The 141,323-nt window shown below is 39.1% G+C and overlaps 4 protein-coding genes across 15 annotated transcripts; 2 read left to right on the forward strand and 2 right to left on the reverse strand.

Annotated features, from left to right (window-relative positions):
• Positions 1-17,978: 17,978 nt before the first annotated feature.
• Positions 17,979-85,611, reverse strand: fndc3a (fibronectin type III domain containing 3A). 6 transcript variants are annotated; one of them, XM_034310485.2, is made up of 27 exons: positions 85,132-85,611; positions 74,741-74,807; positions 72,966-73,101; positions 53,931-54,006; positions 38,244-38,320; positions 37,858-38,110; positions 36,063-36,377; positions 34,707-34,765; positions 33,349-33,518; positions 32,763-32,822; positions 32,529-32,667; positions 32,128-32,181; positions 31,559-31,683; positions 31,226-31,400; positions 30,466-30,552; positions 29,077-29,215; positions 28,922-28,990; positions 28,721-28,839; positions 26,879-26,984; positions 26,608-26,783; positions 24,653-24,766; positions 24,291-24,440; positions 22,928-23,292; positions 22,169-22,381; positions 21,668-21,834; positions 21,452-21,573; positions 17,979-19,665 (listed from the first exon to the last, which is right to left on the reverse strand). In XM_034310485.2, the coding sequence occupies exons 2-27, from the start codon at positions 74,779-74,781 to the stop codon at positions 19,351-19,353; spliced, it is 3,822 nt and encodes a 1,273-aa protein (XP_034166376.2). In that variant the 5' UTR covers positions 74,782-74,807; positions 85,132-85,611; the 3' UTR covers positions 17,979-19,350. The 6 variants fall into 6 exon arrangements, with proteins under 6 accessions (XP_034166376.2, XP_034166375.2, XP_026790933.3 ...); XM_034310484.2 differs by lacking the exon at positions 85,132-85,611 and adding an exon at positions 74,914-74,956; XM_026935132.3 differs by lacking the exon at positions 74,741-74,807 and having other exon boundaries at positions 85,132-85,610.
• A 4,417-nt stretch (positions 85,612-90,028) lies between these two features.
• cysltr2b (cysteinyl leukotriene receptor 2b) lies at positions 90,029-93,189 on the reverse strand. Of its 2 annotated transcripts, none has more exons than XM_026934985.3 (2): positions 93,072-93,189; positions 90,029-91,653 (listed from the first exon to the last, which is right to left on the reverse strand). In XM_026934985.3, exon 2 carries the CDS (start codon positions 91,643-91,645, stop codon positions 90,608-90,610), a length of 1,038 nt encoding a protein of 345 aa, XP_026790786.1. In that variant the 5' UTR covers positions 91,646-91,653; positions 93,072-93,189; the 3' UTR covers positions 90,029-90,607. The 2 variants fall into 2 exon arrangements, with proteins under 2 accessions (XP_026790786.1, XP_034166419.1); XM_034310528.2 differs by having other exon boundaries at positions 90,029-91,650; positions 93,072-93,166.
• A 5,184-nt stretch (positions 93,190-98,373) lies between these two features.
• Positions 98,374-113,599, forward strand: rcbtb2 (regulator of chromosome condensation (RCC1) and BTB (POZ) domain containing protein 2). 6 transcript variants are annotated; one of them, XR_004579488.2, is made up of 13 exons: positions 98,375-98,540; positions 100,114-100,245; positions 101,702-101,852; positions 103,946-104,112; positions 104,328-104,486; positions 104,686-104,793; positions 106,885-107,027; positions 107,904-108,094; positions 108,257-108,383; positions 108,842-108,981; positions 109,668-109,798; positions 110,116-110,228; positions 111,002-111,134. XR_004579488.2 is itself a non-coding variant. In XM_053239804.1 (12 exons), exons 2-12 carry the CDS (start codon positions 100,120-100,122, stop codon positions 110,125-110,127), a joined length of 1,455 nt encoding a protein of 484 aa, XP_053095779.1. In that variant the 5' UTR covers positions 98,375-98,540; positions 100,114-100,119; the 3' UTR covers positions 110,128-110,662. The 6 variants fall into 6 exon arrangements, 4 of the variants coding, with proteins under 4 accessions (XP_026790668.3, XP_026790671.3, XP_053095779.1 ...); XR_008303621.1 differs by having other exon boundaries at positions 98,374-98,540; positions 109,668-110,228; XM_053239804.1 differs by lacking the exon at positions 111,002-111,134 and having other exon boundaries at positions 110,116-110,662.
• Positions 113,600-122,724: 9,125 nt separating this feature from the next.
• On the forward strand, positions 122,725-126,043 carry lpar6a (lysophosphatidic acid receptor 6a). The gene has a single exon (XM_026935105.3). The coding sequence runs from the start codon at positions 123,534-123,536 to the stop codon at positions 124,671-124,673; it is 1,140 nt and encodes a 379-aa protein (XP_026790906.1). The 5' UTR covers positions 122,725-123,533; the 3' UTR covers positions 124,674-126,043.
• The last annotated feature ends 15,280 nt before the right edge of the window (positions 126,044-141,323 follow it).

Below are 141,323 nucleotides of genomic sequence, written 5' to 3' on the forward strand. Positions count from 1 at the left end.
AGGCGTCACACACACTTGGAGTAGTAGTACATAGTTGTGTGTGTGTGTGTGTGTGTGTGTGTGTATAGGCCCCTCCTCTTCTCTCTGGAACTGTGTGTTCCAGCTCTCTGGGCTGGAACATACAGGTCATGACCATGAGGTCAGCATTAATTTCACACTCAGTGCTGATGAAAGTGACTGGAAGCAGATGTCAATCTAATCTCCAACAGCATTTGGCCTGGGATCATCATCACTGTTGTTGTGGTTGTTTCAGCTGCTCCTGTTAGGGGTCGCCACTGCAGATTATTAGTCCACATGTTTGATTTGGCACAGGTTTTATGGCGGATGCCCTACACGACCCTGACACAACCCTCATTTTATCTGGGCTTGGGCCCGGCATTGAGAGTACACTCCCAGCGGCTGGGTTGGTTCCCTGCCCGGGAATCGAACCCAGGTCACGGCAGTGAGAGTGCCCGATCCTTAGCCGCTAGACCCCTGGGATCAATACCAATATTGAATAAAATTTAAATACATTTTTACCTATATAAATGACATCATGATGTAAATGATAGATGTAAGGACAACATATTTAAGCACTTTTGCAAATGAAAGAATATTTCTATATTTTTTGTCTGTTGTGCATTTGTGCTGATCAGAATGATTTTATTAGACAATCATTTCTGTAAAAATTCAGAGTGGAGTGGGAAAAATAGTCCAGACCTGTGATAATAATTGAAAGGTTTTGGGTTCTAATCCCAGGTCTGCCAGAAAGCCACAGTTGCGCCCTCCCAGCTAACTAATGTAGGTTATTTTCTGAAAGTTACAGTTCTAGGAACTTTTCTTAAGACCATTCAATCTGTTGAGTTTCTGCTGACCTTCTTTTTTAGTTATAAGGAGATTATCACTAACCTTTTGAGGGAACAACATGTGTGTGAGAAACATTCCAAGAACATTTACTTTTGCAACGTTACAGTCTAAAGCTATAAGGGGAATAAAGCACGTCGGGATGTGCATCACACCGTGTCTTATTATTTTCCTATAAAAGCAAGCTTTGTTTCTTACATAACATTCTCTGATATCTGATAGCTGAGTCTGATAAAAGCAACCAGCAAATCCTCTAGAGAAGGCTGATAGAAAAAGCATATAAAATGTAAAATAAACAGGAATGAATCAGGCAGCTGCTTCCAAAATAGTCACCTGCTTCAATAATGCAGAAGGATGAGATGGAGCATAGCAGGATAAAAGGGTGGAGGAAGAGAAGGATGAAGTATGGATGAGAGAATGGGGAACTCTGATCTGACACACACAAAAAAAAAAAAGACTCCTCAGGTTTCCTGTTTTTTTTTTCGAGGGCGGTTTGTAAAAAATTAAAACCAAAACATAGACCAAAACATTATAAACGTTAAACAAATAAACATTATATTATATTATATTATATTATATTATATTATATTATATTATATTATATTATATTATATTATATTATATTATATTATATTATATTATATTGCTGACAGAAGCTAACCACTTTTCAATCGTGGATGTAGTACTTCCTGTTTATGACAGATGGTGAGACAAAGTTTTGATTTAAAATCATTTTAAGTATGCACTTCTGGTTACAACATACTTTATGTGTCCATGGTGTGAAAATATTAAAAACTGTTTAAAAAGCGAGTTTTAATTTAACTCCTTGTCAGGCAGCACATATAACACAGTTGCAGGTACACAGAAGCTTTATTGTGAAAGCTAGCAGACAAATCAATATGTAAAGCAAAAACCAGGTCAGGTCAGGTGATGAACAAACAGTATCAGTTAGGGCTAGGCAAGAGTGAAAACAAGGAAACCTGAAACAAGATCAAAACCAGAAAGACTAAAACAATATAAAGGCTTGGCAATGACTGGTAGTCAAACACAGTGCATGTACTTCGCAGTGATGTAGTGGCATGAGAGTCCTTATATACTGTGGCTGAGTGATTGAATCCAGGCGTTTGTGATCAGTAATCAGGTGAGTTGGAATGGGTGTGCTGGGAGTTGAAGTCTGTGGCAGCCAAGTTTGAAGGCCATGTGGTGTTGTGGGAGATGTAGTTAGACACCAATTCCAGCATTGACAAGCCTCTTTCCATACGTGCATACTCCGCATGAACCAGTTGTTCACTGTGGGTTAGTACTTTGGGTTGGCGTTCTACGGGAACAACGGCGATTGGTAGTGTGTGAGCTTGGCTGCTGAGTGCCGGAAGGAATTTTGCAAATATTCTGCCCATGCTAGGAATTGTGCCCAGTCTTCCTGATTGTTAGTGCAGAATGTTTGCAAAAAGTGTCCTGTTTCCTGATTGGCTCTCACCATTTGGCCACTAGCCTAGGGATGATATCCTGACGTTAGGCTCACCAAGATTCCAAGTTTCTTCATGAACCCTTTCCATACACGAGACGTGAATTGAGCTCCTCAGTCACTCACTATGTAACATGGCAGGCCGGGGAGAGGAAGCAGACGAAGGTCAATGATCACTATGATGACCGTGTTGTTCTGCGATGAGGGGAGATCTGTGGTGACAAAGTCGATAGTTAGGTGTGACCATGGTCTTTGTGGCGTAGGTAGAGGGAGTAGATTTCCTGCAAGCAGGGTGTGAGGTACTTTGACTTGGCCACAGATGAAACAGGAAGAGATGAAGCTGTAGATGTCTTGGAGCACAACTTGGTTGGGCATTTGTGTGGGAGTTATCATCTCCAGTGTGTTTTCTATCTCTCGATCTATGTCCCAGGTTCTAGCCCATACAATGGATGACTGCGGAAGAATGCATTCTTTGGATGTTTCTCTGGGAGGGGCTGGATATATATACGAGAGAAATTTAGCTTTGGTGTTTTATGACCCTGGTCTATACGAGATGGTGAACTCCAACCTGGAGAAGAAAATCATGAATGGGTGAGGTGTCCCCTCCAGCCAGTGACACCATTCTTCCAGTGCCAACTTCACAGCAAGGAGTTCCCTGTTGCTGATGTCATAATTTCACTCGGCAGGGGACAACTTCCTGGAGAAAAATGCCACTGGGTGGAAATTGGGTTTTTCTCCAAACCAATGTGAGAGGATGGGCCCCACCTCCACTTCCATGATGAAGGGCTTGGAGGGATCAGGGTGTTGTAGGATGGGGGCCAAGGTGAATGCCTCTTTGAGGTGTTCAAATGCTTGATTTGCTAAGGGATTGCACTTCAACCATTTGGGTTCCTTCTTCACCAGGGATTTTAAGGGTAATACTGTGATGCTGAAACCTCAGATGAACATCCGATAAAAGATTATAAATCCTAAAAATCGTTGCAGTTCCTTGACTGTAGTGGGAATGGGCCTGTTGGTGATGGCAGTGACTTTGTCCTCGTCCATAAGCACCCCTTTATCGGCTAATGTGGTATCCTAGAAATGCTACCTTGGATATCTGAAACTCACATTTTACCTTTTCCTTTATGTAGAACAAAAAAAATTACACCTGAAATTAAAAAAAAAAAAAAAAATGTTTTTATTAAAAAAAATGTTCACATTCGGGTCTAAAATATAGCAATATTCTTGATGTACAACATTTAGGACTGTTTAGGACTGTTGCATGATATAGCTGATATTGGAGATAAAAAAAAAAATTCAATAAAAAAATTTTAAAATATAAAAAAAATACGTTTTAGAAAAGCTATGGCATTTATTAGAATTGGGCACAGTTTTTACATTTAGTTTGGTATTCTGTGTAGAAAGTTGTGCAAAGATATACCAGAGACATGAAAATTGAGAACAACAGAAATAAAGATAACGATTAATATTAAATGACAGTAATGGTCTTGAGTGATTTGGAAGAGATTTACATCATATATTGTACTAAAAACAGCCTGAAATTGATTGAGACAGCCGTGATTTTTATTTTCATAATATAAGATAATATCTGTAAGAGTGACCGAATAATGGAGTCCTGACGAAACAGTGCACGCCCCTACTAGCACTGTGACGTCACAGGCCACGCGACCGGGCTTTGGAATGTTTGTGTTTAAATCTTTGCAATGTTTATTTTCAAAAAAGCCTACGGTTGTGAAGCTTGCAAACTCAGGATTGAACGATTTTTACACTGCGATTATTCCTGCACCACTACTGGGATTTTATACCTGCCTCTGGGATTTTATTCCTGCACCACTACTGGGATTTTATACCTGCCTCTGGGATTTTATTCCTGCACCACTACTGGGATTTTATACCTGCCTCTGGGATTTTATTCCTGCATCTGGGATTTTATTCCTGCACCACTACTGGGATTTTATTCCTACTCTGCCTCTGGGATTTTCTCCCAGCTCTGTCTCTGGGATTTTTCTCCCTGCTCAGCCTCTGGGATTTTATTCCAGCTCTGTCTCTGGGATTTTTCTCCCTGCTCAGCCTCTGGGATTTTATTCCAGCTCTGCCTCTGGGATTTTCTCCCAACTCTGTCTCTGGGATTTTATTCCAGCTCTGTCTCTGGGATTTTTCTCCCTGCTCTGTCTCTGGGATTTTCTCCCTGCTCTGTCTCTGGGATTTCTCCCTGCTCTGTCTGTGGGGATTTCTCCCTGCTCTGTCTGTGGGGATTTCTCCCTGCTCTGTCTCTGGGATTTCTCCCTGCTCTGTCTGTGGGGATTTCTCCTTGCCTGGCCAGTGATGAGCTGGTGGGGAGAAGGCACGGCGCTGCAGGAGGAAGACTCTCAGCCCGGATGGAGTGGACTGTTTGACCCCTGGAACGGTGAGTTACCGTGTTTTCTCCTTAACAAGCAACAAGTGCTTTAAACACCGCGTTATTACAAAACAAAGTGGTCAAAATAGCACTAAATAGGTGGAAACGTAGTCAGGAATATCGTTATATGGTTGGATGGTTTTGGGAAAAGCTGTCTGTTCGTTATTTATGATAATAAGCCTAAAGTTAGCGGCTTGGCTAAAGTTGAACAGTTTTACTATTGAGGAGGTCCTGTAACTAAGCCAGCTAGCTAGCAGCATTAGCACAGGGCTGTCTGAGTATTACAGTATTATATAACAGTTACAACATTAAATGGCATTAAATGTGTTAAAGTACAAACAGCAAACTTCAGTGAAACAAACAGGAAAGAAGAAAAGAGTGTTAAAGTTTTCATAAATGTTAATGTGGGCAGAAATGAGCCATTCGGGTAATACACATAATATACCTAATATATATATATATATATATATAATTAGCCTGATGTTAGCGGGCTTGAGTACAGTAGTATTAGTTGTGTAAATGCTTTTTGTGTAAAGAGCTGTTTAGAGTGAGGATGTACAAAACAGACTCTGTGCTATTAAACTCAAGATTTCGGCTTCCTTTATGAAATGTGCACGTGCCTCACTATCTGTTCATCTCTTTCACACAGGAAGACGGAGGGAGGAAACACCATTTGACCTGTTTCCTGCCAGTGAGCTCTACTACAACACCGAGCAGAGCGACTACGAGGATGACGACCACAGGCCTGGTCAGCATGAGGAAGCGCAAGATGGTGGTGATGAGGATGAGGTGTCTTTAAGGAGCCCATCACCTTTAAGATCATCCCCTTTGAGGAGATCATCACCTTTGAGGAGCGTATCACCTTTGAGGAGATCATCACCTTTGAGGAGGCCATCACCTTTGAGGAGCGTATCACCTTTGAGGAGATCATCCCCTTTGAGGAGATCATCACCTTTGAGGAGGCCATCCCCTTTGAGGAGATCATCCCCTTTGAGGAGATCATCCCCTTTGAGGAGGCCATCACCTTTGAGGAGATCATCACCTTTGAGGAGCGTATCACCTTTGAGGAGATCATCCCCTTTGAGGAGATCATCACCTTTGAGGAGATCATCCCCTTTGAGGAGGCCATCCCCTTTGAGGAGATCATCCCCTTTGAGGAGGCCATCCCCTTTGAGGAGATCATCCCCTTTGAGGAGATCATCACCTTTGAGGAGCGTATCACCTTTGAGGAGATCATCCCCTTTGAGGAGATCATCCCCTTTGAGGAGATCATCACCTTTGAGGAGGCCATCCCCTTTGAGGAGATCATCCCCTTTGAGGAGATCATCACCTTTGAGGAGGCCATCACCTTTGAGGAGCGTATCACCTTTGAGGAGGCCATCCCCTTTGAGGAGGCCATCAACTTTGAGGAGATCATCACCTTCAAGTTCTCCTGTGCCCCTTTCTCGCATAGAGGTTAACATAAATGACTGTGTGATTGGTCAGCCTTATGTTGTAGGCTTTATGAGGATTCCTGTCCGACGCCAGGGGATAAGGAGGAGGAGGGATGAAGAGGACAATGATGAAGAAGCCCCTCCTAGTAGAAGGCAGCATGTGGATCCTGTTGAGGATACTCAGGAGGACTTTTTCAGGAGACCCGTCCGAATCCCGACTAGAATTATTCCAGTATTTATGAGAGAGCTATAACCTTCAAAACCTCATATTCATCACTTCATATTCATAATAAAATGTGTGGTAAGTAGCTGTGGTAAGTATTTCACCCCTGGTGAAACCCTTCATCTATCTGTCTATCTATCTATCTATCTATCTATCTATCTATCTGTCTATCTGCCTGTCTGTCTGTCTGTATTTGTGGTAAGTATATCAGCCCATTCTCCAGCATTAGTCTTTTTGCCTTTTTTTTTCTTCTTCTTCCAATCTATGGTAAGTATTTCATTATTATTTCATTTAACCACGAGGAGCGGTGAGAATCACTTGCCAGGATGGAACAGTGGTGAGACAGCACATACGCTGTAGTGACAGCAATTATTAAGAAAATATCAGTCTGTAAGTTTATATCCATCTGGTTAGTGTTAAATGTATGGGCTTTTTTACTGTAGGATGTTGTGTATTTAGAACATATGCATTAGTATAATGTATATTAATCAAATTTATATATATAAAATGTGTAGGCTATGCATAAGTGCTAAAGTATATTAGTGCAAATATTTATGTATTTTTGTAAATATGTATATAAGTATACAGCATATGTATATATGTATATAAGAGTTTTTAAGATTAAGGAGTTTAAGTTTAAGGAATAACACACAACAGACATTGCTGTTATAAAAAAGTAGTGCACCCATGATAGCTGTATGGCAGGTTTATGATAGCTGTATGGCAGGTTTATGATAGCTGTATGGCAGGTTTATGATAGCTGTATTGCATGTTGTTTGCTTTTAAATAATCAATAAATTATCTTTATTTTGTTCAATACTCTTGTCTCAAGTGTCTCTTTCTTATAACACACTATAAGCATTTCTCGTTGGTTTCACATATAATTACAATGTAGAAATACACCTTCACTTAAAACCTTGGTGTTCAGAAGTAATTACACTGTTTTCCTCTCACAAGCAAATACATTCCTGCCAAAAGTCTGAACCTGGTAATCTGTATAATTAATAATCTGGGGTTGTTGTAATGACAAATAAACTGACAACAGGTGAATCTCAATGTGCAATTTTACCTTTAAGAGTTTAAGTTAGTTCTCACAAGTGATTGCAGCATGTTGGCCAGTTTATTAGTTTACAGGTGAAAACTAGGAACTAACGCACCATGAGGAAGAAACCGAGTACTAAGTAGCATAAACTCTGAATATGGAGCAGCTCACATCAGAGAGATGCTGTGGTCAGATAGACAGGAGTGTTTGGATAACCAGTTTCAATCTCCTTTCTACAATACTTCCTAATTAACCACAACATTTTGATACTTTCTGTATTAACGTTTTAGATTATGCATTGTTAAAAAAAAATCTGTTCAATTTACAGTAAAAAAAAACAAACTGGCAGCTAGAATGGTATGGTAGTACTGTTTATTGCAATATAGCTTGTACATTTTGTGGTGAAAGAGCAGTAATGTACAAAAATAAAAATAATGACAGTAGCATAAATTGAGGGCCATATTTTTTACTGAAAAATTAACAGCCAAACTTTTACATTAACAAATTAACAGCAAACTGTGTTGGGGTTTGCCACAGCGGATCATTGGTCTGTGTATTTGATTTGGCACAGTTTTTATACTGGATGCCTTTCCTGACGCAACCCTTCCCAATTTTATCTGGACTTGGGACCGGCACTTGGAGTGCACTGTCCTATGCTGGGGTCGGTTCCCTGGCCGGGAATCGAACCTGGGCCGTGGCAGTGAGAGCACCAAGGCCTACCCACTAAGTCCTTCAGGGACCCCAAAACCTGTAGAAGTATTTAAACATCAGTTAAGGAGGGAGGAGCTGGGAGGAGTGAGTGGTAAGGACCTATTTACCAGGGGGGAGGCAAGAGCCACGAGAGAGAGAGAGAGAAAGAGAGAGAGAGAGAGAGCTGAGCAGCACAGAGCCATGTGTGTGTGTGTGAGGGTGTGTGTACGCCTAGTGAGATCAAATCGCTCAAAAGCGAAGGAAAAGAAAAAAGGAAAAATAAAGAGCCCCCTTTTGAGTTGTCCCAAACCTGCTTCCCATCTCCTCATTTCCAGTCAAACCTCTAAGAGTGTCACAATAGTCTTCTTAATTTACCTAAATGAAAAAGAAACTCATACAACAGAAATATGAATGGAGGTTTTAATTTCTTTAAAAAAAAAAAAACCTACACAGGCATCATATTCAAGAAGAAACTGATGTTGTCCATGTGTTTGGACTAATAAAGGGCTGAGAGTAGGAGCGAGTCGATGCTGATTTGATGGTAGAGGTGAGAGTGTTCCGATAAACATGTCCGAACTTCCTTTACATCAGGTCTCAACAATCTGATGGAACGAACAAAGATACAGACAGACAGACAGACAGACACACAGAGAGAGAGAGAGAGCATAGTAGTACTGGAAGTAGTAGTAGTAGTGGTAGTAGTAGTAGTGGTAGTAGTGGTGGTAGTAGTAGTAGTGGTAGTAGTAGTAGTGGTGGTAGTAGTGGTAGTAGTAGTGGTAGTAGTGGTGGTAGTAGTACTAGTAGTAGTAGTGGTAGAAGTAGTAGTAGTAGTGGTGGTAGTAGTAGTAGTAGTAGTAGTGGTAGTAGTGGTGGTAGTAGTAGTAGTAGTAGTGGTAGAAGTAGTAGTGGTAGAAGTAGTAGTAGCAGTAGTGGTAGAAGTTGTAGTAGTAGTGGTAGTAGTATTAGTAGTGGTAGTAGTGGTGGTAGTAGTAGTAGTATTAGTGGTAGTAGTGGTTGAAGTTGTAGTAGTAGTAGTGGTAGAAGTAGTAGTGGTAGTAGTAGTAGTGGTAGAAGTAGTAGTGGTAGTAGTAGTAGTGGTAGAAGTAGTAGTAGTAGTAGTAGTAGTGGTAGAAGTAGTAGTAGTAGTAGTAGTAGTATTGGAACTGAAGTGAACCTCACCTGCACTTCATCCTCCTACCAGGGGATCTACAGTTTACAGCTCAGCTCTCCCTTATGCTTATGTTCTTTTCATTCCACCATCATCGTCCTGACTCTTGTCCCTGGGGCTGACCCGTATGTCTGCATGGTTTAGAGATACATGCTGGGATAGGGGATGGTAACACTGCCTTATCCTGGTCATAGATTTAATTTTAATTTTGGACTGTACACTTGGAACTTTCAAACTAAGCACCCTTCTCTGGGAAATGATTTTATTTTTTTAAATTCTCTGTGTTAAATTTATATCATTTGGCTGACTTTTTTATTTTTTTTTCAAAACAACTTACAAAAGATGCCATTCAGCAGTTGAGGATTAAGGTTCTTGCTGAAGGGCCCAATCATGTTAACTCAGTGGTAGCATGATTTGAACTCATGACCTTCTGATCAGTAGTTCAGTACCATTACCTTAAAAACTGATCCACCACCTAGCCTTGTTATGACCTTTGACCTGAAGTGAACACTAAAGCTCAGCTCTCATGGAACTCAAACTAATGTATTCAGCTGTATTACTGTCTCAGCTGAAACAGGTGAGTCAGAATGATGATAATGACCTACTGCACTGAGATGCAATCCAAACAAATATATTACAGCAGGCAGATCTCTCAGATTTTAACTCCCATCTACAGTAGAACAGTATGAGAAAACGAAAGCAACTCTGAAATGAACCATATGGCAGTGAAACAGGGGTGAGGCTAGAAACTCTGAGCTTCCTGGAAAAAGATTACACTGGGCTCCTCATCCCACCCTACTCCAAACATCTATGCTTTAAACATTAGCGCTCAGTCATCCTAGAACAAACGACACTCCTTCACAAGGCTGTCGAGGAAGATAAAGCTGAGATCCAGCACACCAAATCTACTGGACCTGCAAATTACAGGAGATGCTCACTGCACTACAGCCTCCCTCCTGTTAAAGAAGAATATGAGTGGCCAGCGAGAGCAGTGTGATGGAGTAGGCATGTGGAGATAAAGCATCTGTTCCATGTCCCTTTTTATACTGTAATTTATAAACAAGGCAACAGCTGAGTGAGCTCACATCCTGCAGAGGTTGAGATTTGCTAACACAGAAAGGGTTGTACTGTGCTCTGAGAAACAGAATGAAGTTGACAGCAGAGAAATTTAGACATTTTAGAGGAACATACTGTAGCTCAGACACAGTCAGCCATCCCACTTCTGTCATAACAACTCTTTTTAAAGTTTTCTGGTGCTCTTGCTGCTGCTGTAAGGCCCATTCTGCAATCATCTTCTCATGAGTGAGGTTCAGAGTTGGGTAATCTATGCACGCATCATTAAGTCGAGATGTAAGAACAGGATGCAAGAATCTTTAGGGCACGGTTTGAAAGACAGCATCATCGTGTGTACAGAACAGGAACTGGTTTGGTGAACGCTGTACGCAAGAACAATGATAGTTTGAGGATGAAAGCATGAATTACCAAAGGCTACTGACAGAAAAAATTCTAAATCTTGAAAGTGTGAGTGGTCTGTGGGATGTAGGAGTGGCAGAAATGCAATGGCTTTGTGAGTTATTTTCAATAAACGCTTTATCCTGGTCCCAGTCATGATGAAGCTATCATAGGAAAACTGGTGTGAGAATACACCCTAGATGGGACACCAGTCCATCCGAGGCACAGTGCACACACATTCACACACTCATTCATAATTGCCTAGGGGCAATTTATCATAACCAACATGTTTATCATACCATCATGTTTTTGTGAGGTGGAAGGAAACCAGAGAACCTACAGGAAACACACGGAGAGATGAGGAGAACATGCTTAACCCTACATGAGCTCAGGATTACAATTTGAGGAAAGTCTCAGCACTCATAAGCAGAGGCATTTTGGACAGATCAAAGCTTAAACACTAATTGTAGTGACCTTGGAACTGTACTGTTCTAACTGACAATTACACAATTTTAAGATATTGAGACAAAATTAGGGGCACGGTGGCTCAATGGTTAGCACATTTGCCTCGTGCTATGTTCGAATCCTGCCTCTGCCCTGTGTGCATTGAGTTTGCATGTTCTCCCCATGCTTCGGGAGTTTCCTCCAAGTACTCTGGTTTCCTCCCCCAGTCCAAAGACATGTGTTGTAGGTTGATTCGCATCTTTAAATTGTCCATAGTGAGTGAATGGGTGTGTGAGTGTGTGTGTGTGATTGGGCCCTGTGATGGGTTGGCACCCCGTCCAGGGTGTCCCTCACCTTGTGCCCTGAGTCCCCTGGGATAGGCTCCAGGCTCCCCGCAACCCTGTGTAGCATTAGCAGTACAGAGAATGGGTGGAATGTAGGCAAAATCAATAAGGTCAAAGGAGATACATCATTCTAAATGTTTTTATACTTTTAAGCGATATTTTGTTGTAAAACTTTTCAGAAATTGTCAGTGGCATGCTGAATGCTGAATTAAATGTTATTTCAGTGTAACTAACATGTTCTTAACATCAGCATAAAAAAGGCCAGACAGCGCTTTATAACTTATTATTGTGTTTGAACTGATTATGTGAGTGAGTTACATGTGCAGGTCTGGGAATGTTAGCTTTACTTAGTGGTCAATGTCTAATGGGTCACAGTTTCTGCCACTACCCTGCATTTCTTTAGCAGTATCGATCTAGCTATAGAAATGAATAAAGCTAGTGGGAACCAGTTAGTATGATTAATACTGATAGCATTTGCACAAAGAGAAATGGTTATTATCTTGGATGCTTTGTTAGTAATGTTGGGGTGAACTAGTCCATGAATTGAAGCTTAGTGAAGCTTGAGGAGATGAAACAATAGTACCCTCTTCTGTTAGAACATAAGTACTGCTGGTACAGACACACACAATTAGATGTAGACAGGGGGTATGGTGGCACAGCTGGTGGTGTTGCCACCTCAGAGCTCCAGGGTCCTCAGTTCATCCTTGAGCTCAGGTGATAAGTCAGTGTGATGTTTCACATGTTCTGCCTGAACAAGTGATTGCGTACTGCCAGGTTTTACACAGTGTGATGTTGTGAAGGAGGTTGTCCATTTGTGAAAGTGTAACAACCAATACAGAAGAAGAAGAAAACACATCAATGACTGTAGAAAAAGGTGTCAATTCAAGTCAACATAACTATAGGTTTCAGGAGCAGGGCTTGTGCAGAAGGTATGTAATCTGATGCAGTTTCCTTTTCAAAACAGCAGCCAAGTACTCCATCTATGTATTACAGCTGATGGAAGGTTACTACACCCAGTTCCCCAATATAAAGATGCACTGTTCATAAGGCATTCACAAGAAAATTACTTCTGCTACACTGTTTATTGCCAACGGCAAGCGTGTTCACCCACCATCTGTCATACATTCCCTTCACTTGGGTTGTGAAACACACTTTCATCTTATGAAGGAAAAATCAATAACACTTTTCGATTTTGACATTTTGACCTAAACACTGTCTTAATGCAAAACCTTAGAATGCAATTCCACCTGACTTTCAAGATACATGTAGTATATATTTTCATGGCAAACTCGTACCTGGTACTAAACCCAGTAATTATCGAGTCATTTGGATCTGGCGTCTTTAAGCTGGAAAATCACCAAAATCATGGTGCTGGACTCTTACATACTGGAATTGATGGCCCATGATTTTTTGATAATGCATTAGACTTTTTCTACATCTTTTTTTTTTTTTTGGTTGAGATTGCCATGTCTCATGCAGAAAACAGTTTACAGTTTCCCTTCCTGCTCTGCAAAATTAGACAAACAGGGGAACATTAAGACTCTTATTAGAACTGATCTGTTATGACAATCCAATCTGAGATTAAAGCAAACATAGCAGTACAGCTGTGCTCTGTGAACCAGGATAATCACCATCATTAATACTGAAAAACACAACACTGATAAAAGACTTTCAGATGTCACCAGGATTCCATAAACTCAACTGTGACTTACGTGAATAATGTGTAATCCTGTAATGATTAGCATTTGGAATAATGAAGCATTATTAATGTTGCCTGCTGTTTTCCCTCAATTTATTTAATTTAAGGGTTGCTTAATAAAAAGTGCACTCAGCAGTAATTACAGTGAGAAACTGGGTTATGTTTAAACCAATCCACTTTCCTCAGCTGTATAACACAATTTCAAATTGGAATGTAGGTATCAAACACAAGACAAAGATTAAATACTAAAATAATAAAAGCTGTTCAGGGAATGGAGAGGTTACAAGCAAAGGTTTGGGCTGACAAATTATTAGAGAATACATAGACCAAATTCAGGAAGAGAGATAAACTGATAATATTTCTAATATCCTAATACACATCATTTGACTATTTTTGCTACTTGTAATAATGAACTGTGAAACCCAACACAATACTTCTTTTATTATAATAAATTAGACATAAATGCATAAATGTAGGCATATGCTGATGCATTCAAAATCAAATGAATCATTCAATCCACAAGGCTGTAGTGAATGTGTATAGAAATCCAGCAGTCTTCACACTGCAATTTAATTTAAATTTGTATTATTGTTTCTACAATGAGCAACGGTTATAACCTTCAAAACAGAAATGGTGTGATTAACTGGACTAAAATACCACTGGTGTAATGACTGTAGACATTACATTATAACCTTACAAGCTTGAGGATGGAATGCTTCTGTTGATTTTGCATCATTGTTGCACCTATGTTCATATATGTATTTATGTTTATTTACCCTAAAAGCTCATGGTATGGATGATAATAATAATAATAATAACAATAATAATAATAATAATAATGTGGAACATGTTTTCTGGGATTTATTCTTAGGTTAGACCATGCACTGACGATGGTCCTACCAAGAACCTTTTATTTTTTAATGCACTTCTATATGCAGCTATTTTTTTTAAAATTTTATTTGGAATGCAGGTTTTATGCTGAAGGTTATACAATGGAAAAAAAGCTGCAGTTATAAATTATATATTATTTAATATTCCACAGCAGCAGAACTGGAGGAGATATGGCTTGTAGTGCTGATGTGTAGTGTTACACAGTCAGACACAGAGAAGCGAGCATCTTCTCTAGTGGGTGACGTGTGTGAGATGGGAATCCGTTCACTTTCTGTAATCTCTGTAATAATTAGGAAAGTTTACTTGACCAAGATCTTAACCGGATCTTTAAAATACTATATTTATAATACCATATTTTAAGGGGCCAGGCAATTAAGTACAAAACTTTCATGTTGTTTATACAAGCCTTTTACTAGAAACATTTTCAGCATCTAAAACTCTTATCTATATACTCTGTATTAGTCAAGTAAACTTTTCATGTTGATTCTTTCCTTATTTCAATTCAATTCAATTCAATTTTATTTGTATAGCGCTTTTAACAATGGACACTGTCACAAAGCAGCTTTACAGAAATAAATGGATTCACAAAAATATATTGTAAATATTTAAATTTATCACTGTGAATTATCTGTCTTATCTGTCTTTCATGTGACTCTGGCTCCTGCTTATGCAGTAAACAGTTTGAGGTTTTTTTTGTCCCAAATAACTTTGAATTTATTTCCAACTGTGACAGGGAGAGTAATCTGTATTTTAATTGAAAGAATGCATTGAACCCAGAACCCCCGAGCTCTCATGGAGCTCCATGTTATTACATTTGCATATGAAAAATAAGATTTGATTAAGTATTGCTTCAAATATTCAGTCCCCTCTAAAGTATTGGGACGGCAAGGCCAATTGTTTTGTTTTTGCTATACACTGAAGACATTTGGGTTTGAGATCAAAAGATGAATATGAGACGATAGCTCAAAATCTCAGCTTTCATTTCCTGATATTTACATCAAGATTTGTTAAAATCTATTTTAGAACATGGCACCTTAGGTGGCAGACCACCCAATTTTTAGGGGAACAAAAGTATTGGAACAGATAATCTTAAAGTAAATAACACTTTATATTTGGCTGCATGTCCCTTGCTTGCAATAACCACATCAAGATGGCAACCAAGTGACATCACCAAACTGTTGCATTCTTCTTCTGTGGTGCTTTTCCAGGCTTGTACCACAGCTTCTTTCAGTTGTTTTTTGTTTTGGTGGGTTTCTCCCTTCAGTCTCCTCTTCAGGGGGTGAAATGCATGCTTAATTGGGTTAAGATCTGGTGATTGACTTGGCCAGGCTAAAACCCTCCCACTTTTGTCTTCACTTTCTTCCCCTAATGAAGTCCTTTATTGTGTTGGCGGTGTGTTTTGGATCATTGTCTTGCTGCATGAAGTTCCTCCCAATTAGATTGGATGCATTTCTCTGTAAAATGGCAGGCAGAATGTTTCTGTAGACTTCTGAATTCATTCTGCTGCTACCATCATGAGTAACATCATCAGTAACGATTAGTGGGCCCTTTCCAGAAGCCACCACAGTGCTTGGCCGACGAGCTTGTATGTTTTGGATCATGAACAGATCCTTTCTTTCTCCACACTTTGGCCTTTCCATCACTTTGGTAGAGGTTAATCTTGGTTCCAGGAATTTTGTGGCTCATCTCTGTATTTCTTTGCAAATTTCAGTCTGGCCTTCTGATTCGTACTGCTGAGGAGTGGTTTGCATCTTGTGGTGTGGCCTCTATATTTCTGCTCGCAAAGTCTTCAAATGGTGGATTGTGATACTTTCACCCCTGCCCTGTGGAGGTTGTTGTTGAGGTCACTGACTGTTGTTTTTGGCTAATTGTTTAAACAATCAATCTAACAGGACACACCTGGGCAACAAGAAACAGCTTTCAGTCACATGTTCCAATATTTTCGATCACTTGAAAAAGGGTGGGTTCAAACAAAAGGTGCCATGTTCTAAGTTGTTTAACATACCATACAATGAAAGCTGAAATTCTGATCTATTATTTCATATTCATCAAATCCAACTGTCTTCAGTGTATTGCTGTTCCAATACTTTCAGAGGGGACTTTATGCCATCACTGATCTTTCCAAAAAAGCTTTCAATCATCTACTTGCAGCACACCTCCCCATGTGTCGACCTCTTGTGCATAGTGTTTATAGGGCTTGAGAAAAGGTAGCGCACATGCAAAACATGTAAAATGAGAATGAATCCCAGGCAAAATGATGACCAACATTGAAAGGCAACACTGTACTCAGTTCTTGAATATACAATATTCTGGTAATGGAAAAAGTACTTCCTCAATAAGACCATGATTACTTCAGAGGTGAAAGCCCTTTCCTTCTGTTCACGTACTGTATGTTTGACTACAGCACAAGAACGCTTTAAGAAAAAAATTATTTAAAAAAAAAAAAAAAAGTGAATAGTGTGAGGTACATGCCCCATGTACATATGTGGGGTTTCTGTGCATGTTCTCCCAGTGTCCCTGTAGGTTTCTTCCAGAGTTTCCCGTTTCTTTCCACCTCAAAAACATGTCAGTAGGTGGATTGGTTATGCTAAACTGCCCCATAGGTGTGAATGTGTGTGTGCATGGAGCCCTGCAATGGACTGGCATCCCATCATAAGTGTATTCCTTCTTCAAGGCCAGTGTTACTGGGATAGGCTCCAGATCCACTGTGACTCTGACCAGGATTATAGGGTTACTGAAGACAGATGAATGAATGAATGAATGAATGAACGAATGAATGCAAGAATGAAAGTAATGCAAATGCTAAAAATGTCTTTGATTTTGAGCAATTGACAATGAAGAATTCATAGAGACAATTAAGAATTATAAACTTTTTTTTTTTATTGTGCATGGTTCTTTCTGTAGATATCATGACTTTACAGATACACTTTAGATACATATTTATGATTACACATTTCTGAATTCATAACGAACATTTTAAAGTGATATGTCTGATACTATGTATAGTATAACAAATTTTTCATTTTGGAATGTACGGGTGTATGAGGTAACTGCAACCATTAAAATTACATAAAAATGGTCTCATTTTTGTGCATATTTTTGTAGTTTTTTTTGTCTCCTCCCATGGACCAAATGTAGACGCCTACTATGGTGGGAGAGATGTTAAAATGGCACACTTTGCAATTACAGTTTTATCACTATCAAAAATAGGAATTTGGGTTTTTTTCCTTCAGTGACAGAGAAGACATTTGCAAACCACCTAGACCAAATCATGTAATTAAACCAAGACTTGCAAGGTACCTGTAGCTCTTCAACGGTCATGACAGTACCACTGCCATAACCACTCACAACACTAGACCTCACTGCTAGATTGTCTCACTACCATCGTGCAGCGTCGGCAATCTATCACAATGACTTTACATAGAGAAAAGGCAAACAATTCTGTTTCACAGGAAGTACATGTACAATCAACACATTTTAGAACTTCTTTTTGCTTTAATCTTTTTTCTTAGTTTCTCTGGAGATGATTAACCTTGATTTTTTTTTTTTGCATAAATACAAAAAAAATATATATATATATATCCTTCAAATATGTGATTCAGACGAGAAAAATAATGAATAACATGAGTGAATATGAATACTTTTATATTCAGTATTAAGGAGAAAATTAATATTTGTAAAAGTAAACCAAAAAAAAAAAAAAAATCAGAGAAATTAAGAAAATACTAGGCAGAAGAAATGGTTGATTCCAATCACAAGTCAGAAATCATTACTCTTGAAATAAAATGTTTCAATAACTAGTTTTATGGTACTACAATTCAACACTCAAAAAACACAAGGGCTCGCACAGTCAGAGAGTGTGTTCCATAAAACGCATCACAAGATCAAGACGCAGTCAGTACTGTTTTTTTTTTTTTCTTCTCACTAAGGTGCAAAAGTAACTGGATAAGCGTACATTTTTTGTGCTGGACAATATTTCGGAGCAAAGCAGCTGCATGTAAAATCAAGCTACAGTATACTTACATGATAATAAAAATAACTTTTGACTGTGTTAGGTTTATTTTTTTTTTCCTCCCCCCATAGTCATTGATCTAACCCTAAACCAACCCAGATCTCAAATGAGCAGGTCCTTGCATCATGCTGTACAAAAATATACTACCATTTCTCTTGTCTTTTTTGCATCCCTACACATTCTGCACATCAAAAAAGGGTTTTAAGCAAAGTGCTAAATGAATGTTCTATAAGGTGAACAAGTGTAATCAGTCTCCCTTTTCTCAGTGATGTCATTAAACTAATCTTCTACTGAGAGCTCGATCCCATCAGGACCGCCAGGCTTTTCATGTCTCTTTACTCTCTCCCATGTGTTGGTGGAAGATTGGCATCCCCTACCTCCCCTCATCCCTCTCCTCCTTATTCACTGGCCCTCTGGTTTCCGTCCCCTATTAGCGCACCAGTGACCCGCGCATTGGTGAACAGCGGCCAGCGCACCAATGACCAGCACACTAGCGAACAGCGCATCAGTGACCAGCTTACCAACAAACAGCGCATCGGTGACCAGCTTACCAACAAACAGCGTATCGGTGACCAGCTTACCAACAAACAGCGCATCGGTGAACAGCTTGCCAACAAACAGCGCATCGGTGAACAGCTTGCCAACAAACAGCGCATCGGTGAACAGCTTGCCAACAAACAGCGCATCGGTGAACAGCTTGCCAACAAACAGCGCATCGGTGAACAGCTTGCCAACAAGCAGTGACCAGTGCACCAGCAAACAGCTCACCAGCAAGCAGCAACCAGCGCGTCAGCAAACAGCTCACCAGCAAACTGCGCACCAGCACCATGCCAGCTATGGAACACAGATCCAAAATCACATACTGGACAAATTATAGTTAAAACTAAAAATATAAATAATAAAAAACTATAGCTACATATATAAATGAATGATAAAAAAAAAAAGGAGTATGCAGTGAGCAGTAAGCTTCGTTCCTAATCGTTCAGTAATCACCTCCCAGCTAAAGGGAAAGGAATACTGCTCTTTCTAACAGCGCTGAAGAGAAAGAAGGGTTCGATAGCAGAGAGAAGAGTCAAAAAGAAGAGTCGATGAACTAAATCTACGGCCTCAGCTTCCTTTTCTCACCCTTTCCCTTTGCACACCGTTTCCTCAACCCACTCTGGTGCCGAGAACGAAACAGACGGAAAATGAAATGGACAGAAAAACTAAACCAAAACAACAGGATTTGGCCTTGTGGCTTCAGGGATCACTCGATGACGAGGTACTGGATGGCCACAGCAATGAGGATGGAGGTGAGAGCGAGCAGGGCGATGATGAGGAGGGAGAACTGCTCGTCTGTGAGGCTGCGTCGAGGCTGCTGGCTCTCGGCAGCTTTAGGCCCCGCGCTACTGGATGAGCTGGGAGATTCGATGCGAAGAGGCAGTAAAGTGACGCTGGAACTGTATGGCCCCATGATCTCCGGAGCATCCTGGCACTGGCGGATCGCACACACGCGGAAACGGTATTCGGAGGACGAGCTCAGGGAGGGGAGGCGGAATAGCGTGTCTGAGCCCTTGTACATCTAAAAGACAGAAAAAAAGGAGAAGACACAAGAGGACAGAGCACATAAGTTATTTGATTTTTGGTTATTTCATGGTACAAACAGACTAAACAGAGATGCTAGAGTTTTATTTTATTGAAGAAAAAAAAAAAACAACACCCCAGACAGTCTCAATTTTTAATGCTAACAAAAGATATATAACAAATGATGAAAATAATGTTCGTCATTTTGCTCAATATTAAAAATTATTTTTTTATTGTATTATCATTTTAAATCAACACAATAATACTTCAAATACATAAATTAAAATGGAAGTTGATCAAAGCAGAAGATCTTCAAAAGCTTGATTTATGCTTTTCTCTGAACAGACTTCAGATGCTTTTGGTGAGTTGGAAAGGCACCTGGGATGGGACGAAGCCAGGCAGTTTGGGAAAAGACAGTCTACAAAACCAAAGTGTCCCATCTGCCTACCCATCTCCTCTGTAACAGGCTCACGGTCACGTGTGAATGAATGAGTGAGTAGAAACTGAAAGAAGCTTCAATGTTGCATGTCCAACACCCTATCGTCAGATGCATTTATCACAGTCAGTGTTGGATCACAGTGAAAATAACTGCACTTTCTAGAGCAAGATACTGCTGTGGCTCTTCCCTCCCTACAGATCTGCCTGATTCATCCTGATGCTCTACTTCTGCTTGGAGCTTCTGCGCTTGTGACTCACTTTCTTCTGCTGTGGAGTGTCCTACTTGTATACCCTAAAGATCTGTACTTTCCAAAAAGTGTTTATGCCCAAGTCTCACCCTTGCTTCAGTGGATAATCTCACATGGATACTAAAGACTTGTACCCAAGAACTGCTGCTAACAATATGCTCATACTGAACATCATTTCTACATACACAGTGCTGTCTGACTTTATAGTGTACAGTTATAGAAGAGTTATGATTTATAATCCCACTATCTTGTATCACCCAGAAGAGGATGAGCTCGCTTTTGAGTCTGGTTCCTCTCAAGGATTCTTCCTCATGCCATCTCAGGGAGATTTCCGTGCCACAGTCAGCTCTGGCTTGCTCATTAGGGATCTAAATTTACATCTGGATTTCTGTAAAACTGCATTGTGATAAAGTCTATTGTTAAAAGTGCTATACAAATAAAACTAAAATAAAGAGAATTGAAAATGTTATTTTTCAATCCTGTATCTTATAACTAGTGAAACTGCCACATTGTCCAGGGAATGGGGATAAAGACTACGTTATTTAATTTGCTTTACATATTTACATGTTTTTGAACTGATGCATAAACATAGAAAATAGCAGTGTTCGTTTCTCTTAGTTGATTGGAGTTGCTTTTCGTTTTCAAGTCAACGCAGCAGACCTGTTTTTTTATTTTATTATTATAAAATCTATTTAGCAACTTTTCGTAGATTAACTTGTAGCTTAACAGATCATGATTTTAACGTGAATGTGTCGCATGCACATTCAGGTTTAAATCTTGAAATGGGACAATTTAGAGATGAGTCATACAGTCATTCATAATTTTTTTCCATTAGACAGCACAAATATATTTTTTTTCCATCTGAGAAGCTTCTAGTTATTTTATTTTAATAAAAAAATAAAACATACGCTTGCTGTTTGCTACCCGCTCTGCTATTCTGACAGACAAATATGGTTCTTTTACTGTACTGAAAAACTATGAACACTCACGGCAAACCTCAAACACATTTCCGATGAAGCATAAACCAGGCACAAGACTTGCTCATAAAAAATTAAAATCTGGAGTCAAACAGAAAGACTATGACAGCAACAGTGGTACCTGTTTAAAGTCAGAATTCCCCTGCATGCACTGCAGGCAGTATATGATTGGATCTCCCTTCATAGGCGGCAGGGATTCCCAGCTAATCTCACAAGACTCTTCCAGTCGTTCCACACGTGGTGCTAGACACAAAGAGAATAAAGTGAAATACACCCATATATACTCCAGAAAGTGGTCTAAGACCCAGGTGAAAGGTGAGAGAGCCGAAAGCCTTACCTTTGAGTGGAGGTGGAGGTGAGCGGGGGGTGGTGAAGGTGTACACAGAAGAGAAGGGCCCTTCACCCGCCTCGTTAAAGGCTTGGATGCGAAACGAATAAGAGGTAGACTCATTTAGCCTCTGCACTTTGTGAGTGTGGCAAGGTCCTTTATACAAGGATATAAACCTACAGAGAGACAGAGTTATTCCATACTCAATTAAACTATATAAAGAAATTATTGTACATAAGGTCTGTAGTCTTCACCAACAGGGACTGTTCATTTAGTATAGCTACATTATATCAAGCATAGACAAATGGAGCAGGTATTTCACCATTTTTCTCCAAAGTACCACCATAGCTAGTCTAATAATATTTTACTGATGATCCATCTACACCATCAGGGAGATTTTCACAACTACTACTTTTGCTTGAGTACTCTGTTCTAGCATGTCCAAAGAAAAATAAAAAATTTAAAAAATCAGCACTCATGCTGTATGTGATGGATGATGGATGGTCTCACCTGCCATTTTTGTCCTCCATTTGGAGCTGGTACTGCAGGGAGTCTGTGGGGGAATTCTTGGCTGGACCATCACCCCACTTCAGCCTGAGCGTCTGGTGGCTGAATGCAGTGCACTCCAGCCGTGGCGGCAGAGGAGGCAGCGGTTTTGTCTTCAGCTTAAAAGTGTGGCTAAAGGGACCAGCACCGAGACTGTTTAGAGCCTGGATCCTTATCCTGCACACACAAACACACACATCCCTTTTAAATGATATATTTATACAGCACATTTAACTTCACATTTAGCCATGTATGCTACTGCATTTAACGAAATGAGATGGAGTCTGAGTGCATTTTGCCTATTAGGCTGGTTTCTGTCCATATCCAAATTTTAATGAAGCCATAAAATTTGGCAAAAAAAGCATATCACCTCAATTCCATTTACTAACAGTATGCATATATTTAGAAGAGAGTGCAACAAGATGATAATGAACAGAGCATTAGCTAAACATTGTCAGGCATTCAGACAGTGGAATACATTACTTTTTTGCATTGCAGGCATTTCCAATCAGGAAATCTTAAGCAACAAATTCAAAATTCTGGCTGTGAAAATGCCACAGTACACAGGGTCAGACTGATGCATTTTACTAATAATATGTGGCTTAATGTAAGAAAGAGCAATACATAGTGCTGTAGCTAACATTATGTAAAAATGTGTTTAGGTTTCAATATGTCTATTCTGAGGTAAGCTATAAAAGTAGCAGTCCTAACATCTGTGTATACCTGTAGGTGGTATCAGGTTGCAGGTTCTGTATAATGTACTTGTTTACAGGGCCAGTGGAGATCGGCTGTCTTTCTCCTATATCAATCAGGTAAGATGTAATCTCTGCTCCGTGATCACATGGTGCCTCCCAGCGCAGCCCCAGGCAAGTAGAAGGGGAGTAGAATGGAGGAGAGGGTCTTTCTCCAACCTCTTCCTCCTCCTCCTCTTCTTCTTCTTCCTCATCTCCTCCGTCAGAGCCCTTCGTTTCCACCTTCATCTCGCTCTCGCGGAGAGCATGAACAACACTGACGATGGCAGGGACAGAGCAGGGCGTCTGACACAGTATCACTTCACTAAATGGCCCCATGCCAGCCACATTCACTGCCTGAACACAGACAAACAAACATACAGGCATACATGAGCACACACTAGATGCACATAACAGCACTAAAACGTAATCTAAAAAATAAGCTGAAAAGTAAAGCTACAGGAGAGAATTAACATTAGAGCCATGATTAACATAACCTCTGTGGATACAAAAGAAGGCTTAAGTACTTTGCAATTTAGCGTTGTGAACAGCTAAAAGAGTGCTTAATCCACAAATGGCATCAATAAAACCTGGATGAGACCAGTTAACGAGTTTATAGGCATAAGGTCAACTAAAACACATGAGCTGAAGTACCTGAACTGAGCTTACTTAACCTCTTGGGGGAGTAGAGAGCATAAAATTCACCATTATTCAGCCTTTTTTTTTACATTTATGAATCATTTCCTTGAGTGAAAATACAGAAACTGGTGGAAAACATCCAGAACTCAATGGTGACTTAAGTCTGAGCCAGATCAAAATAAGCCTAATAAAGTATAAAAAAAATAAATAAACAAAGAGAATTTTCAGAGCCAGTTTTTTTTTTTTAATAAATTACGATTAATGTTGCCTAGGCATAAATAGCATTTTCAATAGTGTACTGTGCTGTTCAGCATTATTTTGGCTATATAACATTCATAAACAACGTAATTTCTGAGACTTTATACTGTATATTACTGCTTTTCTCAAAAAGACTGATTACTGTATTAAATCTGTAACAACTTAATTGCTAGATTTAAATGTAAAAAGCTTCCTGTAGACTATATAATTACCACAGCACTTATGTCCAAGGTATCATAAAACAAGCTTTTGCTCCACTACCCCCAATTCCATGCTTTGCCTTCTGAATCACTGGACATTTTTCTGGTATGTTTTAAGCATATTCTTAAACCCAAGGATTCATGTGTGTTTGGTTGACAGATGCACAGGTTTAAGTACAGTCTTCTGCTAAAAGAAGTGATGAGAATATCACACCCTAATAGACACCACAATGTGTGCTTTCAATTTCTAACGCTAACCTGCACTCTGCAGAAATAGTTGGTGGCAGGGAGCAGGCCTTTCAGCTCATAACTCGTTGCTGAGCCGCTGTAGATCACCTGCATGCTCCCCTCAGCTGCCCCCCACTCCAGCCGAAACTCAGTCACTGCTGCACCATTACAGGATGGAGCCTGGAAGACAGGAGATGTTTTAAAGGCGAAATCCAACTACATATCTTCAGGGTATGCTGGCTGAAGAAATATTGCTCTGAATGAACGTCTGGGATGCTTCTCTGCTGATAAAAATAAATAAAGCTTACGGCTTCTTTTACGAGTGTTTAACATGAGTTTCATAATGTGAACTCATTACCAGTGCAATGAAACATAAAGTAGGTGATCCTTACTTCCCAGCTGACCACAGCACAAGAAGGAGATTTGCAGATGATATGAGGAGGTCGACAAGGCTCAGGTGCTCCTGGTCCTGTAGTCAGCTCAACACGCTCAGAGAAAGGCCCATACTGACAACCAAGACAATACACACATGGTGAAATTAGGGTTATGGTTAGAAGGTAACCCTACAGCTGTCAACTGGTGTGGATTTGCAATCAGAAACAAATGTCTGAGAAGTTGAAAGCAAGCCTGTGGAAGCAAGCCCACACAATGGAATCAATTAATAACACATTCTAAGAAGGCCATATGTATAATGAACTATGAATATGTTGATAACATTATAATGGATTCATGATGCATCATACATATTGGTATAACTATTTATGAAAACATTACAGTTGCAGTATAGTTTATAGCCATGCTTATAATGCATTTCTAAATTGTTAACTTAAGGCATTATACATGGGTACAATGCATTATAACACTTACACCTGCCAATACCAAAGTGATTATCTGACTGCAGATTATTAACAGACATAATATAATTGCTAATAAATTATCCTTGTCAGCACTAAGTGACATGGTTTAAACAGAAAATATTATTAAATCAGTGGCATTTCCAATGTTTTTTCCTCACAATCCCAAAACCGTACTACAGTTATATATAAACTTAGAACAAACGTTTGGCAGTATGTTGTAAGGTTTTATAGTACTTTGCAAAGTTGTCAGGTTTTTTAGTAGGGTTTCATGTTAATCACATTGGTATAATTGATTATTAATTATATTAATTTTTTTTAAATATGTAACTTATTAAAGAAAAAAACAGGTCTCATTCCATCATACAGCACTATGCAAAGGTACTGGAAATATAATGTGTTATGAACATTCCTTAAAATGCAACATGTTAACAAAACCATAATGTATAATACGTATAATGCACTGTCATAAATTAAACCAATGTGTATAATGCCTTATGAATGCATTATAACATGATTAATGAGTATATATGTATTAATGTATACTGCATATAGCTAATTCTAAATATGACCTTTACAGAACGTGTTACCAACACATCTGTTCACACAGAGAGTAACAGCTTCCTAAACAGGTGGTGGCAAGTGATATAGATAACTTCACACCTTAGACAGATTTCTGTATATATCTGTCAACACTATATTTAGTGTCCTCAAACACAACCACACATTTGGGAAAACAGCAGATAACTTATCTATTTTAACGTTACTCTCTGACGTTATTTGACTTCCAGCAATGCGGAATTACAACGAAAAAAACTGACACTTATTACTTCTCATTTCATTTCCTTATCTTTTTGTTTATTCTCACCTTCTAAGCATTCTGTTTGACTTCTCTTTCTGTCTAAGTTTCAATAGCTGTTGAAGCTGTCTATTTGCTGGTAGCCACCTAACGTTAACGTGACAGCTGTCTGAAAAGCTGCTTGTGCCAGTGTTTGGTCTGCTCTGTTAGTTTGCTGTCTGGGAAGGTTTTTGTTTAACTGCTACAAATAATGCAAATAATGTTTTAATGTAGTTGCATATAAGTAATTTTTTTCTAAAAAAAAATGTAAAGCCTATCCTATTGTATAAAGCCAGTCAGAATGAGAGGTTTGTTTCTATGGTAACAGTCAATGACTACAGTTAGCATATAATTTTCTGAAATCTGACACTACAGAGTTATTTTTTAAGCCATATCTGAATTTTAGGACTTTTTAAATCATAGGGTTTTGTGATAAAATGTGCTCAAAATGTTCTACATGAGGGGGAAAAAAAAAGGAGAAAATGCTTCAGTGTGAAATCCTTAACCTTAAATCCTTTTGATGAATAATTTTAAGCTGTGATGGAGTCAGTGGCGTCAAATACAACTTTAACAGCCTGGTTTATTCTTTTCAGTTTAGCTATTTTATTTTAGTTTTCGATTACTAAGTGCTGTCTAAATGGTGTGGAGTTCTAACCCCAGCTTTGTTGGCTGCTCTCAGACGGAAGCCGTATGTTCTTCCAGGCAGTAGGCTGTGCACGGTGCATTCAAGCTCATGGCCCTGATGCACCTCTCGGGCCTCCTCAGCCTGAGGAGCGAACATCTCCACACTGTAAGCACACACCGCACTCCCACCATCCACCTGAGGAGGAGCTAATGCACAACAGCAGGAGAAGCAAATTTAACACACACACACACACACATACACAAATACATAAAATATAGAAACAAAAAAGCTGCATGCTTACCCCAGCGAAGTTGCACCTCTCTGGCTTTTGGCTTGCCAATTACTCTGGGAGGCTGACAGGGGCCAGGAGGAACAGACGGAGTCTGGACCTGCAGGGTCTCCGAAAGCTGACAAACACACAAATAAAAAAAAATAAATAAATTAAAAAAAAAAAATAAAACAAAAAAAAAAAAATAAAACAGCAGAGATAAACAAAAAAAATCCTTCTGGGAGAATTTAAGACCCTTAGACAACTAAAGACAAGAAAGTTACATCTAGACCTTCAGAAATTGTATATGTACATGCAACAAATTCTGAGAAAGTAAGAAAATGATGGTACTTGCACATAATGTTGTTTGTTTTATTTAATTCTGTTTTTTGCGAATGACCAGAAATCAGGTTTGTGCAGTAAAGGCGTGCATCTTGCCAATCATACAAAAGGTCACTGAATGCACTTGTACCTAATGAGGTCCAGGTGGAACAATGCTTTGATCAGCTCATGTATATAAAGCCCTTAATTTAAAGCTTGCTTTAAAAAACCCCACTATAATTAGTCTGTTTCTCGTGGAATCTGAAAAACGTTGATTATCATTAGAAACTAGAGAAATGCATTAGTTGTGCCAGACAGCAACGTAAGGAGATGCTATAACTCTTTCAGAAAATACACAGCAGCATCCACACAGCCTCCTGCAGGAATGAAAAAGACTTCCACAACTGCATATTCTCAGGCTGCAGCCCACTCACAACTATGCCTGAATCCCTGTGAAGCCTACGCATTCCACAGTGAGAACTCTTTAGGGTCTCTCTCTGTAGAGAATGAGAACAGTCATTTAGGAGTGCTCTTCAATCTAACTTTGACACCAACGCCGACTAGCTCTGAAAACTAAAGCTAATTTACAAAATTAGACATTTACATTTTCCTATTTCTTCTGCTGCATACAATTTCCAAGTATCAAACATGTTGCAATTTGTAGATCTACTTGAACATACATTTATAGATGAACGCAAACAGTACACCATGAATCCATTCACTGTAGTACCACTACAAAGGATTTTGTGAGAATACTGTCGACCAATCATTTAAAAAGGCCCTGTGAAGTCACTTTTCCAAACCTTCAGTTTGACCTTAAAATGGCTGCCTTGAGTGTTTTAACTTGGCCTGCACCACAGCACCAGTGATTCTATGGCTCCGATGGGTCAAACAGAGGTGAGGTAACTGTGCAGTGAGTTCTGCTTTCCACAGACATGGAAATAAGCATGGCTCCAGATGTCACTTCTTCTCGCTCACTCACAGCACTATCCCAGCAGAGGCTCTAGTCATGTAGATTTTCAATCAGACACACTCATTTTTGCTCTGTTATTTTCATTCATGTACTTGGGACATTCAGAAAAAAGTACATCTAGCATGCTTCATTGAAAGCCCCTTTTCAATGTATGCAGTTAAAAGGAGATAAACATACAGAATTGTCTGATTCGGTGCATCATGTATAGCTCTCCTAGAGTGTTGTTCATAAAAGAAACGGCAAGAAAAGGCATGGCCTATCTAGTAAATACTAGGCAATTCAGATAAAATATTGGCACTCTACTTATTAGGTAATATGTGTAGATCCATTCGTATAAACTGTACTTATTAAAATTCTAGTCATCATTACATAAAAAAAGTGATAAACAATAACATGAAAACAATAGAAGCTTTTAAAAACAGTTCTTCAGCACATTTTCTGAGCTTCTCTTACAGTCACCTCTGTCTGACTCATCCGAGCCATAGAATCACTTGTGGTGTGGTTCATGCCAGACTTACAAATCCTATGCAGGCCATGTTAAAACACTGAAAAAAGTGTTTGCATGTATTTGTGTGTTTTACTGGGCTTTGTCCTCCTTTGCTGTGACAGCAGACTCTAGCTTGGTATGTCCCGCCTGGCTTCAGCCCATCACACACACATTCCGTAGCTGAACCCCTGTACACTTCCTCCCAAGAGGAGCCTGAAAACATGAACACAAACACAGTTATATCACATGCCTAAATAATTACACAAAAATCATTAAGAATCCCACTGGAACATACCACTCAGTCCTTCAGACAGCTCCACCACATACTCAGTCACGTCTGAGCCACCAGTCTCTTTGGGGGGATCTGCAGGAAGAGCGGATGCAAGCAGTCAGAATAAATACACTGTATCTAATGCGAGTTCAAAGCCTGTGTCTCAAAGCTGAACTCACCCCAGGTCATGCGGAAGCTGGTGGGATGTTGTTTGCCTTTAACAGATGGTTTGCCAGGGCAGCCCGGTCTGTCTGGGGCCGTGGTGAACTCTGACACAGGACTCGGGTTACTCTTACCTTCTGTATTATATGCAGCAACCTGAAAAATACCAAAGTGTTAAGTCACATCAGCACTTTAACCAGCATCATAACTCAGCAGTGTGTGTAACGTACTGTAAAACTTGCATCATTGCTAACAATACAGCAACACAAAAGAAACAGCATTAAAATTTTGCCCATGATCAACCACAAAACAGTGACAAAAGAGGTGAATGTGTACTCTTGAACAAAGCTAGAACTGGCTGCTCTGAAAGACGGCATCACATCAACTGCACACTTCTAACGGGACCCAAAAAAGTCCAAAAGAATTATGACAAAATCATGCTGATTATTTATTATAAACAATATTCAGTATAGCACCCTGATAACTCATGGTGATGGGTATAACTGGACCTATAAAAGGGAAGAGTTGCTCAGCAGGTACTGTCAGTCTCATCAGCTTCCCGCTAGTACCACTGATCACATTAATAGACTGTAGTCTTCAGGAACATGATTGCAATCAGGCCTTCTTCTGATCACACCAGAGTGGTAACTTTAACAACAATGACTAACTCGATTAACAAGAAGCTAATGGGATGTTAATGGAAGGTTAGAATCTAATTTTGGTTCATATGTTCTCATTCCCTTTGTTAATAAAGCTATTCAAGATTACACATTTTTGATAAGGCTTTTCATACTACATCACGACTTACGTGGCTTCAATGCACCACTTTGCCCAGACACTCATCACTATCATCATGACTGTTGTGCTTGTCACATGCTGGGCTAACTGCCTGTTATTTATAAACATTTATTCATTTATAATGGACTGGACGGTCAGTCAGACCGCGACCCCCACTGTGAAATTATGTTCCAGGAAGGGTATCAGATTACTTCAGATAACAGCTGAAACCAAAATGATGACTGATTATAATCATCAGAAACTATAAATGCCTTACTACATGAATAGTGCTGGGAAAATGTGACTGTAGCTAGAAGATGCACATTAGTTAGCTAAATAAACCTGCCAAGTAGCAGTCTGATATATATATATATATATATATATATATATATATATATATATATATATATATATATATATATATATATATATATATATATAAATATATAAAAGCTGGTATCCTACAGCAGGAATGCATCTGCATTTAAAAACGCTGTTACTAATAATGAATATAAAGCTTGTTACTAGCCATTGCAGGCTAATATAATTTGCTCACTGAAAAATGAATTTCATGCACAGACACAAACACTCTTCAAGTACACATATACCAAAGAGAATACCACTCTCACCCTGAATTTGTACTTGGTGCTTCGGTGCAGATTCCTCACTGTGCATGACAACTCATCACCATCATAGCTGGGCTGGAACCCATAACCCTGCACATTCAGACCAAACAGTCAAACAGCAGTTAAAACTACATAATCCTGTACTTGGATGTGTATTGTCTCTGTGCAAGTGAGGCTCCCACCCCATGAATGTAAATGGCAAGTGAATTCAGGAATCACTGCATATCTCTGCAGGTGAACCATAGATAAACATATTAGAGACCCAGACAGTGCCATGAATAGGTTCCTCCCTTTCCACACTGTAAAATGGATGGTTGGCTGTGTGAAACCTAAAAAAATCCCAAATCCACGTTTGCCTGCAACAACTGCAAATGCATGTGCTGTGTTGTGTATAAGCTTAACATTAGCTTGTGCATGCTTCACACAATAGTCTAGCCTAATTTACCAGAATAATGTGGATAACTTTTCTTGGCAGAAAAACATACTTGCTAACCTGTCTACTAAGCAGTTAAATAACTCTAGCCAAGATTTCCACCAAAAATTATTTACTTTAGTTTGGTGGATTAGAGTATTTGGGGAAAAATCTTTGCATTAAGAAAACTCAAACTGTTCCCTGCAAAAAACTTAGATAACTTGAATTTTGTCATAACTTGAAGAAAAAAAGACAAATGTCTACGGGGCACTTTTTCTGCATGGCTGGAATTGGTGAATCCGTGTTTGTATATTGTGAACATACAGTATATCGTGTGTGCTGAGTTCTCACCGAGCCCTCTTCCTCCATTTCCAGTACGTAACCAATATCGTCTTCTTTTGGTGAGCTGTCTGGCCTGTTCCACTGCAGGCAGAGCCAAGTGACCCCGGCCTGGAGCAGCTCAGGGCTCTTTGGAGGTGCAGGGACACTGCACGAGGTCAACATGTCTACAGGTTCACTGAACTCACTACAACAGAAAGTGAACACATACTAGCCCATGTACAACTCAAGAAAAAGTCCCTAGAGTGGTGGCTGAGTAAGTACTCCCACACGTCTACACCCACATTCATCATGTAGCAATTGGCTCAGCGCACGCACACGTGCACACACACACACAGCACATACCTGACACCCATGTCATTTTTGGCTGCTAGGCGGAATGAGTATTTGGATGCTGGCGAGAGCTTGGTCACCCTGTACTGCTTCTGAGGGCCGTAGTAGCACTGCTCAAACACTCCTGTACCTTTACCCTGTTCAGATTTGACAATACACGTACATCAAAGGACACACAGTTACAATCAGCACACAACATGAACAATGTTAACTGCAGATTAAGAGTCAACATGTAAAATAAATACTGCAAACTTTAAACAAAGACACACTTTTGCATCACATGTATCTGTGATCGTTAGCTATTTTACACATCTAATTATTCATGTTCTGTTCCTAAACACAAAACATTATGCCTTGTTTATTTGTGCAAAAACAACAAAAAACTGAGACACACTCTGATAGCAAGTCAGTTGAATCAAAGTCCAAAATTAAACTGTTTAGCTAACAGTTAATCTTATTTGCTTTAAGGTTCTTGACTTCAACCCAGATAAGGACGCTGTGACATAAGCAACTGCCAAATGTGATTCAGCATGTACTTAAATTAACTTTGTGTCAAATAGTGATGGTGCATAAAGCATTACCTCATCCCACTGTAGAATGTAGTTTTGAATTTTGGAACCATTGTCACATGGAGCCTGGAAGAATATATTTGTTTTAAAATAAATACTCCATGGTGTAGGCTGATGGTTATTAAAACACCGTTATGAACAATCAGAGAGATACATGATTATCAAGTGTGTGCACTGATTTGTAAGGAATTTTCAAAATAATATTCTAAAAACATGAATATTAATTAGAAAAGATGACTAATCAGTCAGATTGCTTGCTAATTACTATGGCACTCGCAGACACGCACGCTCACATGCACGCTCATGCACATACACACTCTCACGCACACGACAACATAACTGGCAAAAAAAGTGTGGCCTTGTGTACAGCAAAAAAAAAAAAAACCTGTGCGTGCACATGTGTGTGTATACACCTTCCACTGCAGGACGAGACAGTTTTTGGTGCCGCTGGCTTTGCGAGGTGGGATGGGTGCGTCAGGTTCACAGCTCAGAGTTGTAAAACTTGCAGGCTCAGAGGGGTTTCCTTGTAAACAGTTATACATGGCCTGGACCCTACAGGTGCAAATGTACACAATATTTCCTCTTAACTTTAGAAATTGTGAAGGTCATAACTGAATACCATAGCAAGTCTAAACCAGAGTACAGACCTGACATGGTAGTCTGTTGCTGGTCTTAGGTTCTCTATAGTTGCACTAAGCTCCTTACCACTGGTCCAAAAAGACAAAAAGGAGATTAAAAAAAAAATATTTCAAAATGTCAGTCATGAACAATGATCTTTACAAAAAATTGTTTAAAAAAAAATCAGAAAAAAAAGAATCAGGGCCTTTGTAGTTTGACCCAGAAATACACGGAACCAAACACTACAAACTGCCTGAACACAACATAAGCAATGACAAAAAGGTCTTTCTTTTTTTCCCTTAATTTAATTTGACAAGAACTAATTAACATTTCACAGAGAAAGCACTGCTGTGATCCAACTTGTGGATACTGTTTATTAGAGGATTTTTAAGATCAAAAGTATAAGGAAACAATGTAAGTTTTCACAAGTTTCAAAACAGTGAACTGCACATTTTGTTCTTTCGATCTTAGATGCAAACTTGTTAGGCCCGGGCTGAAGTCACATTAGTCCACATAAGTTATTGAATCTGGGTGTGTCTAGGTCCAAATGAAGTATGAAAGTGCCACTATTGTCTATTTTGCAGCCTACCAACTGAATTTATTTTGCGGTATTACCTGAAGGCAGTGTTGTACTTGCCGTCCTTGCCGCTGTACGAGACAGACACCTCATAGCTGATACTGGGCTCCTCAGATTTCTCCTCTGGCTCATTCTGCTCCTCATCTGCAGTTTTCTTTACTGGAGCTGTCCAGCAGAGACACGCTCCTCTGGCCTGGATATCCACCACCTACAGAAATCACAGACCAGTGAATTCCACTGTATCTCTGATAAACCAGCTTCTGAAGAGGCTGATATAACCGTAAGATATAATACAAGAGCTCCACGTCTAACAGCATCCTCAGTGTTTCTGAAATGAGTTACGCAAGATGAATTTAGGCACAGGAGTACTCCAGAAATAAAACATAAACCAAAGGAAAATGTATGTGAGAGGAAAACAAGAAGAAGGTTTATTTTTTAGCATCCTTTAGATACAGCTTCATGGCTGTGGATATTTCTGATTCTTTGATAATCAAAGCACAGAACTCTTCTGTGAGCACAGAACAGATGCACATATACATGAAAAATGGCACACGGAAAGCTTAACTCAGCTCTTTTTTCCTGCTTTGTGCTATTTTATTCTTCACTACTTCTGTAACCTCTGCTCATGTCCCCGTAGTCATTTCTGTGGAAATAATCTGTCCATCCGGACCAAGAAGGCCTTCAACCGGAGCCCTCGCTCCACTGCCCGCCTCATTTCCTTCTGTCACTTTATTTAGTCTCTCAGGGCTCTTGTAAGGATTGTGACGACAAAACCAATGTAACTAACTGTTACGCAAGGATATCTAGACTATTATTAACTACAACAGCACTCAATACCCATCATTATTTTACTGACCGTGTTACAGGTCCAATGCAAAAGAACAACGTGAAGGCAAGGTATGATAATCATTAATAATCTTATAGTGAAAAACCCTTGAAGAACCCATTTACACTGCCACAGAGATAAAATAAGGTCACCTGAACACCACTAATACAGATGAATTAAACCCACTGGCACAGCTTCTGAATGACAGAAGATCATTCCATGTGTTTAAACATAAACCTACACACTGGAGCGAAAAAAAAAAAAAAAAACGCATTAAAACATTAGAACACACCAGAATAAACGAGGATGTACTAATTTGGTTGTTAATAAAGTAATTATATACAGCTTTAATGATCCTTCACAGTCAGCTATTACTCACAAATTCTCCAGGGACACAACTTGCACAACGTTTGTACATATTTTATAATTCTCACATGTCTGTAATTATGTAATTGACACGAAATGTAATGTCACAGCCATTGCGTACTCTCTCAGATTTATGATCATTATAGGCATTCAATCAAACAGAGAATCACTCATAATGTAGACATAAATCTTATATACACTCACCACAGGCTTGCTGATATTGTTTAACCATTCTCGAAGAGCCTGCATCTTTTCATTCGATTCTGAGAATAGAGATTAACACAAGAAAACATGAACTTCAGCAAGATTATTTACTTTCTCATTTTCTCAGTTCATTTCTCTATACAGGACATTCTGCTTCAGAGAATACCACAGAATGTGCACACCTTTGTGCACTAGCTCTGACTTGGTGGTCCCAGGCCATGATGGACAATGATAAAGTGTGAATTATGGCCCCTAGTATCATTGGGATAACGGAGTCAGAGATAGTTCAGTCAGGTTACACTCAGGTTTGTGAGAGACTCTGTCCCTAAAGCTTGTTCACACATCTCAGTAGCTGTAGCACCATTTTCTACGCTAGAGTGGAGATTTGACAGGACTATCATTTCTGCTATTTCTAACTGCGTGCCTCACTAACTGATCTATATTTGAAAAAGAAAGAAAGAACTGCTTAAAGTGATTACAATCATGAAGTCTAGCAAACTTCAGTACAAGTGATTTGGACCCTCATTAGTCTAAAGCCTTGGCAGTCTATCGATAATCCTGCACTTTGGCCATGACCATGAAGCTTTCACATTACAGTACACTATAAGCTTATAGTAGGCACTAAAATGTGTCCGTTACCAGCAACACGCCATTTAAAGTCAACAAAACTTTTCTATATTAGATGTCTACTGTGGTTTGGGAAAGATTTGTAAGCAGAAAACTTTAATGCGACGTTGGGATAAAACAGACACGTCAAAGCCCTTTTAACCATCCCTGGTAAACCATCCTATTAATTAAATCCTTCATTTACATATTGAATAAAAGATGTTATGATGCAATAGCACTTGCAATAACACAATGTTGCATGATTAATACCAAGTCACATTATCCCATTTCTATGTTGCTACAGTGCCAGGTTTAGCACTTTGAGCACATTTCTATCTCTAAGACAAAGCTTATGCCTGACAGCACACCCTATCCACCTCACCAAATCCCACAGTGATGCAATAAGCAGGATCAAAACAAGAAGTACAGAATACCCAGAACACACTACATATTTTGAAGGAAATGTATGCCCTATATAGCATGAGGAGTGGTTTTGTACACATATACAGTGAATTAATGGTTGGCAGTTTAGTAGTCTTTATGCAACTGAACATCACCTAAGAAAGAAATGGTTTACTTGAATCTCAAATCCCCAACCCTTTACTAGTGTGCTACATAGTGCTCCTGATTCTCCAGTGTAAGTGATAGTGCGTGGGGGTCATTACATAAAGCATGACAGAAGAATTACTGGTAGAATTATGGTTAATGAATATTATGGCTCAAGGCATAATGATAAATATATCTCAGTACCGGCAGGCTCTGTGTCTCTCACTCTTCCTGGACATTCTTTTCCCAGGCCGGTGAGTGTACCAGCCTGGCTTTGCTCCTCCACCCCTTTAAGGAGGCCGTTCTGAAGGTCTCCTCCAGCTGTTGGAGGGGTTCCACGGTTCTTCTGTGGAGAAAGAGGAGGACTGTCTTTGGTAGGAGCCTGACCTCCCCCTCCTCCCCCTGCCTGACCACCTTGACGCTCTTTTAGCTTCTTCTGCAGCCGTTCATGCGCTTTGTTAGCCCTTTCATCCCGGTGAAACGCTGTGCGTCCATGTGCCGGGTGAGTGTCTGGAGAAACTGGAAACACACACAGACTAGTTGCATATGGCAAAGGGACACAGCTTGTTTTCTTTAAAAAAAAAAAAATCAAAAAGAGGTTGAAATTTAAAGCAATACTGAAATCTACTGATTTCCCTCCTACTGGCAACAGGTATATATACTGTATAAACAAACACCACATTTGGGAGAATCCAAACACTGCTCATTACCCTGCAAACACCATCTCCACAGTGAGACACGGTGGTGATAGCACCAGATTGAGAGTTACCCTTTGCCTCTTTGCTGATTCTCTGACTAATGCCCTTCCTTACCTGGTCACTGACGTTTAGTGGATGGCATCCCCTAGGCAGAATCATGGTTATGCCATATTTTCTCCATTTTTGAATAATGGATTTAATAGTCCTTGCATGGATGTTCTTTTATATAGCCAAACATCAATTGATAACTTTAACAAAACACTGTCCCAGACTTGCTTTGGTCTTCAGGATGCTGTTTGTTCTCTAACCATCTCTGGGGCCTCCAGTAACAGTAACATATTATATATATATAACGTTATATTCATATCATATAACACTTTAATTGCACATGGGTAAAGGTATGTCACTTCAAATGGCACTAGAACCAATTTAGGGGCTTCACACCAAGGGAGGTAATATTAATGCAATCGCAACATACAAAAAGATCACAAGCAGGGATATTTGAATCAATTGGTATATAATTTGGAAGTGAACTGACATTTTATTAAGGGTTGCACAATAATGACTAAAACAATTACCAAGATTGTGTTTGCTTAATAGAGAAATCACAAATATTTATCCCAATTACTCATGCAAATTTGGGATCAAATTAAAATTTATTTAGCTTTGACTACATTTTAAATAAACAGAAACAAAAGTGTTTTAATTAAAATACAACAAGTCTGTAGTGTCAATGTGTTTGGGAAGCAGAGGCTGTAAAAATGGTCAGTTTGCGCTGTGCTTGGTCAGACAGTCAAACAATATAAACAGAAAGTTCTTTTTTTTGTGCCAGATACTAAATACTGAGATCAAGGTTTAAAAAAACAAAACAAAACAATGATTTATGAAGCTTGAAACCCATGTGAGCTTAACGATAGTTTCCAAGCAAATTACATAGACAGAGCAGCGAGCAGAGCTCAAATGTGTCTTCTGGTGACTTCAGGCAGCTTTCCAAATTAATTGGTGACAAGCTTCCTAATAATAAACTACTTCTATCTGAGCTATTAATTTGTTTATTCACTAGTGCATCTACTCATTATTAATCTCAACTATGCGTGTCCAACTGATTAAAACTTACAACGGCTTAAGGATATTCAAGTCACTGAGCTGCTGGAAAAATTGAGTTATAAAACAGAAATGCAATCAACCTCTAAATCTGCGTGTTTCTGAATTTAAAAAAATGTGAAAACGACAGTAACTATTTAGCAGTACAAGCTGGTTGGGATTAGTCTGTGTGTGTGGGTGTGTGTGTGTACACTCACCCTGGTCTGGGTAGATGTGGGCTGGGTGGTACTGGGAGATGTACTGGGCATTCATGTCTCCAGTTCCGCCGGCCATGCCTGAGTACAGGTGAGGAGGAGGATGAGGCAAGATGGCATGTGGATGGGGGATGAAGGCCTGCAGGTGGGGGTGTGTGGGTGGAGGGGGAGGGTGGTGCAGCGGAGAGTGGCCCCCAGGGTGAAACTCCGCCTGAGGCAACACCAGCACCCGCCTCACTCCATTCTCCTCAATGATCTTAGGACAAATTACACACACAAAATGAAGACAATGAGCAGAAAAAAAGAGTGAAAATCTCCAAATTAAATTCAGTGTATATTATAACATAAGCAAATTTGGCAAGACAACACAAAAAAGCATTTAAACTCACTTGTTGAACGTATCCAGGAGGCACATAGATTGGAGGCACTGAACCATTAGGGGACATCATGGGAACCTGAGCAGGACCTGCAAAAACACAAATCAATCGCACATTACAACACTCTCTCATAAATATATTACCAGACTATTCTTCTAAGCTGTTCCTATGAGAAGACTGGGTCCCAGTGCAAGGAGCAAAAAAAAAAAAAAAAAAAGTTGTCTCAGATGTGATATGCTTGCCTCGCCACATCTATCAGAGCTAATCACAATGTCATTAGCTTTCCACCCCTACACAGAGCGTTTGTCAGTTCTGAACACTGTGATCATTTTTCAGAGCTTTTCAAACAAAGATATAGTCACTGGATTAAAAAAAGTTCGTCCTATCCTTTTAATGCAGAGGTGCCAACATCTACAGTTTGGCTGTAGCATTTACAATTTTTGCTTACCAAGCACAAAAACTTCACCTGGCTTAAAAGCCAATTCACTTAAGTAGCTTACACTGAACCTCTGAACTGCTTTGCTGTTTCCTTACTGTTTTGGCACACATTTAAACAAAACAAGTTAGCTAGCCAGCTAATGTCACTCGATGTTCTCTCCAAAAATCACACGCACTCAGGACATCTATCATTGCTATATATGCTATTAAGCCTACCCCATCTGACAGGTTTTCTTGTTAGCAATGTTAATGTTAATTCTGTTAATGTACCACATTGTTAAAATCACTTCCTTCTACACATCACACATACACAACAAGTGTGTTTGCAATTGCCTTTTCGTGTGAAAGCAGGTGGGTGTTAGCCACAGTGCGTGATAAGTACCAGACTCTCCGGGGATAACTAAAACTATGGTTTGCAAGACTACAGAAAAGTCTAAGAATCCTGGAAGCAGAGCCACACAAATTCACACTGATTTGTAGCGTTACAGAAATCAACATCACACTACTTGCTCTTGGACCTAGGAAATTCTTGTAATGTCTGAGCTTGATCCTGTTGGACGCAGGCCATCAAAACACACTCTACAACACACACTGCACACTAGGATCAAAGTACATATAAATAAACAAGCCTTGCTTAAATCAACAACAGCTGCTTATTTTAGGATTCTCTTTGCAAGATTAACCCTTCGGTGACTCAGGAAGTACTGATGGGATCATGCTCAGTTGTAGCACTGTGGATAGACAGATCGATAGCAAAATCAGTGTTAAGTACAGAAGCAACAACAACAACAAAAGAAAATCTGTCCTTTTACAGCAGGGATGTGCAAACCACTGTGGCGAGCAGGCACTAAGACACAGTGGCTGCAAACCCACATGCATCAGTGAATGCAGCGCTCTGAATCAGCATGATTCAAAAGATCTGCTGTAGTACGAGAACAAGTTAAAGTCCCTCTGTCAGAGATGAGCATTTCAGGCTAAAATGCTATTCGCTGTTTTTTTTTTTTTTTTTTTTTTTTTTAAAGACTTGAGCTGTGATTTGATTCCAAAAGCAGGCGTATTACCTTTGGAAACAGAAAGTCAGAGTCACAAGGTGTTTAAGTGCTTGACTGATTTACACAACAGCCAATAGCATTTGAGAGAGGCCAAACCCAGACTAGAACTTTTGCTAGACCCTTACATGTAAATGTTTATCCTGAGGCTAGCTTATACTAAGCCAAGTCACTATTCTTAAATGTGATTCACCTGTATAACTATTTAAAGAGAACACAGCTTCTAAAAAACAGAATTCAAATACCGACAAGTCAGAAAACACGATAAAAATATAAAAGAATATTATAATCAAAAAGTCTGGGATTTTATATAATGCCAAAAATGCTGAGTGTGGGTACCTGTAAATAGACAACCCTAATATGTTACACTGTAGTTACAATACAGGAAAATATCAGGTGGACCATTTCACTCATTTGCGCCTTATCACTGATGTTCATACACCATATTCGCAGTTTAAATATTCACTTGTTTACTGTGTTGTTACTTTTCTAATGAATTTTATGTCCTTCATGTAACGGTGTTAACAATAATCTGTAGCGACTCTGTCACATTTCCCTGGTTTTACAAGTAAAATTTCAGTAATGTTTGAGAACACATAATGGACAGAAAAAAAGATTATATGCCAAATGTGTATAAAATGGGGTCCTAATCGGAGGAGAAGTCATCACAGACCAAGCAAAATTCATGTCAGATTCAGGCATTTCATTCTGAGATTCTGGTAATGTTGAAAGTATTTCCCATCAAACCAAATGAATCTGAATATTTAATAATAATAATAATAATAATAATAATAATAATAATTTTAACCATTGAACATTCACACACATGCACGGACACATAAATGCCCACATCATATTTTATTATGCTGAAGCATCCCCGGCTGTAGGACAAAAAAAAAAAAAAAGTAGTGACATTTTTTAATTAACTAAACTTTACCACTAATAACTATGAAGTTTGGAGGCCATCAATCATTAGCTGCCAGCTTCATTACAGAAATGTTGTACTTTGCGAATCAAAAATACACAAGCACTTTAGATAGACAACCATTATGTCTTTACTTTGATGTGGAGTGCTGAGGGAGCTTTGAAGTCTGATTTGGAGAGACTGAATCTGCATAATTGATGTGAAATGAGTGAGCCTGATGTAACAGGTGAGTAGACCTGAAGCCCAACACACACACACACACACACACACACACACACACACACACACACACACACACACACACACACACAAAACACAGCTCATGTCTGTGAGAGACATGAGACCTGGTTCCACAGTTTCCAGAATGTTTTGAGGAACTTTAATCACACAGTTCCTGGTTTACTTTCCATCGTTACTTCAGGGACAGTGACCATTATCTAAAATGACTAGAGTGACGCAAATCATGCAACGTGTAGAAAATCCAGATCACAGCAAATGTAGGAGGAGGTTAGGAATGAAATTTTTGTTTGTTATTTTTATTGCTGTGCAAATACACTATGTGGCCAAAAGTATGTGGACACCTGAAAATCACACCCACATGAGGGTCTTCCTCACACTGTTGCCCAAAAGTTGGAAGCACACAATTGTTTAGAATTACTCTGTACACTGTAGTTTTAAGATTTCCCTTCGCTGAAACTAATGAGCCTATCCCAAACCTGTTCCAGCTTGACAATGCCCCATGCACAAAGCAAGGTCCATGAAGACATGGTTTGTCAAGGCTGATGTGGAAGAACGTGAACATTCTGCACAGAGCCGTGACCTCAACCCTACTGGATACCTTTGATGAACTGGAACTCAGACTGTGCACCAGGCCTCCTCACCCAACATCAGTGTCTGACCTCACTAATGCTCTTGTGGCTGAATGAACACAAATCCCCACAGACACACTCCAAAATCTACTGGAAAGCCTGGAATGGGATGTTCATCTAGCAAATATGGGTGTGACAGTCAGATGTATACAAATGTATACATACATATAGTGTATGATAGTACTGTGTATAATAGACAATGGAACTTTTATATCAGCTGTCCCTGTGTGTGAGTGTGTGTGTGTGTGTGTGTGAGAGAGAGAGTGAGGGGGGGTGGGGCAGAATTTAATGTTTCAAGCGTTTTTTTTTTGCTGCAGCATGTCACTATAGCCGTGCAAAAAAAAAAAAAAAAAAAAAAAAAAAAAAGACAAAACACTTCTGTGCTGTTTTTAGCTGTCCACTTCTGTAAAAACAAAAGCATGGCAGAAACATTGTGCTTTGCTGATTGTGTCACACAACCTCTGATAGAAAACAAGCTTGAGAAATCGATTATTAGACAAAAGATTTTTTTTTTTTTTTTTAAATGGCAAGCATAAGCAGGTGAAGCTTGCTCTAGTAGAATAAAGCAAGTTCACTCCAATAGAGCCGTGTCTGAAGAAAAGAACCTTCTGGAGCAATAATTAAAATGTCGCAGAAACTAAAGTTTCTGGGTTCCTCAAAACTTAGCTCTGGAAGTGCCCGAGATGCGTCTGTCCATTGAGTTTATAGACAAGGTAAACAAAGAGAGGCATGGGCATTCAATAAGCTCAACAGGAGGATGAAATGGTGTTTGCAGCTGTAATGGAGATCACAGGTGGGTTTGAGATTACAGCTTTTCTCCCTTTATTCTGTTTGTTTCTAAGAGACCGAGTACAAGAGGTAGGAAAAAAGATCCCGTCAGAAACAGGGAAAATGTGACAGGACAAAATATTCTGGGGAGAAAATAAGAGATAGTGGAATGGAAGGAGGGATCAAGAGAGACAGGATGTGAAAATGTGGAAGGAATAGAAGTATTAAAAAAAAAAAATAGAACACCCACACTTACATCAGACTGACGCACAAGCACTGGCAGATGAGACACAAAGGCCACATCCCCCTCTCTCCCCTCTTCCCTCATCCCCCATCTCTTATTCATTCACATACACACACACACACACACACCCCTCCCCTCAGGAACAGAGTCAGGCTGCTGCTTTGCTGACGTGGACTCCAGAGCCAGCCTTCCGGAGGAAGCATCAACAAACACAGAGCGAGAAAAACACACATAAAAAACGGAGGCTGAGTCAGGAATAGGCCAAACTCCAAAACAGCAGGCAGGCCTGCTTGGCATGTGAACAGCAGCTAAACTCCTTCTCCTAATACACAAACAGCACTGTGTGTGCGTGGTAGAGGAAAACGCCGGCGGGAGATGTTGGGCGAAGCTGAAACAAGCTAAAAGCTTATACTGTGTGCGCTGTCTAGTATGTCAGCTGTGCCTGTGCTGGAGGCAGACACCAGACTGTTCTCTCTGTACAGTCACCAGCACTAACACATCTGTGATCCAGCTAGCCAGCAGTGAGATGGGGGTTTATACAAGGGCTCTTGTTTTGCTGTCAAAGACATGAGTGACCATGGCTCTGGGAGCAGACTGGGCTTTGCTCTTAATTACAGCTAATCCAGAATAACACACTGTTAGAGTAGGCACCCTGCCGGCGTCTAATAACCAAGACCCTCAGATAATTAAAACAAACACGCAATCGCCAATGTGTCCACTAGATTAACTGCTAAACTACACCAACACCACCCTAATCTGTCTTTTAAACCTATGGCTCTCAAGATGTATATTCATGATGACTGTATCAAGGTTATAGTCATACCAGACCTTTGTAGGAACTCTGCATTGAATATCGGAGTACGCTGCTATCACTCAGAAATACACAAACAGTGTATTGGTATAATAAAGGCAGATAAGCCAATCAACATATGAATCTGGAATGACTGACAGCTGCATCTGTGTTTTGAACTCTGACTTCCGGAAGCCCCGCCCCCTCCCCATCTCACATTAGTAATATTAATCTCTGCACTGGCACCCTCGCTTTCTGTCACTGTAAATGGAAACGGTTTAAGTTCATTAATGTGGACATCTATCAGTGTATGTTCAGACCTGTACGCAGGTAACCTCAATTAACTATAGTTCAGCCAAAAATAGCCGAAAATGGCACTTTTATCAGTCGGGAAAAAAAAAAGTGTCAATCTACCACTTATAAATAAATTTAATGGTAATGATAATTAGAAAGTTATTAAAAGTTCAGGCACATTCAAGGCTGTGATAGTAGAAACTGGAGTGTGTGTAAATTGATGGTATTTTATGGGGGGAAATTCTGATGCTTGTCTGTTTCAGTCAAGATGTAGACATTTACATGCACACTTTTTTTTTTTTTTTTTAAATGAAATCACTGTACATAACGTTTTACCTGGAATAAAAGGAAGGAAAGCAAACTTTTCTAGTTTCCTACAGCAAGTAGGGTCTACATCTTGACTAAAACAGACACGATTACCACAAAACCCTGAATATACACATAATACAGAGGCTACCTTGGAGGCTAAATTGAAAATGTAATCGATTTTAATAAAAGCAGGAGGTTCTGGGACATATACAAATATTTCAAATCTATAAACATTTCTTTAGGGTGGGTGGAACGTGCAGGTATAAAAAACTAATAGCTCAAATAAATTAATTTAATGCTATCATTTATACTATGCCTAATGTTTGAAGGATTGTGTTGCATTTCTTTTACTTTAAGTGGGACACCTGACTGCAAAAAGTTTGAGAACCCCTGCAGATAAACCGATTTCATTATTTCTATATTCTGCATGAAAACACACCCAACCCCACCTTTCTATGCTATGTCTTCCAGAAATAAAAAAGAGGGGAACAAACTACACAAAAACACCACAGAATGGCTTGAGGGGATAATTTGGCTAATTCGTTGGACAGTATTCAAAGGGGAATGCGGCGAGACTAATTCTGCAAACCCACGCAGATTTATTAGTGAGTATAGCAAGCAGTTATGCAACAGCAAGCAGTTAGATAAAGCCAAAGAGGTATGATGTAAGGAAAAGAACAGTCTCAAAAATAGTAAGGCAAGAGCCCATTTCAGAACTAATCCCTTCCAGAAATATTACCAGAACATAAACCAAAGGTACACAGATCTAAAATCTCCCTCCTGCATGCAGCAAAGGCAGAGAAGGATGAGTCACCGACTGGTTTATTCTCAAAGCTATGGACTGCAGATGCTATGAATGAATGGTGTGTGTGTGTGTGCGCGCATGTGTGCGCTCGTGTGTGTGCACGAGATTCAACAGCAATGGAGTTGAGTGAGCAGACAGATCAGTGCTGACTCTAATCAAGTCACATGGCCCTGTTTGGACCAGTGTGATTGGCACTCAAGTGTGATGGAGTCCATGTCAAACTGGCATTAGGTGTTTCTTTACGCCAGCGACGATTTAAGTCAAGTCACTCTGTCAAAGCAAAAATGAGAATTCTGCATGCTCTCCTCAATACAGAAACTCAGTTATGCATTTCTGAGTATGAGAATGGGCACTATAGCTCAGTGACTAGACCTTAATAGCGCTTATCAGACAGTCTGGCACAGCGTCAGTAAATTAACCCTGATCCCACATGTTTCCATTGCCAAGTAAACAGTACTGTAGCAAAGAGCTAAATTTGCGCCCCAATCTTGTGGAGGTACCACGTGTGCCGAAAACGCACATATGAGTAGAACCAGAAATAGTGCAGATCACTGATCAAATGCAATCGTTATACAATCGTGCTAATAATGTCTCAGATTACATTTCCACCCGACAGTACAGCTCAGTGTACTGTCAGTATCAGTGTCGTTACTGACTGCCAATTTTTTTCTCTTTTCAAATGTCATTTCTTCTGGTGGATTTATTGAGGAACATCAGAATATTAGCAAAATGTTTCAGATTCCTTTATTACTATTGATTTAACCACATGAATGTTGTCTTGTCACTTATATTTCGCTCATTTGCGCTAGAGATGGCACGACACACCTTTTTCTTTTCCGCTACTAAACCTCGAGTATCAGCTGATACTGATAACCATGTTGTTTTCTTTAAAAACTATTAAGTTTTAAAGCGTTTTTTTTAGCTGAAGCTCTTCACAGTTAAAAGTCTCACACAAAAATCACTTACACTCTAAATACAGGAAATATAATAAAGTACAAATTATAAACATAATAAAATCCATTTATTTTAAAGATTATGAGAAATGAGTCGTTGCATTTTTGCTGTACTAATGTCCTCTGAAAAGTTTGCACTCTATTTTCATCAGGATTAAAGCACTGCCTCATGCGGCTTTCTTTGTTGTCTCTTGCGCTCAGCAGGGGTCATGTGAAGCAACAATGACACATTTTAATGCGAAATAATTTCGCATACAAGTTGAGCCTATTTGTGTCTAATAATAATTTGTATTTTATTTTGAGTGTTATTTAATAATTGACTATCACAATCACTAGCGAACTACTTTCACATATACTATTACCTAAATAATAGTGCATATCCTCTTGCTAAATACTCTTTTGTATTTTGTATTGTACATCATCACGATGTTTTTAAATGACTCAGGAGAATAATAAATACAGAAAGCAAAATAACAGTAACAATAACACCAGCATTACCTGATTGGGGCTAAGAATGGGTTTTGTATTTAAGTGTGGGATACAAGTCTGTTATAAAGGTGGCCTCTCCTTGAAGCTTAAAGTGTGACTTTCCAAAAATCATGACATTGGGCTAGACATTCATCATTTTTATCATTTTTTTTAGCTAGAATTTTTATCCGCTTCCCCTTTTCTGCTCCGACGGTCAGTGTAGTTTTGCTTTGTGGGGAAACAGACACTTGACCAGAGTATGGTCAGTTTTGGAGTTGCATTATTAACCACATGCTGTACCACACTATCCGGTGGAAAAGTGCTATAAAGCTCAGACGTCAGTGTCAGTCTAGGTTTGGTGACCTCTGTAAAAGGTCAGCGCAAATGGACAAGTGTGGAGTGCTGGGATCCAAACTAGAACACACTGGCTAAAAAGGCCACATAAAAACCATCCGCCGCACGTTAGTGCACATATGGTCTCTCTCTCTCCCTCTCTCTCTCTCTCTCTCTCTCTCTCTCTCTCTCTCTCTCTCTCTCTCTCTCTCACACACACCCACACACAAGTGAACAATCTTAAACCTCAAAAACCTTTTAAGCCTCTCTTTCACATGGCTTATACCTACTGCTTCACTGAGCAAACAGATAATGTATGGCTTAACAGATAATGCTGGGTAATCTACTGGGAGTGGCCTAGAGGTGTTCTTATTTACATGTTTATTTCTGCAGAAACTTTTTAAGTCTTGCACTTTTTACATGATCCAACATTTGGAAGAGTAAAGCTCTCCTCTGCGTGAGCCTAGCTGGTGCAGCACAACAACCAAATCTTAGCTACAGTTTTATTGAGAGCAAGCAAACCAGAAAACACTCCAATTTTAACCCAACACTGTCAATAAAAGCTATCAGTAGCAGGTCCAGAGCCAACGATGTGTGTAAAAATTATCGGCACCCCAGCTTTTAGCACTCCGCCAGCCAGGAAAGCTGTATAAAGCCCATTCCTTAATGTTTTACATCACCACTTTTGAATTCTCTAATTTGATTGATCAGAAGGTGCTCATTAATTTTCCATAACAGCAGCTGTGAGAAAATTTAGATTATTATACAAGTTCTAATATGTAATCATGGCTAAAGTAACAACTTACACAGGGCGGATGTTCCACAGAAATGGATAAAGTGTGTAATTGTTGATGTGCTGAAGTTTTCGGTGAGATGTCTATTTAGCATTTTTGGAACGTATCTGCATTTTGTAATAATCAGAGGTAAAGCTGTTCCCTTTTCCCCACAACCACTAGCAAATTCTCCCCATCACACCACAAGTACCAACTGGGGAGGATGAGGCAAACACGTGCTTCCTCCGAGACACGTGAAACCAACCAGCCACACCTTTTCGAACTGCTGCGTCGCAGGGTGACGTATCACACATGGAGGAAAGCGCTGTCTGCCCTCTTCCACATACACGAGTTCACAGACACCAACGATTGGTTAGTGTCGCTCTGATGGACAGGTGAGAGAGCACATCAATTTTGCTCCCTTGGCTCTTGGCCTCAGATGGCGTCGTCAGGATTCAAACTCGCAATCCCACAACGATAGAGCGAACGCTTTTTATTCGCAAGTCTTCAAGACAAAGTGTTTTCTCAGTTGCATGATTAGTGGCAATTTTTTTGTCTTATTACCTTCCAGAAAGGAAAAAAACAGGCTGATGAGGAAACTGTTTATCGATATTATAACGAGTGATAACAGGAACAAACAGTTCATGGATGTTTGAAAACATTAAATGTAATGATACATGGATAACAAGTACCACAAGATTTCTAATAAATAAAAAAACATTAACATTGGCAAATTGAAGTGGTATAAGTGGAATCAAACACTTCAGCATATTAGTAAATACTTTTCAGGTGGTAACACTCCACACACCACCCCACTGTTGATTATTTTCCGATAACAGCAAGCCCTCTTGTATTATCGTCCTTAATTTTTATCACCCCGCCATGCTGAAGTTTTTCCATTGTGATGTCTTAACATCTACGCTATACAACCTGAATTCAGACCACATGTTTTCAAAGCTAGGAATGTCGCTAAACACTGATTTAGGCTTCAATTAGCTATTTTGTGGTGCACCGTGCTATGCTACAAGTTTCCAGGAAAAGATAAGAATCGCAAGCGAGCAAACCGTGCTACATAATTAGAGCCCACTTGGGGACAGAATTAAATTTGGTTTCTCACAGAAGGTACTATGGTTCACTTGCCATGAACCTGCGATAAACCTTAAATTAAAACTCTCTGATCTCCCCCCCCTTTTTTTCCACCCTCTCATCTTTCCACAGTCCTGCCTGTTCATATTAAGCAGACAGATATGCAGTCTTTGGCCTGCATGTGGCATTTACGTACTTCCTCCTACTAAAAATACAGGAATGAATCCTTAAAATAGACCTAGGATGGAAATTGGGAGGAGGGGTTATCTCATTGATTTCAGTGTTGCCTCCAGTTCATTTTGAGGTTAAGAACAACAGAACCTCAGAACGAATAAGGTTAATGAACGAATCGAGCACAGCCACCTCCCTCCCTGAACGCATGATGAGCGGTGAGTCATCAATCTGCCAGCGTCACTGACAGACAAGCGCTCACAGAAACATGCCAGTTAGCACTAGCCTCACTCTCCTTTGTCCTGCACTTCACACGCCTCCAGGAAAAGACACTTGTAAATTTAGGCCACTTGCATCGTTTTGTCAGGAAGGGGTGATCTATCTATAGCAGTTGTTTACCGGAAAAAGCCTGAGGTTAACCACTATGGGGAAGTGATTTCTCCACATCCTAGTGTGCCACATCCTCATCTAGAAGCCTACACATCATTTATCAAGTGTGAATAACCCACGAGAGATATCTGAGGTATGATTAACATGTCTCCATGTCCAAGCCAAAGAGAGTGTGTGAAGCTCAATGACAAAGCAAACTTCATTACAAGAACACAGCAGCGATTGATCAGAATCAAACTTTATCATAAGGCTATACTTGTGCAATTATTATTGGCTGATTAACGCATTTAGTTTCTGCTACTTAGGAATGCAGATGCCCACGACATTAAATAATTTCTATCAGCTACCTACAATCACTAGCACACATTTCTAGGTTACGCTTGTAGAAATGTTAGAATATTTAATCAGTAAAGCTTGGGTCACTTTTATTGATAATTAGGTAAATATTCAATCTGATACAACTTAATTTATATAATGCTTTAAACTATAGATATTGTCATAAAGCGGTTTTATGGAAAACTGGAGGGAGAAACCAGAGGCAACAGTGGCTTTTACTCCTGACATGGGAGAACAGGTGTGCCTTGCATTTTTAAGGATGCTCCTGTGCTATCGCAAATATCGGGGTGGGCAATATGACAAAAATCTTATATCATGATTCTCAAAGGCTTGCTACAATGCACAACATTTATCACAAAACACAGGTTTGTGAACAATTTCCATAGACACTGTTGCATTTAATAAAAATAATAATAAAAAATTGCAAAAAAAAAAAAAAAAAAAAAAACTGTTGTCTCCCAAGTGGTGCAACAGAAAAGTGTTCGTCCTGTCGTCAGGTGATTGGGGGTTTGAATCTCGATGATTCCACACGCATCCATGGCCGGGAGCAAAGGGAGGAAAATTGCCTGTGCACACTCTGTCCTGTCAATCACAGTGACACTAGCCAACTGTGGGCGTCTTGGAGCTCCTGTATGCAGAAGAGGGCAGATAGCGTTTTGCTCCGAGTGGGTAAGGCTGCCCCATAAGCAACAGTTCGAAAAGATGCGGTTGGTTGGCTTCACGTGTCTCTGGTGTTTCGATGATATTTTATTTAATTTTTGTGCCAGGGGTCACAACATATGCCTTGATATAGAGACACTATCAACTCCACCAGTGGAAATGCATTGCAACAACAATAACACCAAATCCAAAGTATGCTCAAATGAATTCACAACCTCCTCAACAATGCCGAGGCAGAGTACAAATCAAGCAAAAATAACCTGTACTACTTGTTGCCTAATCAAAAGCTTTGCAGTGCACAGTAATCTTTCACTTTCAGACACACTTCACGTCCTACTGTGGCACCAACTGCCAATCACAGACACTGGCAGAGCAAGTCTTCTTTGAGTCAGTCACAGTTCATAATGTTTTCATGCATCCCACACAATGGCTGAACACAAAAGAACCATTCACACACAGTGAACGTGTAAGACATCTCATAGCAGTCCCACAGAGAGCCAACACTGACTGTTGTGACTGAGCGTTCAACATGGAGAACACTGACTACTGTGCTGAGAAGGTTCTCCATCACAACGACTTCCTTCATCTGATGCATCAGAGTGCATCCACGTTGAACGCGTTTAAAGAAAATCTCTGTAACGCCATCCATGATGCAATAACAGTGTTTCGGAAGAATTACACTGAACTTGCAATACCACTGTTAGTAAAACACAAGGGTGGTGCAGACTCAGTGTTGCATGGCTCAGTGCTTTCTGTCCCAGACACACATGAGAGACAAACATCGACTTGTCTGCTATTTTACTTTCACTTAACCTTTATTCACGATTGGATTCATTTTACATAGAGAGGCGGGGTAATGTAATTATTATTGGTATATCTCTGGGCTTTTAGTCAGTACAAATACCTCATGTCAGGTATTCCAGGTCTGGAAAGATTCCACAGGCTTTTGTAGAATTAACCCTAGGTAATATAGCTCCAATCCAAATGGACAGGTCTGTAAGGATTCTGTCACATCACATGGGAAAGAGCTTTTGGTCTCTGTCTTTGGTATGGAGACACTCCAGCAAAAGACCTTTTCTATTGTGTCTAAACCAAAGTCTTGGCTGAGTTTATAAAATACAACAAAATACATGTAAAAGGTCTTGTCAGAGAAGTGACACTCAACTTTCCAGCACAGGTATAGCCTACAGAGCACTCTAAAATTATTGCCACCATTCACATGAAAACGAGCAAAAATTATTACAAAAAAAAAGATTAATAAATGCATTAATAAATAAAAATAAATAAATTAATAAGGTACATTTTGAGCTTCAACATACAGAGACATTAGACATTAAACTTTTTTAAGCACAAAACATTTGCAAATAGTGCTTTTTTTAAAAGCATAGGTAAACACAACAACAAACTTCCAGGAAACTAAATTTCCTCCAATTATTTTTTTTGTTAGAACAAAAATAGTTTCTCCTACTGCTTTTAAAGAAAGATTTTATTTTTTTTATGTAGTGTTTATTTTACACAATAATTTTTTATGAATTTTTATGAAGATTGTCAATAATCACGGAGGACACTGCATATAATAATAATAAAGAGTGACATCGGTGGCCATAAGCACACACGCAGTTATGATAAAGGTCAAAGCAATCAGTATATATTAAAGACTCATCGTGCATGTGGTAAGCATGAAGCTTCTGATGGAATGACTGCTTGTATAATGTAAATAATACTTTAGCCTCAGCACTCATTGCATCGGTACAGAGAAGTTAAAATTATTTGTGTTGTATACTGAAGTAGGTTCATTTACAGATGAAACCTCTTATCCTTGCACATTTCTTGGCTAATAAGCTTTGTTATTTGTATAAATAACAGCTGTTGTGTTCAGTCCCACATTTTAGATGAGCATCAAGTATAAAACTTACTATCATTTTAAACAGCTCCCAGTTTTAGCATCTGCTTTTTGTAAGTCCAGTACAATTACCTCAGACATCCAGCATCAAGATTTGGTATATCAAAGCTTCAAGAAGTTCCAGTGTTAAAGAAACGGATACACTGGCATGCTTAATCATCAGCAATAAACTGATAGAAAGACGAGGAAGCAATAAAAGCTAAAGACAGGTCTGTACTACAGACACATATTTGGAAAGTTATAGAACAAGGAGGAAGTGAAATGAACACAAAGCAAAAGAGCAGACTACCTACCATTTAAAAAAGAAAAGAAAAAAAGCAAATCAATTAATGAACACAAGAAGCACTTAGAGGCAGTTAGCCATGTAAAAGGTTATACAACAAACAGTAGTTATTGGGTACCAGTAATTTGACCAGACTTCTTCCTGATTCGCCACACACACACACACACACACACACACAAAAAAAAAAAACCCTTTTCAAGTGGTAAATCAAGGGCCGAAATGTTTTTCTTGCTGCATAATTAAAATATTTTCAGTAAAGCAGGGTGGTTTAGCATGCATGGCAGCTTCACTCACCTCCAATTTGCTGACATAACTAAAAATGAAAGCAGTAGAAAACTTTCAAGTGTTTAGAAACACATTCTCTGCCTATTAAATATAAAATGACTGCAGACTTTTGGATGGAGCACTGCACTATAGAGAGATAAAGACAAATCTGCACATGAGGAAAAAGGCATCGCTGTTGACTGGACAAGGCACCAGAGTTTCTATTCAATCAAGCTCACATTTCAACTGCTAGTATCACAAACCTCTCAACATAATTAAAGGCCACTTCACACTGAGCGCATTTCTGAGGAGTGCTGCGTGTGACGAAATGGATGACATGCTTTAATTTTCACTACAAGGTGACGTGAATCTCAGGCATATAGACACTTAAAGAGAGTCCTGCTGCACATTTAAGAATTTAAGTTCCATAAAGATCATTTTCAACCACACAGTTCCACTTTCTGTATACTGTGAGCTGTAAGATCATAATCAAAAACACCACCATGCAACTTATAAAGTTTGTGAAGTAACGAGAGGCTCTACATCAACATGGGAGATCAGAAGAAATTAAATTATGCTGTCTGATCACAGTCCTAGTCTCGTGTTACATTTGACCTGATCTTTCATTCAACTGTCCCCAGCCTCTATCTTTGATTGACACAAAAATTATGCATTTGTGGCGTCAGTGCTTATAGAAAGCGAACAGTGTAGATTGGACTGAAAATCACTTTTTCAGAATGAAAGCAGTGCTTTATTAATGCTGTGGGATTACTAAACAGTGATTAATAATGCACTGCATTATTAATATATTTATATATTTTTTAATATATTTATTAAAAGCTGTATATTTACAAGCTTCAGGTTCTGTTCCATTTGGCCACATTACATGATTTAGCATGAACAACTGTATGTTTCTAATCACCCTGCTGCATTAATAAAGTGCTACACTTTACAGATACAGATGTTCCACTCTATGATTTGAGACTTCTTCTCCCACATTTGAGAGTTTGCTGGTTCATGACGATGAAAAGTCTCTGAGTTAGTAAACTGACCTTCCTAAAATACATCAACCCAGTTACAGTCTCACAGACACTGAATGGAGTTAATATAGCAGTAATATTCTTAGGTTAAAACAGTCAAGCACTTCTCGTGCAGTGATAATGTCTGAGGAAACCAGACACACCTCCTTATTATCATACAAGTAAGTAAGAGTAAGTAAGAGTAAAGGAAATGTTGCACGAGTAAAACAGGAAATAGATAAATGATTAAACATGCGTATATTACAAAACGGTTGAATGCACAAATCGGATTTGAGTTCAAAGTCGGAAAATCGGAGTTGAAAAATAAAAATTGACGGTAAACGATAAATGAAGGAGTAACAGAAAGTCACTACTGCTTTTCCACTTGTGTAAAAACATCCATCCACCAAGTGGTTAATTACAGGCAGGTCTATGAAGTTTAAATCTGTTTGCAAACGTGTACTTTAAATGATAATGCACACTTCCTGTTTCTAATCTGCTGATCAACCTGAATGAAGAAAAAACATTGTACAATACAACAAACATGAAGAAATCAGTAATAGTCTTACCTGTGATACACTGAAATTGACCATCCTCTCGTTGAATTGTGAAGGCCTCACCTGGGTTTACTTGCACCAAGATTACCTAAGAAGAGTAAAGAAATGAAATTCAGTCACTCACTCCAGAAACACAGTAATGAATAAGCCTTTTTATTCCACTCTTACTTCTGTAACTACAGAGATAAGCTGTATTCATACTGATTTATCAACACTATGCAAACTGACTTGATAAATAAGCGTAAAGGGTAAAGTGGACATAAACTGTTGTAATTCTTAGTTTTATGGTTTTGTCCTTGCTCCATGCAGTAAAAGTACACTTCACATGTATGTTTCTTTCTTTTTTTTTTTTTTTTTTTAAACCAACAAAAGTGACTGTGCATTCTAGTTTCAGTGAAAACCAGCTGTCCACAAAGTATACCTAACACTTTTAAAAATGCAGAAAATAGAAATCATTTTTGTTAAATGGATGTGACTCTTTAACTCTTAGTGTACTTGAATATGTGGAAAACAGGAAAAGATTATACATGCAATACATGTACAGCAGTGACGCCGTCCATGTTTTGAGCAGACCCATATTCTGCAGTTAACTTTTAACTGCCATTTTAAAACATTTTCTGCTGAAATATACAGAACTATAAAATTCTCAAATCTGATTGGTCAGATGGTGTTGATTAATTTCCTATAACAGCTTCTTTGACAATAGTACCAGCTATAATTCAAATCACAAGCTTATATTAATGTGCTCCGTTGAATACATTATTGTTTCTATAGTAACAGCTATGCCTAAAACAGATACAAAAATAATTGTTGAGATGGCAACCCCTTCTGTTAGGAGGCGTTTATTTAACATTTATTTAATCTATGGAAGGAGCATCAGGCGTCAGTGCTTTGTAACAGTAAGTTTTCCGTCTTCAAGAGAAGGACTTTACAGGTTTTTTTTGTTTTAATAACTTTGAGAGAAAGAAAAAAGAATTTGGTGATGGAACGACTATTTATAGCTGCTATAATGTAAGTGACTGGCTCGCAGATGTTCCACAACATTGTAGCTATAAACATTTACAAGTATGACATGTCCCTCACAAATAAATTAAAAAGTAATTCTAATCACTGCCAAACTGCTGTGGTGTAAGAGGAATAAAACACTTTGGAACACACACACCCCGGAGTTAATTATTTTCCTATAATAGCATGCTTATTCATGTTTTATTCCTTACTTAAATGTCAACTGGCATTTACAACTTGAAAGCAAACTTCAGCATAATCATCCTGTTCAACTGGAATGAAGGACATAAATCAGCAAATGTAACATCACATTTTCGCAAATGAGTTCACAGTGAGGTCTACCACGCGGTGTGAAAAGCTGATTTTGTGCTGCTGTGTTTCATCATCTTTAATCAGTGTCAACTAATTTACCAAACTGGTTAATAAAACTGAAATCTAAATATCTTCCATGCTGCTCAATATTAATCTGAGCCATAAATCACTCTGGAAATGCAGTTAAAGGTAAATTACAGAGTGTTCCTGGCTATGACTTTCAAACCCACGTCACAGAGACACGCTAACGGCACTCATTACAGGGACACTTGTTCCATGAAACCAGTCTGAGTCAGCCCTCCGCTGAGCCTTTGTTAAGGAGCATTCATGACACATCTGGCTTAGCTGAGAGCAGGAGCACTGAACTGTTTCAGCAATGCAGGGGTCCTGATCCAAAAACCTCCACCAGGAAGTCTTTTCGGAAAAACTTTTCGATGTTGTGAATAAGCTCATAGCCTGGAGTCTTACACACTGAGATTATGTATGCGGGGGGGGCTTCGTCAAAGACTGAGGTGACGCCATGGTGAATGAGATGCAATGCAGCTGAAACATTATTAGCTTTTGTGGCCTTGTGTTTTCAGGTTTGCCATAGCGACCCCAAGAGAGAGTGATTGATCTGTCAGGCTCATAGCAGATCGGAGCCCATCATTCAAGCAGAAACTAATTCTGAGTTTTAAATCATACCCACTTAAGCTTCATTTGGGGAAGAAAGAGGAAAAAAAAGAAAAAAAAAAACACTAACATTTAACATCAAAGAACAAATAAAAAGAGCAACAGATGTGAATGTAAATGATGTAATTCAGTACAAATTTAGACTCTGTCACATTTTAGGCATTAACCTTTAGCTACAGAATTGAACCGTGGGTGAACGAGCTAAAAACAGTGCTTCCCAAACTGGTCTTTTTTCATCTGATCCCCCAGACAAGCCACTTTTTTTTTTTTGCTCTTTCATAGCCACACCTAAACCAAGCCATCAAGAAAACTAAAATACATAGTTCAGTAGTGCTTGGAGATGGGAATGGACAAAAATGGCAAAAATGTCATCACCAACCTGAAGAGGCTTGTGGCACCTGCTTCAGACTACGTTAACACATTACCCATATCAGAATAAAACACTACTGCACTACACTACGAGCTACCACACGCACAGCTTCAGTGACACATCATCAAAATTACATCAACACAGCATGCAGCAAAAAAAAGTTGAACAGGATATTACACAGCAGGGCAAAACATCTAATCAGGTTACACTAATGCTGTAAGTAGCATATTATCTTCACACTGAGCACATCTTGTATTAAAAATGCAGATGAATAAAGAGCAGTCACGCTGTGTGTATTCGCTTTACCTCAGTCTTGTTGCTGTCATATTGCCTATACTCCCACGGCATGGGGCTCCAGCTACGGGTCTCCCCCAACACAGCCATCCTCTGCACTTCCTTCTCACTCCCTCTTCCCATTCATGAATGTCAGAGAGACGCAGGCACGCACCGTGCACACGCGTACACACACATGTTCGCGTACACCTACGCACGCAGCGGTAAACAGTGATGCATTAGCAAAGCAGTACTATGAGGGGGCGGCTGAGGGAAGTCTTATTGAATTAGAGTCAAGATGCTACAGTCGTTTGGCTGCACGCGCATGCAACAGTCTCTTCACTTGCTCGCGTCTTTCCTTTGTTCTGCAAAACGCTGGCTTATCCGTCCCCTTTTTTCCTCTTAATGGCAACTCTCCGAATCAATTGTATACGCAGGATACATCACGATTCTGGCTCTTCTTTTTCCAGAAGCATGCACCAAGTCAGACACAATAATGTGAGTGTCGAGAGAGAGAGAGAGAGAGAGAGAGAGAGAGAGAGAGAACGAGAAGGGGTGTGTGTGTGTGTGTGTGTGTGTGTGTGTGTGTGTGTGTGTGTGAGCGAGTGAGAGAGAGCGAGAGAGCGCAAGAGAGAAGGAACAAACTGCCACTTACTGTTGCCCGCATCTCTTCCCATTCAAACGTGCTTGCTTCAGCAGGGCTGGCCACTGTGTCAGGAATCTCGTACACCAACCCCCCCTCCCCCCCACCCCACACACACACACACACACACACACACACACACACACACACACACACACACACCCCTCCAGGGGGTTGGAGTCACCTTCTCTTTCTTTCACCCACCGCTCATGAGAGTGGCGAGGTAGAGCAGCGCGATGGACACATGGAGGGCCTGCCTGAACTCCAATCACGCCCCCGCCCCCACCCCGGTGATAGACGAGGAGGTACGACTCGCCTCTGGCTGCTAGCTGGAATCTGTTTACTAGATACAGGGAGCATAGCACGTATTTGCTCTCTCTCGCTTTATCTCCTCGCCTGCACTCTCTGCAGCAGATGGATGGCTCTCTCTCTCTTTCTCTCTCTCTCTGCCTCACTGCCACCGCCGGTCTCCACAGCAACCCCTTCAACAAATAAGCCGTGCCGATGTCCGCAGCGTTCCATGCTGGAAGAGATGAGAACAGCTAATCACCTGTGCGCTGCTCGTGAGAGAATGGTGGAAGTGAGGCAGAAAGGCTGTGGATGAGCAACATCACGGACTTTTCCTCTCATTTGGAAATGGGCTTGCGATGATCACCTTCGCCTTCACAGCCATATGTGAAGTCTAGACTAGACTGAACCCTAGCTTAAATCTAGAGCGTACTTACAAAATGATTTGTTCTGCCAATGAAGCATGAAACTTTCACTTCTGCATTTATCTACATCATCATGTCAGACAAGTTGTACCTTAGACTTCCTAACTAAGCGCCCTAACCATGACCAACAGCAAAGCAGCTGGGAATGCACTTATTCAAAAGTTCAACTCATTTTTTGTGCACACTTTATGGAACTATACACCTTTGTGAAATAACTAGAGTATTTAAAAAGTACTGTCCTTTTAATAATGCTTTATTAATGGATAGTATTTGGAAGCAGCAGGTTTGCAGGCTTGTCAGTATATATTTAGTCATGGGATGACACAGTTAAAGAAAACATTAACATACAGCTGGTTGTTGTTTGCTATATTAAAGCTATCTAGCATACACAGTTTGAAAGCAAGCAAATCTTTAAATCTTTATACATGAGCTTGAAACTGCTGTCGATTGGACCACTAGAAACAAATGTACAGCTACAGTACATATATAGTAAATATATATTTGATATTTAATAATACAGTTTATAGGCCTGCGCACTGTGGTCAAGTTCATTAGAGCGTGGACTGTTTTTTTTTTTTTTTTTTTTTTTTTTTTTTTTATCCATGAACTCTGACAGAGAACAGCTGTGCTTTGAATATTTTATCGACTGATCTGATTGCTGACAATTTAATTAGGAAAAAAAGAAATCCGGCAGCTAAATTTAAAAAAAACAAAACAAAAAAAACTTCATTTGAATTTTTATTTGGTATTGGATAGTATTGAAGTGGCATTTGGTTGGAAGACTTGGCAATGCGCTCACGTAAACAGCTATCCTTCTCGACTGTCCACCTTTGATCAGACAGACTTGCATCTTGCATGTATGCACACACACTGTCACACCCAACACACCATCTCTCACTCTCCCCCCACACTTTTTCTCAATTTGCAGAGGGACCTGCTGCACAGCTTCTATTAATACTATGATCGATGTGCAAGAAAATGAGTTTGGGGGCCTTCTGCTGTGTTAAAGGACCTCCTCATTAGTAGCTGTGTTTTGGCACTAATCCAGTGGCTTAAAGAACAATTAGTGAGGGAGTATTTAGGTGCATGCCACTTGGTACTACATCACCACACACCCTGTCTCAGGCTTAGAAGGAACTTTCATTTGAAACAAACCATAAAACTCGAGTATTGTGTGTCAGACAAACAGCAGTATGGCACAAAAAAAGCTGGTAATAAAGCTCAAGATAAAAACAGCACACAAACTCAAAGCTTCTATGCAATTCCCTGCTGTGCACTATGTGTTTGCAAACCAGGACCGAAGCTTAGAATTCTTTTCAAATGTTTTAGATAACAGAAGAGAGTTTAAATCTGGGAAACCTTTTCTGGCAAGAATGCCACATAGGCAGCAGACCGACTCTCTGTCTCTCCCCAACCCTGCTCTGTCTTCACCAGTGCTGTCGATGAGGATCTTGATAAACAGCAGGAAAAAATGAAAGGGCAAGCAATCATATTTGGAAAAGACAGGGTTCTCTCACCACCAGAGAACAGACTACAGGAGGGAAAAAAACATAACCAAAAAAATATATATATATATATTTTTTTTTTAAAAAGACCAATTATTGTAATAACTTTACCACAAATTATGACATTAAAATGTCAAAGATAAGATATTTAAGATATTCCCCAGCATGAGTAATAAATGATTTGCTCAGAGAGATTAGAGATGGGGACATGTAATTCCTTCTGTGGCGTCATGGGCACAGTGAACTTGCTGGGAAGAAGCACAAGGCTGTCAGGGAGGGGGAAGCAAGAGTGATTAGCAAACACGGCTACAGCAGTTAGCGCTGGCTTTATTGCCCTGGAGATGGGCCAGCGCTGGTGTTGCGTTCACGTCTGTTAACGGCTGACGTCTTTACCCCTTCCATGAGTCAAGGCTCAGGTTCCTCAGTATTTGTTCCTCTTTAATTGTTTACCTCTAAATACTGTGGCAAAGCAGCCAAGTGACTATGAAACTGTTGTGTGTGGAGGTCTGGATTTATTAAGAAGAGTTATGCAGAATGTAAAGCTAGAAAGATTAATAACAAAATATACATTTATATATAAAACAGGCATCTACAAAAAATACGATATTAAAATGGAAAGAAGCCTGATGCTGCTGGAGTGGTGGACTATCTCAGCCTATTTGATGTATATGTAAGGTGACAGCTAATTTCTCCTTTCAGCAGGACAGAGGAAGTTGTGGAGAACATGGTTAGAGTGATGCATTTCCTCAGTTTGCAGCAGTCTGCTCCTTACTGTCTGCGAAAAGGGAAAGATGTAATGAAGTCATATGAAACCATGTGATGATTTTGATGGCCTTTTTCTAAACCTTGCACATCATGACTTGCGGTTTCTCTGTATAACCCACAAATATTTCATGTGTTCTAATGCTGTGTTCGAGGCGAAGTTGCAACTTTCCTGCCTACAACTGGTAAAAGCCACCGAAAACACCCCCCTCAACTTGAAATTTAACTCGTCAACATGGGTTAGTCTTCTCAACTACCAGCTCCTTCCCTATTTACAGACGTCAACTTGCCTGCTCACACTGTGAACAGTGGGAAGTACATCATCTCTACTTTTAAATTAGTTTATAGCAGTATTGGCCTTAGATCAGGTAATTTACACTTCAGCTACTTGGTTAAATCTATAACAATGACCATACTAGAGCTATCACTAATGTTAGTTGCCTAGCTCGTTGCAAACACACCTTGCTATTGTCTACTGGCTAGCTTGTTGCTAACTATTGTGCGCTGTTGTTGCTCTAAAAAAAAGTGCGGTAAAATTAGCTTTTTATGAGCTTTACCTACTTTGACCGAGCAAAGAAAAGACACACTTTCGTGGAGGAATCCATGTTTTTTTTTCCCCACTTCACACACTGAACATCCCGAGGTGGGAAATGATGTTATTACAACTTATTTGGCAAATTACTACTTATAAGGCACCACGAACACAGTGTTATTACACTGATAAACCTGTCCATTAAAAATTAGAGGGAGGACTTTTCCATTAAGGACCATGTTGTTGGCCACAGTTCATTCCTCAAGCTGCTTTGCCTAAAACAGAGTTGATTGTGTGGACATACGCAGCATGATTAAGGTTTATATATAGGGCTGCAGATACCAATACTGGTATCAGGTCTCAATCTGATATCATGCTCATTTCCTCTTGTAAAATATGTTCCAACGGCAACATCCAATGACTATGTTGAATATGTTGCAGCAATCAAGATGTATCTCATGATTAACAGTTAAAGCAAGGCAAAGCAGACTGCAAACTGGAGCTACTACAGCATCCTCCAACAATACAAGTAACCTGCTAAAACATCTCACGGCCTTTAAACACAAATCTTTAATAGAGGGTGCGAGGGCAGCTGACCTGAGGGCACTGAGCAGTATCAGTGAGCGTGGTCATTAAAATGGATGCAAGGTGCCATTAATTACACATACTCAAAGGTGTTCGTTAATGTAGAACAGTGAAGTGAGCATGTGCAGAAGCTGAGAGCACTTCCGTCCAGCGAGCACTGAGCACTGTGCAATGCATGCTTCCTTTCCACACTGCATTTCCCAAACCTCTCCATCTCATTCTTGCTATATTGCTGGGGAGGGGTGGGTATAGATCTAGTCTAGTAAGTGTTGTATTGGTTTTTTTGTGGTCATCATGGTGAAAGGTCAGCCAGCAGGGTCCAGATCATTGTTGGTTGGCAAGAGAACACCTTTACATGTACAAACTCCTTTGCTGAGAGCTTTAGTTGCCTGATAAGGGCTGCAGGCAAGAGATTTTTCAGCACAACCTTTTACTAGACCTTTTCAAGACATGGGGTGAGGTAAACTGGTCTAAAGGCACTTATCTGAATTGTATATACGTGACATTTGAAAGAGGTCATATATTTTCCCTCACTACAATGCCCAACTGACACAAATAGTTTATTAATGGTGCTTTTCCACCAGACAGTATGGAACAGTTTAGGAAATTAACCATAATCGTCCATGCCGTCACTATTTACACCACCAAGCATTCCACTCTGTATTTAAGTCCCCTTGCTGAATTTGGTTACTCTTCTTGCTCAGGTACCATGCAAGCAAAGCTGGGACATTTGGGAGGAGATAAAAACAGCGCAGAGTACTGACTGACTAAACACAGTCATCACAGACGTTCTGATTAATGTCTGGTTGGAACTGCTTCTCTAATGGCATAAAAATCATCAGGTTAGTTTAGTGTCTTAGCTTAAGTTTCGCATTCTTTTCAAAAGTGTGTTTTCCAGCAGATTTAAGAGGCCAGCCATCTAAATACTTTAAACAATCTAAAATGCCTATTTAATGTTTCATATTCATTTTTAATTTATTTAATCACAAAAGTAAAATTTTTTATTGCTATTAGCTTTATCTTACATTTCTTTCCCTTGATCCAAATAAAATCCACCACATTCTAGTTAGGCCAAATCCCAACTGACTTCCTATATAACTACCTCCTAATATAACACAATGGAGCTGTACACCCTAACTAGTAAACTCATGAACAGTATAGGGTGCACATGCTGCCATTTACAAATATTTTACTTGTGAAACGTGGAAACACAGAGTTGATTTTATCAAAAGAGATATGCCTGGTCCCATTTCAAAATCATTTGTTTGAATTTCAGGTAGTATTTTATTACTCACGTCTATCAAGTCACCATCTGATAACCTTCTGTGAAACTCCTCTTGTTTTCACAGGTAGAGTTACGTGATAAGAAAGCGAAGCTAGCACTTGGCTGGGATACGAATATTCCTGCATTTGCATCTGTTGCTGAGCCGTGGCGTGTCACGCTGTTCAGTGGACAAGCGTTATTAATGTGCAATGACTGGTAGTAGGTCAGCTGTGCATTGCTTTAAGGCCCAAGAAGGAATACCATCTGGACAACCAGCTTTCCTGGAAATTAAAAAGGTTGGAAAGTTCTAAATCTAAAGTAGAGGAAACATCATTGCTTGGCATGAAGATACAAATTAGGTTATCTGTAGTTTTAGCTGCACTGAAAGCCTAAGTTCAGACCAAGTAAATGGACAAGTGTTGGCTAAAGGAATTGAAGATTGAATTGAAGATGTGCAATTCTGTCAGTGGTATTTTGCGTCAGTCATACTACAACCCTAACATCAAGCAGCATATCACATTTGCGGCTGTTTACCCAGCATATTTTTTTTTAAATATGATTTACAATCTTGAAAACATGCATACGATTTACATTCACAGCAATTAATTGCACTCCAAAGAAGAGTGATAAACACCTAACCCTGACTTAAAATGCAAATAAGCTCATTCAACTGTTCTATGTTGATAGAATACAAATTTAGCTTGCATATTGCAGTTTTTTACACAGGCAATATTGTGGAAGCCAATATGTCCATTAGCAACATATTATGGCACTCTAGCACACAGTGAACTGCATTATGTTCAAGCTCTTTGCTTATTTGTCATCTCAAAGCTTGAACTGCTGTCAAACAAAACAGGAGAACACTACCCAAGCAAAAAACTGCTTTCTATCACCCAAGTAAACTTTCTTTTCTTAGCAATGAGCTGGAAGCAGATCAGCTGCATGAGTGTAATGCTAGTCATGTGCATCCAACTGGGTTTTGGCAAAAATACAGTAATAACCACACAGCCCACTTGGTGCCAGTGGTGAGAAGTGAGGTAAGGGTGTTAAGCAGTGAAGGCAGGGCTCTGACAGGAGAGAATGAGAGCGTCACTGCGGGGAGTATTGACTTACACAAAGATGGGCCCATGAAATCAATCTGACTGGAGGCGACCAGGAATGACTGTTCTCCAGACTTGCCTCTCTGGTGTGTCTCCTAATGCTGAGACAGGGTGGGTGGTGGTGTAGGACTAATAAAGCCTGATGCAGTTTGATGCAGCTGTGTCTCCAGCATGGCTTGCTTTTCAAATAAACACAAGTACCATCAATTAACCAAAAAAAAAAAAAAAAAAAAAAGCATTTATTAAAGAGAAGAAGAAAAATAAAATAAAATAAAATAAAAAAACAGGTTTATATTTGGCAAGGGAATATGTACTAATGCCAAAATGCTACAAAGCTATTAACTATAATCCATCCTAAACTGAGGTAAATATCCAATGAGCATGGTGAGAAAACCAGAAGATAGTAGATGGCAAGTAAAATGAGCTGTGTGACATACATCCTCAGCCCTACTAGCTGCAAGAGAACATTCAGATCTTACCCAGCTCTAAATCCACATGAGACTCCAAAGATCTACTACATGTCCCAAATCAGGTCACGGCAAACACAAAAGCCAAATTTCAGGCTGCATTTTGCAGGACATCAGAAGAGCTGAATAGGAGCAGCCCGGTGCTACTGAAACCTATTATGCAAATGCAACCTTATCCTTTTGGTGTTATCAACATGCTCCTGGTGACAAGAGTAAGAACTCAGCTCCAGCACAGTGAATAGAAAGTAGTGTTATTTGAGACACTTTGCTAGCCCTACCGAGAATTTTCTCAGCCATTACCATTTTCTCTCCCTTTATACGACGCACGCACACCAAAAGAGAGCGGAATCAGAAAGAGAGAGGACGCATTGCTATGGAAACATTGCTTAGTTCAGCAGTGACCAGAGGGAGAAATGGCACTGGGTTAGGCAGGAAGCCTAACAAGATTAATGATTGCTTCTGACATTTTATTATTTGAGCGGGCACAGATCTGGCCATTACTCAGGTGCTGTGGTAGGCTGTAATTCATGAATCCAGTGCTGCCTCTGAGCCACATCCATGCCTCCTCAACAGCAGAGAATGGCCTTCAATTTCTATTGTGGATAAACCTCTCCATTTGTTCTGACAAGGAAAGAGCACACCTCAACACTCCGGGATATTTGGCGAACGCTGATCCAAATGAGATGTATGCAAAAATGAGTGAGATGCTTTCAATGTTTGCCTGCCGTGAAAGATGGCTCAACATCCTGTTTCAGAGAAGCCGAAGACGAAATTGTGCTGGCCACACCTCACTAAGCTTGTATCATCACTGGGGTAGACAAATAATTTTATTCGCTGGCCCACCTGGCAAACGGAAGCTCCAGTTTGGTTGCCTGGAAAGCTAATTAGCTAGACTCCAAAGTGGTAGCTTATGTAATAACATAAGGCCAGCTAGTAGGCTATTTAGGTGAAGCACATGAGAAAGTCACCAAGTCATTGGCAAAATAAAATATTATTTAAGTCTATATTATGAAATTTTTGGTTTCACAAGTGTCAATAGGAATTATTTTCTTTATCTTGTTGTTGAACCTACAAACAAAGCTATAAACAAGTAAAACTCGATGCCAGCTGTATCAACAAGTATGCCTCTACCGCCAACAGATCTAGTTGTAAAAAGTAACATTGAGAAAAATGACAATATTTCCAAAAAAAAAAAAAAAAAAAAAAATCGCAATATTTTGAGAATAATCATACAATCATACTTTGTCGCTCAAAGGAGAAGTGTAGATGAAAGCTAATTAAAATTATCAATCCAGATGGAGTGCAACTCTGACATAGCCACACGGACAACCCGAAAACATAGCACCTCCATCACCTTGAGGCGGAGGCATAAAAAAAATTAGACTGGCCATGAAATCTGCGTGTCCAGGGCTACTGATTTGTCCAGCCCTTTATCAGAACACGCGCCTCTCTGCACACCACTGCTTCTCAACTACCTCCTCTGGAGAAAACTGAAGCAGTATGTGCCCCAATGGTCCCTGATCTCTCTGTGAAGTGGCTCATGATGTCCATGTACTTAATGTCCCTCCTCGGTCCCTAGTAGGCATCAGTCAGAGAAAAGAGAAGAAAAATGTCAGGCAGTCACCAATAACTAGCTACTACATCCAGAAGTACTACTCAGTATGCAAACAAAGCATGTTGGAAATTAAAAAAAAATAATTACTTATCTAGCACATCCAAACCGCAGTGCAGACAGTAAAACTCTTCTAAAGCAAAGTGCAGTTCAATCTCAGTATTACTCCCAAGAGCCCCGGCTTGCTGAGAGGGTACTCAAGGGTACTACAGAGTCTGCAGGGGGACTGTCCAACATGAATGTCACTTTTCATGCCGCATATGGAATTTACCCATTGGTTTTGTCAACAACTACAAAGAAATAGAGGTTTAATTCGTTTGGGAAGCCCTAACATTTTAACAAGGTTCTGTTGCCAGCTGGAAGCTGGCTGTTCTCTAACACAGAAAGAAAATGCCCTTATGCCTGAACAAAAGAGCAATGGAATAGTTCTACCAGAGGGTTTCTATTCCCGTATGAGTTTAGTCCATGAGCGAAGAGGCCAATTTCATTCCATTTCAAGATTTTTATGTTCTCTAAAGACACTGCTGAAAATTTTGTACTTTCCCCACATACAAGGTGTGGCTTTGCTCAATTATTCTTTGTGAACGGTTTATGACAGTTGACCTCGAGGTCGCTCATTAGTTTCTATCCTCTCACTTTCATATATGAAGATGTAGTCTTCAAACAGCTGGCAATCTTTTGAACTTATGTAAATATGCCTCATTCATGTAACTCCTGTTCTTAGCTGAGAGGTGTGGAATCTGATGGGGTCTTCTGCTATTGTAGCCCATCTCAAGATTCAACATGTTGCGTGTTCTGAGATGCTTTTCTGCACACCATAGTTGCAAAGAGTGGTTATTTGTGTTATTGTAGCCTTCCTGTCAGCTCGAACCAGTGGAGCCATTCTCCTCTGACCTCTCTCATAAACAATGCGTTTCTGCTCACAGCGGTCGCTCATTGGATGATTTCTGTTTTTGGTTTTGCAAAAACATTCAGTAGGACTTTTCTGTGTAACCATTCTGTGTAAAAATATAAAGACAGCTGCATGTGAAAATCAGTAGTTTCTGAAAGTCAAACGTCTGTGTGGCACCAACAACCACACCACAGTCAAAGTCACTGAGATCAATTTCCCTCCCCATTCTAATGTTTCATATGAACATTAACTATAGCTCTTGTTCTGTATCTGCATGATTTTATGCATTGCTCTGCTGCCACATGGTTGACATGAATGAATAGGGGTGCAGATGTTCCTATTAAAGTGGTCAGTGACCGTATATTTCACTTAAACTGTGAAGTCAAAATCACATGAGCTTTATTTAAATTACAAGGGTGACACTGTACTGGCCTGTGGCAGCAGAAGACAGTGTTTATACTGCAACATGATCATCATTACACCAACGAGTGTAATTGAAATAAATAGCAATATGCTGTTTGTTCACTGTTCTTCTGTCAGATAATCCATTTTAAGTGAACTGTGTTGTACTTACAGTTAGCCCAGTGTGGACTTTCAGCTCCTCCTGTTCTAGTGACACTGCTGTATATATGGGAATTAGTTTTCTTGAGAAAGTCAAAATGCAGCGGAGCACGGGTACCATGTACAGAAGTACTGTGGCGACAACAGCTATAACAAGCCCTAGAACCCAAAAGACTGCCCCTTCACACAGTGGTATAAAAAGGGATATACCATTACCAACAGTGAACATCATAATTCAGAAATCGAAAAAAAAATTGATATAACTTAAAAACAAAACAAAAAAAAAAAGCAAAGCACCAAGAGAAGCACCATGGTTCATGTGTGGCCCAACATCATTCCCACCCCACTGTAACAATATGTTATATTATCAAATAATGTTTGTTACTCCAGTCAGATTTTCACTCTTGTACTCAGTAGCACCTTCACAAGTTTTTTTAAATGTTTAATTGAGACGTAATACTGTATTTATAGAGTTTCTAGTTACAAATCAAATCTAATAGCATCTCATGTAATCCAGTGGCATAAATATTTAAAAAGAATGCTTTGATAATGCTTCAATAGTGCATCCAGCGTAAAAGGCCACAACGATTAACAATGAAGCGTATTGAATAAGGCACCACTGTTTGATGTGTTTAATGCATCTAGCATCGAATGAGCCTTACTGACTGCGACATGGTCGTCATTTCATTACAGATATGGTGGTGTTAGCATTCATATTATTACCGATACCATGGTGTTAGCATTCATTTTATTACTATTCCCATGAGAATATCGTAAGGTTCATGCCCATTTCTGCTTTCGCCATGATTTTTATCCATATTGTCCCCATTTCAGTGGGTATTACCGCTGTCAGTATTCCCGAGCAGCTCTCAATGTTAGTGTCAATAGCGCCCCCTTGTGTAAAATCTCTGAGTAAGTACATGGGTGAGTTGCAATCCAGTTCCATGAGGTGCCATAAATATGCAAATAACCAAACAAACAGCAGACCAGCATCCATCCATTCTTTGTACCTGCTTATCCTACACAGGGTCGCGGGGAGCCTGGAGCTGTAGCCCCTGTGTACGGGACTCAGAGTACGGGGTGCCAACCCATCGCAGGGCACAATCGCGCACACACACACCTCACACACTACGGACAATTTGGAAATGCCAATCAGCCTACAACGCATGTCTCTGGACTGGGGGAGGAACCTGGGTTCAAACTCTGCACACATAGTACGGAGGCCAGATCCGAACCCCCAGCCTCAGTGGTGCGAGGCAATAGTGCCAGCCACTAACCCACCGTGCCCTCTGCCGAGTAGAGCATGACTCACTCAAATGTACTCCTGTAAACCAGTTCTGAAGGAACCACCCTAGATTTGACTCTGATTACGTTGTTATTTCAATACTACAGCAGGTCAATGTCTCGTTTGCCAGTTTGGGAAAGAGTGTGCTGTCTGGGGGAATTTCCAGTCATTAAATCCCACCAAGAGACTTGTACTAGAAACACTACTAGTATTACACTACTGCTTTCCTATCTTGACAACATAGGAAAAATGGCTGCAGGTACTTTCAATCGAGCTTGTATGCAACCTGCACCTATGAGGCACTTTTTCTTAAATAGGTTGGAAAGTCAATATTTGTGCTCTTTTTGATAGGTGCATGCATGACACATTTAATCACACAGAACTGGGTCCAGCTTTTCATGTTCCAAGATATCGCTCATACGGATAAGCCTATTACTATCCAACTGATAGTAGATGCTAGTATGATGGCGTGTCATAGCAGACTACTGCAGCCTCCTATGGAGTTGTAGGCCACTCAGCTAGAGGTGTGGACACATGGTGGATAGAATGAAGTAATGTTTTTCTGCAGTATGTTGAGCCACTGCATGCATTTTACATGGCTGTATCTATGGCTTATAAAATATACAAACAATATTCAATATTTCATCAAAAGTTGAAACATTTCATCCCTCCTATCCTGTCGGCATTCAGCCTTGAGAAATGCCTATATCTTTCCCACACTGTAACGAACTGCTGAACAAATGTTTAAACAATTTTAAGTTACTTAAACAGCCCCAGGTTCCAACGAGGAGTGTGGCATTTAATCTGTCTTCTCGCCGAGATATCTGTGAGAGTGACATGGTCAAGAACAACTGCCAGACTTGTGTCATAATCATCAGACAAAGTGTGAATGAAAACTGAATGTGCTGATCATTATTCAAACAGGCAAGTCCCTCTGTCCAAAACACTCAGCCTGTGGAACTACCTAACCGCTACCATGCACAAAACTAGGCAGAACTCAGATTGTTGAGTAACCCTAGATGCACAGACTTTGCGTCATGGTTACCGACAATTCTAGCTATTCATTCTTTAATACATGTGGGCTCACAGTACGCAAGGCCAATATTAACCTAATCAGAAAGCTATTACAGATGAAGGTGCCTGGGGCTTTACGGGGTCTGGTCAATGCTAAACTGTACTTTTTCTTATTACTGAGGTAGACATCTTTTGTACCTTTTGTATGCATCTTCTACCTGGGAATGTGCATATGGTGTACTTTTAATTAGCTTTCAATGTAATGTAAAAGGTACAGCAATGGAACTTAAGGTCCAGTTATAAACCTTAATTTAGCTTAATACAGGCATCTGCATGCACTTAAAGGAAAAATCCTCCCTGAAAGGCTTGCATATAAACAGCAGGTGATCTTCAGTGGCATCCAAGAGTTATTCTGTAATGAAATTCTGGGTTGACCACGATGCCATTCAACTACCCGCTAATAGTGCCAGTGGGATTTAAGTACTTGCTTCATCTCTATCTAAAGAGACTGTCCAGCTCGCTCAACCCCTCAGCTGTACACTCTCCTCAAAACAGATCAGCTTCCAAAGCTTCAACTTTCATGCTAACGCTGCCATCAGCGCCGTCCGTCTTCCACTGAGCCTGTGCTGCAACACAGTGCAACTCGTCGTAACGCTGTCTGAGATAGCTGAACTTTTTTCGTCTAACTAACATACAGCACCAACCAACAAATTAGCACAACAATCTCTAAACACATCTCATACTGTATATTTCAATATAAACATATTTAATGTGTTTTGGGTGGAGTTTTACTTTAATAATAAAGAACACAGATGCTAGTTAAAGTTTGTACACAATCATATGCAATCTAATATTTGCCAAGGACGAAAGTAGCACTGACTATAAATAATAACTTGCATTTGACATCAGAAGAAGGCAATTAAACATTGATTATATTTCACTGAAGCTTCCAATAAGAACAGCCAGTCACCCAAATCATGGTCTTACCACATTTTAGACCAATCTGCAATTTTATCCTTTGGGTGTGACTTTTGAATGAAGCATACGGAGACAACCGCAGCAAAAGGTCAGGCTTCATTTGAATAAAAATTGCTTTTTATTTGCTTAGACAGATAGATTCCGGACGCAGGGACACTAAAGATTTAAAACGGACAACATTTGGACTATTTAAGCCTTGTGGTTTACAACATAATCTTCTCTGAAGCAGGTTGCTATAGTGATTGAGCTACCTAGATATTGAACCCCTTTTGTGATACCATTAAGCCCAGGTTAAACCCAAAGCTGTCTTGCTATCCTAAGAGCCCTGCTTTGGGATATACCTTTCTAGCAGCAAGCATGAGGTTTGGGTTGCACTCAGGGTTGTGGCAGTAATGGCCACACTAGCAATGGGTTATAAAACTCAAACATGGCATTTATGTCTATTGCAACAGCAATTGCCATTCAAAAGAAATATCAGTTGAGCCTCCTTGCGACAGTGTTAGGTTAGATGTGATTCTTAACACCCCCAAAGGTACACACACATAAAATAAAAACGTTTCAAGGTAGTGTATAAATCATGAGCTGTGAGAGGTGGCAAAAAATAATAAAAACATAAAAGGGCATGCATCAGGGCTGATGGGCAGAGCCTTGCAAAACAAAGAAAAAGGAAAAAATGGTTCCGATCTTTACAATCTTTACGAGTGGGTAAACAGCTGGGTACCTTGGCTATCAGGTAAATAATAGTCAAGAGTCTGAATCATCTGGGTCAAAATCTGCCACAGACAAACAGGCAGGCAGAGAGAGAAGAGCACAGAAGGAAAGGGAGGGGGGCGGCAAATGAATGGAAAATGTGAATCGCGTCATGCATATTCCGCTTGGTTTTTCGTAAAAGAGTGGTGACGATGCTGCTAGGCAGTGACTCCTGCGCAACACTGATATTTGGCCTCACTAGTTTCCACTCTAATCTGGCTGAGGAGTAATGGACCAGTGGTGCGTTAATACCAAGCAGTACACTGGGCAACAAGTGCGTTGGTGGAGGGTGGTGGCTGAGTGAGTGTGTAGCTCGAAAAGGTCACGGACAGTGGGATCAGACATCAGACTACATTCTCATCGAGTGCGCCATCACAACATCTTCAGGTCCAAACAAGCTCTCCTAGCATACCGTTTTCTCACACAGCCTGTCTACAAACATGCTACACACACCCAATCACAAAACACTCCACTTAATCGCACCCTGATTTTTACCATGTGTTATCTCGCTCTCTAACACACACTCGACTTGTCAAAACCATTAGTGGACAACATGCAGCACAGTTCACACCTGGAGAGGGACCCTTGACAGGGATTTGAAGAGGAGGGCACAAAGCCACGTACTTAAATGCCAAAGCACTAAGTAACGCGTGTGACTTCCACTACAGATATTCTATAATTAACACCAAGCTAGCCCTCTCTGTTCATATTAGTGAAGGGTAATTACTATTCTAATCCTGCGGTGAATGTGTGAGGTGCAACCTTTTACAAATCAGCACTGCATCAAATAGCGTATACGTAGTTTTCCCCTGATGGAGGGGAAAAAAAAAGAAAGATTTATATTTTTCTCAGGAAAAACAAAAAAACAAAAAAGAGGGGCTAGATCGAGATTCTGGACTGTTTGTGAAACTTCCATAAATGAAGTCACTGCATTTAACAAGCTGCAAGATTTATGAATGAGTCAAGCAGCAAGTGATAAAATTAACAGAGGGGAAGAAAGATGATGAGGTAATGATAATGAGAATGGAGAGAAGAATGGCATGATGGGATTTGCATTTTCTAGCTATTTTAGTGTCCAGTGAAGCATAGAGCTAACTGAGCAGAACTTGGATAGGAAGGAAGAAAAAAAAGGCACTTATACATGTTACCTTACATATAGTGGGGGAAACGTTCACTTCCCCCTTTAAACATGGCCAGCACAAACACAGTAGAGCCATCATTCAGTCTTGTTCTCATTCACATACTTCCCTATAACACTTCTTCTCCAGGCCAAGGATGTGACGCACTGCCTGAGTAGGACCATGAACCTGCTTACAGGCTGTTTTGTGATGCATAACATGATGCACAATTATACAGGCCAACATTTTCGAAACGTGAGCCTGATTTTAACATAAGCTTTTGATATTGAAATGTCAGAAGGCTTTAAATCCTCTTCAAGTCATCACTATAAGGTTGTCAAGGGGTGAAATTTCCACGTTATGATAACCTAGTCTAAAAATATCATGGTACTAATCGACATTTGAAAACACACAAGCTGTGGTGAAAATTAAGGGAAAATTTTGTACAGGTTCCCTTTGTAAGGGAAAGTTTCTACTAATGCTGTGTGTTCAGAATAGCATTAGCGAATAATGTGGAAACCAGAACAACTTTCTTCAAATAAAAATGAAACACGAGCATCTGACAATAAAATATGCTGAATGCAAACTGAGTCATTAATCTTAGCTGTCTGCAGTCAGACCCTGGCATGCCTACTTGTTGGGACCCATCTCCGTTGACCATGCTGGGTGGAGGTGGAGGAGGTGGTGGTGTGAGGAGTGGCAGATCTGGGCTGAGTAACTGGCCGGACTCCAATGGAGGGGTGTGTTCAGCCATGACTCCCTCATTCAACCTAGAGGAGGCACAAAAGACACAAAAGTCAAGTCAGTTATGTGTTTGGACGTAAAAGAGCTCAGAGCAACTGTAAGAACAGTACAGTGATGTTGGAATGGCTTTCATTACTGATGTGTTTTAATCACGATGAAAAATTCTATATTCTCATCTATATTCTGTAATCCAAATCCTGTGAGCTGTAGTCATTTTGAGGAATATCAAGTATCCCTAAAGGCACAATGAAAACTCACTGTACACTGACTAATACATTGCTCGATGTGTTTATTCAAAGACCAGGAGACTACTAAAAATGGTCTTGGAGCATGTCTACACCTTTACCCTTAGAAATAATGCTCTGAATTATCACAAAGATGCAAACTGAAACAGCCACATCCACTCCTGTTCTTCCAAGCACACTATACACTTTTACCTATGCTAAGACAAAATGCTAAGTGTCGACATTGCAGAAATATAACCGGGTATGTTAGAACCTCAGCATATGTTTAAAAAAAGTAAAATCAGAGATATGTTAATATATCAGAATGCCAAGTTCAATGTTCACTGATATCGCTCACTACGACTACACAGTATTGTACTGTAACGTTAACACACGGCTAGCAAACTGGTTAAACGCTCAGAAATTCTAACACTAGCCCCATATCAAATACTCAAACCTGTCAAAATGTACCCTAAAAACCAAGGCTTGTTTAATAGCAATATAAATTAGCTAGCTAGCACCCCCCCAGCTAGCTAGCATTGCCAAATTACTATGGTTTAACAGGAAAAAAACACTTTGAGGAGTGCTCTTATTGGAAAATATTCACAGTAGTCAAGTGCCATATTAGTCAAGTATTGCAAAATAACCTCACATTAAAATAATAACTCTTTACATTACGAGTTTAAGTATTGCATAATTCATTAACTCAAACCCAAGATCAACTTCTGGGTTTATTTAAGCCTTAGTAATAGCAGGAATGTAAAGTTAAACACTGAGTGAAAGGGCACTATCTAAACTCCAACAGTGTAGAAACACTTTTTTTTAAAAACCATTTACGTAGTTCATTTACCTTCCTGAGGTCAACGAAGGTAGAATACTGAGTAAGTGGCACGTCAAACGTCACTTATTCTTCACCCAGTGAACACTTTTAACACAGTTGTGTGCAATAGAGCTTATTTTTAGCCTGACTCATTGTATTTAAGGACTGAGCTGCCTGGGTGATGTGAACCAGCACAAAGAAATCTCCTTTATTCCCCTGTCACATTTATACCACCACAACCACCACACACATTCAACATAATGCAAATAAAAGCCTATCAGTCATAGTATGGATCCGGTGACTACAAAGCATGAGTGCGTGCTTGCTTGTGTGCGCACACACACACACACAGACACACACACACACCCACTTGTGTGCTCTCTCTGATTGATCAGACTTGCAGTGAATCATAGACAGGGAGCTAATAAGTAGGAAATGGCATGTGTCCTTGAAGCTAATTAGTATCTGGCACATGCATTAACGGAGCTGATGGTGATCAGCTTAATCAGCCAGCCAGCCCCCTGCTTAAGTGTCAGGGGTGATGTGTGTAAGAATGAATCCCACTAAAGTCCTATTTTTGGACTAGTTTTGCATGAGAAGGTGGGGTAATGGAATAATTACCAAAGTATCTCTGGGATTTCAGTCCTGTCCGAATCCATCATGTCAGTAATTTTCTGTGTGAATGCATCTGGAAAGATTACACGGTATTTTACTGTCTATAAAATGAGCAGTAGAAATAATTCCAGGTAATACATATACTGTCTGAATTAACATCTTGGTAAAGCACCCATTACCTCCTGTGGGAATAGAGGTTTTATGCATCCTCTTCAGTACAGACACTTCCAGGAAACACAATTTTCTATTGTTTCCCGCCAAAACAAAACCAAGTTTAAAATGCAGAGCAATAAAACAGATGAGGTTTAAAAAGATTTGTTAGAGAAGTGACCCTTCTGGTGGTTGTAGGTAGGTTATTAGGTTCCCGGCACAGGCAAAGATGCTAGTCATGTGACCTACTAATGCTCACATGCTTATTTAAACTACAAGTGCTTATACTAAAGTTCGCTTTAAAATGATGCGCATGTAGTGTACATGGATTTATAATGTGACAGCCATGCCTACATAGTGACGACACTCCCATCTCCATGATTTATGACACAGATCACTTATCCCACGCAAATCGGCAACACTACCTAAACATCAAAAAGTCTGGAAATCATAAAAGACTTGGTTTAACTAAATGCTTATGAGGAGCCACAAGGTTTAGAGCTCTCACGGAATCCACTTCACTCAAAGAAATAGTCTGTTTACACGAAAAGAATGAAGGTCCTAAATATTGCCTTGTTAGCTCTATTGTCATTTTATCAGCTGTAAGAAAATGACTGACGAGCGTGTAGGAGAATGCGTTCATAGACCTAAACACGTTCACTCCTTTGTCAGATGCTTTTATCCAAGGCAACTTACAAGTGAAGCAAAATACAATCAAAACACAAAGATGTGAAATGAGCTAATGGTGATATATGCTGCAACTTTCCACTATATGATCACGGACAACTGTAGAATAGAAAAAGGTACAAAAAAACAAAGAGAGAGCTGGAATAAGAGCTAGTACACAAAAGCACCACACACAGTCAGAACAGTAATGCTTACATAAGAAACACAATGGGCCATGCTGTTATAAGAAAATAATCCACAACAGGGTGCTGTAGAGTTACTATTACCACCCTGAAGGTGATTATTTTCCTGTAACAGCACATCCCAAAATTTGTTTTATTCCTCTTATACAACAGTGAATTTGCCAACAATTGCAATTGTTTAATTTATTAATGAAATTTCAAGCATTCTAATCAGCTGTAGCTAAATCTTATGTTACATTTAGTGTTATATTTAACATTAGGCAAGTTCCTGTTCCTGTTATCACTTTCGCTATAGCAGCTATAAACAGTCTTTCCCTCACCAGCCTCTCTTTTTTCCTCTCTCAAAGTTAATCAGACAAAGCTTGAAGCTTGTCATGTTAGTGAAAAACCAGAAAGCACAAAGTCCTCCATCCTGAAGACTCTCCCATGGCGGAAAACTTACTCTTACATAGTGCCGACACTGGAGACTCCTTCTATAAATGTTATACTGTTTAAAAATTCTCCCTACAGAAAACTTCACTGTATCAAAAATCATACATTTTTCTTTCCTAAATAATAACAGTTCTTTAAATCCATTTATTAATTTATTAATTTCCATTTATTAATGTAGAGTCTGCATAACTCCCTGTGAATGAGTCGCTATAGAAACGTTAACATTTTAGGATTACATCATTGCGCTTGTTCTATCATTTGAGGTAAAGATGGAACTACTGTCCAAGCTGCAGTTAAAGAAAATTAAATCAAAACCCTCAGATTTGAGAATTCTACATCAATGTGGTATAAAAGATTGAGTAAAATTCCCCATATTACGCACTGCTCTGTCATCCTCACAGAGGAGGTCAGAACACAAGTGCTAGAGGGTGGGGTAGTCAGTGCACAAAGCGCAATCCTGCTCTCACTGTCCCCCTCAGCCTCACGGCCAGGTGACGTAAGCAATGGAATGCAGCCTCAACGTCCAAACCTGCTCTCTAAGGAGCAAGAGGCCAGAGTGCGAACACGACGTCTTATTAGAACTTGAGGAAAGTGAGAGAAGAGAGGGCGCACTGACAGCCAGGCTCATGTGCTACGCCTCTGAGTCAGCTGCAATTATTTCAAGTGGTGATGACATGAGCTGTCTCCCGACCCCTGTTTGGTCACACACGAGGGTTTTCGTTTGCAATGTCACAACACTCAACAACACCCACACAACCCTACAATTCCACAATGATGAGGATATTACAGGTCAGCAAGAAAACAGGGACGCAGTGAGGGAGAGAGAGAGAAAGAGAAAATGGTTAATAGCGTGCAGGTGTTACAAAGCCAGAGCATAAACGCTCAGCTGCACCTCATCTGGACCTACAGGTTATCTGTGTTTGTGTAAAGCTGCAAAATTGTTAACAGACCTGAGTTACTACTTCAAAGAGGCTCATGAGGAAGAAGGCTGCCAGCTCTTCCCCACCTAGCCTGGCACTGCCGGCTTGCAACAAGGCAAAGACTGCACTGGGAATTAGCTTCACAGGAAGAAAGGTTTTTTTTTTTTTTCTTCAATTGGCAACTAAACTATAAACAAAAGATTAAATGATATTACAAAGTACAGTCTCATGGGGAAAATCTAGACGTCGTCCTATTTATAACATTCATTATTTTAACTAATGAATCATATCAACTAATCATTTTCTCTTTTCTCCCTGTACACAGTGGAACATATACCTGTCTAACAAATAGGCGTACTAAAAATTTAAACTGTACCTGCGCAATGTGGCCAAACTGCATATAATGATATAGCTTAAAATGATCACATTATCAGTATATACACTACGTGACCAAAAGTGTGTGGACACCTGACCATCATGCCCATAGGTGGCCCTTCCCCAAACTGTTGCCACAAAGTCAGAAGCATACAATATATATATATTGTATAGCATGTCTTTGGATGCTGTACCATTAAGATTTCCCTTCACTGGATCTAAAGGGGCCCGAACCTGTTCCAGCATGACAATGCCCTGCACACAAATTGAGGTTCTTAAAAACACGGTCTGCCAATGTTGGAGTGGAAGAATATGAGTGGGCCGAGCCCTGACCTCAGCCCCACTGAAAACCCTCGCCTGACACCAGTGCCCGTCCTCGCTAACGCTCTTGCTGCTGAATGGAGAAATCCCCCAGCCACGCTCCAAAATCTAGTGAAAAGCCTTCCAGAAAAGTAGGGGTTATTATAAAAGTAGAGGTAGAACTAAATCTGGAATGGGATGTTCAAAAAGCGCATATGGGTGTGATGGTCCGTTACAGGATAACATGCTTCCTCTGAGACACGTGAAGCCAGCCGCCCCGTCTTTTCGAACTACTGCTCATGCTGCGTCACAGGGCAGCGTAACACATTCAGAGGAAAGCGCTGTCTACCCTCTTCCACATACATGAGCTCACAGATGCCCATGATTGGCTAGTGTCAGTGTGACTGACGGGGGAGAGAGAGTATGCCATCCCTCCCACCAATTTTCTCCACACTCCTGGCTACAGATGGCTGTGGCATCATCGGGACTCGAACTTTTGATCCCCCTACAGTAGGGCAAACACTCTTCTGTTGCTGTTACGTATATACTGTATATCTCATACTACTCGACTGTACATAAGCTGTTTATATACTAACGAGAACACACTGTAATATACAAACTAGAGATTTAAGGATATCTGAAAAAGGGGGGTTTAAATTAGGGTAGACAACTGCAAACAAATCTAAGAACAACGCAGTCCTCTCAACATTACAGTTTCATTCTCGCATATTCCCTAAACAAAATGATAACTACGCTCTCTGCTCCAGTGTGCTAAATGGTTTTGTTAAGCTATAAGCAGAAAACCATGATCTGAATTTGTATAGCTGTCATGTTACTCTTTCATACACCCCAACCCTAATACAAATATCATGGCTGGTTTGCTGACCACCATCATATGTAGAGTGATTTTTATTGTCAGTACACCTTTCCAACATGGAATCCACATGTTTTGTTTTTCATGGCCCTAGAACCTTCCGTGAAGATTATTTACGACAACTCAACTTAAAAAAAAAAAAAAACTCATAGATTGCATTACATTTGCCTAAACCTGATTATTAGAGATGTACAGTGCAATACAGTGAGGGAAAATTTAAGTCTGCTGTAAGGACTTTCCCAGGTTTCTGTTATGACACCTTTCTTTGGAACCACATGATAAAGTGTGAACTCTACTTAAAATGGCATTCTCTAGACAGCAGGAAAAAACAAACACAGGGACAAACTCTGGCTACACACGACCCCACATCAGCCACTTGACTGAACGTTATCAAATCTCAAACGCACACAACTTCCTTCCTAATTTTACCAGTAACTACACTGAAACTACAAGACTCTCACAAGAGAAAAAAAATTCTAAGGCTATGTGGGTGGGGAAATAGTAAACAGTAAAATGAGAATGAAATAAGAAGAGAGATGACCCATGAACACATCTGCTCGTCAACTTACAAAAGAAGAACGACCAAAAAGTCCCTTGTGGAGATGCGACATATTTAAAAATCATTAAAAAAACCTCCTGCCCTGACCTGAAGATAAAAAAAAAAAAATTGCAAAAAATTTAACTAGTTTTTTAACTAGTTTTTAACTAGTTTTTTTTTTTTTTTTTATAAAAAAAAAAAAAAAAAAAAAAAAAAACAAGATTTTTTAAAAATACAATTATAATACAATGAACATACTTATACATCTGAATTTAGGGAAAACAGGTGTAGCTAAAAATGTTATTAATTATATAAATTACATTTGATGGGTTTGTGCTCACTTTATACGTGCATTGTTAGTTATATCACCCACCTACCATCCGACTGCTCAGAACAGCCTGAGCAAAAAACATGAAAAATAAATGTAAATAAAGTGATGTCCAGGTTCAATCAGAGGAGCACAGTTAGGTTTGTATGCCTCTCCTGAAAGCACAATGAGCTATATGATATTTTTCCTATGAACACTGGTCATATGAAATGCAGCTTAGAGTTCATTGGTTTGAAAGTACTAATTACTAAAACAAGACTATACACTATTCCCATGCAAAATAATGGACACTGACAGAAAAACACACTTATTAGAACTACAAAACTGAACAGCTTTTTTCACTTTATTATTAGGTTTTCAGTTTCATTGATTAAACCCTCAGTGCTTTTCGGTTTCTCAGTACACAGTTTCAGTAGCTTTTTCGATTATTTTGCGCTGCACATCTGGTTGAACTTTAGTCTGAAGCCACAGCAAGGTACATAAATTCAGCTCAGACTTTGAATTTTGTGTATACAGACCGAATCTGGATTGTCAAACTCAGAAACTGAAGAGAAACCACAGTGCACAGTTCCACGTCAGTTCCAATAAACCTGATTGAACTCATGCTGGAGTTAATTATAAGAATAAGCAGGGGTGTTAAATCAAAGAACCCCAAAACTGTGCAGTGCTGGACAAATCATAAAGTTCATTAGCGAACACACAGAGCAAGTAAAAGCTCCAGTGTGCTGTCCAGGCTTGTGTTTTGGTTGACTGGCGACCCAAGCTTTTTTTAAAAAATTTTTTTTTTTAAAATTTAAAAAAAAAACAGCTAACATAATTTAACAACGCATGGCAATTCATACACTACGGCACACTATGTTTTTTTTTTTCCTCTTCTAACAAAGTTTCTAATGTAGCACATTGTGTTTGCACCCTTGACAAACTTTCAGCATAGTTTAATATTCCCTCTTCACATCACATGTAAAATATATTAATCAGCTAGCATCGTTACAGTTACATGTTAACTTTGCACTGCGCTTCATGTTGCTCGGTTTCATCATACTTCCTGATTCTGAAAAGACCATCCATCATCCATGCACACAAAATCAGCCGAGTAAAAAGCATTCTACTACCTGCACGAACACGCTTCAGCCGATGTGCGTAGTGCAGCAGGTGCCTGGATTTGGACACTCCACATCATTGCAGCATCGAGGTGTGTAACGCTGTGAGGTTTAATAACTACAAAGCTTTTGCTTGCAGGTCAATAAGATGTATTTTTATCCGATTTTGGTTGTTGAACCTACTTGCCCACTAGGTAGATGTGACATAAAAAATTAACGGCTTGCTCTGGGCTGGGGCTGGTGATTGGTTCACCCCTGTGCACAGCCTTACAACTGTGATACAATATTTGTTACACAACATAAAACGGTCTATATCTGGTGTCTGATGTTTTAGTACTTCCTGTCAACCTAACTTCTCCAAATGGCATACGAGAATTTTAACAGCTGCATAAGCTGCAAAACCCTAAATATTCTGCACATCTGGGACAATTAGACTATTCGCAGATGCACCACCACCAGCACCACTTGTCTGCTAATAGCCCTTGGGAGTAAATGCACTAGCTCAATTCCAGTGTTACATGACGTTTGAGTTTATATTGACAGGAAACTTGTTCCATTGCATGCACAACCTGTGGATCTTAGCTCGCCATGTAAATTTTCCCGGAGAATGCAAATAAACAACATAAGCTATCCGTGTACATATTACTGACTAGCGGTTTATCAGCATTATGGCACAGTCACACAAGAAATGTGCCGTTTGAGTCACCTTGCGAAATGAACATGACCGAGATGAGACCGAAAGATTGGCCATGGGGGGAAAAAAAGATCTGCCTTGTGGTGTTCTGTTAGCAATTTAGCTATGACATAGCATTTTATCTGTGGCTATCGAGGTTGTGGTAAGACTAAGGAAACTTCATAGAAGAGTTCTGCTGGCTCTGCTTTTCCTCTGAAAGAGAATAAGGAGTGCTCTGAATGGGGAAAACGTGTGGGCTTTGTACATGGCAGTTCATCTACCTTGCTTGCCAACCTAGACGAGGCGGTTATTAGCAAGCTGGCCAACTCACCAATCACGAAAAAAAAGAAGTTAAAAAACAGAAAAGTTAAAGATGTAAAAAAAGTACAGTCTGGTCAGGAAGGTTTATTTCACATTGAATGCCTGAGCAATCTTCTACAAAGCAATATGACAAAAAGCGTCTTTCTGAGGTCAAACCAGCCAAAGCAGTTGTGCCATCAGTCTATGATGTGAACTGGTGTGTCAGTGTTCACTGGAAGAATGAAAGCCACCAATTGTGGCGAAATATATCGTAATGAACGCAATTTTGTTTGCAAAATTTCATAAGGGTTCTATGAGGCTGCTTGCACACTTCTTTCTCCATCACCGATGAACAGCCAGTCTGAGGAAAGCGGCCACGAGGCAGAAAGAGCTTTTCTGTCATGGCGGAGCACTTCCAAAAGTTAAAAAGTGTAACTTTTTAGAAAAGCACCAAGTTATCTCAAGTGCTTCTTATCTCCTGACCAATCACGTTGCAGTTTGGATGGAAAGTGATTAAAACAAACCTGTGACAGTATTGGTAGAAAAAAAAAAACCCAAGTCTTGTTAGTGAGTGAATGTGAGGAGTTTAAAAAGATGTTCAGTTTGAGATACTGTGTTTCGGTGTCACTGCTTTCGTAACAAATGTTAGCTCTGGGACCTTTTGTATTATTCCTGTTGGTATCTGATGCCACAGACTGGTCACGTTTTAACAGCTGCATAGCCTACAGCGGTCTAAATAATGTCTAGTCGTGCAAGCACTCCTCTTTATTTTTGAATTCCAAGCCAAAGCTGTCCACCATAGTTAGACTAAATGCTGAAAAATTAATGTTTTTTATTATTAATAATAATAATAATAATAATATCAACTAGCATACACTAGGTGGTAGAATCATTATGGTTAGTGTGTGTTTCACATGAGCCACTTTATTTTTTCACGTCAGCACAAAAGGCGCTCCGGACAGCACTTTTTCCGTAGGAGGAGGAGGGGAAAAAAGAAAAAAAAAAAACAAAAAAAAAAAACTAGGCCTTTATGGATCACATGGACCGAGTGTGTTTTTGACATATACTGGGACATCTACACAGTGCTTAGGAAAAACACTGTGTTCATATTTAACATGAAAATGACTTAAACACAGTCAGTATCATTTCAGAAACATTGTGTTATATACATTAATGAGGAAAATCTAGCTTTATGACTGACAATTTGTAGTTTGGATGGGACACGTCAAACAGTCCACCTACAGAAATCACAGAGCTGTGTGGTTAATTGCATTAAACAAATAAAACAGGAACTAAGAAACGACTAAGAATTCTGCACAAACCAGCTACAACCTTATTTAGCCTTATTGAGGACAGTGAAAAATGACACATTGTTCACTTTGAACTGAAGTACAGATGTTTTGTGCCACAGTTCCTCTCATATCTGACAAATAAATCAGCAATAATTTGAAGAAGTATGTTTATGGTTTCTTAAAGCTGAGGTGTCGAAGTATGTTTCAGGCCAAAAATTCACAGAACTAAAATAAGTGGACAATACCTGCTGCAATATTTTTCCTTGGAGATGAAACAATACTGATATCAGCATCAGGCTTATACAGACTCTTATTAGTATCAATAACACAAGTGTTGGTCAAGCCAATGATGCGGCATTATACTAATCCCATCTAACATGTCTTTGTGAAATTAGATACATCACTAATTTCACATTACCCTGCTTGAGATTTGTCTTTTCAGATCCATGTAAGGTTTGATGCTTATCATTTGTAATTCAAAATGAGTGCTCTTCAAACAGCGAGGACCAAGCTGCCGTTACTTTCACCTTAACTCCAGTGTAGGACTTCACCTGCTCATGCCCAAACACACCAAGCCCATGAGGTTAGGCATCATTAATCTCACTCCTGCAGACGTGGCGGTGCAGCTGAAGTTCTCATCACAATCCGGCTACGGGCCAAATCACGGCCTGCTTATATTCAGAAGGATTAAGTGCAACCCAATCTGCCATGCATACACAAAAGCCTACTGCTCTACACACAATGTGGAGACTCAGAAAAGAAACAAACGGACACTGTGTTGGTTGGAGCACAAGTATGTGGCAAAGCGGTGAGGCGTTACACCAGCAGCAGAGCAGAACAGACACAAAAGCCGAAAAAGTCAAATCGCTGCAGTACACAAGGTTTCATTTACGAAAAATAATGCGGCAAAAATGAGACGATGATATAAAATATCTATTGTATTTTTAAAAAAAAATGCACAAATTGGTCGCTTCTGGAGTTTAAGTCTTGGAAAGATTGTCCAGAAATCTGAACCATTTGTGAAAAAAAAAAAACAATGACAAAAAAAAAAACAACGCTTTTCAGCGCTTGTGTTAATTATTTAAGTGCTGAGGTTTATACAGCACGTCCAGTTGTCCTGATAAAACAGGAGTCATGACTGATTTATGTGAACTGAACGATCAGAACGGCGAAAACGACACTGTCCAAAAAAAATTTAAAAAATATATCTGATTTTACAAAATTGTATCATAACGTGCAAATTTGTCTTGGTCGCTTTTGTGATTTTTAAAAATGTAAAATCCTGTCTGGAAATTTTAATCACTTCTGCAAAATTTAAGGAAAACATACTACTATTTTCAGTTATCACTGAAAACCAAAGGTTCTTTTGTAACTGAAAGTGTCAAGCAGCCAGGAATTTTGTGTGACCTGGCCGATCTACTGAGGAAAAAAACAAAAACGAAAACAAAAACAAAAAAAAAAACACAACACCACACAAACACACACACATTATAATTATAAATGCCATAAAGATTACACTATAGTTATATTGTCTTATTATTGCACAGAACTGCTTAGGAAGGCTGCCAAAACAAAATTTCCTTGTACACAATGACAATAAATCATCTTCTTCTTCTAATGTTGTTGTGCAAGTGTAGTGTGTGTTTATTCTCCAATATGACCCTGAAATCTAGATGCTTTTCTGAATTACAGCATATTTACATAACATGGTTTAAAGTTCAATGCACACACAGACATGATACACAGCACAGAGAGCTGAAGCTGGAGCTTTAAATAGTCTCTCTTAGCCAAACAGTTTCCTTTCCAATATAAACCATACACAAGGGCTAGCTAACTATCTGGCTTACCTACTGATGTGGTGACTAATTCAACAGGCAGGCTGTCAATTCGCCTCTTAATCATATTGCTCTTGTTTTATGCAAGAATAAAACTAAGGGAAAGGATCAGTGAATGCATGCTGTGTGAGGTGCTGCTAGTTTAGCGTGGTAAGCACTTACACAGGCTAACTTAAATGGATCCAGATAACGTTGACGTGTGCAGTTACGGCTACGTTTTCAGTTAGCTAGCCAGCTAAATTCCCATTGACTACTGATTACAGTGTGCAGCTGAGTTAGCATGAGAAGAGAATGAACAAGCAAGCTACTTTGTGTCATTTGAATTAAACGTGTTACTTGTTAATAATCTTCCATTTGCTGTCTGCGGTCTGGGTAAACAAGCGCGCTAGCTCGCTAACGCTCAGTACTCACTCGCTGCAGTTGTTCCTCGTTCCGCTTCTTTCACCAAAGGATATCTGTATTCAGCACAGTCAGGGTTACAATTAGTTTTTTTTGTTTTTGTTTGTTTGTTTTTTTAAACCCTGTCTTGAACCTTTGTATCGCTTGAACCAAACTGCTGAACAAACCAGCAGGCGAGCTAAGCAGCCAGCTAGCTCTTTATCTACGTGTCTCACTGCTATTAGCTAAGCCTTGCACTATAAAATTAGTTCCACAGAAGACTCGCTAGCTTGCTCGACGAGCTTCAAAAAATCCCACACTTCCAGAACAAGACATAACTGACGTGCTTTCCCTAATAGAGAAGGTCAAGGGAAACGTCGTTATCTCCGAAATAAACCACCGCTTCCAACTGTTACTCTACTTCTGCAACTCAGCCTCCATCTGAACGTGAGCTGGGCTCTTTAACCATTTGGACGCCCGCCATTATGCTTCTCGCTCAAAAATGTACACAATCCGCTGCGCATGCGTATCAGCGCCCTGAGCCTCGGACACGCAGCTCTTTATCTGACCCTGCTGTTGCGTGAGGCGCGAGCTTCTCTGTTTGCTCCTGGGTTTTGTCTTTTTATACTGAAAAGACTGTGCTATTTAATGTTTACTTCAATCTTAATATTTGAGGTTATTCAAGTTGTTCACGTGGAAGATACCAAATGTCTTGAATATACAGTAGATCAGTCTACTACTACTAGTACTACTACTACTAATCATCATCATCATCATCATCATCCTGCATCCATCCAGCCATTCAATCATCTTCAGGAACCACTTTATCCTGGTCAGGGTCATGGTGGATCCGGATCCTATCCCAGCAATACTGGGTGCCTTTGTCCATCACAAAGCACACATATTCACACACATTCACACACATTCATACCTTTATCTGACCCTGTTGTTGCATGAGGCACGAGCTTTGATTTGCTAGTTATTGTTTACTTCAATCTTAATATTTGAAGTTATTCAAGTTGTTCAAGTGGCAGATACCAAATGCACTGCAGCTCATAAAGTCTTGAATATACAGTAGATCAGTCTACTACTACTACTACTACTACTACTAATCATCATCATCATCATCATCATCATCCTCCATCCATCCATTCATCCATCCATTCAATCATCTCCAGTAACCACTTTATCGTGGTCAGGGTCATGGTGGATCCTGCCTATCCCAGGAACACTGGGTACTTTTGTCCATCACAAGGCACCATGCACACACACATTCACACCTAGGGGCAATCCACCAACTGGCATGTTTTATAAAGCTAGGAGGAAAAACGAAGATCCTGAAGAACACAGGGAGAATGCAAAAACCTCCACATAGACAGTAACCCAAGCTCAGGATTGAAACTGGGATCGTGGAGCTATGACAAAACAATTCATCATTCATTCATTCATTCCTGCTCAGTAGCTACTTCATCCTGATCAGGGTCACGGAGGATCCGGAGCCTATCCCAGCAACACTGGGCATGAGGCGGGGATACACTATGGATAGGACACCAGTCTAGCGCAGGGCACCATGCACACACATTTACACCTAGGAGCAATTTTAGCATATCCAATCCACCTATCAGCATGTATTCGGAAGGTGAGAGGAAAACAGAGAACCTGCCGGAAACCCACATGGTCACTGGGGAGAACATGTGAAACTCCACACAGACAGTAACCCAAGCTCAGGACTGAACTGAGGACATTGGAGCTGTGAAGTGGCAGGGTGATGCAGGGGGTAGCTAATAATAATGAGCTAATAATAATAATAATAATAATAAAATATTAAGAAAAAGAAGAAGCTATAGTTATAGTTATATTATTCACTATATTAAGTTTTTTTGCACCTGAAGATTGAAGCAAAAAAGATTGAGTTATATAGTGTTCACATCAGTTTGGTCAATAAGATTTCTAATTCAGAGGAATTCATTTAGCATTTCATTTTAAAACTGATTTTGCTTCTCTGGAAGGGACATGAAATGATAAAAATACTGAGTGTATTGTAGTTCATTGGAGTCCATTTTGCATTGAGTGTATACTTTGCATTCTGTGGTCACTTTATTAGGTACACCTTGTATCTATACTCATTTGCCATTTTAATGAGTATCTACCACATTGTTGTGTCTGCATAAAATTACTGATTGTAGCCCATTTGTTGTCATTCACAATGTGTCAGCCCACCTGTTTCCAAACCCTCAATGAAATGACAGTGCATGTGTGTGGGTATATCAGGTTCACCAGTAACACTGTTTTTTTTTTCCACACCTACCTTATTTGCCAGTTAGACACTATGCACAAATCAGCCTCCAACCTTTCATCAGTTTCTGACCACAGCACTGCTGTTCGATGGATATATTTGGTTGATAGATTGTTTTCAGCTCATCAGGGTCACTGAGATTTTTAAAAACTAGAACAATGCTGCTGTGCCTGATACACTTATACCAGCATCACAAACGCAATCATGTCAGTGTCGCTTCTGTGCTGCAAATGGTCCATCACCCTAATATTATCTGATCAGTGATGGGCCTATAGTGGTTTCTTTCCACTGATGGACAGTGTAGAGGGGGGCTGGCATCCTGTGCATAGCAATAAGTGAGTTATAGTCAGTAGTTGTAAAACTATACAGTGTACATGCATAGTAGAATAAAAGGCAGGTGAACTTAATAACATGGGCACTGAGCATACATCAGCTGCAGAAAAAAGACAAATCTTTAATATTAGTGTCATAAGCATTGTCTGGGGTTTCTTGTCTGTTTTTTGGCACTAAGTAGCACACGGCTCAAATCAGTGCTTTCACAGTGTTCAAAAGGCTTATCAGTAAGTGGTATAAATTTGTCTACTAATTAATTTAATACTTTCTACAAAGTCTTATAATTAATTTAATACTTTACCACTGTCACTGAAGTGGAATTGCGATCTACCAATTAATCTAATACTTTAGTGCAATTATAAGATTTTATTACCCCACAAAATGCACACTTCAAATATAAAAAATAAGCAAGTTTGCCAGCTTAAAGTGGATATGCAGCTATTGCAATGACTTGCAATTCAAAGGTACTAAGCTGCACCTTTCCTTGTCAATGCGGTGATCCCCTCAAGGGCACAACTCTGTACCTTTAGCAGTGCTGTGGACTTGAGTCACATGACTTGGACTCAACTTGGACTCAAGTCACAAATTTGCTGACTTTCACCTCAAATTTGATTGACAATCAAAGAAGACTTGCAACTAGACTTTGACATCAATGACTTGCGACTTCACTTGGACTCGAGCTAAAAAAAACAAAGACTAAAACTTATGCATTTAAAGGGTGTAGTGAATCACCCATTCTTCTTCCCAACAAACAAGTAATTTTCATCAAATCAGCATCAATCTTCATTTCCAAGGTCAACATTCAACCAGTCAGACAGCCAATCAGCTTGCATTAGACAATGACCAAGTCGACAGACCGTTCATTCTCCAATGACAGATGCACTTTATGGTAGCCATGCTCCCAAAGATAGTAGCCTAAGAAGATTATGTTGTTTGCAACAACAAAATGGGCTGGAGCATGTAGAACCTGTGGTTCAAGAATATCAGACGTGAAAGTACCTTCAAATTTTCCTTAGACTTTGAAGTTGCACAATGCAAGTTCCAAGGCAAAGCCAAAATGAACTGATAGAGATGGAAAAACAGTCTGTAGTGAAAACAGTCTACACCTCATCTCATGTGAAACTGAACTGAAATATTCAGGTTTTTATAGTCATTTTTACGTGTCTCTCCAAATTCCCATATATTGAGTTATATAGTTTGTCTAGAAGGTGATGACCGATTTTAAAAATCATGCATGATTTGTGTAAATTTACTATACTAATCATTTCTCTGGCCTTAATTTTGGTAAAGAGCACATTATTGGCTTGTTTAGGACTTAAAGTTAAGGACTTGTAACTTGACGTGGACTTAACAGTCTTGGGTTGGGACTTGCCTATCTTTACTTGGGACTTAAATACCAAGACTTGAGGCTTATTTTTGATTTGCAAAACAGTGACTTGGTCCCACCTCCCACCTATGGTATTTATCTTTTACCTAGGAAGGTAATACCTTTAAAGTTCTAATCTAAAAACTAATTACGGTCCATTTATGTACATTAAATAATTTGTTGCACTATACCCCATATCTAGGTGAAAAAAGCATATTAAAGGTGCAAAAGAAGTTGAGTGAGGGTACCACCCCAGTAACAAGTAAATGTATACAGTTTAGTACAATTTCTTTCTGAAAAGGTATTTTAGTTATTTAGTTGTTAAAAAATTCAATTTAACAGAGTAATAAGAGGTCTCTAGAGTTATATTTGGAAATGTAACACTCAAATAAATGTTTGTAGCACATGCCAACAATAGAAATAGTCAGGTAAAGTAGGCCTACAAATAAACAGTGGTGTGTAATTCAGTACACTACATGTGTTATGGAGACACACCAGCAGATGGAGCTGTTAGTAAATACATTGAAAAGGGCAATATAACAATTCCAGTCATAACCATTATGCCTTTAAGGCTATCATTCCATTTGGAGCTGACAGATTGTTCAAATTATGTAATATTTACCATTAACTCGTTAAATTACTTCCCAAGCTTTACCAAGCCATGTAATATCAGTTCTGACAGTAGGGTTCGTCTGAACAAGGATTCTATTAATTATGTACATCAGGTCTGCCTTATCAAATTTCCACTCTTGCGGTGTGTACCATTTTTAGCACAGTAAATAAGGTTCTGGCATCTCCTATTACCTGACAAGTATTTTCCTAATACCCTGCTATGTTAAACACCTTGTGGTACAACAATGGTACTGTATGTGAGCCTCTAATTCAGTGATTAGGTTTAAGAAAAAAGAATCTTTCAATTCAACCACATTCAAACATAATTTTTGCAAACATTTAAGGAATACACATTCAGGCTTTACATTATGTTTAGTTAACAACAAAACCCATGTACACAGTGAGCAGTGATTCAGAAATATTGTTTCTTACTACTTTTACTACTGTACTGCTTATGAGAATATGAATGGTACATACATGAATGGTATAGTCACTGCCTCTTAATATTTTAACATATTAAACAATGTAATATTACAGAATTTATGATGCAGGGCTTGGAGTTAGTTTAGCTGTGTTTTTCATATAGATTTATCTGAAATTCAACACAATTATGCCAACTATGATATACAAATTATTTCAATTACTTTTTTTTTATTATTTATGTATTGTGTACATCGTGTTTGTTTAAAAATCTCCAGTTTTCTGTCCATCCAACACCCCAAAACATTTCTTTGGTTTCTCCCTCTGGGAAACCTCTAAAGGATCTATGTAGAACTCTACAGCAGCAATGGTTCTAAGCAAATTTATAAAAAAATATCCTTAAACATGCTGTTGAAATGAAATAACTGGAACACAGGGCAAAGGTCACAGGGCAAAACGTCCAGGTGCCTTTCAGTCACACTTCACATGCCATTTTGAGCATGGACCTCTTCTAACTCTGTCCTTGTAGTACTTTTTGATCGGTTTTTCTTGTGATTGAATCTTTTGCTCAGCTTCCTCCTTTTTTCCTTACGCCAAAAGCTCCAGAAGTTTTCACCCACAAAGAAGTATAGAAGAGGATCCAAACAGCTGTTTCCAGCAGCCAGGCAATGTGTAACCACAGCTGCTTTCCTTAACAATTCAATGTACTGACATGTTTCATAGCCATTATTTTTAACCTGTCTTTCAGCTTCCAGAAAGACAGTGCGCACAACATGATATGGCATATAGCACACTAGGAAAATGATGAGAACAATGATCACCAGTGCGCAGGACTTGTTGTAATGGGGTTTTCTTCTCCCTGGAACGTTCCTAAGCTGTAGCAATTTCCTAGCTGCAATTAGATAACAGACTGAAATGACTACAAAGGGTAAGATGAAGCCTAAGAATAGCGCAGCTTTGTTCAAGGTGATGATGGAAGTCAATTGAGACACGTCCAGCTCAAGGCATTTGATCTGGCCAGATGAATCCTCAGACGTGCCTGCATCCAAAAGAGGGATACATACTACTAACACCAACAGCCAAATGAAGCCACACACCAGGCAAGCTACTTGGTTCCTTTGTAAATACACATAGCTATAGGGCTTAATAATGGCCACAAAGCGAACTATACTAAGGACCATTAAGAAGTAAATGCTGCCATACATGTTGACATAGAACACAAAACCAATGATGCGACAAGTGACGTCCCCGAAAACCCAGTGGGAATCCATGAGGTAGTAGGCAGCTCGGAGTGGCAGGGAGCACACCAGCATCAGGTCAGAAATGAGAAGGTTCACCATGAAGATGTGGACTGAACTGAAGGCTTTTCTTGTCCTTCTCACACCAATGAAATAACATAACGAGACAAGACTGGCAAATAATCCCAAGAAGAAGATACACAGGTAGACGGCTGGATAGACATTCCGTTTGAAGTCACTGATTGAACAGTTGCCTTGACCAATGCTGTGTGACTGGTTCATCCTAGCTGCTGGAAAGAACAACAGTACAAAATATGAAGTAAGGTTTTATTGTTATATTAAACACAACACATTACCAAGGCTAATTCAATTTACTGTTACAACGTAAATATTGTTTTTCGCATCAGATGATACATTCTATTATACCACAATGCTGTTGACTTCTTGATTCTGAGTGCCATTGATTAATTTTCAGCAGATCTGGCTGTAATTTAGTTTTGGAGGTATTTATTTAACATTTATGGAAGGAGTCTCCGGTGTCAGAATTTTGTCAGAACAGTCAGAGGTAAAGCCGCTCCTGTAAAATCTTCAGGACCGTGGACATTGCGCTTTGTGGTTTCTCAGCAACATGACAAGCTGCTTTGTCTTAAGATATGCAATAAATATCTTATGAAATAACTTTTTACATGCTATTCTATTAGGTTATTGAGCAAGGCCTCGTGTTTATACGTTTATATTTCTTGCATAACCTGAGTATGCTGCCTAAGCATTCACTTCTAAGACAACAAGAACACCATATAAACGACAGTGAGAAATCCTTATTGCACAAGAGTAGTAGATATTAGGTGACATGCAGGTAATATCACAATGCAGAATTCATTCTGTGTTCATGTGATGACTTGCTGTACATATGACTTGCAGTAAGCCATGCAATTTACTAAAAAAAAAAAAACACATACACTTTAAAGCATGTTCCTCAAAAAGTTCCAATGTAATTTCAAGGTTTTTTTTTCCAAGTATCATGTGAACTGGAACAGCGTTCAGAGTTCTCCATTATAACACATAAAACTAAGCTACACCTACATTTTTTAATTTTTTCAAAAATGTTATACTCATAATACAAACGATATCACTTTGTATTTCAGATTGTTCAAGTATGGCACTTCTCCCCTACTGTGCACCATTAAAGAAAGCTAGATTTCCACTGTATATGAGTAATGGTAATAAAAATGCAGGAATTTGAGTTTTTCTGACATTTCCGAGAAACAAAGGAGCCAGATCACAAAATCATGTAAAATACTTAGAAGATGTTGAAATCATATTTTTCTAAAACCATATCATTCTGAACACAGGTTTGGCTTGAGCACACACATCCCAAAAAGTGATTTGTATAATTTGTATAACAGCAGTTACAAACTATGAAAGTGAGGTAAACAAAACTGCAAAAGTCATGCAAACACAAACAGAGAGGAATTCTGAAATCTCTTCCAGCAATGTTAATAAGCTGTTGGACTAAGATTTATTTTATTTGATTTATTTATTATCACTGAAAAGATTATTTTGATCTTTTAAATGTTATATTAAACCAATACTTTTTAAGCCAGTGTGTTATTATATTGGATTTCATTAATAATATAAGTAACATGCAATGTAAAATTAACCCTTACAAAAGTGAGACATCTGCACACATTGTAGAAAACACACTTACCTGTTGATTGTTGCGTAAGTCTAATGCTGAATAAAGGTGAAGGTTGCCATGATTGTTTTATGCGCTACATGGAGTGGAGAAAGTGAACATTTTCTTGGCAGACTCTGTGATACATATCTGTGCTCATAAGACACACCCCAACAGCAGTCCTGCTCCAAACCATTTGTTTACTGGAAAAAATGCCTTGGAAAATGCACCTGATAATTAGAAAATGATCATAATTACTATGAAAAGTGCCTCTACAGGTACATAATAAACTGTACTGTTGCTGCATATAATCTGCAAAAGTACAAATCTGACAAATTTAGTCAAACACATTTGCATTTACATAAGTAGAAAGCAAGAAAAAGAAAGAAAAGTGAAATGAAAATGTTAATAAATATTCACAGATGCTCACTGTTTTGTTTGTTTAATGACCTGTACTTGCATAAAAAGATTTAAGACTTAATATCTGATACCAAGTCATGTCTCTTGTCTATAAAAGGTTTTAGAATGCCACATGTTCAAGCATGCTTACGGAGGTTTATACCCACACTTGGAAAATGTGAATGTGCATGTCTGTAACAGATGATCCTGTTCCTGCCTGCTCAAAACAAACCTACAAATGATGACCATACATGAACAGGTTTTGGCTAACAGTGACAGCTAAACCACTCAAGTTCCTTAGAAGTTTGTTCAGATGCAATCTCCACCTGAAAATTTACACAGTCCTGTCATACTTCAAGGGAATTTTGCAGCTTTATTGTGGTAATCAGAATGCTGGTGTTGAAAATCAAAACAGTATTTACACTGCAGGAAAAAACTCCCTGGAGGATACATTAACACCTGGATTTTACAAAATATTTTTTTTCTATTTATTTGAGTTTCATTATTGTTTATTTTACGTTTAGCTTCACCTTTCCTCACCGTGATCAAATAGCACTATGTTCCAATTGTGCATAATATTGCGTTTATACCACAGTACTGTTGAATTCTCCATTAAAGTCTTTAGTCTCCACTGAAGTCTTTATTAACTCAAATAACCACTCTTTACAATTGTGGTGAGCAGAAAAGCATCTCAACACACAACACACGGAAGTACACAGCAGAAGACCACAGTGGGTTTTGCTTCTGTCATATGTATACATATTTAAATATACACACACAGTGAATATATATACATACATGAATGTCTTGAGTATTTTCTTTACATAATTTTCTATGATCCTTACATTACATTTGACCCATAAATGTGATGGCATTAGTAGTTACACAAACCTCAATAGCATAAAATCATCAAGACCCTTTTTAATAACCAAATTTCTAAAAATAAAATACATTTTGTTATATTTTGTTTATTACTTATAGATACATTTTGTCAGGCATTAGAACATATCAATAACATGTTGACCTAAACATTACAGAATACTGTTCACAGCTAATTGTTCTTTACCTGTGTTAATTTAAGTTTCCTAATCACAAATGCTAAAATAATGTGTATGGATAGAAAAAGGAAATCCTGTTTTCTCAGTCTGGTTCTAATCTAGTTCTTTTGGCATACTATCTGTTTTTTTTACAGATAGATTTAAGACATAATGTTCACTTTTGTGTTGCTCCAGGTGCTTTTTCAGTCCTCTTGGCTGGCAACCAGTGTTTTCAGGAAGCTTTCTCCTCCTCCCCAATGAGCTGAAAAGTGGTGTGCAAAATTATGCTTTGTGAAAAATGGCCAAAAGTGTGTGAACACCTGACCAATCCCACCCATACGTACTTGTCGAACATCCCATTCCAGATTTAGTCCCCCTTCGCTGTTATAATAACCTCCACTCTTCTTTCCACTATTCAATTCAATTCAATTTTATTTGTATAGCGCTTTTAACAATGGATATTGTCACAAAGCAGCTTTACAGAAATAAATGGAATCACAAAAAAATATATTGTAAATATGTGAATTTATCCCTAATGAGCAAACCAGAGGCGACGGTGGCAAGGAAAAACTCCCTGAGACAATATGAGGAAGAAATCTTGAGAGGAACCAGGCTAAAAAGGGAACCCATCCTCATCTGGGTGCAACGGATAGTGCAATTATAAATAAATCCCTTCTATTATTGCGTACTATATGGACAAATAGTGCAATTGTGCAACCAGTAAATTCATCATAGTTTTCACAAGAAGTCCAGTCCACTGATGGAGTCCTGAGTATGAAGGTGCTCGTGGCAACTGCAGCCCCAAAGCCACTACAGCAATCGCAGTCCCAAGCCATTACAGTACAGCTCCCCATATGTGATCCCCAAGCCATCTCCACAGCCCCCAGGTGGCACCATCCCCAGCAATCCAAACGGTTCTTCAGGCCGTCCATATGGGGCCACCTCCAGCAGCAGCAAGCGAACTCAACAGAACTCCAAGCAGAAGTAGGGCATCAGGATGGGTCAGGCAGGTCCGGGGAGCATAAGGGGTCTGGATCACTGGCATCTCAGAAGTAGCATGTGTAGCTCGACAGAGAGTGAGGGAGAGAGAGAGATGGAGAGAGAGGGAGAGATTGTTAGGTAAGCTTTTGTCCTCTAATGGTTAAATGGTTAAGGACAATGTACTTTGCAAGCAGAGTGCATGCAGGGACTCCGGCAAGACTAGCTATGACAGCATAACTAAAAGAGAGAGCCAGAAGCTAACACAGACATGAGGGCACCCTGGGGCATAAGGCAGCCAGCCACTCCACCGTCGACAAACCTGAGTGAATGCATGAGAGTTGGGGGGGCGACAGCATCCAAACATCCCAGTTCACCACAACACTCTATGCCTGTGAACCCTCCAGACCTGCCCCTGTACCTAGGAAAAAACTATTCACAAAAGGCTTGACTACATAAATATGTTTTCAGCCTAGACTTAAACATTGACACTGTGTCTGAGCCCCGAACACTAAGTGGAAGGCTGTTCCATAACTGTGGGGCTTTGTAAGAGAAAGCTCTACCCCCAGCTGCAGACCGCACTATTCGAGGTACCAACAAATAGCCTGCACCTTTTGATCTAAGTAGGCGTGGCAAATAATAAAAGACCAAAAGTTCGCTCAGGTACTGTGGCGTGAGACCATTTAGTGCTTTATAGGTCAATAGTAGTATTTTATAATCAATACGAAATTTGATTGGGAGCCAATGCAGTGTGGATAAGATAGGGTCGATGCGGTCATATTTTCTGATTCTAGTAAGGACTGTCGCTGCTGCATTCTGGTTGTTTATGCATCTACTGGAACATCCAGACAGTAAGGCATTACAATAATCCAACCTAGAGGCAACAAAAGCATGAACCAATTTTTCGTGTAGTGACAATATATTTCTTATTTTAGCAATATTTCTGAGATGAAAGAAAGTGGTCCTAGTTATATTATCTACATGAGCTTCAAAAGAAAGACTAGAGTCGATAATCACACCAAGGTCTTTCACTGCTGCAAATAATGAAACAGAAAGGCCATCCAGAGTTATTATGTAATCAGAAAGCTTACTTCTAACTACATGTGGTATTGTACTTCTGTCTTGTCAGAATTAAGTAAGAGAAGTTTCTAATGTCTTTTACACATTCCTCAACATTATTAAGCTGGTGTCTGTCATCTGGCTTTGCTGAAACATACAACTGTGTGTCATCAGCATAACAGTGGAAGCTAATATCATGTACCATATTACGAATAATTTTGCCCAGAGGTAGCATACATAAAGAAAAGAGCAGTGGGCCTAAAACAGAACCTTGTGGGACTCCAAACTTTACCTTAGTATGCGAAGAGAAGTCACCGTTTACGTTTACAAACTGATAACGATAAGTCAAATAACACCTGAGCCAGGAAAGGACCGTTCCCTTAATGCCTACTACATTTTCTAGTCTGTCGAGGAGAATAGCATGATCAATGGTATCAAAAGCTACACTAAGGTCAAGCGGCACAAGCAAGGAGACACAACCCTGATCAGAGGCCAGTAGTAAGTCATTTATCACTTTAACCAGTGCTGTCTCTGTGCTATGATGAGGCCTAAATCCTGACTGATACATTTCATGAATATTATTCCTATGTAAGTATGAGCATAGCTGCTGTGCTACAACCTTTCCTATGACCTTGGAGATAAAGGGGAGGTTTGATATTGGTCTATAGTTAGACAGTGGACATGGGTCAAGGTCAGGTTTTTTTAATCAAGGGCTTGATAACTGCTAGTTTAAAAGATTTAGGTACATAGCCAATGCTAGGGGAAGAATTGAATATCTTTAAAAGAGATTTGATTGTTTCAGGAATTATCTGTTTGAAGAAACAAGTAGGTAAAGGATCTAGTATACAGGTTGATGATTTTGATGATGAAATTAGTGAAATTAGTTCTGTCTCTTCAAGGGGAGTATACATTGTAATTGTTGATCCAATATTATTGTATTATCATCTACAGGGTTAGTTATAAAACTGTCCGGTTTTAAATTAATAGTCTAAATTTTTTGCCTGATATTTTCAATTTTACCACTGAAAAAAGTCATATAATGATTGTGTGTGTGTTTAGATTTTGGAGTGTATCTGTGGGGATTTGCTCATTCAGCCACAAGAGCATTAGTGAGGTCAGGCACTGATGTCGAATGAGATGGCCTGGGACATAGTCAGAGTTTCAATTTATCCCAAAGGTTTTCAGTGGGGTTGAGGTCACAGCACTGTGCAGGACACTCAAGTTCTTCCATGCCACCCTTGGCAAACCATGTCTTCATGGACCCCGATTTGTGCATAGGTGCATTGTCATGCTGGAACAGGTTTGGGCCTCTTAGTTCCAGTGAATGAAACTCATAATGCTATACCATACAAAGACATTATAGACAATTGTGTGCTTCGAATGCTGGTGTGATGGTCAGGTGTCCACATTCTTTTGGTCATATAATGTAAATATGTAACAAACAATATACACACACACACACACACACACACACACATATATATATATATATAAATATATATATATATATATATATATATATATATATATGCACACATACACACATTACATACATGTTACATTTATACTTTTATATTAATTATACGTACACACACATTACATATATATACACACACAAACAATTAGATGTAGAAATACTGAATATTATTTACTCTATTTAATATTATTTGTTAGAAGAAACCATAAACAAACATTTATTTATTAACATTTACACACACACACATATGTGTGTATATATAATTATATATATATAATTTTTTTTGTAGTTATGTATATATTTTTTATTTTATAGTTATGATTAAGGGGCATTTCATAACTGTGTACAGGCTTGAGGCGATGATGCTGGGCTCTGGGGTCACGTGACACGCGCACGTGAGTCCCGCCTCGCAGCTGTGTTTGGAAACACGGTGTGTAGCGGTCAGTATGGAGAAGTCCATGTTTACCGCGAATGGAAACGAATCTGACAAAAGAAGTTAACGCAGCCGGACAGCACCCAATACAGCCACACGGGCTAATGTAACAGCACAAGGTAAATGCTGAAGCCAATAAACAAGGCTTAACATTTAGCATTAGTAGCTAGCTAGTGTTTATCTTGCCCAGCTAGCATACCGTTAATTAGCTTTGACACAAAGTTAGCTGATTAGCTTGAAGTACCTTTCCTGAGGTTGTGACGGTGGTATAAAGTGAATGCTTCCTGGCTGAACCGTGCTTATGAGTTAGCAGATGGCTAATAACTGGAGCGGCTTAGCTAGTTAGTTATTTAGCTATCAAAGCTAAAGTAAACTTGAGTCTACACCAGGCTACATGGAGCTGTATGATAACACCATCACAGCAGCAGCAGTTAGCTGTCTGAGCTCTGTAAGCCTGCTGTCACATATAGGACGTTTATCCTGCAGTAATCCAGACTCAGATTAGGTGTCAATGATCTGGACTTTCAATCACAGAAGCATCAGGTTTCTCTTCTTCCTGCGTACGTGGTACGTGTTCTGGATGCTCACAACACAACACAACAACACAACACAACACAACGACACATCACAGATAATGAAAAACACCCGAAAGATCTGATTCAGCTCAGCAGATTTGCTGAGCCAGGCATATCACAGGGCATGAAACAGTTTAGAGCAGTGGACCTCCAGGATGCTAACCAGAAAACACTGGGTACGAGTGATAAATACATTTATATTGATCTTAGACATGAACAGTTTAACATACTGTCCAGAATGTGAATTGAACACATCCTGGTGTAGAGTCAAGTCGAGGTAGCCTTTTTTTCAGAGCTTTCCCTTGAGAGAACACAATAGACTAAAGTTACCATTATTTATAAGCCTACTTTTTTAAAATTCAGATTAAACTCATTCGGTTGAAGTGAGGATTGTGATTTAAACCACTGTAAAAAAAAAAAAATCATGAACCCCCTGACTGTGTTTCATGGACCCCATTTTGAGAAGCACTCTTCATGTGCAGTGGACCTCTTGGATGCCAAACACAGAGCTTTGTGTTTTAATTGGAAAGAGGTTGCACTGTTACGCCCTTGTCTTGCTCGGTTGCATTTATTTTAGATATGAACAGTTTGCTATATTATCCATTATGTGCACTGAGTGTGAGATAGTGAAGCTGCCTAATTTTTACAACCAGATGCATGATTTCCTGTTATGTCACAGTGTCCAGCTCTTGTGAGTCCAGCATGGTTTTGTGATTTCTCTGATCCAGTATATCTCACTTAACTCGTCAATTAATGAGCAGGTTCAGATGTATTTCACCATTCAAAAACAATATTGATGCCAAAATGCAGACAGTGGGAGGAACAATAAGCACTTTTCCAGCAACGTCAGAGACTGGGGCAGTCATAGCGATGTTATGACCTTTGCCATGACTTTAGCCATTTCCCTACCAGCACTTCTTTTTTTCTTTTTCATTTTACTCCAATGTGTTCATCTGTCTATCGCACAACAGCAATCAACCAGCGAATGTGAACACTAGCATGTGCTTCCTTCAAGATGCACAAATTTCTGGGGCTTGTTTTTATCAATATATGTTTTGTGTATAGTAAGTAAGTGGATAAGGAAAATGTACCCATCTGTTTATCTTGTTGGCTGCAGAGTAGCATGCTTGACGTGGGAAAGTGGCCAGTGTTTGCACTTCTGCCTCCTGAGGAACTACGTCTCATCCGCCAGGCCTGTGTGTTTGGCAACGCTGCTAATGAGGCCATCTATGTTACAGTCAATGATGAGGTAGGCTTTCCTCTACACCACAGGTTCCCAGCCCTGGCCCTGGAGTACCCCCTGTCCTGCACATTTCAGGGTTTTCTCTGCTCCCAACACACCTGATTCAAATAATCACCTAATTAACAATCACCCTTACTGAGTTGAAGCAGGTGTGTGTGTGTGAGCAGAGAAAGCACTAAAATATGCAGGAGAGCGAGTTCTCCAGGACCAGCATTGTTGCACCTGTGGCAACACACACATATCATATACACAGTGTAATTTAGAAAAACCACTAAGTATGTTATGGGCCCAATGGATGATATACTGAAACAGAGAGGAAGGAGGGTTCTCTCTCTCTCACCCCACCTCTACCCCCACCCCCGGTTGACTCTTCAGAGAGGACAGATGGAGTTAAGCTAAATATAGACCTATAATACTAACATAAGCCTTGTTGGTATCCTGGATAGTGTGTTAATCTGTGTGTTTGTCAAGCTATTTCCACTTTGGCTTAACATGATCCCCTTGTTGTTGGGATATAATCTATATACACACATTCAGATCTATGTATCTTACAGTGAAACACAGGTTGCAGGTTTTGAGATTTGTATTCCTTGATGAGGGTAATATGTGTGCCTTTTTCTCTTATTCTGTTACCAGAGGCTTTTTGTTTAACTGCCACATCAAGCAATTTATTTATTGTTTTTAAACCTCATTTCGGTTGACTCTGCAAGTTAATACAGGCCTTGCACATCATGCCAACAGAGAGTGCATATTGCTGAGCCTCACTGCATATCACTTTGTTTTTTTCTTTTTTAGGTAGATGGATATTGTGGTATTTGAGAACTGTTTCACTTTCATCTAGGGGCACACTTGATATATATAGCTGTGTAAACATAAATTGCACTGGTTTAACTGATCCATTCCTCCTACTTTTGCTGGTATGTTCTACTGTTTAATCCCATAGAGCTCTGGGCAGACTTTGTACATGTCCAGGCTTTCTTGCTTGGGGTTGACATCACATTAACACTGTTACTGACCCCTGGGGACCTTCAGAACTGCAGTTATATCTACAGTCTTCTGTAAGATAAAAACGTGAATGTATGTACACTGGTACCATTAAAACACCGGCATCAGTTCGTGCACCCCGGCTGTAATGTACTAACCCATAATCAGCAAAGCTAAAAGTCTAATAGCTGCTTTAAGGGGTCATGAAACATTCAGTTGTCATTCAGCAGCAGATGTTTTGTTAGTGTAGGTCTAGTTGTGTTTGGTTTTCCGCATCTTGGAGTATAAACTGTAGTCTACAGTGATGGTGAATGGTGAAATTTATCATTGCAGTCAGTGACGCAGCAAATGTTTGATGTCAACACTCATTTCAGATGTACATGAGCTGATACCTTAATTCTTATCATTTATATAAATTATGGCTGCTGTATAATCTATCCAATTGCAGATTTTTTTTTTCATCTGGTTGTTTTCACAGGTGTTTGCTTTGGGAACAAACTGCAGCGGATGCTTGGGTCTGGGAGATGTCCAAAGCACAATTGAGCCCAGACGGATAGACGCCCTATGCGGGAAGAAGATTATCTCTCTGAGCTATGGCACAGGGCCGCATGTCGTCATTGCAACTGCAGGTCTGTCATATGCCTACCTAACTTGTTATAAAAGATGTTATAAAGGCATGTTATAATATGGTAAAATTGGAAAGTATCTGAAGTGTTTGTCTTTGCTGTTTAAAGGCAAATATGAGTGTGGAATTCATCGTTTATATGATTATATATTAATACATTAAAATTAAGCCTCTGCCTTATGGCATTTCAATGAGTTTCTCAGTATTTCTGCATAATCTGTGCATTGAGAAGTAAACAAACCCATTCTGATTTTTTTTTTTTTTTTTTTTTTAATTAAAAAAATGCACCATTTTACAGACACTTACCAAGTTAATATTTTTCATGTTGACAGCTATGGGAACTGGGTGTCTGAAGCTTTTAAATTTACCTCACTGAACTTCTGTTTTAAACGTTTCCAAATATGTTGCCAGATGCTTTAGAGACTGTTTTATGATAGCTTGGCAATAAGGGGTTGGCCTGCAAGTAACCCCTGGTTGCTTCAGTGCTTCTTTCTCACTGTGATGAATGTGTGCATCGAACTCAAGCCTAGAGCATGAGGAAATCAAGGAGGTTGAATATTTTTAAAATGTCCCAAGGCCATATCAGTTTGAACCAGAATACACAGTTGAATGATTGCAGTGGATTTATAAAGAGCTAGAAGGGAAGGAAAGATTGAACCGGCTGTTGCTCCAGAATAGCCCAGGGCGGATAGAAATCGATGGTGCCCGTGTGGATAATGACCTCCCATGCCAGACAAAATGAGGATGAATAACATGCCAGTTATTCAGGAACTTGAAGTGCCTGGAAATGAGACAGTGGCTACACTGTCCATCACCAGTGATGAAGTCTTCTAGGTTCAACCCTACAGATTTGCACTTAAAACGATTCAAACCAGAGAGACTTCATGGCCACACGTCAGTTACATGACCTGGACTAATTCATTCATTTTTCTCTTACATCTGCTGGTAGAAGTGGCAACAGGCTGAGAACGTCTGCCCAAAACATCTCTAATCCCCGGCCGCATATTTCAGCTCCTACTGGGCAATCTCCAGATGTTATCAAGCCAGATATGTGAGCTATATGTCCAGTGGGACATGTCTGATACAGCTCTAATGGGAACCAACCATGGGGCATTCTTGTAAGGTGCCCAAACCACACCATCTGTCTCAGAATGACAGATGGCTTGGGTTAGTGTCAGCTCTGTTGGTCGCCATACCGGTCTGTTTTTGAACAGAGCTCTCTGTTTACTGGCCATCCCTATTCTCACCTATGTACCCGGACTAGATAACTGAAGCAAATTTTGGTTTCCAGCAATCTAAGCTAGGTGTCTGATTTGTAATTCCGTTTTGTCTAGCACTGAAGCCGATTTTTAATGATCCGGAAAGCAAATGATGTAACCTATTGTACCTTATGCATATTATACATTATGGACAATTTCCTTTGATGAATGCTACTTGCCATGATTTCCAGCTGCTAGTTTGTTGATATGGTGCTATAATACACTGTATGGCCAAAAGTATGTGAACACCGGACCATCACTTGAACACCACATCCTAAAACCCATGAGTATTAAAATGGATGTCTTCATGGAGCTCGCTTTGTGCACAGGGGCATAGTCATGCTGGAACAGGTTTGGGCCCTTTAGTTCTAGTGAAGAGAGATAGTAATATTACATCATACAAAGATATTCTATACAGTTGTGTGCTTCCAACTTTGTGGCAAAAGTTTGGGCAAGGCCTACATATGGATGCGATCTTTTTGGCCATATAGTGTAGCTAGAGAAAATGTATGCAGGATGATGAGGTGCATGCAGGGCTTTGATGGATAAAGTAGTTACAGATTTACTATCGTTTTTAGGTCTTTATCATGGTATATTAAAACTCAATGACACAGCTTTATTAGTAGTATGGATAACAAACAAGATGTCTTTCTAAATGTTATAGATGTATTGTAAATGTGATTTGTGTAAATTTTATTTACACCATTCTGCATGATGTTATTTACTTCTAAACAAGTGAATTATGCTAAAATATGGAAAGCTCTTTGGGAATCTACTGTGGAATTCCATTGATATGCAGTCTGAACCCACAGTCTGTCTTTTTTTGTTTACTATGCAGAAGGAGAGGTATATGCCTGGGGCCACAATGGCTACAGCCAGTTGGGGAATGGCAACACCAACCACGGCCTGATCCCTGCCCTGGTGTCCACCAACCTCATTAATAAGAGGGTGACCGAGGTGGCGTGTGGCTCCCATCACACCATCGCTCTCAGCACTGAAGGAGAGGTACTGTTTTTAAACATAATTAAGAAAAACGTAGTTGGTTTAATACTGACATTACTGAACTGTTAAATTATTGTAGACACTGAATTTCCTATATTTACCATATTCTACTGTTACGCCCCACTGTAGGGTTGGGTCTACTTACATCGGTATCATTGAATCCTTTATTAAGTATATTAGTAGCCATGCCAACTTTTCTTTTATCCTTTCATGTTCAGGTGTATGCCTGGGGCTACAACAACTCTGGCCAGGTGGGCTCAGGCTCCACAGCCAACCAACCCACGCCACGCAGGGTCAGCAGCTGCCTGCAGAACAAGGTCGTAGTGAACATTGCCTGTGGCCAGCTCTGCTCCATGGCTGTCCTAGACAACGGAGAGGTGACGCAGCCCATGCTTCGTGTTAAATTAGTCTTGCGTGTGATTGATAGTATGCTAATACAAAGCAATGACCTGATTTGTTCTGGTTTGCTTATATCTAATTCAGACTGATCAAGGGTTTTATGATGAATAAATGGTATAATCTCCCTGGCTGTGATTTATAGCTATTATGTGCTCTGACTGTGCCCTGTGCTGACAGATCTATGGCTGGGGCTATAACTGTAATGGGCAGCTGGGTCTGGGTAATAACGGCAACCAACAAACACCGTGTCGTATCGCTGCTCTGCAGGGAATCAACATTGTCCAGGTGAGGAAATAAACAAGTCCATGAAGTAAATCAGGCACCATGACTTACGTTTGCTCAGCTTCGCTCTTTAAGCTCTCAAAACCCTACCCATATGTTTTTTTTCCATCTACAGAATGAGTGTCATTATAAATAGTAGAAAAAATAAAAAGTTCCGGAGTGGAAAAGCGTTCGCCCTGTCATCCGTAGAACACAAGTTCGAATCCCGACGATGCTATAGCCATCCCTGGCCGAGAGCCCAATAGAGTAAAATTGGCCATTCTCTCAAGGAGGGAGAGGTGGCGTTCTCTCCTCTATCAGTCACAGCAGCAGCCAATCATGGGCATTTATGAGCTCACGAATTACGTATGAGCAGCAGATTGAAAAGATGCATGTCTTGGAGGAAGCACATGATAGCCTTCACCCTCTTTGATTATCATATGGTATAGGAGAAGTGTTGGCTGGGAACTGGCCATGACTAAATTAGGGAGAAATTCGGGAAGATCAGAAACCAAAACAAAACAAAACAAAAAAAACAGGACAATAGGAGATTGTAGTTTTTATTTGCTGGTAACAAATAATGGAAGGAAAACAAGCTTAAGGTTAATCTTACTACAGTCTTTCTAAAGAAAAATAGTAATGAGCTGCTGTGAGTATACTTTCAATCCTGTAACAGTAATTCACAGTTAGGGCTGTGTCAGGTCTTCAATGGCAGGATGTATATGCTCATGTCATACGCCAGGTCAGATAAATCAAATATTATCATGCCCCAACTTCAGTCATGCAGAATGAGCTACTACACACTGATTGGCAGGAGCAGCAGCCAATCAGGAGAGAGAGTGTGAGAGTGTACAAAGCAAATAGAAATGCAAGAGTGAAAGAGCTAATATTATACTATAAGAGGATTCAGGACTCATGTAGTTTTAGTTTTTTCTTTCTGAATTTGGTGGAAAGCTGGTGAATGATTGATAATAGTCAGTTCGTTGCTGAGTGTTTATATGTAACCCACTTGTGAAATTGTTTACCTAGAGAGCTATCTGCTAAATGTTAGCTTGGTAATAACTAACAGGAGGTGCTTGTGAGTTTTCAAACTCAGTATACTGGGGGAGAGTGAGTGATTCGACCCCTTTGCTTGTCGGATCTGTGTCTTTTTATATTCTGGTGATGGTTTCAGCTACAGTTTTACAGGCTGAAAACTACATAGACAGATAAGATAACAAAATACATGGAGAACACAGATCAGAAAATACACTGAGTAAACCAGCCTCTGGCAAAGCCCTACATTCACGGTCCAGCGCATGCAGCATGCTGTGAGATCACAGCGGGACAACCGTTTTCTGTTCAACCAGGGCTTGTAATGTAACTAGCTAATGTAAGGTGACTAGCTAAATTTTGTTATAAATGTGCTGTTCATGCGCACAGTTACAGCGACTGCCACAAGCTGACTGTAGCTAAAAGACAACCTGTAGTTCAGAGGTTTTGCTCTTTGAGCTGGTACTCCATAACTGTGATATTCACTCTTGCCAGCTTAGAGACTTTGTCATTAGATTTGGTGACTTTTTAGACCCTTGTAATGACTTTATTTCAAAAAAGAGCCTAGAGACATATCTAGTGACTTTTTGAGCAGACATTAGTGAATGTCCTGCACTCAGTAAAGCTCTCCAGCTCACCTCACAACTGCTGATTGTATGAGTTGAGGGCCAACTCAATACCAGTACTACTGTCCTAAATAGTATATCATGACATCATTGGTGTTATCACTATTTAGGTATACTACTTAATGTGCATTGTGTCATTTAATGCCACAGCCTTGAATTCTATCTAAATGTGTGCGCACACAGCTGTGAGATTAATGTGTGCAGCACAGGCCACATTGTGAAATTTAGCTTGCAATAGCATTTTTCTACCGCAGAGGGCAGGGTAACTGTTCCAGAATAGACAGTCCTAAATTTTTTGCAATATAGAACAAATGGTTCAGTGTCCTATATTCCACAGGAAAGCACTGAATTGTTTCAGGTCTATAATTCACTAACAGTATAATCTCTGCCCAACTCATGTGTTTGTTCACATTTCACATTAGTGGAAAGGTAAACTTTTGCTGGCTTATCTGTCCAGGTGGCTTGTGGCTATGCACACACCCTGGCGTTAACAGATGAGGGATTTGTTTACGCCTGGGGTGCCAACGCTTATGGGCAGCTAGGCACTGGAAATAAGAGCAACCAGGCATTGCCCACACTCATCAACATGGACAAGGAGAGGTGAGAACAACTTGCACAATCACACAACATTTCCATCTCCGTGCATCTGCACTGATTATACATGCGGCATGTGCGAGATAATGCACTGAATGGCATTGCTAATCATAGACAATGTCTGCATTTTTCACTTCAGCTTTTTTAAATAGTGGATATAGGTTGGTGTGTGTGTGTGTGTGTGTGTGTGTGTGTTTTTTCTCTGTGGTGGTGACATTGTACTGAGTATACAGATGATCATTAAGATAAATTGTTGCAGCGCATTATTTTATAATTATGTTTTTATGATAATCGACACTGAAATCTAGACATAGCAGTAGAGTGTTTTTATTTTTTAAATCACTTTTGGAAACGTTGTAATTGCGATTAGCTAATAGTTCTTGGAGAGTTTTATCTTGATGTAAAACAGTGACAGTGAAAATAGAGCTGTAGCCTGTATGTAACAGAAACATGATCTTTAACAGTGACTCATTTTAAACATATCTGAGTTGAAAGAAAAGAAATGTTTAATTACTAGCATATTTTAAAGATAAGTAGTAATTTGACAGACGTAAGTCGAAGACCATGTAGCTTTAACTTCAAGATCAAGATCATCACTACGTAATTAGAGATAAGTATTCGAGCTGTAAGGTCAGCTGATTTACATATCTCTATCTTCTACTGACAAGTGAGTACTCTATAATCGAGTATCTTTCTACTGTTAACCTCCCACACTTGAGTGACGTTTGACCATGGGTGGCGGGACCACAGGAAAAATGCCAGTGAAGTCTCGCTCTCTGTCTTGTATCTTTTATCACCTTACTAGCGAATTGACACTGATGGTGCTTTTTAATGGAGCAGGCTAACTGCTGTGTTTGTGTGTGTGTGTGATCTATCCCTCAGGATGGTGGAAGTGGCTGCGTGTCACACCAGTCACACATCAGCCGCTAAGACACAGAGCGGTCAGGTGCTGATGTGGGGTCAGTGTCGAGGTCAGGCCGTTCCCTTCCCACACAGCACGCATTTCTCCAGCACGGATGATGTGTTTGCCTGTTTTGCTACCCCTGCCGTAACCTGGCGTCTTCTCACAGTGGGTAAGAAGAGGATCAGCTTGGTTTCACACGTTGAAGAAAAATGATTTACTGTCTGTAATCTAGTCTTCACTAGTATCACTTCACTCACATTCACTCATATCATTTCACTCCTTGTCTGGTAATACCTATGATGTTACATGAGATTTTTTTTTTTCCGGTTAGATGGAGATGACTACCTAACTGTGGCTCAGTCCCTTAAGAGAGAGTTTGACAGCCCAGAAATTTCAGATCTCAAGTTCCTAGTTGATGGGAAATGTATTCATGTTCACAAAGCTCTGCTCAAAATCAGGTAAAGGACTGTCCTCAAAATATTATTTTTTAGTGGCTATTTATAATGAGCACTAGGCAACTCATCGAACCTTAATATATGTACACAGGATTATATATATATATATATATATATATATATATATATATATATATATATATATATTTTTTTTTTTTTTTTACCCTTTTAACAATAAGAATGTGGGGGATTTTTTTTTTCCCAGCCACTGAATAGATAAAACCTACTTCCTGAAGGCAATGCAAAACAGAAAAACCAAAGTAATGTTAGTAATGCATACATGCTGCAGCCTGCTCAAAGAAGTAGTCATACTAAACCTTCCAGAAAAAAAGAACACACATTCATGAACACTTTTGCAGACAGTTTTAAAGAAGTTAGTCCTAAGGCATCTGGATATGTTCTCTATTTCGAATAACAAGGATATGCTTTCATATCTGATTCATATATTTCTGTGTTAAAAGGTGTGAGCATTTTCGTGCGCTGTTAAATGAGACTGATGATGAAGCCATCGAAATCCATCAGTTCTCCTACATGGTGTACCGGGCCTTCCTGGAGTACCTCTACACTGACACTATTAACTTGCCACCAGAGGATGCCATTGGTAAACTCAGACATTTACATACCTTTTTTATTGCCATACACTGTATATGCCATTATCTCAGCTCTCTGATTGTGTAAATACTCCTTATGTACTGTGAAACTGCGCTGTAATCATTGCAGACAGATATCAAAGAATCATACATTACCAGTCAAATGAATTTATTAATTTATTTGAGTTTATTTTTTCATGAATAGTTTTTACTTCAAATTGTTTCTCTGAGCAAGAAGTTTTTGTATAGAACATAGGAAAACAGCCAACAAGTGCTTGGCTTATTTGGGAACTAAGAAAAGACTCCTGGGTGGCTTCCTATCGAGATGATTTCAAGAATGTGCAAGGCTTAATAATCTGATAGTAAAAACTGTAATAAAACTGATAATAATCACATATAAAATAGATTTGATTTAACAATTTTCTTGGTCACTGCATAATTAGATGTATATTATTTCATAATGTCATTTCATAATGTCTTCCTTAATATTGTAAAGTAGTAGAAAATCGTAAAAATGAAGAAAACCCTTCTTAAGAGTGGGTGTCCAAAATTTTGATTGATAGTGTATCTGCGACCCTAGGCTTTATGATATTACATATCAATGTATATAAAATGTGATATATATTATATTGGATATTAAATGAGAGCTAGGTCTTGTAAGAGTTAATACATTGACTCTTGGCTCTCTGGTGTTCAGGTCTTCTAGATCTTGCTACCTACTACAGAGAAACTCGTCTAAAAAGGCTGTGCCAGGAAACCATTAAAAGAGGTATTTCGGAAGAGAATGCCATCACACTGCTATCTGCTGCTGTCAAGTATGAGGCACGGGTAAGCACACACACACACGCTCCTACGCAGTCACACTGTAGACAAAGCACTTCGCATCCCATATGCTATCATGCTATCTGCAAGGTCAGGTTTCTAGAGCAGACATTCTCTCAACACACTGCAAAGTGCAGAGGTACTTGTACAGAATGGCTAGCTTTTAAGGCATTCTGCTGTTTTATGTAGTGTAACTATTAATGTCCCAGCTATCGCATATTAGTAACAAAACAATGCCAGTGACAGTGTAAAGAATGGCACGCATTGTCACTGATAGAAAGCTCTATTGTTATGTAGTATTCCATGTACTTTACTTGCCTCAGTGTCTTCAATGATGCTCACAGTCAAAGGCTGCATAAATGACAACGGTGCCCCCTTGTGGAGAATCTTCTGCTTGCTAAACACAAATGAGTGTAAGCGTAAGTTACAGTGCCAGGTAGGTCAGTGATGTGTTTCCCATGTACAACACTGAAGCATGTCCTCTGAATAACATCATTGTGTAATCCCGCATATTTAGACATATCTCGTACAGCATTAGCACACTGATGCTTCGTGTCCCAGAACGGTTTACAAAAGTGGAACAGTGGGTTTCTATAAGGAATTTTGCTTGTGTTTATGAAGATTGACCTGCAAATTTTGCCAGTTCTCTACATGTTCAAATTATTATTGTTGTTATTTATTATATTTATTTTTTTATTATTATTAAAACCAAAAAGTACAGTTTTTCATGTGTGCATTGAGTGTATGTTGGCTAACCTTTCAAGTAGTTCATATGTAACTTACAAGAGAAACTTTGAAATAATCTATGAAAGCATTTGAAATATATCAAATGGCCTAGATCTACAGCCATATTTATAGTTGTACAGGTTTTTTTAATCCAGTACAGAAGTATGCTTTAAACCTCCAATAAGTTAGTAATGTTTGGTTGCCAGTTTTCACCTACTAGGGAACTCTTAATCTTTGGTTGTGTGCTTGCTTCAGTCTCCCTTAGTGGTGGCTCTGGCATGTGGTAGAGAAGAAACAACTTTGATAATGATTTATAATGGCCTTTCTCAGCATACTAGATGAGTTTCACTTTGACATGTTTAACATTTAACCAGTCACATTACAAGATAAACCACTGTCAAAACCGTTATTCTACATTTCACATTTTAACATCAAGCCCCAAGACATGTATTTCTTGGTTAAATTGCTTCTTCTTCATTTGAGGACTTGGAAGAGTTCTGCTTCAAGTTCTGCGTCAACCACCTGACTGCCGTCACTCAGACCCAGGCCTTTGCAGACATGGACCATGACCTGTTGAAGAACTTTATTAGCAAAGCTAGTCGCTATGGGGCCTTCAAAAACTAAGCCGGAGCATGAGCTGAGTAGAGAGACAACTGGAGAACAATCGTGGATCAGCTTTGCCAGAAGTAGGCAGTGTTCCATGGTATGTGAAAGAGCAAGGCAGAACGTCCTTGGTTTGGATAAACCACTCCACAGGCTGACCACTTGGCCCTGATGCTTTGAAGCTGCACTTCCCAGAATAACAACAAAATGCATTTGTGGTTTTGTAGGCTGCTGGGTAGGCAAACAACTATACAGTTCTGTGCAAAAGTCTTAGGCACTTAAAGCATAAATAAATAAAAAAATGATGACCGTTCCTACATATAAAAACGACTATAACGTATGGTGATGATTCCGTGCCAGATAAAAAAGCAATCATACAAGATGCCAATGATATTGCTTTTCATTTGTCACACTGGAAAGCAAAACCTTCACTGTGTTGCTTTTACTTTGCTTTATCTCTTTAGTGAAAAACAATCAGAAGGGACTTTTTAAAAGAATTTAATGCTGACTTCACATCAGAATTGAATATAATTCCCTGCTTCGGTGCATTTCATTTTTCAGCAATGCCCCGGCGTATACGGCTTAGGGCTGTAATTGGACAGCGATTGCATTTCAGTGTGGCACGACTGCAGTGCACTGATGAAACTGAAATGGAATGCAACCGAGACTTTGCATACAGCATTCACTTCTGATCAGAAATCAGAATTTATTTCTTAAACCAATCCCCTATTGATTGTTTTTTTCCGGTGCGGCAGGCACATTGTCCTCACGTCACAAATGAAAAGCAATACTGCCTGTGTATTGCATTTCATATTTTCCCCCCAGTGCAATTGCTTTTCTCTCTGGCATGGAATAATAAATAGCAGTAATACTAAAACAGACCTATATTTGGTGTAAACTAAGCCAAATCATTATCTGCCGTACCGTCCTTTGCCTTTAAAACTGCAGATTGGCTGGTAAGTTTTTCTTGCAGCTTGAACAACCTGCTACAGTCTTTTCTGGAGGCTGCTGGCTGTTCCCAGTACACCAAACTGACTCCATTATGGTTTTATCTGGAAAGTGGCCAATTATGTATTATGTTTTTTCTTTAACAGTGTACACACATTAAATTTTTTGGGTAAAGCAGAAAACAAACAACTAACACACCCTAAAAAAATAGGATGCCTGAGACTTTTTCACAGTACTGGATAATGACCACCGGTACCTTATGGTGCCTTTGAAAGGGATTCATCTTTTTTTTTCTGTAAAATCCCTTTTCCACAGATTTAATAAGGGAAAGACATCCCACTAGTACAGATTAGTAGAGAATCCATCAGTCAGTAGGAGGAGGTTTTAAGGAAGAGGCTTTCTCCAGGTGTAGATAACTAAACTAACCACTTAACCAGCAGCATTTAAAGCACTTGTAAAGGTGTTCGTGTTTACTTTGATTTCTTTGTAAAGTTACCCAATACTGAAAAATATTTAAACAATGCTTTGAATTTTACAGTGTGATATCCCTTTGTATTAGACCTCTTTTCAGGCAAGAGGACACGACTTCTATTTACTATTCTCCTATTCTGTATGAATTTGTATCTGTGTGGTTTCTCTTTTTAGAATTTCTTTATTGAAAGTTCATAGCAGCATGGTCAGATTAGATTTTTTTTTTTTTTTTTTTTTTTTTTTCCCCTTACACCTGAAGGGTCACAGTTTGTTTTGTCTGTTGTAGTCATGTGCCTGTTTCTGTTTAATATGCACCATCATCTCTGAGTCCTGGCCATTTTTCTGAGGCAGGCATGGAAAAAACTAGGATATGTTCCCATAGGTGGTGTTTACACAACAAAGTTAAAAGGACATTATGTCCTCTTTTAGTCACTTATAATTTTTTGGTGTTGATTTGAAGCATTGCTTCTTACTTGTTTTTTAAATACTCTGTTACATAGAGAAAAGAGTCAGGATAGTCTTACAAGTGTTTATGACAAATTTGATCATTCAAAGACTTAAATAATCAGATAGTTCATCTGTTATAGCACTTAGAGTTAGAAATGAAGTGATAGAACTCTTGTTATGGCATTCATACATACTCTGTGGGAATATCTTTACTAATTGAACTAAAATGTTTAATGGCAGACTTATCAAGAGTCTCTTACATTAGAATATATTATGATTGTGTTTGATCTCTTGTCATGTTTACAGTGAAGGGGTTCACACTCTCTAAGGAAAACTATTACATCAGACACTTGAGGTGGTTACAGCTTTTTTTTTTTTTTCCTCCACTACACAAATGTACATTATATAGGCAGCGGTATTGTTATTTGCCAAGTGATGGTGTGCTGATTAACTCCATTTTCCATGTCTTGCTTAACAAGGTCTAATACAAACCTGCAACCGATACCACCTTCCCTTTCCTTCTTCACTAGATGCAGATTTAATTAAAAAAAAAAAAACTTGCCTGGCTTACACTTACTGATAGTATTGGAATAAAGGTCTGAAAATATCCAATTAATCATCTGTGGTAATGTTTTATAACATTATTATTTGTGTCCCATATTAACATTTCATCTTAACTGGAATTCTGAGTTGACTTTTTTTTTTTTTTTTTGGTTTAAATTTCTTTTATCTATCTAATTTCACTTTGGTTAGTGGCACCATGTTGCCTTCAAGTCCTCATCAGAAGTTTGTGCTTACAAGTTTGGAGGTCATGATTACGAAGTGTTGTGTGTTTAAATGGATTTTGGTTGGGGAAAAAATGGACATCATGAGAAAATTAATTTTGTTTTTATTTATTTATTATTATTTTTATTATCAACTATACAAACTATACCTTCACTGAGCAGTTAATTGCGATATTTCATCTCTACCTAAAGAGACTGATGCAGCAGTGCTTTAGTCTGTCCAGCTCTCTCACCACTTTATTTGTACACTCTGCTCAAACAGATCATCTTCTAAAGCATCAACTCTAATGCCAACGCCACCATCAACCCCATCGTAGTTGTCATCTCGTAGATCGCTAACTAGCTGAGCCGAATCTCTGCTGTAACTCGGCATATCTGCGTCGTATAGCTGCACTGAATTCTGGAACTTTGAGTTCAGCGTTTGCTGTCTCCATTACTCTATATTCACCATTTTTCATTAATATGATATTAAACATTACTGGAAAATGTTGAGTCAGATAAAAAGCTCTTCCTCTTTTGTTTTTAGGAGCTAACAATGAAACCTGATCATTAGCAATGTCAGCGCAACAGACTGTTGCTAGCTTGTCACAGGAATAATGAAAATACACTGCAGTCCAACAGTTTAGCACCAGAATCACTAAACACATCACAAATAGTTCAGTTTAAGCATATTTAATGTGTTTCAGAGTGGAGTTTGCCTTCAAAGAAAAAACAGCCCAGTTTTTGCTATATGGTTTAAGAGTGCTAAGATCACACCAGTAGATGGCAGTATCCTATTAAAACACACGAAGTGCCTTGCTTCAACCTGTGAGACTTATAATCTGATACCGGAATTTCCACTTCACTTCTCTGAGGTCACCATTTGCGCATGCACAGCGATATCGATTATCTTTAGAGAGCATTGAGCCTTTTTGAGATTGCCCCATCTCGTGGGATGGGCAAATGATCACTGTGATATGCTTTTATTACTTCATCGTGTATCAAAACAGGATATCCTTTACCTTTGGTGCTGCCCACAATCATATCTTTCCCAGACACTCTCATCTGTATTATTTATAGCTCATAGTCAGAAGGCAGAAAATTATGTTCTAGATTTAAAAGTAGCATATCAGCTTGTATGTGTGTCATTTTGTAGCAAAAGAAAATGCATGTGTGCTCTACAAATAGACTGGAGCTGTAAATTCAGTTAAGCACAGAATATTATAACAGGCTCTAAACTTTTTTCTAAAGCTGTTTGCCTTATAATGCATCATGACACTAATCTTCAATTACTAATCCTGCTCGCATGTCATCTTTTTTGTCATTCTCATCAAATAACGTACATGTGGTGCATAAAGCCAGACAACTTCAAATGTTATACGGAATATATTTAATCCATTTAAACCCGCAATTGTGTTCTAGCTTCCAGCTCTTCCTTTAGTGAGAGAAAATGGCAGTTTAATTTGACTTAACATCAGTCACATGATACTAAATGATTCCCACTGGACTTATTACACTGACGCAACCCTATATAAAATTCATTGTGTAAGGCTATCCAGTTCCTCCTCTCCCTCTCTATTTGTCTCTATAGTGTAGCAAAGTATGTGTTATCTGCATAAGAATCATAAAAATGTATGAATTAGGAATGAAGCTGTGCAACTGAGTACAAGCACAGACAGATTTGTATATAGAGTTAGTTGAGCACATCTAAAATCTCTCAGTGCTCAGGGGTTGAGTGAAAGAGGTGCATCATGGTTTTTAATCTCAGAGTAAGACAATGGCAACCCTTATGTAAAACATAGTTTCTGTAACCAGGAAATTATGAGTAAACATACCCATTGTTTTGACTACAAGAAGGACAACTCCCTCTCATGGTTTGCTTTTTATATTTTCCCAGCCATGGCCACAAGAAATGAAAACACTGAAAAATAATGAGAGGTTCGCTTAATGACGCATTGTCAAAAAAAAAGAAAAAAGAAACCGTGCAAGTAAAAAGAATTGCTCAATATCAAATCTAGCGTCACAATTTTACAAAAATGATGAAACTAACTTCCCGTTTCACTTTGGTCCAATTTGCTTTAGAAAACAAAAGAAGTGTACACTGATGTTAGTATCCATTTGTGGTTTGTTCAGTTGGTGAATACTTTTGTGGTTTTAATGCCAGAGCTCTGATAGTGACCAAATAAAGGCCTTGTAAAGAGAAATTACCATGTGTCTGTTTGTTCTGATTGTTTACGCAATGAAAATGAATCATGTAATCATGTAACGGTCATCAGCTACAACTGTTCCGGCCAATCCTGTGTAGAAAGAACAGACGTAGTCATAGTCTTAAAGCCAACAGAAACACAAGTTCTAAAGTAAGTAGGACTTCACGCCTAGGGGTGAGTTTCAACGGACAATGTGACATCATAACATTGGGCCTCATCTTTCAATTTTTTTTAGTGAAGTTGTGTGTAAATGTTTGCAGAAAAAAATTTCTGCCTGATTTACTAAAGATTTTCTTCATGCATGTGTGCATAATCTTGATCACCCGTAAAGTGTAAATCTCGTTCTTGACACACGTCATTTGCATGTAGTGACACCCACAAAACTCCACAAAAGTTCAAGTGCACAGACAGCTGAATGATCAGGGTAGACCAGAAGTGGACATTATGTAGACTCACTTCCATGCTAATAAAAATATTGAATAATATATAACATTAATAATAATAAGCGAGTGCTTATTAAATCTTCCGTCACTTCAGGCATTTGTTTATGGATTGCAGCTATGTGCAGACAGACTGGCTCGTCCTATGTTTATACAGCAACAGTTCTCATGTTATAATTGAAAGATTAGTTTTATTTGTCTTAATTTGTGGGTTTGTGTTGGCTCTCTTTCTTTATTTTTTTTATATTCTTTAATTAATGCCAATAATATAAAATGATTGATTTTCACAACATATTCTTGATGGCCATTATTAGTCCCTGAGCTAGTGAACTAGCATGAAGAAGTGTTTTTGATAGAGACTCCAAAGCACTTCGATAAGTCGCTCTGGTTAAGGGCATCTGCTAAATGCTATATATGTAGTATATATATATAGATAGCAAATTACTCTCAACTGTCTATTCCACCCACACACACACACACACACACACACACACATATATATATATATATATATATATATATATATATATATATATATATATATATATAAAAATACATACATACATATGCAATATAATAAGTGCAGCAATTAAAGAAATTCTATGATTTGAAGTCTATCTAGTCAAGGTTTACATTAGTTAGCCTTCTCGTGTAAATCAGCTTTACGAAAAATGAAATAGTGCTAACTTCACACTTCTGAGGTGGAAGTTCCGCTGTTTCAGTTTCATGCCTTTTGACTTAGATTGCATTATATCCACATAGTACACATAAACATCTTCTGAATAAAGTCAGGCAAAATCCTTATTAAAAACAAAATTTGCTAATTTCTGTTGGTGTCTTGTGATGTACTCCTGTCCTCCAGTACTTGGCACATTGAATGTTGATTCCTTTTTATTTTAGGTGATTCATGTACTAACAGTATTATGAGCATTTAAAGCTCTGTTCATACATGTATACCCACCGTGAATATGCAGGTGTGGAATAACTCACCCGTATAATACACTGAAGCATGGTGGTTTGAGAATTCTTTCTTTTATTATGCTGCTGTGGATATGTTTTTAGGATCTTTATAGTGGATAATGGGTTAAATTGGATCTAGAAGATGGTGGAGTGACTCCTAGTTTGAAGCATTTGTGGCCTGCAAATGACAGTGATCATCATCTACTGATAAATTATATGTTGTTGGTTACACCAATGTAATTTAACCTTAGTAATGTTTAAATTTTTACTACTTGTCCATGACGCCAACCAACAAACAGTTCTGAAAACAACTTCAGTTAATGGTGATCATTTACATAACCTAATAATGTTGTTGGTGTCATACCGTCTTTTAAGACTGACATTAAAGTGTGACATCGGAACATGATTACATGATTTTGCAATGAGTAAACTATCAGCTCAAGGTTGCAAGGGATATTTTATAGACAACAACTCAAGATCTTGGGATTATAAAGTACATATTGTTATATCTTTAAGCAACACTTTACATTTCTCAAACTGTGGTTGGTGTATAACCTTTAACTTTATAAACTTTTTTTTCCAAAAAAGGATATTTTAAAAGTGTAGTATTAGCTGTGATGTAATGAAAAATAATAAAACTCCAACAAAACCAGTTCACCAACTGAATACCAAATCATCTATATCGTCAATAAACACATATCCCAGGTACACATGGTATCTTTTCAAAAGCAAACAAATTCATTGTGCCGTGATAAAAAGCAAATTCATCTAGGACTTTGAATAAACTCAGCACATTAACGTTCAACCCTTTGGTCTCTAACGTACAGGGTATTCAAATAGCTTGTTTTGTAAAGCAAAATGGAAATAATGTGTGTCATAATCATAGCTTCTAGTTGTTTATCAAAGACTGCTGGCACAGATGCTTCCCATAATTCCCATAATTCTGTGCTCCATATATAACATCTAGCATTTTCAAATCTCTGACTTCCACTGGCCGTACTACATCTTCTGTCCAAAGACAAGCGGCACTACAGTTTATTTCTCTCTTCTACAGATGTGGAAAACCCAAGATGAACTCAGGCTTTCTTCAACTGCGCTGACGTGGAAGGTTGTGCTTTATACTGTGCAGCCCTAAAGAATCTTGGCTCTTACTGTAAATTCCACACTTTCTGTCCTCCCTGGCACTACCAGCTGACTTAAGTGACCTTAGTGAGAAAAGTAAACATCTCACATTGGAATAGATTTGCTGAGTTCAGGGATTCAGGGATATGTTGAGATAAAAGTTAGCAGATGTTTGGAGCTCTGGTTATTTGGCTGTTGTAAATGTGCTCGATCAAGAGGCATATGTAAGAGGGCACGTGGAAGCTTGACACTTCTTTAAACAAACCATAAGGATGTCAAGACATGCCTTATAAATCATAATGGACCATCTTGGACTTCAGTGCAGCCATTCATATAATTTTGTTATTAAAACAATTTAATGAATGTGAAATAAAACATTTGAGGGATGCTGTTTTAAGGAAATAATCAACAGTGGAGTGGTGTGAGGTTGCCTGATGCGAAACAGAGTTGCTGTTATTATTTTCATAATAACAACAAAGTGTTTTATTCCTCTTATACCACAGCAATTGGGTTGCAATCACATGTTTTTTAGTAAATAAAGAACGACATCATACATTTTATCCATTTATAGTTACATTTAGTGTTGTGGTATATCTATGAAACAAGTTTTAGTTCCTGATATCACTTACGTTATAGCAGCTGGTCGTTCCATCACCGGTCTCTGGAAGTTAATAAGATTATAAAACACAGTGTTTTCTCATTTATTTTCATGTTGTCAGGTTACTGAGAAAACAGAAAACACAAAGTCTTCTGTCCTGAAGACTTTGGTGAAAAAGGTTAACTAAGGTTACAGCTTTACTGGTAACTATTACAAAGCACTGACACTGGTGACTCCTTCCATAAATATAAAATAAACATCTCCTTACAGAAAACATCAATGACTATACGTTTTTCTATGTTAAATAACAACACATTAAAATGACTATCTATGTATTAGGCTCAGATTACGTGGAGCATCCTTACATCCTTACTATAGAAAAGATAACATATCAGAACAAGCGCATTAATATAAACATGTGATTTAATTTACAGTTGGAACTAATGTCAGATCTGATGTTGTAGAACATTAATCATCTTCTGACCAAGCAGAATGTGAGAATTCAACAGCACTGGGGTATGAAGTGAAAGTGAAGTGAAAAAAGACAAAAGCAAACATATAAAGAATAAAGTAAGTAACCTAGAGTGTATGTAAATATAAGAGACTGGAAGACGCCACACAACATTAAACACAATTTACGTAAGACACAGTGAACGTGTCACAGACAGAATAACAGCGAACTGGCTCGGTGTCTCAGCCTTGGTGTTTCCTGCCATTGTAGGTGGTTTAACTGACCTGGGACCACATGTGTTTCATTTAGTCGTCATGCTCAGTTGTCTTAAAGGCTTTAAGCGTGGCAGCTCCTTGACCTCGATGGTATGTGTATGTGGAGAAAACCGCAGGGGAGAGGGAACAATGGCCACGTCGTACATGTTTACACGTTTCACATTGTCAGCAGCGACTTCAAAACAGCGCTTTATCTGATTTATATTCTCACCACGTCAAAACTATTGAGTGGAGTGCGTGAGCAACTAGCTCCATAAAAGAAAACTGACATCTGGTATATATAACACAGACAGGATTACCTTGAGGGTTTGTTACTAATGTAATATGTCCTCAGCTGTCTGTTAACATTCCCATTACATTTGTAAACAGTAAATAACATTGTTATGACTGGTAACGTGAGAGCTCAGAACTGTTTAAAACTGCTTCATCTGATCCATTTTCAGTAACATTCCAGATATTTCTCATCTAGTCATTTGTACAGATGAGCAAACCACAGCAATTTGCCAATGATTATTTGTTCTTATTAAATAATGAATAAACCTTCATACTTTTTATCCGTTAATAGTTACCTTTAATGTTGCGGAACGGCCATGAAACAAGTTCCTGTTATCACTTACATTATTGCAGCTATAAATAGTGGTTCCCTGACCTCACCAGCCTCACTTTTTTCTTTCTCTTAATTTAATACGACAAAAAACACAGCTTGTCATGTTACTGAGGAACAAGAAGGCGAATAGGAGTTTTTTTTTTTCTTTTTTTGCCAGAAGGGTCCACAGGACATCTATTTGGACTAAAGGAGTGCATCGGGACAAAAAAAAAATCATGTGAGCGGGAGGTTTTTTTTCTTTCCTGCAAGTGTGTGCGCAAATATACTTACGAATATGAATATTTTGAATATTTTGAGCAATATACAGATATAGCTAGTGTCATTGCATTACACCTCTAGCATTTTGTAATGCTTGTGTAGTTACACATAGTCCTTACTGGCAACTATAGAGGAGTTAATTTCAGATGTTTGAACAGTACAGAACATCTTAGATGCAAAATATTAGATACAAAATTAAGATGTATGTCTGCAATCCATCTGTGACAGTGCATATAATGCAGTAATATAGTTATATTTATCACTATAGTTGCATGAGAAGTTCATGTGTAGTTACACAGGTATTATAGACACACTATAAAGAAAATGAGATGAAGGCCTGGAGAGTCTGGCTCAGTGACTCAAAACAGGCGCTGGCACATTTGTATGAGTCAGAGTTCACTGCCAATCACAGAGCAGAAAGCTTTGCACAATGCTTTTGGATGTGTACTCATTCAGTCATCACAGTGGATGAGTCTAAACTCACACAGTAGCATAATACGTGGCACTAATACACAATTAAATGTTTCATAATATTAACTAATACGAGAAGTGAAGTGGGTGATACATGAAGGAGTGGTCTAAAATTTACAAGAGGATGTTGAGTACAAAACTTGTGCTAACGATTGTTCATGTTGTTCCCTTTTTTTTTTTTTAGCCTGTTAAAATTTGTTAAATATTACAATGCAAAGGTGTCCATTGTTAGGAGCGATGTACAGGTCCCTGAGGCAAAGTGGGAGTTTATGTCTGTGGGTTAAGGAATGAGGTGGTGTTTGCTCAGGGTTACAGTTTGATTACACTTAGGCTTACGGTTAAGTTTATGATTAGGTTTATGGTTAGGGAGCATATTACCAAGTTGTTATGGTCAGGTATTGGATTAGGCAATTTCAGATTGCGTACAGACGTGAGCTCTCAAAATGAAGGAAGATTTTTGTCTTCCTGTCTTACTATATATGTGCTTTTGCAACTTAGTACATGTGCAAGCTGCTACTTGTCATAATGTGTGCACGTGTATGTGCGTATGTGCAATATGCATAGAGCCTTAAATTTATAGATGCAGTTTTAGCTGTTTAAATAGTGTTTATAATTACAACCACATGATCACATGATTTCACAAATGATCACATTTTCAGAACGAAAAAAAATTATTTGAGCAAGTTTGCAGATTCAGATTGCAGAACAATAAGGGTTTAAAGTTTATCTTGGTTTAAATTAATGAGCATCTCAGTTTAACTTAGTAAGGTCCACAAGGTTCCACAAGCAAAGAAGAGAAGGCTCAGTCAATCAATTAAACTGAATTGAATTAAATCCCTGAAAATAATTTCCAGAACAATGCAAACTAATGATTTTATGCAAATTATATCTAGATAAAAAGCCGATAGTTAGCCAACTTTGCAATAAAAGATCCTTTGAAATCGGAAATCTGCAGCTGTGTCCCTCTCCCTGTTAAAGTCATTAATAACAAAAGCTCATGTTTAACACACTGATCTGTGGACAGTGGGGCATCAAAGAAAGCAGCCAAGTTTCACTTGAGCATAGTTCAGTAAAGTGGCAGGACAAAAGCATACCACAAAACAAAAGCTTGCAAACAAACCGTGATTAAGTCTACCCTCCACCCCAGGTCCTTAACTCTTCTTTTAGAAAGCTCAGTGACCGTGATGACCTACTCCAGCCCACACACGAGTCATAGTGGTCAAAAACTCTCCTTGCAAGATGCCAGGGAATTTCACACTCATTGGTAGGAAAACAAGTCCTTTTGACAAAACATATTTCTACAAGACATTCAAAATGATCTGTTCCTTCCAACCAACTCTCAAATGTCTACCCTGACAGAATTTTTATTTTTTTTTAACATGAATATTAGACCACATATAATGGCCATTGACCACCAGTTTCCACTTAACACAATGAAAGTGAAGAGAACAGAGAGTGGGCAGAAAAAAGCACTTGATGCGATAACAAATGCCACATATTACCCCACCCCCACCTCCACACACTTTCAAAACAGAATGTTCCTCAGGCTGTTGCTGGCAGTGAGACTGAGAGAGAGAGAGAGAGAGAGAGGGGTGGGGCAGAGGGCAGGAAATAGCCTGAAGAGAAGAGAAGTAGTGAGTTCACATTGTCATACACTCAGGGAGTAATGCTGAGGCACTGCGTTGGATCCATGCTGCGGGAGCACAGCGTGTTGTAGTCCGCAGGTGCTTTCAGCGTGCCTTTGCTTAAACAGGACCAGCTGTCTGATTGCACAAAACAAAAGAGACTACTTGAAGTGTTGGAATATTTCAAAACACAAGGAGTAACAGCTACTGGATCACTTTGGATATACTATAGTCAGTGATTTTGGATTGATGTAATGTTTTGTCTTCTGGAAGATATATTTCAATAGACTTTATTTTACCATTGTTGACTTGTGGCTCTGCATGATTCTCATGGACTAAATGAATTGTCACAGACAGTTGTCTGAGCTGGAGATTCTGAGTGAGTACGGCACAAGCTCCTTACCTTTGGGGTGAATACGCAAAGGGCAGAGGGGTAAAGAAGGGGGGAGGAGAGGCGGAAGCTACAGCTTGTCTCCTGTCTCTAGGGAGGACTGCTTTCACCCCAGTGTCTCTACTGAAGAATGCTGAGGGGAAGCGTTTGAATGCTTGCAACGGCATGCTGCCCTGAAAGCAAGCATATGAAAGAGATCTCTGTGTCCCGAGCAGCAAGAGCATTTTGGTCAAAGACACTTTAAAGGAATGCTTCTGTTCCCTTTTGCTTTGTGTCCTACCAACCATTCATTCTGGATCCTGCATCAAGGGAATTCCCTCCACAATATATCTGCTGTATAATTTCTACCCAATACAATACCTTTCTTTCCTGTAGGGATGCACAACATCACCTTACAGATGGACAATACATCTCCACAATGGGACAGCTTCCAATTCAGCAACTGGAACAGTTCTAACAGCTCGGACCAGACTAATCAAGGGTGCACCAAGAATGACGGATTCAAGTATCCGCTCTACAGCACAGTGTTCAGCATTGTCTTTGTGGTGGGACTTATTATGAACGTAATAGCCATGTACATCTTTTCCTGCACGCTGAAAGTTCGTAATGAAACGACAACCTATATGATGAACCTGGTGGTGTCAGACCTGCTGTTTGTTCTCACGCTACCATTGCGGGTTTTTTATTTCATTCGGCAGGACTGGCCGTTTGGTGGTTTGCTGTGCAAGCTGTCAGTCTCTCTATTCTACACAAATATGTATGGCAGCATCCTTTTTCTCACCTGCATCAGTGTGGACCGGTTCTTGGCCATCGTTTACCCTCTCCGTTCACGGGAACTTCGGACCAAGCGCAATGCTAAGATAGTATGCGTAGCAGTATGGGTGCTGGTGCTCTCGGGTAGTCTGCCAACAGGCTTCTTGCTGGACTCTACCCCCCGCCAAAGTGACAACTCCTCTGCCCAGTTCTGCTTTGAGAACTTCTCCTCAAAGCAGTGGAAGTCTCATCTATCCAAGGTGGTGATTTTCATAGAGACTGTGGGTTTCTTCATACCACTGCTCCTTAATGTTGTCTGTTCTGCAATGGTTCTTCAGACTCTGAGGAGGCCACGGGCAGTCACTCGAGGTGGGAAGCTTAACAAAACGAAGATCTTACGTATGATAATGGTGCACCTATTTATCTTTTGCTTCTGTTTCATTCCTTATAATGTCAACCTCGTGTTTTACTCACTGGTGCGCACCAAAACCTTGGAAGGCTGTGCAGCCGAAACTGTGGTCAGGACCATTTATCCAATCGCCTTGTGCATAGCTGTAACCAACTGTTGCTTTGACCCTATCGTGTACTATTTTACCTCAGAAACTATACAAAACTCCATAAGGAGGAAGTCACAGATAGGCACAAACTGTGACATGAAGTACTCCGAAGCGTTGCAATCAGAGACAAGCTCCAGCCTTAATTTCAGCCTGAGGACCCTTACAAACAAGATGTTCTTCAGTTCACTGCAAGAGTCCATTGCATGAGGAGACTTCACGACTCTTTAAACTGTTGGATATTTTGTACAAATATCTGCTCAGTTAATGGACAGTTAAAATTGTTGCTACAGTGTTCAGAAAAGTCTGTGTAATTTTATTTTAAAATATCACCTCAGTTAGTGGACTCTGCCCCCTAAATAGTGTTTTTACACCCTGCAAAATATGCATGATGTCAGTCCTGGATTGAATGTGTGAAAATATCCATCTAAAATAAAGTATTTAACTTCAGAAAAAGCTTCTTTTTTTTCAAGATACAGAAACTGTAACTAGTTTACTTTGGATACCATAGAGCAGGATTACTTAAAACACAGACCTTATTGCACTTGCCTTTTTAAGTTGGTGAATTAATCTTACCAGGACATTGTAATAGTATTTAAAAATAATAATAATAAAAAAATAATGAAAATTGGCTTCAAGTCCTGATCTGAGTCCCAGTCTGAAACTGATACAACTAGCAAGACAGTTTTGGGGACAACAAATCTACTAAAACTTGTTAATGATACAATCATTCCTGATTGGGGCTTTGAATGATTTTTTACAAATAAATATTAATGACAGAATCTTAATATCCTGATGTGTCATAGTGTTAATTCATGAAAAGTCTTTTTTTTTTTTTTTTTTTAGCACTTTATGCTACAGTGTTAATGTGCATTGGCATTAGCTCACATTTTCTAATGCACTGTTTTTTTCTGTTACGCATACGTTTAATAAAAACATTTAAAATAAATAATACAGTATTATAGGGTATTTCTTTCATTAAACACCATGTACATGATGAAAGCCAGATGTCAAAATACAAATACAGAATAAACAGAATCAACTCTGACAACTCTGTTGTGATATTTTAACTTTATTTTACATATATTAATCATATATAAGTCTTTTATATCAGTCATTTGCTAATTGTTACAGCTGGGTTATATGGAGATAGTTGGTTGGCCCACAGTAGTATCTAAAACTGACAGCTTTCTTCTCTAACATGCAAGACTCAAATGAGTCAGAACATGTTACTCAGTTATCACAAAATGAATGACAAAAAAATCACAAAAAAAATCACAAGTGTGTAAATCACACTTCAGTAATAGTAATGATAATTCTGAATTATTCTGTCTATAATGAGCTTACAAAAAGCAGCAGACTCTCTATAGTCTGCTATAGAGAAGTTTTTAAGATGACTAGCTTTCTGGTGCTTGTTCAGTGGAAGGGAGTGTCTATTGGCAAAGTGCCACCCTTTCTTCCTGGTGACTACTAAGTCAGAAGCAGCTGCTCTGACATTTCAGACAGATACACATCACCCAGAGCAGGCAGAAGAATTTGAACCCTTGACATCGAGTTGTAGAAATCATGGGTCTTCTATGCATGGCATGCTTTAATTATAAGAGTATGCATGTCGTGGTTGTGGCTGTGTTGCAACATCAAATTTAAGTATTTTAAAATATTAAAGTGAGATTTTTATCTGCTGCATTTGAATTTTTTTTTTTATTTGCTGCATTTATAATATATTATTTAGATGTATGTTATTTAGAGAATTATTTTAAAAAAAATCTAAACACTGATAAACTGGTAAGTATACACCCTCCAAGGGTGTCAATACTTAGTATAATTTCCTTTTGTAGCAATTAGAGCTTTGAGCTGTCTCAGATATTTCTCTATCTGTGTTGCACATTTTGATTTTGGCATTTTCTCCCATTCCTCAAAGCAATTTTTTTTACCTGCTGAAAAGCAACCCCAGAACATGACGCTACCACCACTATCCTTGATGATAGGAATGGTGTTACCTGGGTGTTGGGCTGTATTTGGTCTCCATTAAACATAAAGCTTTTCCTTAAGACCAAATGGCTCAAAATCTTTTTCCAAAAGTTCTCAGATTTTGTGACATACCTTACTAGCAAACTCCAGACGTACCTTTATGTTAGCCTTTCTCAGAAGTGGTTTCCTTCTGGCCACTCTCCCATAGAGGCCATATCTCTGAAGAGGTTCTCCTATAGCTCATAGCTCGCCTCTTGGACACTTCTCTGACAGTTGCCCTTCTTGCTCATGTACTCAAGGACGGCCTGATCTTGGTAGTGTCTGGGTTGTGCCATATTTTTTCCACTATGTTAAAATGGATTTCACAGTGCTTCTAAGAGGGTTTAAAGCTGTGCTGATCTTTTCTTATACCCTTCTCCATCTTTTTTTTTTCCTCTTAACAACCCCAACATGAAGCTTCATGGGCAGTTCCTTGGTCCTAATGACAGCAGAGCCGATCTCATTTGGGATTTGAGCTGTGAGACCTCGCAAAGTTATTCACTGTGCAACCATACAATTGGCCACAGGTAGATTTGAAATTAACATAGGTGTACCCTGTTTAACATATTTAATGTGAGTGCTCAAGGAAATTAAATACTAGTTCTAAGTGAGACTGTTAAAAGGAAGGGGGTGAATACAACATCACTTCAAAAAGATCCCATTCTAATATACTTAAATTAAAATGTCGCAGTACAGAAAACAGATAATCACTAGAGGGTGAATACTCTCTGGAGGCACAGTATATGATGTAGTCATATTTTTTCCTCTCTTTCCTGAGTGCTCAGGTTTAACACCTGCTATTGACATTTGTGAGTAAAAAGCATAGCAGATGGAAATTATGTCTCAAAGTGTGTTATTGTGGTGTACAGTGCATGTAGGTGGTTCAGATAGCTAATAGAGCCAAACCCAATAAGAGTATGCTCTTAGCAGGGATTAAAAAAAAAAAAAAGCACCATCCTGTTTTGGTCAGACTTCATCAGTTCGAATCACTGCTCTGGCACAAATGAGTACCAGCGTGTAGGAGGCCTGAGTCGGGAGACTGTCTGACTGCCTGATCTTCAACATTTAGTTCTGAATATGTGGAATATACCAAATACTAAAATTGTGGCTGGATGCCCATGACTTAGGTTGAGTGATTACTGTGATTATATATCGAATATGTACGCCAAACAATTATTTACTTAGTTATAATGATATTATAATGTTTAATTTGTTATTTACTATGTTGTATAACCTTCTAATCATTACCCAATCTTGTTCCAGTGTCTTTAAACAAATATGTATTTTTTCCACATGCGTCAATGTATCATATTGCCTCTAAAGCACTGTGCTGAATATAGAGACACCATAAATAGACAGGAGACTTTATAACTCCTAATGTCCCAGCTAATTATTCAGTTATTAGCCTTAAACATATCACCGGGTAACCACTATGATTTTTTTTCTTATTAATTATAGTAAAACTTGGTAAGTCTTATGCAGTTATGAGAGTGATGAACGTATGTCCGGAATTGACAGATCCAGGGAGTTATTATTGATAGATTAATAGATTAATAAAACATTTCCCAAACAATTGGATTATTTCTTCTACAACCTTTGTATCACTATAGTATGACTATTTAAGAAGAATTTTACGCTGTACACAGAGTTTTCATGACAAAAAGTCAGATCACTTTATCTCAAAATAGTACTGATAGAATAACGTAATGTTATGGGCTGTATTAACAAATATTTTAGGTAGGTAAATCTAGTTCCATAGTTAAAAATGTTAAAAAAACCTTTGCTGGTTTTTGTCTTCTTTCCTGTTAGAGGAGTTTTGCAGGAAGGAGGCTGCATGCAGTGCTTTGCAGCATGTAAAGTTCAGCATGGTTATTTCTGTAAAACATTTTCTACTGGCTACTACACTAAGACTTAGTGATTGCCAATTGTACACAATATTGATAACAATAACCTTATACACAACCCTGGTAACGATAAAATAAATTCTGTCTGGCAGTTTTGGATGATCATGTACAATATTAGCGGGAGTCACAATTATCCTTAACTTGCATGTAAATATAGAGTCACATTAATAAGAACACCTCTACTCCTGCTCATTCATGCAATTATCCAATCAGCCAACCATGTGATACAAATCATGCAGATACAGATCAAGCTTCAGTTAATGTTCACAGCAAATATAAGAATGAGGAAAAATGTTGATCTCAGTGACTTTGACTGTGGCATGTTTGTTAGTGCCAGGGCTGGTTTGAGTATTTCAGAAAATCTCCTGGACACAGTGGGCACAGGCTCACCAAAAATGGACAATTGAAGATTGGAAAAAGATCAGGTGATGTTTTTGTAATCTTTCAAACCAGCTTTCAGTAGAAAATGTCAAAATGTCACCATGTGAAGGGTTTTCCCAAGCTGCCACACCTATACGCATAAAAAGGTTGACTCTCCCCCTTGAAAATAACTGATGTAAATCCATATTCACCTGCTACCGGACAGTCTGCTTTTCCATGACAGTCTCAAAGGTTTTGCATGCTCTTCTGTTTATAGTCAAGTAGTGCATGTTTGTGGTTTGCACGACACCTACAAAATGCACAAGCAACAGTAGTGCATTTGTCGCCACAAAACACTGCTTCCAGTATTATCTGCACCCCGAAGATACTTACTTGGTGAAGCCACCACTGGAACAGCATTAAACCTTTTCCTGTAATGTCTAAACAGGTTTCCATGGCAGTAACAAAACATAGCATGCTCTGCTGTTTATAGCCAAATAGCCTATGTTTGTGGTCTGCACCTAAACTAAGCTTCTCTACAGGAGGGGCTGGTATAAATGTGCTAACCAGGCTAAATGACGGAATGGCATCAATACAAGGTTTCTTTTTTGGCATGCACATCACATTTGCTGTTAACATATGTCAAATCAACAATATACAGTATATACAGGGTGTCCCAAAAGTCTCCTTACATAGGGGAAATTAACACTTTCTAGCAAATCTAGTCTTCGAAAATTTTTCATGCTTAATTTATATATATATATATTTTTTTTTTTTCAGATAGCCTTTAAGAATGCCTTTGACAAAAGAAGAACATATGGAAATCATTCTCATGGCTTGGCTGGATTGGCAAGCTGTCACAAGCACATCACACATGACACTGTTGCCAAACTTATTAACAAATTCAAAAAGACTGAAAGTGTTGAAGACCAACCGAGGAGGGGATATCCATGAACATCCACTGACGAAAGCACAGCCAATGTGGTGCCTGCATACATAGTCCCCATTGTGCCGCCAAAAGAGGTCCAAACCGTCGAGGCATGGACACCATAACACCTCTGAAGGTGTGCTCTGGTATCTGCGCACCAAGACGTTAGCAGCAGATCCTTTAAGTCCTTTAAGGTACGAGGTGGGGCCTCCATGTATCGGACTTGTTTGTCTAGCACATCCCACAGATGGCCAAGTCAACACCTTGAAGTCTTTTTCATATTCCTCGAACCATTCCTGAACAATTTTTGCAGTGTGGCAGTGGGCATTATCCTGCTGAAAGAGGCCACTGCCATTAGGGAACATCGTTGCCATGAAGGGGTGGTTTTGGTCTTCAACAATGTTTAGGTAGGTGGAACGTGTCAAAGTAACATCCACATGAATGCCAGGACCCAAGTATTGCCCAGAGCATCAAAATGCCTCCACCGGCTTGCCATCTTCCCATAGTGCATCCTGGTGCCATCCCTTCCCCAGGTAAGCGATGCAGACGCACCCGGCTGTTCACATGATGTAAAAGAAAGCATGATTCATCAGACCAGGCCACTTTCTTCCATTGCTCCCACAGTAGCTCTTCTGTGGGATCGGACCAAACTCCCCACATCCATCAATGAGCCTTGGGCTCCCATGACCGTCTAGGCATTTCACTGGCTGTCCTTTCTTGAACTACTTTTGGTAGGTACTAACTACTGCATACTGGGAACACCCCAAAAGACCTGCCGTTTTGGAGATGCTCTGACCCAGTTGTGTAGCCATCACAATTTGGCCCTTGTCAAAGTTGCTCAGATCCTTACGCTTTCCCATTTTTCCTGCTTCCAACACATCAACTTTGAGAACTGACTGTTTAATTACTGCCTAGTATATCCCACCCTTGACAGGTGCCATTTTAGTGAGATAACCATTGTTATTCACGTCACCCATCAGTGGTTTTAATGTTATGGCTGATCAGTGTATATATATTTAACAGCATCTATGAGTAAAGAAATGTCATACATAACCTCCCAATTTATTCCAGTTATTGCCTTACAGTTTGAATACCACTACTGTAGTGAGCTGTATGTATACGGTTTGTCATGCTGTTTATTTTTTATGCCATTTAGTTGTCTTATTTAGGATCTGGCACTTACTTGAAACCATTATCCACAACCCAAGTGGAGATTACTTGAAAGGGTGCAGAGGGCTGTGTATCCAAACAAAAAGGCCAGTCTGAACCTGATGCTGACTTTTGAACTCAAAGGGCATCATGGCCATCAAAGAGCAACATATGAGCATTCTGGCCACTCCCTGTTCAAAAGAAAAAAAACAAAAAAAAAAACAGAAGGGCCCCTGTCTGAGAAATCTGTGTTTCTTTGCCATGATTTTGTGTTTCTGTCTCTCTTTAATCTTTAAGAGGAGATTATAGGGGGTTTATTGACATGAACTTGCTGTGAGAAAGTCCAGCTGAGTAAGCAGGCTGGGAACACGGGTTCACACCGGATGGACTTATACAAGCCCTAGGCTACAGGCTTCAGTTTCACAGCTACCTCTGATTGAATGGTCATGTGACAGGAACTGCCGCTTAGAGGCAAGCAAGGCTGCAAGCTGCAAAGTGAAACATGAAGATTGTTTCCTCAAGTAGCACTCAGTTATTTTTTTGTCTAGTGCAGTTTTTCGCACCTATGACAAGCTATAAATAATAAGATCAAAATGTCTGGTTTCATTCTCACCAGTCATGACGTGTGTCAAAACTGTAGCACTCAATATAGCTTGTTTTACAACTTTTTAGACTAATCTGGTAAACAAAGTACTTGTAAGTCTGTTGATATTTTAGCTGATTTTACTACTTTATGTACTTTGTTTACCAAGCCTATATTCAGATTATGGTGCTTGTCTCATTATAGAAGCACTGCTTGGTAATGATTGTAAGGGTGGGGCAAATGGGTTAGTAGATTTTCATCTTGTATATACTTCCATCCATCCATTCATCCATCCATCTATACCCCTTACCCTACACAGGGTCATCCTAGAAAACTTGGGGCACAAGGCGGAGAACACTCTGGACAGGGTGCCAACCCATTGCAGGGCACAATCGCACACTACGGACAATTTGGAAATGCCAATCAACCTACAATGCATGTCTTTGGACTGGGGAAGAAACCCTCGAAGCAAGGGGAGAATATGCAAACTCCACGCATATTCACACCCAGAGGTGCGAGGCACCCATGCTAACCTCTAAGCCACTGTGCCACCATGTACAGTTGAGGTCAGAAGTTTACATCCCCCTTTCAGAATCTGCAAAATGTTTATTATTTTACCAAAATAAGAGGGATCATACAAAATGCATGTTATTGTTTATTTAGTGCTGACCTGAATAAGATATTTCACATAAAAGATGTTTACATGTAGTCCACAAGAGAAAATAATAGTTGAATTTATAAAAATGACCCCGTTCAAAAGTTTACATCCCCCTGATTCTTAATACTGTGTTGTTACCTGAATGATCCACAGCTGTGTTTTTTTTTTACTGATAGTTGTTCAAGAGTCCCTTGTTTGTCCTGAACAGTTAAACTGCCTGCTGGGTGAAAACATTTTGAACAGAATGGAGATGTGTACATTTTTCTTATTTTGCCTAAATACCATATTTTTTCTTTTAGTACTGCCCTTCAGAGGGTACAGAAGATAGTTGCATGTTTCCCAGAAGACAAAATAAGTTAAATTTACCCTGATCTTCAAATTCAAAAAGTTTTCACCCCCTGGCTCTTAATGCATTGTTTTTCCTTCTGGAGCATCAGCGAGCGTTTTAACCTTCTGTAATAGTTGCATATGAGTCCCTCAGTTGTCCTCAGTGTGAAAAGATGGATCTCAAAATCATACAGTCATTGTTGGAAAGGGTTCAAATACACAAAAAATGCTGGAAAACCGAAGAATTTGTGGGACCTGAAGGATTTTTCTGAAGAACAGCAGGCACTTTAACTGTTCAGGACAAACAAGGGACTCTTGAACAACTATCAGTAAACAAAAAAACACAGCTGTGGATCATTCAGGTAACAACACAGTATTAAGAATAAATTGATACTTAAATGTTAAGTTAAATACATTTAAGTATACAGTTAAATGTTCTGCTTCCCAGATGAACCTGTGCTGTGGGGCCCCTTTGTTCTACTCACAGCTCAGTAATGGATGCCGTGATTTTAAACATGTTAAATATTTATGACTGTCTATGACCCTGTAGTGGACGAACACTGATTGTCTTGTGTGAAAACACAATGTTAAGGTCATGCATGAAAGACAAGTAACCGATGAATGAATTGAACTTTTGTCCAACATGTTTGTTTCAGGACACTGATTTGTGAGTATAATCTGAAAGTGTGGGGGGCATTTGATTACTGAAGGAAGATCTAGGACTGTGAAATCTGTTATTACATCTGGGGTCTATTGTGTAAATCTTGCAGTGCGGCTCAGTCTTTAGGAACTTGACAGAAGGCTCACTGATTTTGAACTGAAGTCAGAGGTCTAGCTCATATCGTCCCAGTGCACCAAACTGCCCTCTGACTTTCAAGGAGCTGTCTAAATTCTACGTTCAGCTAACACAGCGTCAACCTCATAGCATATGAAGTTAAAAATAAACATAGTCTTATCAGAATAAAAAAAAAAACACTTTTGTAAGTCTTTGGAAATTAATTTCTTCAATATGCTACATAAAGCTTGTGTTGAAATCTGTCTGTCGTTTTCGTGTTTTGGAAGTACACATAAATACTCTTGAAGCCTTAGTTGCAAGGGATTTATGTAAGTTCCCCCTTGACGTTCAAAAGCTATCTGCATAGCATCATGGGACTCTGACGTGCACCAAGCAGACTGGTCTGCATACACAACTCTTATCTTATCACTTTAATAGCAGTCCCTACGGGACTGGGAGAATAACCAGTGCGTGTACACGCGCACACACACCCACACACACACTCACACACACAAAATGTGTCCCAATACACAATTCTCTGCTTTCACGCACAGACCTTGATAACTTATCTTTCTGATTTTTTTTTTGTTCACATAGACTCTGTAATTAGATGCCATATAAAGCTTCAGCTACACGTGTTAAACTGATAATGAGATCAAAAAATATTTAAGCAAATAACCTTTTAGTTTTCCAAACTAGCATATAAAACCATCCTTCTTTATCCAGATTAGCCTGTGACATACGCTACTGTGTTGTTAATTAAACTTCCTATTTAAATATCAAGGTTAAATCAGACTTAAAAAAGTCATCCCTATTTCTAGTAGAACCTGGTTTTAAAAAATAACCATGTCAACAGAGAACAAGTTATTTATTTCAAAACTACTTATTTGGTTCTATTTCTCTGGTGTACTGCCTTTGTTCATAATAATCTCTTACTAAAGGACTTTTTTAAGGGTGATATCTATTTTTTTAAACATCACTGTGATTAAACTTTCAGTTAAATTATTATGGGAAGTACAAGTTTCTGACAGCGTCACAAACTCCCTCTCTGGTTTGCTCTTAATAAAGAACATGCTGAGTTTACACGTTTGCATCTTGCCTCATCAGCTCAGTGACAGCCTGTTTGTTGTGTGGTCATATGATCATGTTTATTTGGAAGCACGTAATGTTTGATGATTAAGGAACTTGCAGTGATACAAATGCTTGGTCATTTATTTCTAGAAAACTAAATGTTGCATGAAATGCTGGCATATGTTAATATACAGTGGCTTTATATCTGTAGCTGACATTAATAATAGCCCATTATTCAGGCTTCTGGATGTTTGCTTTATTACTTTGGGCATATTAAAACAGTTGTCTCTTTCTTTACTTTAGTTCTTGCTTTAGTTCTTTCTTTACTTCAGCTCTCTCGTTTATTTGAGGAAGTGTGCTATGTGTCTAAGACACACACTTGGATGCATTACTCTTGAGAGTTGTCCAGATTTTTACTATATACATTCTAAGTGTGGAGACTACTTACAGTAACTATTGCTGATGTGGAACTTGAGTCAAGAGAGCTCTTTTATTGAGTGTTATTTTGTAGTGTACAGAAAAGACTGGAGGCAAAATGGGAGGGTGCAGGGAGTAATACCACTGGCATGTCAACACAAATCACCACCACTCAGTTGATAGCAGCAATGTAGCAACTGCACTAACAAGAGATTTCATAAACTCCAGCAGGTATGTACATGCACATGTATTGACATACACTGATCACATGGACTAGGATTTTCCTGTTTTACTTTGCAGTCGAGTTAATAAGTGAATTCTTATCTTCAGTTGAATTGTAGAAAGATGTTGGAGACTCAAGGATTTACATAATGAACAATAATTCTTGGGCAGCTAACCATCCATTGTCTGCCCACATGAGACTCAAAAGAAACAGGAAATTGATATTATTAGCTGATATGAGAAAATTACAGCCATTTCCGCAATTAGGAATGCCTGAGAAACATCCACGTATAAAACATCTGATTAATTATCAGATCTCTTCAGAATGAAATAATATACTTGTTCTGCACACTTGGTTTCATACTAATTTGGTTTTCTGTTTCACACGGAAGCTACATACTGACTGTTTTCTACTTTCATAGTTTGCAGCAAGTGAATCTGCCACTGGGTTACACTAATCCAAAGTGAAAATCAAAGCAAAGGAGTCAAGCCACACAACCCACTTAAGACCTTCTCTTTACCATCATCTGAGTAAATCTGAAAGAAAACCTGGCATACTCAAACCCCAACCACAAAACAGGCTTATAATCATAATTAAGGCCTGTGTTAGCCAAAAAGTCACGTAAGGCAGGGCACAGCCGAGACACAAAGCCTAGACAGGCAGTGGCAAAGGCAATAAATCACATGGCTTGGAAGGTACCTTGAAAATCTTATCAACAGGATTTACAGTAATAGCTCTGTAAGAGTGCAACTGTCAGCCTGTTATTCCTATACCATGTTTCAGCAAAAGACAACAGAGCATTACAGAGTAAATGATGTGAAACTGTTGCCCTCCATATGGCCAGTGTAAACTGCACATCCCAGTGTAACCAGCGACAGTTTGGAATGAGGATGTACTACAGGGAGGGGGATAGTACAGTATGTTACAAGTAGAGTGCACCTATCAGTTTCCAAAGTTTATGTCAACTGTCAGGACAGCTGTAATATAATATAATTTGAACAGTTGAGCACTCGAAGGCCACTTTCTTCGATGTATTGACTCTAAGCTAGCATATAGGGACGTAACAGAATAAATATGCATTATTCTGAATGAGCAAATAATGTGTTCTAAACTGATACAAATAGAGATACAAATAGGAGGTGCGCTATTCTTTTTTTTTTTAGAAAGCTTGTCAGAAAGATTCACAGGGCAAACAAAATTAATACCTGTGTGAACAAGGAAAAAAAAAACAGTCCCACTGGGCTCCCAAGTGGGAGAAAAGTATTTGTCCTACAGGTGGGAGATCGCACGTTCGACAATGCCACAGCTATCCATGGCCTGGAGCCAAGGGAGCAAAACTGGCTGGGCTCTCCAGGTGGGAGGGATGGTATATTTGAATTGGCAGATGACCAAATTGGGGAGTAAATGGGGGAGAGAAAAAAATCAGTCCCACACACATCTCTAGTTGAGACCAATTATGAACTTTAGTGGTATAGCTGAGGTTGAGGTAATGTCAGCGTCAGAATTCACACACTGTGCTCACAGTGCTAGGATTTGTACCTCTTAGTTATTTCCAGCGCTTTACAGTGTTTGTGTGGCAGTCTTTTTTAAGCCACTTCTGATTTAAATCTGAATACAGATACAGATTCGAATATATGGAGCACTAAACAAATACCGATAGAGATAGTGTCATTGCGTTACACCCCTAATATGCTGATGTAAGAAATTCATTGGATTCAGTTAAAGTGTTCAGGAGGATTTCCCCAGGAAGACAGGTGTGAGTTTGTGTGCATGTGGACGCTAATGATTGACCAACCTGTATGCGCCAGCTAGGTAAGTTAGCCAGGATTATAAAAAACACACGCCCATCTTATAGTCAGTCCCTCGCCTCAGAAGAGCACAACATTGCTATTGATTTATTAGATATATTAAGTCCTGATGGATAGCATGTACACTCAGTTGAAGTGTTCTATAATATAAATACATTTATCACACATACAGCATATACAGTTGTAAGAATAGGTTTGTGAGGTCTTTGGAAGTGCCTGAATTTACTCATAAAATGTCATCTGACCTTCACCCAAGTCATTACAATAGATAGACACATTTCGCAGAATACATTGATTAATCATTTACCGTCCAGGCTGGAAAACCTACATGAACCCTTGTATTTAATAACTGGTAGGCCGTCCATTATCAGCAATAATCACCATTTGTAGCTGATGATTACACTTACACAACCATAAGGAAGTTTCTGTTGATCGTGCAAGTTCTTCTTGCATGAACAGAGAAATGTGACAGGTGCATGTGACACACCAATCTCATGTCTTCAGGTCTGGATTCTGATATTTCTTCTCACTGAAGAGCTTTTCAAAGGGCAGTATATACACTATATGGCCAAAAGTATGTGGACACCTGGCCATCAAACTCATATGTGGGTCTTCCCCAAACTTTTGCTACGAAGTTGTAAACACACAGTTGTGACCAGAATGAACTGTACAGCTCGTGAGGTTGATAGACATGTTTCTGTCACAGTCACAAATTCATAAAGGTTACTAGAGATAGAAATCAGCCTATATATTCTCCATGTTACCATCTCACCAGAAGCTTTGCACCTCCTACATCAACCTTTCTTTCATTTGAAAACAAACACACAGGAAAGTGCTAAACGCTATGGTGGCAGCGGTTGTGGTTTTAGAGCTTGGTGCAGGATGAGAAGATGTATAGGGGAGAGGTAACCATGTCCCAATTTACCTGTGGTGTGTATGTAACAGTCAGTGTTTCACATGCTCATCATCTTATCTGGTGATGATGCATTATTAGTCATTTGCATGCAGAACTTGTTTGCTTGTGAATTCTTCTAAGACATCTAAAGAGAATTCACAGAAAAGTCTAGAATATCACTATCCTGATATATGATTAGATATATGAGTAGCTTTGACCTATATGTGAAAAATACATTTTTGTGCAAACCACATAGATGTTCTACAGCAAAGTCCTATTGGTAATCTAGGACAACATTTTTTTAATTTTACGTTTATTTATTTAACACTGTCTCCTGCACATAAAGTGTCTACTGTAATGAAAAACCAAACTAGTGTCATATTCTTCTTTTATGTCTAAATTTACCCAATGATCAATGATCTCAGCAGAAACTATGTGCTAACAATGTGCTAACTCACTTTATTATATTAACCTATGTCTAAGCTACCATATGCTGTGTAAGAATTTCCTACACAGTAAAGTGGTAGGATATTCCCAGACTGTAGGATATTCCCAGACGGTACCAGGATTCAGTTAAGGTGTGTTTGAGACTTTTCCCAGGAGCACAGGTATGTAGGTTTCTAGGAAAATGATTGATGTGAAATGAATGAACAACATGCATGCAAAGACTTGCTGAGTTAGGTGGGGTTATGGAAAAAAACACACCTATCTTATAGTCAGTCCCTCACTTATAGCTGCTTCAGTGGATTTATCAGGTTTCTAAGGTCCATTTGTTAATCAAAAAGTAAGCATGGTTGCAACATTTATCGTCGTTGGTTACCTTGTTGTTTCTAACAAAACTGGTATTGAAGTAATAGGAGTTAAAAAAAAAAGTGAAAACAAACAGTCATGATGGAAACAGGTCAGAGCAACATATCCTCAGTGTATTCTCAGGAATTAATCCTTTATATAAAAGCAAAACACACACACAGTAGAAGAAGCACACATTAGTTGAGTAATGAATTGATTTTCATGTCAATGCCAGGACTGCATCAGTGTGCAAGTCCATCCAGAGGTAACATCTGATAAGCAAAAGTGCACTGCCTATAATGCACTCTATCAAGATGTTGAGTGTTTATAACAAGATCAGTACGATTTTGTGTGATTTCTGAGGAAAATTACAACAGCAGAATTTCACGTCTGAATCTAACCAGTGGAATAACACTTGTGCATGCCTTCTGACAGTTCTATACGTTTGTAATAACACTTCTGTTCTCATCCTTCACTAATCTAAACTCTCACTTTCATTTTCAGATGAGAGGTGTAGGGTGTACTGCTGAGAAGTTTGCACAATCTTCCAACAGGAAATCATAACCGATAACCCATTAGCCCTTATGAATAATAAATATACATTTTATGCCCTGACAAATGGGAACAGTATATTCCACTGCTGAATCTCTATTTTGTAAGTGAAGCACAATGTCCAAGTTAATGGGGTGGAATTTAAAAATCTGTCACATTTTTAGTACAATATTAAGCTACATACACTCTTAAATGATAACATGCAATCATAATATCTCTAGCTTGGATTTCTTATTATATATGCCTATGTCAGGTAAACTACACATTCAAACATCTACAGTATATTAGACATGTTTCTTGAACCACATATATTATTTAATATCCTCGTATTAATATACAGTATGTGGTTATTTGTCTTCCTTGTCTGGAAGGCAGGACAATCCTACAGTTGGCCTTTGTAAGGAATAGGGTTGGGATGATACCACTGAAAAGTTGATTATTCTCCTGTAACAGCATGTCTCAAAATGTTCTATTCTTATACCACAGCAATTTGCCAATGATTACATTTTTTCATGTTGTTAAAGAACAACACCACATGATTCATCCATCCATCCATCCATTTTCTGTACCACTTATTCTACACAGGGTCGCAGGGAGCCTGGAGCATATCCCAAGGGACTCGGGGCACAAGGCAGGGGACACCCTGGACAGGGTGCCAACCCATCGCAGGGCACAATCACACACACTCACACATTACAGACAATTTAGAGACTTTGGACTGGGGGAGGAAAAACCGGAGTACCCGGTCAAACCCCCAACCGTGAAGCTGCAAGACAAATGTGCTAACCACTAAGCCACCATGTCCCTACCACATGATTCATTTATAGCTATATTTAATATTGTGTAATGTGTGTGTTAGTTCCTGTTCTCTTTTAAGGTAACTGTCGTTACCTCACCAGCCTCTTTTTTTAAGGGTACTAAACAAACATACAAAAAAATGCAATCGTATTACCGAGAATTTGCAAAGGCCTTTGTCCTGAAGACTCTTTTGTGACAGAAAGCTTAAAGTTACAGCTTGATGCTAACTAAATATCTCCACACAGAAAGCTTCACCATATTGACAATTACGCACATTTTAAATCTGTTTATGTGGAGTGTCTGCCATACAAGTTGTTACAATAGAATAAGACAAATACATTAATATAAAACTCTGATTTGCCTTGCAGCCGGCACTACTGTCAAAACTGCTCTTATAGAAAATTACTCAACACATTCTGACCAATCAAAATTGAGGATTAAACAGCGCTGCCTTATAAAAGATTCACAACCTTGCAAGTGCAGGCTAAAAAAGTTCTTCAGTCTAGTCGCAAATTCTCAAAATACTCTTTAGGGGTCTTTCCTATGTTCCTAAAGAAACCATTCTCATTTAGGCCTAAAGGAAGGAAAGCTTCAGGACAGATCCATCCTTCTTTCAGTTCCTTTAGCAGAGGTGGTGGGAGGTGTCACAGAGACAACAGGGGGCTGACAACCACAACAATGACCAAGCAGCCCAGGTGATCCCTGAGCACCAATTTTAAGAAAGCAGTTTCCGCTATTTCCATTTTTAACTGAGCTTGACCTTTAAACAGTGAACATGGAATTACATGAACATACATACAGAGGCTTGCCACGCTATACTCTATTGTCCCAGCTGATCCAAAAACAGTGTGCAGAGATAATAGCGTGAGACAGTGAAAATAATAACAATGGCAGCTACATATAAATAGAAAATGACCTTGTAGCAAGTGCTGCTACAGGGTAAAAAAAAAAAAAACACCTTATAAGTAATATACTAAGGAGGTTCTGTTATTTCATGATATTTATGAACACAATAGCATTTGACTGTGAATTAGTGGCACCAGGTTAGGATAACACAGTCAGAAATGATAGGTGTAGTATGTCTACTGCTGAGACTAAGTAGTGAAGCAGTCATAATTATGACCTTACGTGATCTCTGCATTATAAGGTTTTATCTGGACGAATCTTTTAATTCTAGGATCACAGTTATTGTTTTTATTGTGGTGGTGATCAGTGAAGATCTCAAATGCAGCATACCACTTCTAATCACACTGAGTATCCATCTGTATTCTTCTTCATTGACCAAACATTATTGTAGAGACTGTAGTATACAGACATGTAGTGTAGAGTGTCACTATTAAATGTTGCATTTAAAATGATGATGCCATCTCCCACTGATATTACATTTATAAATATGTACAGTTGCTTACATAATTATTCACCATCCCTTGGACTTTGGCATTAGTCAGAGAAGCAGTGGCCTAGGCTAACTCTCCACATGATGCTATCACCACCATGTTTTACTGTGAGGTAGGTGTTCTCATGGTTATGAGCAGTGTTGAGTTTCTGCCAAATATAGTGCATCTTGCCAAACCAAAAGGTTAAAGTTTTCTCAACAGACCAGAGAAACATCT

The sequence above is a fragment of the Pangasianodon hypophthalmus genome, chromosome 14 (assembly GCF_027358585.1).
Source record: "Pangasianodon hypophthalmus isolate fPanHyp1 chromosome 14, fPanHyp1.pri, whole genome shotgun sequence".
NCBI classification, from domain to species: Eukaryota; Metazoa; Chordata; class Actinopteri; order Siluriformes; family Pangasiidae; genus Pangasianodon; species Pangasianodon hypophthalmus.

Coding starts and splice junctions, on each gene's coding strand:
- cysltr2b (XM_026934985.3), bottom strand. CDS start 91,645: ATGAACCAGTCACACAGCATTGGTCAAGGCAACTGTTCAATCAGTGAC.
- fndc3a (XM_034310484.2), bottom strand. CDS start 74,941: ATGCATAAAACCTCTATTCCCACAGGAG. Junction 73,102..74,740: donor GAAATCCCAGAGATACTTTG/GTAATTATTCCA, acceptor TGCCTCCTCTAG/GTTGAATGAGGGAGTCATGG. Junction 30,553..31,225: donor AAATGGAGGAAGAGGGCTCG/GTGAGAACTCAG, acceptor CTGAATGTGCAG/GGTTATGGGTTCCAGCCCAG.
- rcbtb2 (XM_026934867.3), top strand. CDS start 100,120: ATGCTTGACGTGGGAAAGTGGCCAGTGTTTGCACTTCTGCCTCCTGAG. Junction 104,113..104,327: donor CTCTCAGCACTGAAGGAGAG/GTACTGTTTTTA, acceptor TTTCATGTTCAG/GTGTATGCCTGGGGCTACAA. Junction 108,982..109,667: donor GCCACCAGAGGATGCCATTG/GTAAACTCAGAC, acceptor TCTGGTGTTCAG/GTCTTCTAGATCTTGCTACC.
- lpar6a (XM_026935105.3), top strand. CDS start 123,534: ATGCACAACATCACCTTACAGATGGACAATACATCTCCACAATGGGAC.